This window comes from Ruditapes philippinarum, unplaced genomic scaffold, assembly GCF_026571515.1.
Source record: "Ruditapes philippinarum isolate M1 unplaced genomic scaffold, ASM2657151v2 ctg3587_1_1_1_1, whole genome shotgun sequence".
In the NCBI taxonomy this organism is placed as follows: Eukaryota; Metazoa; Mollusca; class Bivalvia; order Venerida; family Veneridae; genus Ruditapes; species Ruditapes philippinarum.
The window spans coordinates 111,879-256,057 of NW_026865611.1; the positions used below are offsets into that span (position 1 = coordinate 111,879).

General features: G+C 31.5%; 9 protein-coding genes across 12 annotated transcripts in view; all 9 read right to left on the minus strand.

Moving 5' to 3' along the window:
- Positions 1 to 20,534: 20,534 nt before the first annotated feature.
- LOC132729745 (E3 ubiquitin-protein ligase TRIM71-like) lies at positions 20,535 to 24,921 on the minus strand. The gene is made up of 2 exons (XM_060715574.1): positions 24,785 to 24,921; positions 20,535 to 22,664 (listed from the first exon to the last, which is right to left on the minus strand). The coding sequence occupies exon 2, from the start codon at positions 22,655 to 22,657 to the stop codon at positions 20,933 to 20,935; it is 1,725 nt and encodes a 574-aa protein (XP_060571557.1). The 5' UTR covers positions 22,658 to 22,664; positions 24,785 to 24,921; the 3' UTR covers positions 20,535 to 20,932.
- A 9,749-nt stretch (positions 24,922 to 34,670) lies between these two features.
- Positions 34,671 to 39,043, minus strand: LOC132729742 (E3 ubiquitin-protein ligase TRIM71-like). The gene is made up of 2 exons (XM_060715570.1): positions 38,922 to 39,043; positions 34,671 to 36,698 (listed from the first exon to the last, which is right to left on the minus strand). Exon 2 carries the CDS (start codon positions 36,689 to 36,691, stop codon positions 34,967 to 34,969), a length of 1,725 nt encoding a protein of 574 aa, XP_060571553.1. The 5' UTR covers positions 36,692 to 36,698; positions 38,922 to 39,043; the 3' UTR covers positions 34,671 to 34,966.
- Positions 39,044 to 56,487: 17,444 nt separating this feature from the next.
- On the minus strand, positions 56,488 to 64,302 carry LOC132729737 (uncharacterized). Its single transcript, XM_060715565.1, has 3 exons — positions 64,005 to 64,302; positions 59,669 to 61,518; positions 56,488 to 57,364 (listed from the first exon to the last, which is right to left on the minus strand). The coding sequence occupies exon 2, from the start codon at positions 61,509 to 61,511 to the stop codon at positions 59,751 to 59,753; it is 1,761 nt and encodes a 586-aa protein (XP_060571548.1). The 5' UTR covers positions 61,512 to 61,518; positions 64,005 to 64,302; the 3' UTR covers positions 56,488 to 57,364; positions 59,669 to 59,750.
- Positions 64,303 to 66,007: 1,705 nt separating this feature from the next.
- LOC132729738 (uncharacterized) lies at positions 66,008 to 70,511 on the minus strand. The gene is made up of 6 exons (XM_060715566.1): positions 70,303 to 70,511; positions 69,670 to 69,947; positions 68,967 to 69,087; positions 68,456 to 68,626; positions 67,915 to 68,115; positions 66,008 to 66,746 (listed from the first exon to the last, which is right to left on the minus strand). Exons 1-6 carry the CDS (start codon positions 70,361 to 70,363, stop codon positions 66,673 to 66,675), a joined length of 906 nt encoding a protein of 301 aa, XP_060571549.1. The 5' UTR covers positions 70,364 to 70,511; the 3' UTR covers positions 66,008 to 66,672.
- A 5,381-nt stretch (positions 70,512 to 75,892) lies between these two features.
- LOC132729739 (uncharacterized) lies at positions 75,893 to 78,325 on the minus strand. Of its 2 annotated transcripts, none has more exons than XM_060715567.1 (2): positions 78,236 to 78,325; positions 75,893 to 77,795 (listed from the first exon to the last, which is right to left on the minus strand). In XM_060715567.1, exon 2 carries the CDS (start codon positions 77,786 to 77,788, stop codon positions 76,064 to 76,066), a length of 1,725 nt encoding a protein of 574 aa, XP_060571550.1. In that variant the 5' UTR covers positions 77,789 to 77,795; positions 78,236 to 78,325; the 3' UTR covers positions 75,893 to 76,063. The 2 variants fall into 2 exon arrangements, with proteins under 2 accessions (XP_060571550.1, XP_060571551.1); XM_060715568.1 differs by having other exon boundaries at positions 78,121 to 78,250.
- Positions 78,326 to 94,466: 16,141 nt separating this feature from the next.
- Positions 94,467 to 96,404, minus strand: LOC132729743 (transcription intermediary factor 1-beta-like). Of its 2 annotated transcripts, none has more exons than XM_060715572.1 (2): positions 96,284 to 96,404; positions 94,467 to 95,615 (listed from the first exon to the last, which is right to left on the minus strand). In XM_060715572.1, the coding sequence occupies exon 2, from the start codon at positions 95,605 to 95,607 to the stop codon at positions 94,645 to 94,647; it is 963 nt and encodes a 320-aa protein (XP_060571555.1). In that variant the 5' UTR covers positions 95,608 to 95,615; positions 96,284 to 96,404; the 3' UTR covers positions 94,467 to 94,644. The 2 variants fall into 2 exon arrangements, with proteins under 2 accessions (XP_060571555.1, XP_060571554.1); XM_060715571.1 differs by lacking the exon at positions 96,284 to 96,404 and adding an exon at positions 95,947 to 96,080.
- A 14,952-nt stretch (positions 96,405 to 111,356) lies between these two features.
- LOC132729746 (transcription intermediary factor 1-beta-like) lies at positions 111,357 to 112,214 on the minus strand. The gene has a single exon (XM_060715575.1). It carries the CDS (start codon positions 112,212 to 112,214, stop codon positions 111,357 to 111,359), a length of 858 nt encoding a protein of 285 aa, XP_060571558.1.
- Positions 112,215 to 124,777: 12,563 nt separating this feature from the next.
- LOC132729747 (transcription intermediary factor 1-beta-like) lies at positions 124,778 to 128,443 on the minus strand. The gene is made up of 2 exons (XM_060715576.1): positions 128,317 to 128,443; positions 124,778 to 126,302 (listed from the first exon to the last, which is right to left on the minus strand). Exon 2 carries the CDS (start codon positions 126,293 to 126,295, stop codon positions 124,778 to 124,780), a length of 1,518 nt encoding a protein of 505 aa, XP_060571559.1. The 5' UTR covers positions 126,296 to 126,302; positions 128,317 to 128,443.
- Positions 128,444 to 139,035: 10,592 nt separating this feature from the next.
- LOC132729735 (uncharacterized) overlaps positions 139,036 to 144,179 on the minus strand; it is a 6,715-nt gene continuing 1,571 nt past the window's right edge. Inside the window, exons 1-2 of one of the 2 annotated variants that reach the window (XM_060715560.1) lie at positions 143,241 to 143,392; positions 139,036 to 141,748 (exon numbers count right to left, since the gene is read on the minus strand). In XM_060715560.1, the coding sequence (XP_060571543.1) occupies positions 139,984 to 141,741 (1,758 nt within the window). In that variant the 5' untranslated portion in view covers positions 141,742 to 141,748; positions 143,241 to 143,392 and the 3' untranslated portion in view covers positions 139,036 to 139,983. Of the gene's footprint in view, positions 141,749 to 143,240; positions 143,393 to 144,179 lie in introns of those variants that run through there. The other variant, XM_060715561.1, reaches the window with a different exon arrangement.

Sequence of the window (144,179 nt, forward strand, 5' to 3'; positions counted from 1 at the left end):
GAACAAAATAATTGTTCTGTTTATTACTTTACAGTAGGAAACATAATTTTACTTTTGAATGTTATGCTGTTAGGTATACTGGTTAATTTTTGAAACGTCTCTATTTTATATTCTTTTAATTTGTTAGATTGGTTTAAACTAATTTCCCCATGTAAAATCATTCATATTACATTGACATTGTCTTTTTGTAATCATTAGATTTTAGTCTGTAATAAATTGTCACTTTTGTTATCGTGATGTTATATTGAATAATATGGTAATGTTTTCTTTGGTACACATTTGTAAAACATATATTCATACATACAGTGTATATTTATTTTATTAATTTACTAGCCATGTATTGTTGTAAGTTGTTTGTGTATGAACTATCTTTGTTTATAGCAAATGGCATACATATTTAACAACAAGAAATGTAATTATCTTTGAAGAGCAGTTGACTATAATTAAGCAAATCTTTCTCTCAAGTTAACCTTGATTTACACGAAAGCTTGCTCTGTGGTGCACTGTAAACCCTGGCACTTCAACGCTGTAAGATGGAATCCTGTTCGGAAATGAGATTCTTTTATGTCGGGAACCTCTCTATCAAGCTAATTGAAGCCTTCTGGCTCTACTGTGTTGCCCGCCTTTGTCTGCAGTAATGCGTTGATGGATACCGGAGATTTAATTAAGATTAATGGAAAATAGATAGATTTACCTCTACCAAAAACATTACATGTATTGCTTAATCATAATATTCTTTACATTTTGCACGGTTTTACAGGGAGAGATATTTCGACTTTAATTTCTGTAATTATCAAATATACTATAATATACTAAACTGGCTTTGTTTTGTTTATTTGCTCATACTTTAAATTTCGTATATACTAAGAACACCATGTATGATCCCTTGTTTGATTTTACAGCAATATTTTAATCTACGAAATATATCTAAAACAGTTATAATTTATGTTTTGCTGAATAAGTTTTTAACCATATATAGCAGAAGTTAAAATGGAGTAAAATACAGGATGTAAACTAGGGTTTTTATAAAAAAAAAGTTCAGACAGATAAGTAGATTAAACTTGGACAAAACAGCTGATGCACAGTGTAGGATAAATACAGATATTTGTGGTATTTGATGGCTAAATGACGTTACTTCATGATCATATTGTGAAAAATGCCCGTTTTCATTGAAAAGCCTCCTGTAACAAGTTCAAACTGCCATGAAACTATGAAAAATGCTTCAATATTGATGAAACTTGGCACAATGTCGACTGGACTAGCCTCTGTAACATCATGCTCAATCTTAAATTTCCTGTTAACATGGCAACGGGGGACGTCCCAAAATTGCCAAAATTACTATTTTGCATTGGGTTCAAAACTGATTTCAAAGTGCTGCAATTTCGCAATGGATTGAGATAGAGTAAAAGGCTTTTCAGCGTTGGTTACACGTTACTTTATGATCGACCTGAGGCCATTTGTAGCCTGTCACATGTCCAAAATTTTCTTGGCGACGAGGGGGATGCCATTCCCTTCAAATCGCAGAAACATAAGGGGCACAACCTCCTTCTGGCAACCCCCTTATGTACTTTTTTGATAGGGGGCGGCGCCGAAAAAGTGATAATTTTTTTATCAACATTTCACAAACGAAAATGGTGTTTGGGGCGTAAATACGGCATTTTTTCACTATTTTAGGCCTTGGTTTAAACATACTTATTTAAGCTCGATTGCGAAACAAGTTCTTGCAACTTATATTAATCACTTTCGAGTCCGCTTCCTGGAACCAACCAGTACTGGTGTCATATGGAGAAACATGGTCGTGACCCGAGTAGGGCTCGAACCCATGATCTCTGGGTTGAGAGGCAGACACCTTAACCACTAGGCCACTGCTCCCCTTTTAGGCCTTAAAAAGCAGGGGGGTCGAAAAGCCGTCAACACACGTCTATGAGGTAAAGGGTTAGGGTTACGATCGTTGACTTCAAACCACTTGCCCTCACCGCTGCGGGTTCGAATCACAACAGGACCCTTGGATGTTAGGAAGCTATCCAGCTAGCTTACGGAACGTCGGTGGTTCTACTCAGGTGGCCGTTTGTGCCTGAAATAATGCACGGAAGGGCACCTGAGGTCTTCCTGCACCAGTAAAGCTGGTAAACGTCGCCATATGACCTATACTGTGTCGGTGTTACGTAAAAATCCAGAGACATAGATGTTATCTATGTCTCTGAAAACTCCAATCAATCAAACAAACAAATCACGTTTTAAGTAGGGCCTGGAATATTTTATTCGAATATTCAAAACACTACCGAACATTCAAAAGGGAAAAACAAACGATTTTTTTCTCTCATTTGTCTCAAAATTTCAAAGTATGAGGATCGTAGTTCTTTCAATCAAATAACTCGCTTGTTTTTCAAACTCTTTATATCTCATGAATATGTTTGTCCTCAATAGTACATGACTTCTTATTGTTGATGTTCAAAGTAAGACTGACCACAAATTGTTTGCGAAACAATTTTGCATACAGACCCAGACCCAACAATTAGGTGATGACCTTCTGATCTTATTAAAATTGCTATAAATGCGTCATATGTGTTGCATTTACATCTTTTTACATCTTATGAGACTGTGTAGAACCAACATTTTAGACACGCTGAAGTTTCACAATTTGTATTTGGTTATATTTGTATTTTAGACAAACTTCTTGTACGGGTATTCATTTTCTTAAAAAAAATGTTTCAAAGTTGTATTTTGCAGGTTTGCTCATCACAAAGCAGTCCTGATGGATATAATCCACTTGTATAAAGCACTATATATCTATAAGGAATATAGCTTGCTTGATAAGGGGGTACAATGCCATATCGAACATAAAAAGTGATCAAATTATCATCATTCTCTATCACATTTGCACTTATCGTTATTTACTGTTCCTAGATGTTCCATTTGAATGATGTTTCACCTAATACAATAATAAACATGAAAACAAGCAAACAGAAACTCTACTGATTTTTTTTTATCTCAAAAGTAATCAGAATGTCCTAGATGTTTTAACTGCGGGGCTTTTATTAATTAAAAAATAATTTGTGGTAAATTAAAATATTTATTGGCAAAATGATATGATACGATATATTACAAAATGTCACTGTCAACTTTCTTTCGGGAAGATAGTTCTCATTTACAGACACTATCTTTCTTATAATGAATTGCCTTCTATAATTATTAAATTAAAATAAATATAATTTCATTCCACTAACGAATTGAAAGGTTTCATATCTCTAAGCCAATTTTACGCTAAGTATTTTGATTATATCACGACACGGAAAAATCATTCCTTTTTCAGATGAACAACTAATGTACAGTTTATGAGTTCTATCATTGTAATATACGGCAACTGGATTATAAAAATCAGTTTTCTCTATACCTACAATTTCACATTTCTTGAAGGTGCTCGACAATCTTACAATATTGCTACTGTCTTTGTAGCAAACTAACATCGTACCATCATCCAACTCTTGTATTCCTTTAGGACATTTATATCCTTGATCCTCGAATCTTTGTACACTTTTACCTTGCCAGTCTACTTTTACAACTCTACTATGCTGAGTTATCTGATCAGATACAACTATGAACTTCTCATCACTGCTGATAACAATCTTTTCGGGCCCATTAAACAATCCAGGAGTATCAAACACCTGTATCATATTTCCGTCTAAACCCAGAATAACCAGCTTTCCTGGACTGCAATTACAGCCTACTACTAGCTTGTCCTGACAATAAGCTACACAATAACACCATTCTCCGACATCTATACGACGATCTAAAGACAAACTAATGTCAGTGTAAGACATTATCTGAATACACTTTTCATCAAATAATGCAACAGCAAGTTTGTTTTGCGGAAGTTTTATAACATCTGTTGGTGATGAAGATAGGATTATCTCTGATACCAGCGTTCCTGTGTCTATATTAATTATTTTAATTTTGTTATTGTTTTCGTCAGCGACGATCATATTTGTTGTGGAAATTAGTACCATTCCAGAGATATCGCATTGTTTATTATCAGAGGAGTATTTCACTCGCATTGTTCTTTCATATTGGACACATTCTGCACTTTCTGCACAAGGTCTTCGGTATGTTGTTATCCTTCCTAGAGATTTGTTATTTTTCAGCTGACCAAGCATCATTTCGTTTCGGATAAATTTGACATGGCCATCCGTTTTATTATTTTCAACCAATTGTTTCTCTTCATGTGATAGTTTTGCAACTTGGGGTTCAACATGTTTCATCTCAATAAACAGCTTGTTCTGCTTGTTTTCGTCACTCAGAGACTTGAGCATTGACATTGTACTTGACATTTCCTCTGCGATATGTAAGCTACCTGTTTTTATATTTTCTTGTTTACACTTTGCTGACAGTGCACAAGATTTAGCGTCCCTCATAATTTCGGCTTCCATCTTATCCAGACATTCGTTTATTTCATTTCTGAAAACTTTGATATCTTCAACAACGGACTTGTACATTTGTTCTATGTTTGCTGTAGCAGACTCGGCAATTGTGACATTACATTGACACTTTTGAATAAGTGGCTTCATTCTGTCAATCAATTTTTCAAGCTCATTAGACACATTTCTTGAAACATCGGGAATATAGTCTACTTTGCAGTGCTTGTGTTCTAGAGTCACACACACGTAACAGGCATATAGAATTTATGTGTGTTTGACATACCAGAATTCCAGTAGTTTGTGCGCTAGTGTTTCGTACAAAAAATCAGTTATTTGATGCATTTTTTTTTACATTATTCCGCGTCCTTCAAATTTTGTCTGCCTGGCATTCTAGATCATTATATGCGATAGACTGAGCACACAGGAAAAAGCTTTGGTTATGCCAACAGAGTAGTGTTGCAGGTAGCACGTTGGTAGTAAGGAGTGTTTATGATTTCCTAATGGTGTTTATAACAACTCTTACAAAGATGTTCCTCGCAGTCCTGGCAATAACCAAAAGCTGGTTCTTTTAAGCCATCTCTGTCGCATGGAAGGCAGTAAAGATTGAAATCTTGTTCCGAAGAAACAGCTAATTTCCCTGATACTTCCATGTTTTATCTGGAATAAAGATTGAAAAGAAACTTGTATATAAAAATTTATTATACGAAATATTATTTATGATCAAAAGTAATAATTATCATAAGTAATTGACTATAATTCTTATTTGAGCCATAGTTTAATAAGATCTCAGGAGCGTATACAGAACATGGTTTTCTTGGGGGTGACATATGGTTGTAATATTTTGACAAGAACAAAAAAACAATACAACAGGTTTGAAGATTGGGCCAGCATCTTGTTCATGTGACAAAAATTGTAATTTATATCTTTTTAGCTCGAGTCTACTGGGTGACAATGTACTTTTCTTATTTATGTGTATACTACTGTGTTGTAAATAGGTTGATGATAAGACTGGAATTAAGAAAAATTTAAGTGATTGGGGTCGGTCTGGGAGGGGTGTCGCCTCCAATGGACGGAGAAAATTTTGAAATATGAGGTTGAAAATGGTGTTATTTCATTGACTTTCTAATACTGTTTATGGTATATTTTGGATGGTTTAACATCACAATGTATTTTGTATGGGTTAGTGTTTGCAAGGTCGTTCAAATAGAATTCCCATGGGGTTTAGTAGTAAGCAATTACGAAATAACAGCACACTTACCAATGTATGTGCGACCGTTAATAAAAAAATCTCGATCAATTTACTCGTCTGATTAATAGTTAGGCGATTTGACAAAGTAAAGTGTTATTGCCTTTCTAAATTGTATAATAAAAATAATTTCAAACACTAATATTCAATAAGAATTTTTTCCATTAATGAATCCATTTATGATATTAAAAAGGTCAGTACAATTTAAATTTGATTTAAAAAAATATAACTGCCATTAAAATTATCCAATAATTTCATCTTAATAAAAATCTTAGTAAAACTAAATTAAAACTCTATTTTTTAAATATTATCTCTTTATAAAACTCGCCACCATTTTAATTTACAAGTCACAATTTTCAATTTCTTAATTGCTTTAGCAAAGAAAAGGAAAAACAAAGATAGTAATTTAAAATAATCTACACAATTTAATCAGGCCAGCTTCATTATCTTATATTATTAATTAGACAGATTATAAATAGCCAATATATTAAACAAAGAATGAATGTACGTCAAAATTAATGTTTTTTGAAAGATGTATTTCAATTAATAGTTTAGCTTTGGTATAATGCTTTTAATAGAACGTAAATTAAATGATCCACGTAATTACATTCATGCGCAGTCTCCATTTATATCGATATATTTTGCTTTCAATGTCACCTTTAGTAAATTCACTTTAAACTAAACAAACTATTTTCTCACATACGAACTTGCTATTTGCTAAGTCTCGAAAGAGACATTTACACTATAGCGGCTGTCGTATAGTAGGCCTACAATTTTATTACTATACAATTACTAAGTCATATCCCATTCAAACCAGTAAACTGTTAATTCGTTATGTAAATTTAATCCATGTTTTGAAATAAATAGGTAAGTGACCTACATTTTGATATTCAAAAGACTTGAACAAATGTGTATCATTAAATGGATATATCATAGACTTACAGCGTTTGCAGTGGAATATGCTAACTTGTACAATATGCGGATATTCCTTTTCCTACGTGTACACAATCTTTTAAAATATTTTACAACAAAAATGATAAATAGAATAATTACCTGTCTCTCTTTTAATAATCCAGTTGAAACATGCACTTTGGAAGCGGAAGTTCTAAATATAGTTTTCAGGGGACACAACTTCATTTACACGTTGAATTTACTGGTACATCGATTATCTCCCTTGTCACTAAACTGATTTGCTAATTGATGTTATTAATGATTTCATTTTTCTTGATTTTGTTTTTATTTTTGTCCTATTTTTATCTGATTGTACATTTTCGACACTTATTTCCTGGCATTTAATTCGTTTAAATTACGAAATATTAATTCGTAATTACGAAAAATCAAATTCGTTTTTACGAAATAATAATTCGTTTTTACGAAATATTAATTTGATTTTACAAAATATTAACTCGTTTTTGCGAAATAGTAATTCGTTTTTACGAAATAATAATTCGTTTTGTACGAAATATTAATTCGTAATTACGAAATTTTAATTCGTTTTTCTTCGAAATCTTATTTAAGGTCATTATAAGTTTGACAAAAAACCTACTATTTTCACATTGGGGTCATTTACAAGCCTGGATCAACCTTGCGATTATAAGCCGAATTTTTCTGAAGTTATTATATTTAAGTGAAAAGGTTTTTGGAGTGAGAAATCATTCTCAATCCAAAATATTCTCTTTTTTCCCATTGTCAAATACATGTTCCAATCAGCAATGTTTTAATGTTTGGGGCAATTAATCCTTTCTGACATGTTTCTTTAAAAAAGAAACGTGCTATATTATTACTTTCTTTTATCATATACATAAGTAACACAGAAGGGGGGGGCTCCAGATTTCTATAATCTAATCAATTTTAAAAAGTTTATTTCCTTACAATTTATGTATGGGCACCGTGCGATCATAAAAAACAGAATATTTTATTTCAAAACTCAAAAATATCGACAAAACGAATCAGAAAAAAATTGTCCGTGTTTGGATTTGAAGCACATGACCCCCATTTTAAGAAGATTTCCCTAGCGCGAGACCTACCCACGGCCCTGGGGCGGCTAATGCTATTGATAGGCAATTGTTTCCCTATTATACAAATCTTTAAGTTATGAAACTTAAGTTATGAAAAAGTTAAAGTTATTAAAATATCCTACTCTGGGATATAATGTTGAATCACCCTAAGTGATATGTTGCTTTGCTTTTTACATTTGTCTTTTGGCGTCTTATCTGTGATACACAGGCTTCATAACCTCTGATCCCCTTTCAAAATTCCATTTTATTTCGTTCCCCCATTGTTTTCTCGTTTAGGGCACGCGCTGTTTTATTACTTTGGGACCATACGCCCTTTCATGGAATGACTACAGTGTCACATTTGAAGTTCCATGATAACCGCCGTATTGAACACATCTGCGGATGTTTTAAAATTCAAAACTTTTTACCATTTTAGTTTTAAATGTTGAATTCTGCTTAACCGGGTGCTAGGGGGCGTGGACGGTAACTTGCACTTTCCAGTACCGTCCATGAACAGGCTCAATCAAACCGAGCCTGCAACATTTTCAATTTTGCCCGTGTTGGGCTTTCTTTAGGGATTCAGTATGTATCTATTTTATGATCACATCCGTGTTATTTGTGCCGTTGTGGCGGCTGTAAAAAATCTCCCCGTACATTTAATCAATGATGTTATATTTTCGATCCTTGAAGATCGTTCAGCACGACATTATTGTTGTACTTGTGGTATTTTTAGTTTTAAATTTTTAGGCATTTCTAGTTGGGTGGTTCCAATATTCCTACTTGAATAATGTTGAATCACCCTGAGGATATGTTGCCTGCTTTTTAAATTTGTCTTTTGGCGTCTTATCTGTGATACGCAGTCTTCAATAACCTCTGATCCCCTTTCAAAATTCCATTTTATTTCGTTCCGCCCATTGTTTTCTCGTTTAGGGCACGCGCTTTTTATTACTTTGGGACCATACGCCGCTTTTCATGGAATGGCACTACAGTGTCACATTGAAGGTTCCATGATAACCGCCGTATGAACACATCTGCGGATGTTTTTAAATTCAAAAATTTCACCATTTTAGTTGTTTAAATGTTGAATTCTGCATAAGCCGGTGCTAGGGGGCGTGGACGGGTAACTTGCATTTTGCCAAGTACCGTCCATGAACAGGCTCAATCAAAACCGAGCCTGCAACATTTTCAATTTTGCCGTGTTGGGCTTTCTTAGGGATTCAGTATTTATCTATTTTTGGGAGAAAAAATACTATTTTTTATTTTCAAATTTACATGCCTTTTTATTTTTGTCAGGAAATTAGTTTTTAAGCCCCTTCTTTTTAAAAAATTACAAAAAATTTTTAAAACCCCAGAAAAAAATTTTAATCGTTTTCAAATTTTTAACGAATTATGATTTTGTAAAACACAAATCACATTTCATTTTTACGAATGAATATTTCGTAATTACGGAAATAGTTTTTTATAAAAACGAATTAATATTTCTTAATAACGAATTAATATTTCGTAAGAACGAATCTATGTTTCGTAAAAACGAATTAATATTTCGTTAAAGCGAATTAATATTTGGTAATTACGAATTAATATTTCGTAATTGCGAATCAATATTTCGTAATAACGAATTAATATTTTATAAAAACGAATTAATGTTTCGTAATTACGAATTACTATTTCGTAATTACTAATTATTATTTCGTAAAAACGAATTAAGTTCCGGAGGAAAAAGTGTGGAAAATGTCACCTCAGGGGCTCCGTATGATTGTGATTTGACAAAAAAATATTTTATTTGTAAATAACTTGGAGTATCACGTATTGTTCAATAGTATCCAAATGTTTTAATAAAGTTTAACGTACATTGTGCTAACTCATATTCTTATATATTTCCAATGTTTTATTTTTGACAATTATCATAATTGACTATGCTGTCCATCAAGATACCACTTCATCTCTGTTAGTCATAACCTACTCGTCTTTTTGCCACAGTCTCTTAATTGATAATACCTGCTATAATACGTTTTTTTGCTCTTTAAAATATCTCGAAAACGTAATCTCTCGGAAGAATTAAAAACATCAAAATTACACGAAAATTGCAGGCTCAGTTTGATTGAGTCAATGAAAAAGTTAAACATGACTCACGCCTCCTATTAGCGGCTTAAGCGGTACTCAATTTGCATCACTTAAAAGCACTGGGTTCAATAATCCCAAGGGGCCAAAATATAATAACACTTAAGTGAAGCGGTGACTTACATTAGAAAATCAATCAGCTAAGTTTAGAACCTTACTCTAAACGTGATAACAAAATTGGAATTTAAGAAACATAAAAATATGTCAAACTTCAATAGATTTTGTGTGCGTTTAACACTGTTATTAAGCACTTAATATATAAACCGTATGCACACTAGTTTTATTTCAACATAAATACGGCTATTGATGACACAAGTATTATAGAATAAAATGTTCGATCAAAGTCTGCCATAAATAAATTAACTCAATTCTCTTTAAAATCAAGAAGTATGATTTTGGAATTGATAAACAGAAATTTTGGCATAATTTAAATACACTTGGACATAAATATAATCTATATCTATCTTAACACATTATGCATGACATTTTGAGTCTGAAGTCAGTTTGAAAATGTATTGCGAATGACATCAGCAATAACAAACGCTTGGTCTAACTAATTTTTTCTTTGTAGACAAGCGTTCCATGAGTCATGTTTCATTTGTTAATAGTTTAACATAAACAAACGTCACCTGAAATAATTCATATAATATTTCATTCTATATTGAAATCGGATGAATTGATAAATGAGCAATGCACATATTTTACTTTTTGTTTCAATGGATACTAAATGCAACTATTGTAGAAATACTCGGTTCTTGTCATTTATTTATAAGTTCAACTCAAATTACACAAAACAGATTGCAGAATCGCAGAATTAAGTTATAACATCTTTGTACGAAACTTTGTACAAGAAATTTAAACCTTAATGAGCACAGTTAATCACCTAAATAAATATTAAAGATTTTGTCGCATATTCCATCAAGTTTCATTTGAATAATAAAAAAAATATTGAGGAATGCTGCTCTAAAAGATATTTTTCACGAACAATTGAAAAGACTAATGATTTGATAAATGTTACAAAATTAATACTAATTAAATTGACATTTAGTTTGAAGGAGATCTCAAAAAAGCACTAGGTTTGATTTAATACTGAGTGTTTACTTTTAATATGCACCAAGTATTTCAGTTTGTCCGCTTAATAGTTATTTGTGACCGTTTTGAAATGTAGCACTATTTGAGGGACATATTTCATTCTCATAATAAAAAATATATGAAGAAAAACCTACATTTTAAGATGCGCTCATAAAAGTCAACCCAAGTGCTCAAATCATGTTTAAAGTATCAATTTGATTTTTTTCTTTGTAACTCGGTGCTTGAGGCGTGAGGGATGTTGCATGTATTCATTATTCCTCATGCACAGACTCTATCAAACCGAGTCTGCAATTATCTTGTAATTTTGTTGTGATTAATGCTTCCGAGGGATCACTTTGTTTCCAGATTTTATATTTCACAACATCAGGTGTCAAGTACTGTGTGGCAGCTGTAAAAAGTTGCCCCGTACTTCACTTCAGTGTTGTTATATGTTTCTGGTCGTTCGGGATCATTGATGCCAGCACTATTAAGTGTTGAGAATTGAGTACCGCTTAAGCCGGTGCTAGGGGACGTGAGGATGTTGCACGTATTCATTTATCACTCATGTACAGACTCAACCAAACCGAGTCTGCAATTCTCTTATTTTTTGTTGTGATAATGCTTTCCAGGGATAATATTGTTTCCAGATTTTTGACCTGATTAAACGATGTTCTTAATAGTAAGGTTAATATTAATCTCATGGAGTTTACTAGAATACTCCTTGATCATATTTAAATCTTCAAATGTCAGCAGTTTGTTTAGGTCCGATTTATGACTTTTAACTGTTTAAAGGATATGAATGATTCATAATTTGTGTTATGACTACAAGAAGAACACATATTGCACGCATTAGAATTATGGTTTAATTATATCAGTTAATCCAGGAACGACATGTCCATTCTAGATCATATATACCTGAATTTATATGATTTATCGGTTTTTAGTGACGTATATTATATATATATATATAGGTCCAAAGGATCGGATGCTTTCAATACATCAAAAATATTGTATATTTGTAACATATAGAATATGTTAACTATAATGAAAATATTTATTTACTTACTTATATTGTGTATATTCTATATCCTTTATCTCTAAAAATCGTTTAGATTATCTATTATGTTTTGGTCGAATGTTAATAATAAGGAGACAACGGAAATACATGTGTTGTGTGAAATATTGATTTTGTACCAATTTTAGAAAATACTTCATTCAAACACATTGTGTAAGATATTATTTATAAATTACATTTTTGTCATAAGAATGTTATAATATTATATAACTAAAAAACTAATGTTCAATATTGATAAAGCATGGTTGGTAAAATAAAAACTTTGCCGATTTATTCTTTTTATATTAAACAGTTCATTATTACTGTCAAAGATTGGTTGTTGATATAAAATATTGATTTAGTAGAACAATGTTTATTCAATGCTTTCAGTGAGCATTTTCTTTAACTAAAGTAACATTTTGATCATTATTTCTCAATCAATTTGAGCTGAATTAGCGATACATATTTTTGAAAGGTCGACTGTTATAATGGTCATTAATTGAGAATAAAAATGTTAACAAAGATACAAACAAAAAACTGCCTTAAGTAACAAAGACTGTCCTATTCTTTTTATCATGTTTATGATACACTCCGGAGGATATTTTTAGAAATTTCCGGAAGTCCTGTGAAAAATTGACTATTAAAGTAAAGAAGAATATGAACTTGAAAACAATTATAGCGAAATGAAAAAAAAATGTTTACTTTACTGATCACCATTTTCACTTGAATGGTTTAAATTTCGCTTTCATAGAATATAAGAAAATACCTTCTAGAATTTTTGTGCAAAAAAAGTGTAACCTTTTCATTGTGATATTTTTTATGGCAGAAAGTTAACACTTAATCTTCTATTGTTTCCCAGATTAAGATCAATGCGGACAAAAAATATTGCAATACCCTTAAAGATGTATAGAACATCAGTTATCAAAATGAACATCAGTTATCAAAATGAATGTTTTATTATCATTAATTGCATTGTTAGAAACATAACATTTTCCTGTTGATCTTTACTTTCATAGGTTAATATTTATATTGTTCTTTTTTACAGCTTCTACCATTTCGAGATGTTATCAGTCGTATGGGATCACAGAATCCCCCAGATTTCACAAGCAGCATTAGCAAAAGAAGTTCTAGCCGAGATTCCTGACCAGATAGTGTCTTTTATGAAGATAAATTGAATCAAGTCTAAACGACAAGACCTGCTACTGCTACACCTCCATACCCTTTATTAAAACACAATTAAACAATGTAGTTGTCAACTTAAACGTGTAATACATAAAAAACAGTGTACAAAGTATTGCGCCTATTTTATACAAACCCAGCAAACACCTGACGTTGTTTCAACGTTGGATCTAAGTTGGATTTATGTCACGACGTCAAAATCCTAAATACAAAATATGAAAAACAAGATCAACAAGGAAAGGTGGCGTTCAATGAACGCAACCCCCATATGACCCAGCAACAATAACCAATGGCAAGGAGCCCAGGCGGACCCCAAACATAAAAAGGACAGGGCAACGACACGTTAATCATTAAATGATAAATAATTTGTAACCGATTAGGAATTCAAAGAAAATAATAATAGGCCCACAAAGGGAAGGGGACAGAAGACCGGGGAAGGGGGAGGGGGGTTAATCAAAGAAATAAAAACTAGAGGCAATGGGGAAGATACTTACCGTAGACGAGAAAACAACAAGGGACACAAGCAAAAGTGTCACCAAAACAGTATGAAACAACATAGACATACATCTGAGGAACACAGTGGGGCGCCGCCTTGGAACGGTCAGCAGCATAATAATGACTGCTGGGGAGTTTAAACCGCGTTAATGGTGCACCAAACCTCGCTCTTAGCCCCACCATGTTCCTATAAACGAGACAGTGTAAATAAAATGAATCCCCGCCAAGTGAAATTCTAACAGTTGTCATGGTTACAAAAGGTTAAATAAGTAAAACACTAAAATGATCATGTAGAAACATATAAAAGTAAACCCAATGACCATAACAAAAGTACTCAATGTCCTAAAGGAAGACAGAGCAACAAGAAAATCACCTACAAGGGCCCGACGAAGCAAGGCAGAAGACGAACATTAAGACAATTCAGTCCCAAAGGGCTTTACGAACTATCCATCATAGAGTCTCCTACTTGGTTCGTCAGATGCAATCAAAAGAGGAAAGCGTAGTGTCCAACTGTAAAAGGGTTGAACACTAAACATGCAGTATGTCTTAAAATAGTAGGGTCATAACCTCTTTTAATAAAACGTTTAATGATTTTAGTAAAAACAGCAGAAAAAATTACCATGACCCAAAATCTTACGAAGTTTGTAAACCACATCGCCATAAAAACCAGGCTGGCTAATCCCTTGTCGCAGAAGAGTTTTTAAATCACTATTGAATTTAGAAATTAAATCAAAGTTACGATTGTAAAATTTAGTAAAATATTTCCGTAATTTATGATAGCGGTAGCCCTGTTTTAGAAGCTTGCTGGTAATAAAAATATTCCGCTCGTTGAAATCCTTTACGTTGTTACAAGCTCTAGCGAATCTAATTAACTGAGAAACATAAACCCCGTAGGATGTTGCATGGGCGTACGTCTCCATCCAAATGTGGATAATTAACTATACAAAAAGTCAAAGTCATCTCTTTTTATCATAAATTTTCGTGTGAATAGAATTGTTGTTGATAGTAATATGAAGATCCAAAAATGATGTACTAAAATTTCAAGAGTTCGTTTTATTAAGTTGTAGTTCATGCGGATAAATGTCAGACACCATTTGATCAAAATAAGGATTATCTAAATTAAAAATATCATCAAGGTATTTGAGACGTCGTATCAACGTGTTGGAATTACGTTGATACAACGTCGGATTTGAGTGTAATCCAACATAGTAGTCTTGATTGTGTTACTTCCCTTTGTTCTGATTTATAAACCCGATAGGTGGCTCTAATTTCAGGTCCATATATTAATTATTCGAAATTTTGTTATTCATTTTTTTACATCCATTGTATTTTTGTTTAAAATGTTGTTTTACTAGACCATTAAAAAGGAACAATATTAGTATTTCAATTAAAATTAATTAAAAAAAAATAATGGAAACTTGATGAATTTCAAAACGAGGCTACAACAACAATTTGTTTTCAAATTCAAAAACAAAGACAAAGCATTTATCATCATAGAAGACAACTCGCATAGTGAAAAAGTAAGTGATATTTTTGAAGGTAGATTAGTATTAAACTTACTGCATGCATAGTATAATCACTGAAAAATTATTAGTTACATTTGGAATATAATTATATTTTCATGATATTCAATTATCTCAGTTCTAAACCAGTAAATTAAATGTAGTCTGATTCGCCCTCATTTAACTCGTACTTTGGATTCAATTGATGTATAAATTGTATGAAATTCTGTCAAACTTTTGTTTTATTTGTGTTGTTATTTTAAGCCAAGATCCCTACATGACCTTAATCTCTCTAATTCGATTTATCAGATTAGTAGACTAGATAACATTATGTATTTCACCACAAGGTATTTGTTAACAAAGGAACACCTGTCAATATTTGAGATTTAATCTATTGTTATACAAATAGATCTACCTGTAAAAGGTCAAAGTAGGGATCTACCAATACATAAGTATAGTTGTCAAAGTAAATTTATAACTTTTTGTCAATAATCATTTGGTTTTTTTTTTTTATAGACTGACACTTAATTTTTGTGTGATGACAATTAGCTGATCAGATTGTATACATGAACAACAGTCGACAGAAAACACCATTTGGACATAAAAGAATGCCAAGTGCATCAAATTAAGGTAATATATGGATTTAGATTTTGTTATTTACTGTAATTTCTGTTTTGTCATAATAAACTGTTAATCAAAAGTAAAATAATTACGTGAAATGTCTTATGATTGAATTTGCACCTTTACATGTTACTGTTTTGCAAATTACATATATTTAAAGTTACAGTTTTTGAGTGTTCTACATCATCAATCGACATCTGATTTTAATTTATGATATGCTAGGGTAATCTATTAGTAATAATATTTCTATTTAATATAATTTAATTGACCATTTTGGTTATGTACACCTATTTATTTCTGTTTCTTTTTTGCAGTTTCAAGGAAAAAAAACAAGTTGAACCTCAAAACAAGTTTGACACAGTGTCTTCGTAGATCTATGAAAATAATCAGGATCCAGTGGTGGACGTTTAGTGTACCAGAAATATTCACATGGAGGAGTAAATCTCCAAATTTAATACTTTTAAGTTAGTTTTGAAAGAATAAAGATAAAAAATTACTTACTTCTTTTAAAAGTGAATATTTATTTATTGTTTTGTGTGTTACACTTAATTTTGACAGAAGAAATATTTTCCATCACTTATCCTATTTTATTACGGATGAAATCAACTGCAAAAGAAAGCTTTATTTTCCATGATTTCCATTTTCTATGAGTTATTTAAAAGAAAACCTTTTTAAGCATGTGGTAATTAAACATGAATACTTTTATTGACATATATTGTAATAGTTAATGTATACTGTAGACCTTTAAATGAAAATGATTTGTTGACTGTTTTGTTATAATTTTGGATTACAAAATGTGTATTATTGTATTGACTGAAAGAGGTCTGATAAATGTTGAACTTCAATTTTGAAAAGACATGTAGCTCTTATTTCTTTTTGATTTTAAAAGTTTATATACAATTCATAAATATCAAACTTTATTTTATTATCACTATAAATGATAAAAAGTGAGTCATTTTTGTGATGTTATACAAATGTGTTGAAAATATATATTTACTGTATATTAAGTTTTACATGAATAGATAAATCAGAAACTGTGTTATATACATTTTGTTTAATTGTTTTTTATGATCACTTTTCTTAAAATAATAAAATCACTTTTCCAGTATAGAAAGTTTTGTATTTTCTCTTTATTTGGGAATTATTTAATGAAAACGGGTCAGATTTATGTTTGGAATTGGTTGGAATTACGTTGGAAACTAGTTGGTATTACGTAAGTAGCTGGTTGGAATCATGTTGGAAACTGGTTGGATTCACGTTGGGAATAGGTTGGAAAGTAGTTGTATATACGTTGAATAGAGGTTGGATTTATTTCATTTTATGACGTTGGACTGATGTCGGATTCTGACGTCTAAAAAACTTTCATATACAACTAAATTCCAACGTCTATCCAACGTCGGACTCTAACGTCTGAGCAACGTTGAAACAACGTCATGTGTTTGCTGGGAACATAATACATTATATAGAATTATATTAATGTTATTTGTAGATAAACTAAAAATGTAACAATATACATCAAGCATTGTAGGAGTCTTACATAATTTACTAATATTCATATACATGTAAACATGGTGGACATTTTTGAGATTCTCAGATTACTGAAAAATCAGCCATTAATCACACATAGCATGTCAATTATTACTTGAAGCTTCAATCTTTTACTTTTCCTAAAATCTTAGTACATTTTCTCAGGATTGATTTTGCTGAAATAGTTGGCTTATCTGGAGGCATGCTGCTTTAAAGACTGTGTTATAACTCTGTTGATACGTATCTTCAGTATATGTTGCTTACATATGCATTCATAGTTTATAATGCATTGGCATTAGAGTTATGCTTTTAAAACTTATGAGAAATTAGAATTTACTTGCTTAAGTTTTTATTAGGCACAACTTTTATGATAAGAAGGACTGACAGGGTATTCACTTAATTTTTCAAACATGTCCTCTGTATTTAAAGTGAAGGTCACATTCAATAATGCAATAATGCTCTAGCATGGTTTTACATCCCTTTGTGAATTTAGAAAATTTCTAAATAATGTTTTGCTTGCAGAGTCTCTTATCCATAACCAATAGAAATTTACATTTGCCCTGTTGGTCGAAATTATACCTTATTTACAAAGACCTAGAACTCGAACATTGACTATCACTCAAGTATAACCCCTTTAAGAACTGAAACATTTCTGAATTATCAAAGTTCTTTATTTACAATCAATGGCTGGAAATACTAGTAGTCAAGTAACTTTTTGATCTGACAGCTCTTGTTTATCATACTTGTTTTTGCTCAATGTAATTATGATGACTGTTCTATTTGATACGAAAGCTTAACTGCCGTTTTAATTAATGATGTAATAAAGGTCCTACATAGTTATATACATTTGCATTCTTTGGATTTAGATAACAATATGTTCAATATATGTGCAAAAAGTATGAATTGACATAAACATGTGACAATGCTGTCTTTCAGCACAAACATCTCTTTGTAACAAGTTTTAAATAATTCAACCGGGATTTACTAACAACATTTGCACTTTTATACTACTCATAAATCAAAAGATGGGGTATATTTCATAAGGCCTTGAACATATCACATGTGTTAACCTATGAAAATATGACATTGAGACCTATATAACCCTTTTTTTGTAAGGTGAGAATTTATCAAAAAGTTTAGAAATTTCACTTTATCATAAAATATCAAGACAGCTAGTTACATCAAAAGATGATATCTAGATATATATGTTCAAACTTTTTAAAAAGATATGCACATTATATATTTGATAGACTGCACATAAAAGTATAAAACTATTTTTACCCTGCTGCTGAGACATTTTATTTCATTCCTTACTTTTTATATCTTCTTGTGTTTATCATCATATATTTGCACAATGGTAAAACTTTGGGTCGCAACAATGGTGCTTAACTCTTTATAAAATCATTATAACTCATTATCAATAGTTCAATACTTAGTAATTGCTAGTGTTATTTTACTGTTGTCGTCCTTCAAAATTAAACTATGAGTTAACAGCATGATATTTCATAATATTACAATACAATGAAGCTCGCTTTGACGTTGGGATCAGAGTTGGTGAAACGCTTGGTTATTCGTTTTGAGAGGTTCACACACAATATCACTCAATCGTTTCTTTAGGATTGCACTAATAAATCTCAGACCATGAACTGTATCTCTAGGATATACCAAATTATTCCCCTCAGTCACTTAGAAAAATCCTACCTGGCCATGGATAACCGTAAAGCATAAAATATTATCAAGCAACTTGTTCATCTGAATCTCTGATTTTTTTTATAATATTGTATTTCGAATAGATTTGTAGGCCTTAATATATCCCACTTATTATGTATAATAACATTCTGTTCTTACAATGTCTTAATTAGATTTTATTAATAAGGTTTAGAAAAGTCTTTTGTCACATAATCACGCCACTTTTGCAACTCTGCAAATATGATATTTCACCGTTGTGCATATATTTGACACGTCGTTATTTGCATTACAAAGACGCACAAAATGTCACACTATGAACGTGTCAATGAAAATGTTATTCATTTGTACAGTAAACAGTTCTGTTTGGATATGTGAGTTTAGTTACAAGTTACAGCAGTTATGTTTTATGTTTTGCTGAATAAGTGTTTAACCATATACCGGTATAGCAGAAATTAAATGGAGTAAAACAGGATGTAAACTTGGAGATTAAAAAAATGTTCAGACAGATAAGGAGATTAAACTTGGACAAATAAGTTGATGCACAGTGAAGAATAAAAACTAATATTTGTGTTTTTGTGGTGTTTGATGTCTAAATGACGTTTAAGGGGCGTCCATGGCCGAGTGGTTAAGGTCGTTGACATCAAACCACTTGCCCCTAACCGCTCTGGGTTCGAATCAGGGACTTTGGATTCTTTCATAATTATGATGAAGCTATCCAGCTAGCTAACGGAACGTCAGTGGTTCTACTCAGGTGCCCGTTCATGCCTGAAATAATGCACTGAAGGGCACCTGAAGGCTTCCTCAACCAGTAAAGCTGGAACGTCGCCATATCACATATACTGTGTCGGTGTTACGTAAAAACCCAATCAAACAAACAAACAAATGGCGTCTTAAGTAGGGCCTGGAATTTTATTCGAATATTCGAAAACCACTAAACATTCAAATAGGGAAAACCACTAAACATTCAAATAGGGAAAAGCAAGGAAAAACAAACGATTTTTTATATTATTTGTCTAAAAAATTCAAAATATGAGGATCATAGTTCTTTCAATTAAATATCTCACTAGGTTTTCAAACCTTTATATCTGTTGAATATGTTTGTCATCAATAGTACATGACTTCTATTTGTTCATGTTCAAGGTAAGACTGACCACAAAATGTTTGCGGAACAATTTTGCATATAGACCCTAGGTGATGAAAAGATTACCTCTAAGAGTGCCATGTGTGTTAAATTTACATCTTTTAACTTCTTATAAGACTGTGTGTAGAACCAACATTTTAGACAAGCTGAAGTTTTATAGTTTGTATTTGGTTATATTTATATTTTGGACAAACTTCTTGTACTGGCATTTTTCAGAAATTTTTTTTAATTGTATTTTGGAGGTTTGTTCATCACAAACAGCCCTGTTGGTTATAATCCACTTGTAAACATTATATAACTATAAGGAATATAGCTTGCTTGATTAGGGTATAAAAATATGATAAACAAGATCAACAAGGAAAGGTGGCGTTAAATGAACGCAACCCCCACATAACCTAGCAACAAGAACTAGTAGCAAGGAGCCCAAGCGGACCCCAAACAAAAAACAGGAAAAAGCATTAGGCATACATGAAAAGTGATCAAATTATCATTATTCTCTATCAAACACGCACTTATCGTTATTTGCTGTTCCTAGATGTTCCGCTTGATTTATGTTTCACCTAATACAATAATATACATAAATACCAGCAAAAAGAAACTCTACTGATTTATTTTTATCTCAAAAGTAACTAGGATGTCTTAAATGTATTAACTGCTGGGCTTTTTTTTATCAATTTAAAGATCATTTCTGGTGAATTAAAATATTTATTGACAAAATTATATGATACAATATATTATACAAATGTCACTGTCCGTATACTTTTGGAAATATTTTTCTCCTTTACAGTAAATGAAATGGATACACTACCGTTTCTTATAATTACGGTAATTGTCTTCTATAAATACTAGATAACACTCCAACGGTTACATATCTCTAAGTCCATTTTACACTAAATATCTTGATTATATTACTAGAATATCTTTCTTCTTCAGATGAACAACTTATGTAAAGTTTATGATCTCTATCATTGTATAATACAGCCAGTGGATTACAAATGTTCTCTAATCCTACAATTTCACATTTCTTGAAGCTGCTCGACAATCTTACAATATTGCTACTCTCTGTGTAGCAAACTAACAATGTACCATCTTCCAACTCTTGTATTCCTTGAGGACATTTATATCCTTGATCCTCAAATCTTTGTAGAACATTACCTTGCCAGTCCAGTTTCATACACTTGCTGTGACCTTTACAAAAGAAGTAATCAGACACATACATGAACTTCTTATCTCTGTTGAAAACAATCTTTTCGGGTCCATCAAACAATCCAGGAGTATCAAACACCTGTATGATATTTCCATCTAAATCCAGAATAACCAGCTTTCCTGGATTATAATTACATCCTACTACTAACTTGTCCTGACAATAAGCTACACAATAACATATTTCTCCGACATCTATACGACGATCTAAAGACAAACTAATGTCAGTGTAAGACATTATCTGGATAAACTTTTTATCACATAATGCAACAGCAAATCTACTTTGTGGAAGTTTTATAACATCTCGTGGTGATGAAGACAGGATTATCTCTGATAATAGCGTTTCTTCGTCTATATTTATCATTTTAATTTTGTTATTATTTTTGTCAGCGACGATCATATTTGTTGAGGAAATCAGTACCATTCCAGAGATATTACATTGTCTGTTACCAGAGGAGTTTTGCACTTGTATTGTTCTTTCATAATGGACATATACTGCACTTTCTGCACAAGGTCTCCCGTATGTAGAAATCGTTCCTAGAGATGTGTTATGTTTGAACTGACTAAGCATCATTTCGTTTCGGATAAAGTTTACTTCGCCATCCGTTTTATTATCTTCAACTAATTGTTTCTCTTGATCTGACAGTCTTGAAACTTGAGGTCCAGCATGTTTCATCTCAATAAACAGCTTGTTCTGCTTGTTTTCGTCGCCCAGAAACTTGAGCATTGACATTGTACTTGACATTCCCTCTGCGATATGTAAGCTACCTGTTTTAACATTTTCTTGTTTACACTTTGCTGTCAATGCACGAGTTTTAGCGTCCCTCATAATTTCGGCTTCCATCTTATCCAGACATTCGTTTATTTCATTTCTAAAAACTTTTATATCTTCAACAACGGCCTTGTACATTTGTTCTATGTTTGTTGTAGCAGTCTCGGCAATTTTGACATTAGATTTACACTTTTGAATCACTGTCTCCATTCTGTAAATCAATTTTTCAAGCTCACCAGACAAATTTCCTGAAACATTTTGAATATAGTCTACTTTGCAGTGCTTGTGTTCTAGAGTCATACAAACGTAACATACATCAGAATTATGCGTGTTACAAAAGAATTCCAGTAGTTTGTCGCTATGTTTCGTACAAAAATCAGTTATTTGATCATTTTTTATATTCCCGGACTTGGATTGTTGTGGCATTCTGTCTTTATCAAGCAGAACGTGGTTCATGGAAGGTTTTGGTTTCCTGTGGTGTTTATAACAACTCTCACAAAGATATTCCTCGCAGTCCTGGCAATAACCAAAATCTGGTTCTTTTAAACCATCTCGGTCGCATGGAAGGCAGTAAAGATTGGAATCTTGTTCTGAAGAAACAGCTAATTTCCCTGACACTTCCATATTTGATCTGGAATAAAGATCGGAAAGAAACATGTATTTTACGGAAGATAAATTATTATCATGGGTAATAAGTAAGACATTAAGTATAATTCTTGCTTGAACTTCACCATCTTTTCAATGAGAATTATCTAAAATCAAACACATGAATGTCAATCCTACTCTTTAAATATTTTGTTTTCATCTGCACAATTTAGTCAGGTAATACAAATTTGTTCAACACGTTTGATTATCCAAGATTAAATAATCTATCTATAAAATAAAGAATGCATGTATCTCAACAATCAGGCTGTTAATTAAAGTTGTTTGAAAATCCTTTTCAATAGTTTTACTTTTGAATATAAATTTCAATAGTTAATTAAATTATCAACGTAAATTAATCCATGCACATTCTTATTTTTTTTTCGACATACATATATGTTGCTTTCGCTTTAAATGTATATTCGATTTTAACAAAACGGGGTCGGTCTAAAACGCAGACGCTTATGTGGACAATATAGGATATACATGTATAGTAAAAAAGATATATAGTGTTTTAACTAGAAGGTGTAAATAAGACACTTTAAAGCTGTTTAGATTTTTATTTTTAAGATTAAAATTTTAAGATATTAGAGATTTGTAGGTATGATTATTTGTCTGTTTGATAATAAATTAGAATTTAAAAAAAAGAAATATTTTTTTTATGATTTTTGTTAAGATGATATAAATATAAGAAATAAATAGTGATTTAGACATACTATGCTTGATTTGAATTAACTTTTATGAATTTAAGTTAAAATGTCTAATATAAATTTTATTAACTTTAATGAGCAGAACTTAAATGGGGACAATAGTTTTCAAAAGAAATTTTAAGAACAGAACATATTTTTAGTTGATATTTATACTTAGTTCATCTACGAAGTAATCATCAAATAGTTGATCAAACAATGTTATCAAGCATTTACAATTATTAAAAAAAAAAAATCAACAAAAAATCAATGTGAACTGTGATGTAAAAATATAAATATAATTTCATTAAAAAAAGTGTTTATCATATCAAATCACTTATATCTACATAATTTGCGTTTCTTGCAATTACTATGTACTCTAAATTGTCTGCATTTTACCAGGTACGTATATTAATATACGTACCTGATTTTACTTTATGATCTATACTGTTAATAAAGGAAATACACGTCTGCAAAATTCATTTTCACTATATATCTTTATCATCTGCGCTTCTTGTAAGTACTATATACTTTATATCGTCTGTATTTTACTATATGTTCTATACTGTCAATAAAAGAAATACATGTCTGCAAAATTCACTTTCACTATATATCTATATTGTCTTCGTTTCTTGAAAGTACTATATACTATATATCGTCTGCATTTCACTATCTGTTCTATAGTGTTAATAAAAGAAATACATGTCTGCAAAATTCATTTTTCACTATATATCTATATTTATATTGTCTGCGTTTCTCGCTTATTGATAATAGATGTTTATGATAAGGTAAGTGTGACTTCATATTTGCATGATTTAATTGCTTATAGCCTCTAGACCTTGTATAAAGATAAGTATTACCACATATAATGTGTATTACATAATCGGCCAAGGTTGTTTTTCTTTTTTGGGAGCGATTAACTTTAATATATTTAACAAAACAGCACACAGGCATACAGTAACCTTGAACATATAGTAAAATGCAGACAATATAGAGTATATAGTACTTGCGAGAGACACTCTATATCTATATTGTCTGCGTTTTACTTTATATCCTATATTGGCTTCATAAGCGTCTGCGTTTTAGCCTGTGCCAACAAAACGGACCATTTTCTCATTTTGATAATTCTTAATTTTACACTAAAGCGCCTGTCATATAGTAGGCCCACATTTTTATTACCTTAGAAAAGGATACAACGTATCCCTACTTAACTATTAAGTACTTTCCTGTGAACCTAATTCTAATTTATTGTTGAATAGGTGACCTACATTTTGGTTATCAATTCATCGATAAATCATAGATTTACGGTGTTTGCAGTTGAATATGTTTATTTGTACATATGCGAATAGACGTTTTCCTACGTGCACACTTACTTTTGAAATATTTTACAACAAAAAATATATATATACGTATATATTCTTACCTTTCTTTCTTACTTTTGCAGTTCAAACATGAACTTTGGAATGCGGAAGTTCTAAATATAGAACCCAGGGGAAACAACTTAATTTACATGCTTTTTCAAGTGGTACATCTTTTATCTTCCTTGCCACGGAACTAATTTAACAAAAATTTATAAAAAAATATCATAGATCTATATCATATATATATTAAATAGTAGAACCAAATGTTTTAATAAAGTTTTACATACATTGAGATAAATCATATTCTTATATATAACTCCATAAATATTAGATTTGGCAATAATTATAATCGATTCTGCTGTCAAATAAAAAATAAAATGTCTCTTCATCTCTTTTTTATATAAACGATTTGGCTTTTTGTAACAGTTTCAAAATTAATTAAACCTACTTGTATATGTATAATTGCTCTTTATAGGTTTACTGTGTTAAAAAAATGTAGAAAAGTTAAAAACCTTTCTGGGAACATATAATTTATATGATATATGATAACGTAAATTTGAATTTAAGAAAGTTTAAAAAATACGCCAAAATTCAACTGATTTATTTGTGCGTTGATAACTGTTAATAAGGACTTAATTTGTTAACCCTATGCATTTATATTTAAATCTATCAACATAAATAGGGTTATTGAAACAGGTATGTTATTTCAATGGATATTAAATGCAAATACTATAGATATACGCAGTTAATTGTAATTTATTTATACGTTCAACTCAAATTACACAAAACAAAAGCTATGTTACAGCGATCAACAATGTAATCAATAAAATGTGAAATTATGTTTTCAAATAACGTCTTATCATAGCGTTTGCCATGTCAAAATGAACAATGTTTTTGTTGTTGTTTCTTTTTCTTCCTTTTTATTTCGTTAGTCTGTCTATTCTAAATAAAGTCAGACCACATGTGTTGCATGAATTCCAGCTAATAAGTTATAACGTCTTTGTACAAAATTTAAATAATAAATTTAAACCTTAATGAGCATAGTTAAACATCTCAATAATTATTCAAGAACCTGTACGTTGCATATTTTCTTGAATTTCATGTTGAACAATTTACAGAAACCCACCATTGTTGAATTATTTCCGAAAAGATATTATTCACGAACAATTAGAAAAGTTAATTATCTATTGACTGTGTAAATGCTGGATTATTAGATATTTAGTTTGATGGAGATCTTGATAATGCATTATGTTTGATTAAATACTGATGATTTACCTTTAAAACGTTTCAATTACCAAAGCATATTTCATTGGTTACAATTCACTAATTGTGCGGTGATTTTTATGTACTGTGTAATGGCAAATTATTCACGAAATGAGTCTGAACACTTTTACAAAGGATCATTTCGGTATGATCTAACTAATCCGCCTTACATCTAACAAACCCCGCACGCATTTTAAGCGCTCTTATTTGATTTTCTAACTATGACAAATATTAATATATCGCGATAGAAAATGAACTATAAACATAAAAAAGAAGCAGACATTTTTAATTTGAAATTTAAATTTTCCAAAATTACGAGTTATATTTTCTATTGGATCATTTGCTATCTAAGTAAGGTAAACAATTGTTTCATTTTCAAACAAACAAGATATTTATGATTTATCGAAAAATAAGATTAGTCCATTATTTACCCTGTTAATTAGGACCCCATTAAGGACAATAACTTTACCAGATCTAAATGCACTGTTTTCAGTAGTTTGGTACCATGTCATCAAATATCACATCTAAACAGCTTTCTTACAGTCTTTTCAATTTTTAATCAATTTACAAGAAAGAACATTTAGTTAAGGGATTTTAGGTATTAAAAATTGAGTCTCAAATGTTTTTTGTTTTGTATTTCTTTTTTAATTTTATTTAGGGAAACAAAAGTAGGAAAGTTTTTTGGTAGAATTCAAACATGATTGCCAAGTCACTACCCACAAGTTTACAACTGAGTTAGCCTGAAACTGGTGCAGACCAAAATCAGGTGGCAGGTCTGTGCTGTCTGATCATGGTCTGCAATGTTCTCATGTTAGTCTTAAACATTTACGAATTGTCCCCAAACTATAAGTGGTTTTGACCAGATTGAATAATTGACAAGATATTGACTATTAAACAAGGGACAATGTATTGAATATTTAACAAGGGAAGGGTTATATACAATTGAATAACATCAAATCACACACACTAACTTAACATTTATGATTTCAGTTTGTTCCGATGAGAAATTTTGTGAACAGAAATGAACAAAACTTTCAGTTAGCACAAGCGGCCCTTGCTAAAGAAGTTCTGGCTGAGGTGCCGGACCAGGTTACGACCTATATGAAACAAAACAGTATCTTCCCTAAACAACGTCAACCTGCCACAGCTCCCCCACCTTACCAGTCATAAAGTTAACATCACTAATAATTGTGTAAGATATTATTTATAAATTACTATGTTTTCTTTAGTTTAAAAGTATGTAGATAAGAAATATGGTTCTTATAAAAACAAAATCTGTGCTTATTTATTCTTTTCAGCAAATACAGTTCATTTTTATGCTCCCCGAAACATTTCGGGGGAGCATATAGTCGCCGGGTTGTCCGTCCGTCCATCAGTCCGCACTATCGAATAGGGATAGGGGGCCATCGAACTGTAAACAGAACAAAAGAGAACAATAGAATTCATTCTATAACAATAGAATAAGGGGCCATGTCCCTCTATTAAACAGAAGAAAATAACAATAGAAATGACCCTTTATCCCAATTCGGTTGGAAGTCCGTCCGTGCGTACGTACGTCCCGAATTCGTGTCCGGCCCATAACTTTGTTATTTGAAGTCGGATTTTACAACTATTTCAAAGAAATAATTACCATATTGAGACGACGTGTCGCGCGCATTATTTCGGTCGCTACCTTGAAGGTCAAGGTCACAGCATGACCAAAATCGTGTCTGGCCCATAACTTCGTTATTTGAAGTCGGATTTTACAACTATTTCACAGAAATGATCACAATATTGGACGACGTGTCGCGCGTAACATTTAAGTTGCTACCTTGAAAGTCAAGTTCAGAGCATGACCTTGAAGCAAAATCGTGTCAGGCACATAACTTCGTTAATTGAATTCGGATTTTACAAGTATTTCAAAGAAATGATCATATTGAGGCGAAGTGTCATGCGCAACATTTGGGTCGCTACCTTGAAGGTCATGGTCACAGCATGACATTGAAGCAAAATCGTGTCCGACCCATAACTTCGTTATTTGAAGTTGGATTTTACAACTATTTCACAGAAAAGATCACCATATTGAGACGACGTGTCGCGCGCAACATTTGGGTTGCTACCTTGAAGGTCAAGGTCACAGCATGGTCTTGCAGCAAAATCGTGTCCGACCCATAACTTCGTTATTTGAAGTCGGATTTTACAATAATTTCACAGAAATGATCAACATATTGAGACGAAGTGTCGCGCGCAAGTCGGGAGATATATCATTGAGTAAAAGTGCAGTGCAAAGAACAGTAACTTTGCCTTGCCTAAGTTTGGAATTAACACACTTGGAACTTTGTCTGGGACATACATGTAACTCTGAAACTACAAAAGATATACTTTTCTGTGTCCAAAACCTAGTCGGGGAGCATCACCCGGTTCAAACTGCTCTTGTTACTTTCAAAAATTAATTTCGATGTAAAGTATTGATTTAGTAGAACTGAATATCTGCAATGTTTTAAGTGAGCATTACTTTTAAGTGACATAATGATCGTTGTTTCTCAATCAAGTTGAACGGAATCAGCTATACATATTTTACAGGTCAACTGTTAGAATGGTCATTTACCAATAATTAACAATAAAAAATGTTCACAATGAAATAAGAAAGAACTGCCTTAAATATGAAGACTGTCCCATTCTTTTTAAAAAATATACACCCTGATGGATTTTATAGTATATTTCTGAGTTTTGTGAGTTATTGATTATTTATGTTAAAAAAGAACATGAAAATGAAAACAATTCTGGCAAAATGAAAAAAATAAAATGCTAACACTTGTTCTATGCAAATATTCCAGAACACATTTTCTAATATTAAATTAAATTGTAATTATACCCATTCAAGTGTAAATGGTGAAAAATGGCAAAAGTACACAGCTTTTCATTGTGATATTTTTAATGGCAGGAATGTGGGAAAAATGATATAAGACCCTTTATTATTCGTAGAACGTCTGTTATCAAAATGAATGTTTCAATATTAATTGCAATATTGTAAAAATAACATTTTCTGTTGATCTTTACTTTGATAGATTAATATTCGTCTTTTTATTTTTTTACTGTTTGTACCATTTCGAGATTTTATCAGTCGTATGGGATCACAGAATCCCCAGATTTCACAAGCAGCATTAGCGAAAGAAGTTCTAGCAGAGGTTCCTGCCCAGTTAGTGTCTTATATGAAGATGAATGGAATCAAGCCCAGACATACAAAACCTGCTTGTGCTCCACCTCCATACTCTTAATTAAAAACAAAACAATTAAACAATGGAGTTGTCAACTTAAAAGTGAAATACATAAAAAAATCATTGTACAAAGTAGTGCACCTATTTTATACAAATATCATACATTATATAGAAATATATTAATGTTATTTGTAGATAAACTAAAAATGAAACACTTTGCATCAAGCGTTGTAGAAATGTTTTATCAAAACGGAGTCGTACATTATATACAAATATTTATATACATGTAAACATGGTAGAGACTTTTGAGATGCTCAGGTTGAAACTAACATGCATTCATAGTTTATAACACAGTGACATTAGAGTTATAGTTTTTGAAGTACAACTTTTTATGTTAAGAATGACTGTTAGGGTATTCACTTAATCTTCAAACATATCTTCTTCATCTAAAGTGAGGGTCACTTTCTAAAATGCAATAATGCTCTAGCATGATTTTTCATTTAGTTATACCCCTTCGTGAATTTAGAAATTTTTTAGATACTGTATTGCTTGCAGAGTCTCATATCTATAACCAATAGAGATTTACAATTGCCGTCTTGGTCGAAATTGTACCTTATTTAGAGACTTTTGAGATGCTCAGGTTCATTTTGTTCGTTTGTTTTGGGTTTTACGTCAAATCGACACAATATAGGTCATATCGCGACGTTCCAGCTTTTTTTTATTTGCATTACACGCACAAAATGTTAGAGTCACACTATGAGCGTATCAATAAAAATGTTATTCATTTGTACAGTAAACAGTTCTTTTTGGATATGTAATATAAAGAATATTATATTCTTGTAGATTTATTATTAATTTTATTGTACTTGTTGAAAAAAATAATATTATGCTCGCTAGAGGATTGCATTGAATAATTTTATTCAATTAATGGATTTAGTATTAAACCTTCACTCACTTTAGGAAGTCTTACTGTATTTACGTTATTTTTTCTAAATCTTGGACATTATATAATTTACAAACACTCATCCTTTATCGCTATGTACCTAATTCCGAGTATGATCGAACGAGTAAAAATTATTAAATACCGAAGATCATGAAAAAAATCGTTCCTGAAAAGACCCATTACCATATTGTCCGATGTTAGATTTTTTTTGGTGGGGGAGTATTACAGTAAGACTACCTTAATATCTTCTTTTTACAATAGCTTTCGCTTCCAACATTATAATTAGATAAAGAAAGTTCAACTATTACAGTGTAAATCTGCCATCTTTTGATACAATCATCGATTTTTATTTCATGATAAGTACAAAGATAAATTATCTGCTAGTGCTCTTGGGATTGGATGACTACATTGTGTGTTATTTCTATATACATGTATAATATGTTTTGATACACAATATCATTGTATTATTAAACTGACTTGTTATTCATACGTACATGATTTATATAAGCAACATTGTATCATTATTTTTTTTATATCATTATTATTATTTTAAATTATATATACATGTATATTGGTTTTTACATACTTTTATGTGTTTATTGTGCAATAATATGTTTTTGTTTTATTTTTCAGGTTTGTTTTAATTGAATTTAGAGTAGTTAATAAGTCATTTTAATATGTTAAGTAATTTCGGCTTACAAAACAATTATCATTCTTATTATAGCTTTGTCATCTGGACTTCAATTTATCTGAATATATTTGAAAGTTGAATCTATTTAAGAAAATCTTGGCTTTATGTTATCATCTTTAAATGTTATATAACTTGAAAGCTTGTGTGCAAAATGTATGCAAAAATCTCTTAACATAACTTAAAAAAAAGAAAAGATGTGAATGAAATGAGAAAATGTATGCAAAAAACGCACTTTTAATTCTTATAATTTATTTTTCATTAACATTGAATAATGTCCTTTAAAAAATGTAAGAAGTAAGACTGATTTAAAGTGACTTAAAATCTATCAAAAATTATTCATTCTATATTTTTCATTAATTTTGTAAAAAAAACTTTCAAGATGTGAATGAAATTAGATTGATTTATCTGAACGAATTTCTTTTCTGACTATTGATATGTTGTGGTAAAACATTTTCCCTGTGTACAAAATAATTGTTCTTCTGTCTTTTACTTACCAGTAGGAAATACAGTTTTACTCTCGAATATTCTTTCATTCAAATTCTTTCTTTTCTATTATGCTGTTTGATTATTTTTTAACGACTCTGTTTCATAAAAGTTTGTCAAATCTATTTAATTTGTTTTAAATTTATTTTCCCGTGTATTATAATTCATATTACATTGACACTGGGGTAACGATGATAGAAAATTTCTTTTTTTTTCCTTTCTTATAATCATAAATCTTTGGTCTATAAAAAATTGTCACTTTGGTTCTCGTGGTATCCTATTTAATTACATATGGTATGTTTTCTTTGTGTTATACATAAGAATACAAGAAATCTTGCTCAATGGTGGACTGTAAACCGCTGACACTTCAACGCTGTAGGATTTAATCCCGTCAAGGACTTTGGATTCTTTATATCTGGCTACCTAACGGAAGGGAAATAGCTCTACTGTTGTGCCCGCTTTTGACTGATATAATACATTGATGTACCTCTACCAAAAACATGATTACATAATCATAACAATCATTATATTTGCACGGTTTTACATGGAGAGATATTTGTACTTTAATTTCTGTAAATAATCAAATATACTATAATGTACTAGAAAGTGTCTTTGCTTTGTTTGTTAACTCATATTTTAAATTTATTATATCCTAAGAACACCATGCATGATCCCTTGTTTGCTTTTACAGCAATATTTTAATCTACGAAATATATAAAAAAAAAACATTCTTATATATTTGAAGTTGAAATTTGTTCGATTGATTGCTGCAGTATGAGTAAAATTACAAGTTACAGCAGTTATGTTTTATGTTTTGCTGAATAAGTGTTTAACCATATATAGCAGAAGTTAAAATGGAGTAAAACACGATTTAAACTTGGAGTTTTAAAAAAAATCAGACGGATAAGTAGATTAAACTTGGACAAAAAAGTTGATGCACAGTGTAGGATAAATACTGATATTTGTGTTTTTGTGGTATCTGATGTCTAAATGACGTTTATGGGGCGTCAATGGCCGAGTGGTTAAGGTCGTTGACTCAAAACCACTTGCCCCTCACCGCCTTGGGTTCGAATCAGGGACTTTGGATTCTTTCATATGAGGAAGCTATCCAGCTAGCTTATGGAACATCGGTGGTTATACTCAGGTGCCCGTTCGTGCCTGAAATAATGCAATGAAGGGCACCTGAGGGCTTCCTCAACCAGTAAAGCTTGAACATCGCCATATGACTTATACTGTGTCGGTGTTACGTAAAACCCCAATCAAACAAACAAACAAATGACGTTTTAAGTAGGGCCTGGAATTTTATTCGAATATACGAAAACCACTTAACATTAAAATAGGGAAAAGCAAACATGAATGTTTGGGAAAAACAAACGATTATTTATCTTATTTGTCTCAAAATTTCAAAATATGAGGCTCATAGTTCTTTCAATTTAATAACTCGCTTGGTTTTCAAACCTTTATATCTGATGAATATGTTTGTCATCAATAGTACATGACTTCTATTTGTTGATGTTCAAGGTAAGACTGACCACAAAATGTTTGCGGAACAATTTTGCATATAGACCCTACAATTAGGTGATGAAAAGATGACCTTTCGATCTTATTTCAGTTAAGAAATTGCTCTTAGGGTGCCATATGTGTTACATTTACATCTTTTTACTTCTTATAAGACTGTGTGTAGAACCAACATTTTAGACAAGCTGAAGTTTTATAATTTGTATTTGGTTATATTTATATTTTGGACAAACTTCTTGTACTGGCATTTTTCAGAAATGTTTTTAATTGTATTTTGGAGGTTTGTTCATCACAAGCAGCCCTGTTGGTTATAATCCACTTGTAAGCATTATATAACTATAAGGAATATAGCTTGCTTGATTAGGGTATAAAAATATGATAAACAAGATCAACAAGGAAAGGCGGCGTTCAATGAACGCAACCCCCACATGACCTAGCAACAAGAACTAGTAGCAAGGAGCCCAGGCGGACCCCAAACAAAAAACAGGACAAGGCATTAGGCATACATGAAAAGTGATCAAATTATCATTATTCTCTATCAAACACGCACTTATCGTTATTTGCTGTTCCTAGATGTTCCGCTTGATTTATGTTTCACCTAATACAATAATATCAGGCCTCGACATTAGCGGTGGTCCGTTGGTCCGAGACCACCTGATTTTGGCAAGGACCACCTAATTTTAAAAGCCACTGGTCCGTCTGACCACTTGAATTTTCTCTTTGATGCAAGGCTCATTTGGGAGAATGGTGATTTGGTCAAAAACATATTATAAACATTTAACGTTTATAATCATTTGTCTGATGTACATTTATATGTTTCATTAATCTCTGATTAGTAAAAGAAGTTCACTTTGCTAAAATTTTGTTTATGCAAGTTAAAAGAGTTAAGAATTTGTGATATTAATTATGGAACAAAATTCATTCAAATGATGCTAGTAATTATGCATCGTCTGATACCTACGGCGGAACCATTAACATTTATGTTATGTTACATGTTAATCAACCGTGGGTATCCGACGATGGTAATTATGATATTGTATGGGATATCAGATCAACTTAAAATTTCATATACTTAAATAATGGCAGCAACAAAAGGAACTGAAAAAATACATCTAATAATTCTTTGCTTCTTATCTTAATTTTAACTGTTTAGCGATAAAGATCTATTTCCTCCAGAAACTACTTTAAAGGGTTAAAAATACCCGATGTCAAAAATAAATATCAACCCACAAGCAACAGGGAGATAAAAATTCTGTATTCATAATAAATGAGTGAGAAAAATAAGCTAAACTTTAGTTATATAAAACGTTGTTATCATTTTTATCCCTTTGATATTTCCTTGTTTTAAGATAATTTATTAGTTTTATTTGTTAATCTATAAAAGATAAATGTAATTATCATAATTATAAGTCGTACCACGTATCAGCAATGAATATTTTAATAACAGTAAGAAAATGGTTTCACTATTCCCTAACTTGAGTTGAGGGAGAAATCACTTCAATATAAAAGTTAGTATAAATAAGAGCCCTGTTGTGTATTTCTGAACGAGACAAAAAATATCTGCCCGATAGAATACCTACTAACTTGCTGTCCTTAATATCTGATAAGAAAACAAATATATATCTAAAAAATCTGTTTTCTTAAGGTTAATAATACATCTTTGTCATCAATTCTAAGCATATTTTTTTCTAAATTTGCAGTAAAATGATATAAAAATAATAATAATAATAATAATAATAATAATTGACTACCTGATTCCTGGAAGGACCACCTTAATTTCAAATCTAGTGGTCCAACTTACCACCTGCTAAAAAGTTAGTGTCGAGGCCTGAATATACATAAATACCAGCAAAAAGAAACTCTACTGATTTATTTTTATCTCAAAAGTAACTAGGATGTCTTAAATGTATTAACTGCTGGGCTTTTTTTTATCAATTTAAAGATCATTTCTGGTGAATTAAAATATTTATTGACAAAATTATATGATACAATATATTATACAAATGTCACTGTCAGTATACTTTTGGAAATATTTTTCTCCTTTACAGTAAATGAAATGGATACACTACCGTTTCTTATAATTACGGTAATTGTCTTCTATAAATACTAGATTACACTCCAAGTAAATAAATTGAACGGTTACATATCTCTAAGTCCATTTTACACTAAATATCTTGATTATATTACTAGAATATCTTTCTTCTTCAGATGAACAACTTATGTACAGTTTATGATCTCTATCATTGTATAATACAGCCAGTGGATTACAAATGTTCTCTAATCCTACAATTTCACATTTCTTGAAGCTGCTCGACAATCTTACAATATTGCTACTCTCTGTGTAGCAAACTAACAATGTACCATCTTCCAACTCTTGTATTCCTTGAGGACATTTATATCCTTGATCCTCAAATCTTTGTAGAACATTACCTTGCCAGTCCAGTTTCATACACTTGCTGTGACCTTTACAGTAGAAGTAATCAGACACATACATGAACTTCTTATCTCTGTTGAAAACAATCTTTTCGGGTCCATCAAACAATCCAGGAGTATCAAACACCTGTATGATATTTCCATCTAAATCCAGAATAACCAGCTTTCCTGGATTATAATTACAGCCTACTACTAACTTGTCCTGACAATAAGCTACACAATAACATATTTCTCCGACATCTATACGACGATCTAAAGACAAACTTATGTCAGTGTAAGACATTATCTGGATAAACTTTTTATCACATAATGCAACAGCAAATTTATTTTGTGGAAGTTTTATAACATCTCGTGGTGATGAAGACAGGATTATCTCTGATACCAGCGTTCCTTCGTCTATATTTATTGTTTTAATTTTGTTATTATTTTTGTCAGCGACGATCATATTTGTTGAGGAAATCAGTATCATTCCAGAGATATTACATTGTCTGTTACCAGAGGAGTTTTGCACTTGAATTGTTCTTTCATAATGGACATATACTGCACTTTCTGCACAAGGTCTCCCGTATGTAGAAATCGTTCCTAGAGATGTGTTATGTTTGAACTGACTAAGCATCATTTCGTTTCGGATAAAGTTTACTTCGCCATCCGTTTTATTATCTTCAACTAATTGTTTCTCTTGATCTGACAGTCTTGAAACTTGAGGTCCAGCATGTTTCATCTCAATAAACAGCTTGTTCTGCTTGTTTTCGTCGCCCAGAAACTTGAGCATTGACATTGTACTTGACATTCCCTCTGCGATATGTAAGCTACCTGTTTTAACATTTTCTTGTTTACACTTTGCTGTCAATGCACGAGTTTTAGCGTCCCTCATAATTTCGGCTTCCATCTTATCCAGACATTCGTTTATTTCATTTCTAAAAACTTTTATATCTTCAACAACGGCCTTGTACATTTGTTCTATGTTTGTTGTAGCAGTCTCGGCAATTTTGACATTAGATTTACACTTTTGAATCAGTGTCTCCATTCTGTAAATCAATTTTTCAAGCTCACCAGACAAATTTCCTGAAACATTTTGAATATAGTCTACTTTGCAGTGCTTGTGTTCTAGAGTCATACAAACGTAACAGACATCAGAATTATGCGTGTTACAAAAGAATTCCAGTAGTTTGTCGCTATGTTTCGTACAAAAATCAGTTATTTTATCATTTTTTATATTCCCAGACTTAGATTGTTGTGGCATTCTGTCCTGATCAAGCAGAACGTGGTTCATGGAAGGTTTTTGTTTCCGGTGGTGTTTATAACAACTCTCACAAAGATATTCCTCGCAGTCCTGGCAATAACCAAAATCTGGTTCTTTTAAACCATCTCGGTCGCATGGAAGGCAGTAAAGATTGGAATCTTGTTCTGAAGAAACAGCTAATTTCCCTGACACTTCCATATTTGATCTGGAATAAAGATCGGAAAGAAACATGTATTTTACGGAAGATAAATTATTATCATGGGTAATAAGTAAGACATTAAGTATAATTCTTGCATGAACTTCACCATCTTGTCAATGAGATCTATCTAAAATCAAACACATGAATGTCAATCCTACTCTTTAAATATTTTGTTTTCATCTGCACAATTTAGTCAGGTAATACAAATTTGTTTAACACGTTTGATTATCCAAGATTAAATAATCTATCTATAAAATAAAGAATGCATGTATGTCAACAATCAGGCTGTTAATTAAAGTTGTTTGAAAATTCTTTTCAATAGTTCAACTTTTGAATTTAACTTTCAATAGTTAATTAAATTAACAACGTAAATTAATCCATGCACATTCTTCATTTTTTTCGATATACATGTATGTTGCTTTCGCTTTAAATGTAAATTCAATTTTAACAAAACGGGGTCGGTCTAAAACGCAGACGCTTATGCAGACACTATAGGATATACATGTATAGTAAAACGCAGACAATATAGATACATAGTGTTTTCACAAAACGCAGACAATATAGAACTAGAAGCTGTAAATTAGACACTTGAAAGCTGTTTAGATTTGTATTTTTAAGATTAAAATTTTAAGATATTAGAGATTCGTATGGTATGATTATTGATTATAAATTAGAATTTAAAAAATAGAAATATTTTTCTATGATTTTTTATTAAGATGATATCAATTATAAATAATAAATAGAAAGGTTTTTAGACATACTATGCTTGATTTGAATTAACTTTTATGAATTTAAGTTAAAATGTCTAATATAAATTTTGTTAACTTTAATGGGCAGAATTTAAATGGGGACAATAGTTTTCAAAATAAATTTTAAGAACAGAAAATATTTTTAATTGGTATTTATACTTAGTTCATCTACAAAGTAATCATCAAATAGTTGATCAAACAATGTTATCAAGCATTTACAATTATATAAAAAAAAATCAACAAAAAATCAATGTGAACTGTGATGTAAAAATATAAATATAATTTCATTAAAAAACGTGTTTATCATATCAAATCACTTATATCTACATAATTTGCGTTTCTTGCAATTACTATGTACTCTAAATTGTCTGCATTTTACCAGGTACGTATATTAATATACGTACCTGATTTTACTTTATGTTCTATACTGTTAATAAAGGAAATACACGTCTGCAAAATTCATTTTCACTATATATCTTTATTATCTGCGCTTCTTGTAAGTACTATATACTTTATATCGTCTGTATTTTACTATATGTTCCATACTGTCAATAAAAGAAATACATGTCTGCAAAATTCACTTTCACTATATATCTATATTGTCTTCGTTTCTTGAAAGTACTATATACTATATATCGTCTGCATTTCACTATATGTTCTATAGTGTTAATAAAAGAAATACATGTCTGCAAAATTCTTTTTTCACTATATATCTATATTTATATTGTCTGCGTTCCTCGCTTATTGATAATAGTTGTTTATGATAAGGTAAGTGTGACTTCATATTTGCATGATTTAATTGCTTATAGCTGGGACATAAGTTATCGTACATCCCAGCTTATAGCCTCTAGGGATTAACATAGCACCTTGTATAAAGATAAGTATTACCACATATAATGTGTATAACATAATCGGCCAAGGTTGTTTTTCTTTTATGGGAGCGATTAACTTTAATATATTTAACAAAACATCAGACAGGCATACAGTAACCTTGAACATATAGTAAAATGCAGACAATATAGAGAATATAGTACTTGCGATAAACACTCTACTGCGTTTTACTTTATATCCTATATTGTCTACATAAGCGTCTGCGTGATAGCCTATATCCTATATTGGCTACATAAGCGTCTGCGTGATAGCCTGTGCCAACAAAACGTTTGATAATTCTTAATTTTACACTAAAGCGCCTGTCATATAGTAGGCCCACAGTTTTATTACCTTAGAAAGAATAAAACGTATCCCTACTTAACAATTAAGTACTTTCCTGTGAGCCTAATTCTAATTTTCAGAAAATTGTTGAATTGTTGAATAGTTGACCTACATTTTGGTTATCAATTCATCGATAAATCATAGACTTACGGTGTTTGCAGTTGAATATGTTTATTTATACATATGCGAATAGACGTTTTCCTTCGTGCACACTTACTTTTGAAATATTTTACAACAAAAAAAAATATATATACGTATATATTCTTACCTTTCTTTCTTACTTTTGCCGTTCAAACATGAACTTTGAAGCGGAAGTTCTAAATATAGAACTCAGGGGAAACAACTTAATTTACATGCTTTTTCAAGTGGTACATCTTTTATCTACCTTGCCAAGGAACTAATTTACATATATTACAGATCTATATCATATATATATTAAATAGTAGAACCAAATGTTTTAATAAGGTTTTACATACATTGAGCTTAATTTTAAAGATAAATCATATTCTTATATATAACTCCATAAATATTAGATTTGGCAATAATCATAATCGATTCTGCTGTCAAATAAAAAATAAAATATCTCTTCATCTCTTTTTTATATAAACGATTTGGCTTTTTGTAACAGTTTCAAAATTAATTAAACCTACTTGTATATGTATAATAGCTCTTTATAGGTTTACTGTGTTAAAAAAATGTAGAAAAGTTAAAAACCTTTCTGGGAACATATATATGATATATGATAACGTAAATTTGAATTTAAGAAAGTTTAAAAAATACGCCAAAATTCAACTGATTTATTTGTGCGTTAATAACTGTTATTAAGGACTTAATTTGTAAACCCTATGCATTTATATTTACAATAAATTTTTCATGTAGATACGGTTATTGAAACAAGTATGTTATTTTAATGGATATTAAATGCAATTATTATATATATACTCAGTTTATTGTAATTTATTTATACGTTCAACTCAAATTACACAAAACAGAATCTATGTAACAGCGATCAACAAATGTAATCAATAAATGTGAAATAATATAATCAAATAACGTCTTATCATAGCGTTTGCCGAGTCAACATGAACAATGTTTTGTTGTTGTTGTTTTTCTTTGTTTTTATTTCGTTAGTCTGTCTGTTCTAAATAAGGCCAGACCACATGTGTTGTATGAATTTCAGCAAATAAGTTATTACGTCTTTGTACAAAATTTGAATGAGAAATTTAAACATTAATGAGCATAGTTAAACATCTCCATAAATATTCAAGAACCTGTGCGTCGCATATTTTCTTGAATTTCATGTTGAACAATTTACAAAAACCCACCATTGTTGAATTCTTTCCAAAAAGATATTATTCACGAACAATAAGAAAGGTTAAATATCTATTGACTGTGTGAATACTGATTTATTAGATATTAAGTTTGATGAAGAACTTGATATTTAACATATGTTTGATTAAATACTAATGGTTTACTTTAAATACGCCCAGAGGTTTTTCAATAGAAATTTGTGTCCGTTCTGAAATGTAGCACAACTTGCACACTCACTGATCATATATTTCTAAGTCTCAAATGTCGGCAGTTTATCCTGATTTATGTCTTTTGAACTGGTTAGTGCATATTCATGATTCATAAATTGTGTTATGACTACATGCCGAACACGCATTTGCATCATGGTTTAATTATAACAGTTCATTAACAATAATTTAAGACAGCAATAGCGTGTCTATTCTATATCAAATACCATTTAAAAATCATTGCGATTATCTATTATTTTGTGGCCAATTGTGGCAAATTTTAGACAAAGAAAATACATGTAAGGAATATTGAATTTGTAACAATTTCAGAAAATACGATTCAAACACATCTCGTTTAGATCTAATAATATTTTTTGGAAGGCGTCTGTTACTGTAATGTGAGCTAGACTAATAATATCTGTCATATGTTGTGGTTCGGAATATCCGTCCCGAGGTTATCCGCCCATTGGGCGGTAACGAGGCAAACATATGTCAGATATTTTTTCTTGCATATTCTACCATATTCCATTATATTTTAAATTCTTTATCCAAATTTATATCGTGACAACCGTAACTACTTTCTTACAACAGCGTATGAAATTGCAACTTTATTCATAACGGTAATATGACGTCATCCTAAGCGTGCCATTTTACAGCACGCGACTCATCTGGCACCCCCCATGCCAGATGAAATTTCCGACATGGGTAAAACTAACGGAAACGCCAGTCTGATATGCAAGAAATATAAGTTACGTAAGCATTTTTCATTCATAACAATGCACTGATTGTGTGGTGATTTTTATGTACAGTGTAATGAAAAATTATTCTCGAAATGAGAATTCCTGGTAACCGATATTTTAACACTTTTAATTAAAGTGCTGCAGCACTGAATGCGACGGACATGCAACCGGAGAGACATTCATTAAGGCTTCTTTTAGAAAAAAAAACAAAACAAAAACAAAACACAAAATATATAACAGAGAAAATTTGTTCCATACAAGTTCGAGATTTGTAGAGCAATATATTTTGTGTCCCAAATTGATATAATTCAGATTTTCTACTTTCAAGCACTTAAATACAGAATGAAATTTATGCCTAAAAACTCTGGTCAAACTTGTAAATCAGTGTCCTTATCGATTTATTCTAAGAAATGATATGTAAATAGAAAAAAAACTATCAACGAAATATTTCTAGAATAAATCCAGGCAAATAAACTTCAAACATAATACATTATACATTTGAGAATGCTATTTAGAATTGCTTCGTGTTATATCATAGTGGGCATACAGACAATAAAATATAAGTAATTTGTATTTTTATTTCTCTTGGATATGTCTCACTAAAAAAAATTGGTTAAAATCATCAGCAATTAATAGTGTATTTCTTAGATTTTTTTTATTTACAAGGTAAAGATGTAGAGGCCAGAGCACATCGTTTTTATTTTAATTTAAATGTCACTTAAGCACTACAGTGTTTAGTTGTCCTTTTCAATTTCACACTAAATTCCAATTTCAACTTGTTTGCTTCTTACAATTGTATAGCATTTCTAAAAGTATTGCATTACAATCCTCTGGTTAATTAATTACATGTGTACTTCCTAATCGCCTGTCCAAAAATCAGAACAGGTAAAGCAGAATCTATTTTTAGAATAGCGAAGGTTAACTCATATCATGACCTAGTAAAATATGTAAACAAACCACAAGAATCGGAAGTAGAACTGATATTATAACTTCCTTACCATGAAAGACTACATGGCGGTAAAGTGTCTTACATGCATTTTCAAAAATAGATATTTATACTAGCCATTGTACTGTATCTAATATATTAATAACTGCTGAATATTCAGCTAAACCCGCGGTATGAGTCACGAAAATAGTTCTTCTTTTATTAATGCGCGAGTTATCCTAGAGTCACGAAAAACTTTTGATTTGTTAATAATAATGTTTTGTATAATGTAGAAATATTTATTTCCTACTAATAATGTCTTGGAACTCAGAGGTTACACCTTTATTGAAGTATAATTTGCTGTCCTACTTTTTCGACAGCGGTAAATCGTTTCAGCAGTAATTTGCATATTGCGCAATAATACTACGGGACTACAACGTTTTTATCAATAATATACGTTCATATTTTAACTTGGATAACTTAATTTGAAATTGAAAAGGCTAAATATGGAAGACATTAAGATATCCAGACAAAGTATGGGAGTTTTGAAGGATCAAATTCATGTACTATTTCTTGGGCTGTTGATTGGTTTAGGACACATTGCGCGAGTGTAGCCAACGAAATCCCATGTGTAGATGACTTAGCTCTGAACGCGCCTGAGGGCGCGTCCGTCGCAAAAAGGATCATTTCGGTATGATCTAACTAATTCGCTTGACATCTTACAAACCCCGCACGCGTTTTTAGCGCTCTTATTTGATTTTCAAACTATTACAGGTACTTACATATCGCGGTAGAAGATAAACAAAAAACATAAAAAGCAGACGTTTTTAATTTGAATTTTTTTTTAAAATTACAAGTTAAATTTTCTATTGGATCATTTTCTATTTTAGTAAGGTATATAATTGTTTCATATTCAAACAAACTAGACATTTATGATTTATATCGAAAGATAGCATTAGATATAATGGCATAAATGACATCAATTTGTTTTGTTACCTTGCAAAATAATTCGGCTAAGATATCAAGATAATGCTTTTGTTTAAAATTGAAAATTGTAGCAAAATCTGTATCTTTGACAGGACATTGTTATAGTTATTTCTATTGAAGAATACAAATGCAAAAAAAAAATCACGATGATAGAAGTGTAAGTCAAAATATTCAAACTGTATAGACTGGTTTGATTTTGGGAAAATGTTCATCCTCACGGCATTTTTTGGTAAAAGCAGGTAGTTGGGTTTACTTACCTATTTCGAGTACGCTGAATTCATTTTTTGCTCTACCACGGCTGTATTTTTAGTCCTTGACCTTTAAAAATCAATTTCAAAATGACCGCCATTGAATTTTTTAATTTTACTTTTATTTTCCCATTGGCGAGATACATACATATTTTTTGGCATTTTAATTTAAGACTTTGTTAATTTTAGTATGCTGAAGTGTGTACGAGAAGAATAGATGCAAAAACAACAAAATTTATTGCGGCAGCCATCTTGGATTTCAAAATGGCTGACAATGTCCTATTTATACACTGTGTTATAATTAAAGTTAACAAGCACGAGAAGACATTTTACCAGGCATGTTTTCTTTTATTAGAAGTACAGTGATACTTATTAAGACTTCAAAGCGCAGATTTTGAAAAAACATCCATTAAAACTACAAACTTTATGGTGCAAAAAGGTCACAGTTTATACCCTAATACAACGTGAATGAGAGTCGTATTTGCGTTCACTTTGACATCAAGTTGTTATTTTTATAATACTAAGAATACAATGCATGTTCTTTAAATTATTTCGATGTTTTTTAAATTGGATTTGTATCGCTCTGAGGGGGGACCTGCTCAAATGTCTGTTCGTCTGTCTATCTGTCCGAGCGTCCTTTTATGATAGTTAGGGGTATTTGCGATCACAATTAGGCGTTTAGATTAATTCCGTATACCCCCAACCTATAGGATGAATCATTGGTTATGGAGGCAAAAGGCTCAACAAAAAGAAACAAACGTTAAGATAACAGGCATTAATGTGTGGCACATTGATACAATGTCATAAGAAAGACCCAGTTTGAAGCTCGACTAATCAAGTTAGACTTGAAAGTGCTTGAAAAAAGATGTGCATTTAAGTATTCTGTCATTAAGAGATGGATTTTGAAAAAAAGAGTTGAGCATAAATATACGGCCTATAAAGGATTGGGAAATGATATACTTTATATTATTACTTAATCTTCAAATAGGGATACCATGAAAATTGTTTGGTTATTTCTTATGTCAATGTCAATTGCGCAAGAACATGTACTGGGACATGAAATGATTGAGAGCCAATTCAACAGTCCAAAGATCAGGGTCATGTCAATCAAGAAACACAAGTTGGTAAAAGTTCATTGGTGGGGAATCCGATCAAACATTTTTCATGCACGACATGATATTTAAAAAAAGTCTTAGTATTTCCAAAAGTAATATAGGAATCGCCATCCAGGCTGGCATTCGAAATATATATATATATATTTTTTTTCATGAAATAGACTACTTTCCTGAACAAAAAGAGTTAATGTTTCTTATTGTAAGAGAAATATTCCATATGGCGTTTATCCCATGGAAGCCCCTACATACTAGTGCCGAGCTTCGTGCATGAGGATAATATTTCATTTGCTTATATAGGTAACCCGACAAGAACATGGTGGTTGAGGCCCCTGTGTTAGGACTTTTGTCGTTTATTTTGTTATCATGTGGTATTAAATTATCTGTTTTGATTGACCTAGAGCAGGCGGTGTACGGGTAAAAATATTTAAATCTGTCATTTATTAGATGGATATTGGCATAACTGGGCATACATTTGTGGCACATTAGGACTACTTGTAATGCTTAAACATTAGGTAGATAGCTTGATAGATCAATTTAGAACATTGATGGTTGTGTCAGTATCTTTGTCATTTAATCATGGATGCTTTTTAAAAATATCAAGTTTTACTGAAGATATAAATAAATGCTTCTTGATGTTACTAATGTTTGTAAAACTTGTAAGACTACAGTAACCATGCCTTCAATGTAAAAAATGGAAAACAAGAATAACAAGGAAAGTGGCACACCCTTGTTTATCTTTGTTTTACATAATTGTCAGGATAGTGCAAAAATAGTTGGTACACATTTTAGTGACTAAAATTACACTAAGAAATACCAAAGTAATATCATTGAGTGATAGTAGAAAAAATATGGATTAAATAGCTATATTGTGGCAAATGACATCAAAATATGTTATATCAAAATGGAATAAGATACTCATCAATTTCTTGAAAGATAACCAATACAAGAACATAATAAGTATGAAGATTTGAAAATATCTTAGTCACTTGAATGATTTTAAAACATTGGTAGAATAAGGCGCAGCGTCCTTGGCAAAGTAACATAATTATAATGAAGACGTTGATATTAACTATGACAATGAATGAATAAATATCAATGAATTAAGACAAAACGCAAACAAATCTCGTATTATCAGTTAAATTAATAAAATTTAAAGACATAGGCTTCGATGGCATATGTTACAAGATTTAGTAGCAAAAACCCAAAATGCTCTATAAAATTATTATGTGTTAATAAAAAAGGGTAAACAGCGGTAAATCGTCAATATATTAATTGCAAAATTGGTATCAATTATCTGTCTAATCTTCTATGCATGTACCATCATCAAATACCCGCGGTAGACCTATAATGTTTTACTCTATATTATTCATTGTATCATAGTTTGTGGACCGTTCTGTTGAAAAATTGTCAGAGTTAAATCGTATACATATACATGCACAGTGCGGTAACTGGAGTGCAGGTATCACTTACCCGCACTCCAGATAATGCCCGTTGATTGGTTCGTGTTTGCTGGGGTTTACTTATTGTGACGGCAGAGAAAGGGGCAGAAATATCATATTCAAATGCTCGTTCATTGGTTAATTTTTTCTGGATTTTCATATTATGACAACAGGGAACGTGCTGTCATGTTTGACTATGATACAAAAGAGAAAGAACACCAAAACACTCGGCAATCTGGTTTATACTCGTACAAATCAGATAGCCTCGTGTTTCGGTGCTCTTTCTATTATTTAACTGTAAGACAGTGCATGCTCGTAGACTATTTATGGTTCATGTTTGCGATACTTTTTTCAAAGTGAAAGATAATAAAGATTAAAATGACTTTACCATTTATTTGAGTTTATTTCAATTAATAAATAGATGATCTATTTTTAACCATGTCTAGGCATGTTTAAAGTTTGATTGATAAATACGACCCTTTATAAAGTAGCTATATCAATACAACAATAAAAAATATCGTATAAACACATCTGCGGATATTTCTAAATTCCAAATTTTTCAATTTCCCCTTTGATATATGAATTTTGCGTAGGCCGGTGTAATAGGGTGCTTGGACGGTACCTTGCAATTTCAATAATGTTTATGTACAAGCTCAATCAAATCGAGCCTACAACATTTTAATTTTGCCGTTTTGATCGTTTTTAGTGATTCTGTTGTTTTTTTATTTTAAATCGGGTCGTACAATACAAATTGTTGCAAAGACATGCGGGCCCAGAGACATATATAGTCGCTGACCTTTGAAGATGACAGGCAATATTTAAAATATTTACATACTGACCTTGACTCTTGGCATTTAAATATAAAATGACCTAGTGTCCATAAAGGTTTACACAAAACTATTCTATCAAAATAAAAAAAACCTTAAACATCTAATGGTAAATTAAAATTTGCAGGTTTTCTGTGAGACATTTGGGATCTCAGTTACATGATATACATTAATTGTCCAAAAGGAATGACCTGTGATAATTTGAAGTAATGATGTAAATTAAAGTGTGCAGTATACCTACACAGTGTGTACAATTCGACATGATATGTTGCTTATATCATTTTACAATGTTTGATACTCATGCCTATAGAGGATCCATTTGTTTAAAAGCACTTTACTTATATTTGTTAAAAAAGGTGTCCATTTTGAAATCAAAGATGGCCGACACAGCAGTCAAATTGTAAAGCATGTATAATTATCAGCCAATTATTCCTAAAATTAATTGAAACTTTATTCCATGTAGATAAACGAACATACGATACGCTATGGACAGAAAATTTTAATTTTTTAAGTAGATGATAAAGGACAATGGCGGCCATTTTGATTTGACCTTGAGAAGGTCAAGGACTTCGAGTACAGCCGTGGTAGAGCAAAAAATGGATTCAGCGTACCCGAATTATGTAAAAACGATTGACTACCTGCTTGTACTAAAAAATGCCGTTAGACTCTTAACGGAGGGTCTTTTCTGAAAATCAAACCCGTCTATGACTGCAATAGTATGTAATGTATTGTACAGATGCGTGAGCAATGTTAATCTAGTATGTAATGTATTGTACAGATGCGTGAGCAATGTTAACCTAGTTTAAGATATACTTATTATGTATGGTGTCTATTCAGTTTAAAACATACTGGTATCATATATCAGGTTTGTTATTCTTTTATGATGATAAGTGTTTTGTTTCTGTTTATTTTTTTGGTCCGTGACTTACATTCTAAATACTTGTTCCTTATAATTATGCAAACTGCCAACAGACCAAAAGAAACAAAGATAATTCAAATATGTGGTAAATGAGAAAATCTTGAAACTGTAACAAGATGCAAAAAAAATAATAAAACATGTCTGAGTAATAAAAATGATTGCATTTCTGAAGCATAATGGGTCTTTAAAAGCTCTACAACATATAAATCTGACCAAAATATAAAATGAACTTTTTTTTTATAAAATGAATATTACAGGTAAATACCGGTTGAAATATTCAAGAAATTATGCTTCATGAATTTTGTAAACGTTCATGCGAAGTTTATTATAATATTGAAAGGAATTTAAGAGCATCATCTCTTACATTTAGTTATAAACATTGTTCAGCATAGCACGAAACATATATCATCATAATAATAATGACATTACACAAGAATATATAATATTACATTTAACATTTAACAAACAATTTATCACAACAAATATTAACCATTACTAGTCTTAACCAAATTGGTCTTTCGAAGCATGTTGTGGCACATCATACTGTTTAAAAACATTCATGTTTGTGAATTTCATTTCATTTAAGTCATATTAATTTTTTTATTACTAGAATTTCTGGCTATTTAAAAAAAACAAATGAATGACAACACACATACCTTTTTAATATTTTTCATTATAAACTAATAATTATTGTATCAAAGTAGGGAGAAATAAGGAAATCCTACAGAACGCACACAACGACAAAATTGTAAATGTTGCAGGCTCGGTTTGATTAAGCCTGTTCATGGACGGTAATGGAAAGTGCAAGTTTCCATCCGCGCCCCCTAGCACCAGCTAAAGCGGAATTCAATATTTAATGATGCTTATGGTGATATTTTGAATTTTTAAACATCCGCAGATGTTTTAATACGTCGGTTCTCAAGGAACATTCAATGTGACATTTTCGTGCCATTCCATGAAAAGCGGCGTATGGTCCCCAAGTAAAGGAATGCATGTGCCCTAAACGAAAAAACAATGGCCGGAACTAAATAAAATGGAATTTTGAAAGAGAATCAGAGTTATGAAGCCTGCATGTCACAGATAAGCTGCCAAATGGCAAATTCAAAAAATACGCTCCATATCCTAAGGGTCATTAAACAGTATTCAAGTGAGGAATACATGAACCATTCAACTTTTCACTAGCCGAATAGAAAGAACTAAAAATATACCACAAGCACTCTTCAATACTGTCGTGCTGAGCGATCTTAAATGATTGGAAATAAAACATCCCTGATTGAATGTACAGGGCGACATTTTACGACTTACACACGACACACACACGGCTGATGTGGCGTTAAAATAAAGAGAAATGAAGATTGCACAAAGAACGCACAAAAAGACAAATTTTTTAATGTTGCAAGCTCGGTTTTATTGAATTGGTTCATGAGCGGTGATGGAAAGTGAAAGTTACTGTCCACCCCCTAGCACCGGCTTAAGCAGAAGCATCTTATGATGGACAGAGTATCACTCCTCTAATTTATATAGTCATTATATCCCCTTAATTGTCACATGATAACATAAAACAAAATAAAATGCAAAAACAACAATTTATCATAAGAAATGTGATTTTCATCTTTACACAAAACTTATGGCACGGAAATAATGAACAGAGAATTTACAAAATGTACGGAGACTGAATACAATAGATGAATCTTTATAAAAATAAAACACGGAGTACATTAATATGAACAATTATTGAACAAAATAACATAAAATGTATATAACTATTCGCATGTTTGCGACAACCTTGGATACTTCAAGGACATGTTAACATCCTTTGTCAAATATGTTTAAAGCAGCACGCCTCCAGGTTCATCCTAATTTTCATGAAAATGGATTATAAGTGTAAATTATACTTTCTGTGTTCATTTCACAATATTTTATCTTTTAAGTACTTTTTTTAATTCTCATGAAATTTCGGATGAATCTGGAGGCGTGCCGCTTTAAAACATAAAGCACGAAATTCAATTCTGCTGTTATGAAGATACATGATGCATAACTTGAATAACATTCGGATACAGATTTTATTTTGAACTCTTCCGCGTTCCAAAGATAATGTTACAACTGATAAAGGAGAGAGAACAGGTAAGAATATGTATCAAATTTGTTTTGAACTATATATTTAAAGTTCGTGTACATGTGTTTGTTGTATAATAATGATACTATAATGAAAACCCAAAAACAAAAAAAAATCAAAAACAGTACAGAACAAAACATGTAGAGAAAGAATATTTGCATGTTTTACAAGAAAATATATAGATCATGAAATTTGAATTAAACTCATAATAAAAATATTTAAGCTCCTGATATGCGAAGGGGACTTATATAGTAACATTTTATTACTCGGGTTATATAACAAATGTAGTACAAACGTGTTTTGGTAAAGAATTTGCAAGTTTAAAATGTCATATTTTGTTCTAATCGAATTTACGAAAGCTGACTTTTGTATAACATTGCGATACGATTAAACGAAAAAAAACAACTAAGCATGCGTAATTATATGCGGGTTTTAAGCATCCTCTGAAGAAATTTATAAAATACTTTATTTTAAATTTTGCATTTATATATATATTGTTTGTATTCGTATCAATGACAATTATTCAAATTGATATTTCAACAACTTTTAAAAACGTTTATTACCGCAATGTCAATTACGAGTACACATTCATTATACACAATGTAAAATCAATGTCACATTTTTAAGTTATAACAAATCTTTATTATGTTAAGTTGTATAACATTTTTAAGTTGTATAACACATCTTTATAATGTAAAAAGGGAGATGACTCGATCAAAAGCATAATGTAGAATTAAATATAGTTGTTTTACTCTAATCCTGAAATCATTGATAAGATAGTCAAATAATCCAAATGGCCGAGACAGCATACTGAAGCAAAAGTTAAATAGGTGAACTTATTTTTGAATTGGTGAATAGGAAAACTGCAATAAAATTTTGAAAATAGTTATTATTTCGTATAAGCGTTTTTCTCACATTAAAGTTTCCTTTCCTTCTATTTTTATCAGATAAATCATGGAAATATCAGGGAAATTAGCAGCTCCCTCAAAGAAACATTTTAATCTTTACTGCCTTCCATGCAGCATAGATGGATTACAAGAGCTAGCTTACGTCTATTGCCAGGAGTGTGAGGTACATCTGTGTAAGAGATGTTCCTATCATCACAGACAGCAAATATCATAAAAAAACGTGTTCAGCATAATACGGAAATAATGCAAAAGCAACCGAAGACAGTGATCAAACAATTAATTTCTGCATTAAACATAGTAACAAACAACAGGAGTTCTTTTGTAGTAAACATCGTTCTATGGCATGTTCTGCTTGTTTAATCAAAGATCGAAAACATTGCAATGTTAAGTATATTTCCGATATTGCAGGAAACCTGAAAAAAATGTTCATGAAAATTGCTGAAGATTTACAGATGATTAGAAAGGAAATAAACGAATTTTTAGATCAGATGGAGGCCGAAAATATAAAGGATAAAATATAAAGCTCGCAAGCATGCAGCAAAATCTACACAAGAAAATATAAACGCAGAAAGTTTACAAATCGAAGAGGAAATGCCAAGTACATTGTACAGACTAAAAGAACATAGTAACGAGGACAAACAACATTATAAGTTGTTTAATGAGATGACACAAATCGTACCTCGAGTTGCAAGACAATTAGATAATGAAAACCAATTAGTGGAAGATAAGGGTCATATTACATTTGTCCCAAGCAAAGATATAGTACATCAAGTGAAAAATGATAAATATATAGGGACGATAGTACAATATATGTCCAGTATGAAAGAACACTTCAAATGAAGCCCTCTTTTGATAAGGAACAATGCCATATCTTAGGAATGATATTACTTTCCAGTTCCTGAAGATAGACTGGCAAGGACACATTGTACAAAGATTCGAGGATCAAGGATATGTAAGTCCTACAGGAATACAAGAGTTAAGAGGTGGTACGTTGTTGGTATGCTACAGGAACATTCACACAATTGTAAGATTGTCGAGGAGCTTTAAAGAATGTCCAATTGTAGGATTGGAGAAAGCAAACCTTCATTTTCTACAGGCTGTTACATACTGTAAAAGAGATCAAAAATTGTATATTAGTTGCTCTTCTGCACACGGCTTCTGTGCGGATAAAATCAAAATATTTAGTATTGAATTGTTTTAACTGCATAACATGTTATATTGTACATTCTACGTACGTATTCTGCATTCATTGAGATTGTTTTATGTATATACATGTATAACATCTTTCTCATTATCTTTAGAACACTGCATGTACTTCATCATTTTATTTTAATGTCAGACATCATACTAGACGGGTTTGATTTTCAGAAAAGACCCTCCGTTAAGAGTCTAACGGCATTTTTTAGTACAAGCAGGTAGTCAATCGTTTTTACATAATTCGGGTACGCTGAGTCCTTTATCATCTACTTAAAAAATTAAAATTTTCTGTCCATAGCGTATCGTATGTTCGTTTATCTACATGGAATAAAGTTTCAATTAATTTTAGGAATAATTGGCTGATAATTATACATGCTTTACAATTTGACTGCTGTGTCGGCCATCTTTGATTTCAAAATGGACACCTTTTTTAACAAATATAAGTAAAGTGCTTTTAAACAAATGGATCCTCTATAGGCATGAGTATCAAACATTGTAAAATGATATAAGCAACATGTCATGTCGAATTGTACACACTGTGTAGGTATACTGCACACTTTAATTTACATCATTACTTCAAATTATCACAGGTCATTCCTTTTGGACAATTAATGTATATCATGTAACTGAGATCCCAAATGTCTCACAGAAAACCTGCAAATTTTAATTTACCATTAGATGTTTAAGTTTTTTTATTTTGATAGAATAGTTTTGTGTAAACCTTTATGGACACTAGGTCATTTTATATTTTGAATGCCAAGAGTCAAGGTCAGTATGTAAATATTTTAAATATTGCCTGTCATCTTCAAAGGTCAGCGACTATATATGTCTCTGGGTCCGCATGTCTTTGCAACAATTTGTATTGTACGACCCGATTTAAAATAAAAAAACAACAGAATCACTAAAAACGATCAAAACGGCAAAATTAAAATGTTGTAGGCTCGATTTGATTGAGCTTGTACATAAACATTATTGAAATTGCAAGGTACCGTCCAAGCACCCTATTACACCGGCCTACGCAAAATTCATATATCAAAGGGGAAATTGAAAAATTTGGAATTTAGAAATATCCGCAGATGTGTTTATACGATATTTTTTATTGTTGTATTGATATAGCTACTTTATAAAGGGTCGTATTTATCAATCAAACTTTAAACATGCCTAGACATGGTTAAAAATAGATCATCTATATTAATTGAAATAAACACAAATAAATGGTAAAGTCATTTTAATCTTTATTATCTTTCACTTTGAAAAAAGTATCGCAAACATGAACCATAAATAGTCTACGAGCATGCACTGTCTTACAGTTAAATAATAGAAAGAGCACCGAAACACGAGGCTATCTGATTTGTACGAGTATAAACCAGATTGCCGAGTGTTTTGGTGTTCTTTCTCTTTTGTATCATAGTCAAACATGACAGCACGTTCCCTGTTGTCATAATATGAAAATAAAAAATTAACCAATGAACGAGCATTTGAATATGATATTTCTGCCCCTTTCCCTTTCTCTGCCGTCACAATAAGTAAACCCCAGCAAAAATGAACCAATCAACGGGCATTATCTGGAGTGCGGGTAACTGATACCTGCACTCCAGTTACCGCACTGTGCATGTATATGTATACGATTTAACTCTGACAATTTTTCAACAGAACGGTCCACAAACTATGATACAATGAATAATATAGAGTAAAACATTATAGGTCTACCGCGGGTATTTGATGATGGTACATGCATAGAAGATTAGACAGATAATTGATACCAATTTTGCAATTAATATATTGACGATTTACCGCTGTTTACCCTTTTTTATTAACACATAATAATTTTATAGAGCATTTTGGGTTTTTGCTACTAAATCTTGTAACATATGCCATCGAAGCCTATGTCTTTAAATTTTATTAATTTAACTGATAATACGAGATTTGTTTGCGTTTTGTCTTAATTCATTGATATTTATTCATTCATTGTCATAGTTAATATCAACGTCTTCATTATAATTATGTTACTTTGCCAAGGACGCTGCGCCTTATTCTACCCAATGTTTTAAAATCATTCAAGTGACTAAGATATTTTCAAATCTTCATACTTATTATGTTCTTGTATTGGTTATCTTTCAAGAAATTGATGAGTATCTTATTCCATTTTGATATAACATATTTTGATGTCATTTGCCACAATATAGCTATTTAATCCATATTTTTTCTACTATCACTCAATGATATTACTTTGGTATTTCTTAGTGTAATTTTAGTCACTAAAATGTGTACCAACTATTTTTGCACTATCCTGACAATTATGTAAAACAAAGATAAACAAGGGTGTGCCACTTTCCTTGTTATTCTTGTTTTCCATTTTTTACATTGAAGGCATGGTTACTGTAGTCTTACAAGTTTTACAAACATTAGAAACATCAAGAAGCATTTATTTATATCTTCAGTAAACCTTGATATTTTTAAAAAGCATCCATGATTAAATGACAAAGATACTGACACAACCATCAATGTTCTAAATTGATCTATCAAGCTATCTACCTAATGTTTAAGCATTACAAGTAGTCCTAATGTGCCACAAATGTATGCCCAGTTATGCCAATATCCATCTAATAAATGACAGATTTAAATATTTTTACCCGTACACCGCCTGCTCTAGGTCAATCAAAACAGATAATTTAATACCACATGATAACAAAATAAACGACAAAAGTCCTAACACAGGGGCCTCAACCACCATGTTCTTGTCGGGTTACCTATATAAGCAAATGAAATATTATCCTCATGCACGAAGCTCGGCACTAGTATGTAGGGGCTTCCAATGGGATAAACGCCATATGGAATATTTCTCTTACAATAAGAAACATTAACTCTTTTTGTTCAGGAAAGTAGTCTATTTCATGAAAAAAAAATATATATATATATATTTCGAATGCCAGCCTGGATGGCGATTCCTATATTACTTTTGGAAATACTAAGACTTTTTTTAAATATCATGTCGTGCATGAAAAATGTTTGATCGGATTCACCCACCAATGAACTTTTACCAACTTGTGTTTCTTGATTGACATGACCCTGATCTTTGGACTGTTGAATTGGCTCTCAATCATTTCATGTCCCAGTACATGTTCTTGCGCAATTGACATTGACATAAGAAATAACCAAACAATTTTCATGGTATCCCTATTTGAAGATTAAGTAATAATATAAAGTATATCATTTCCCAATCCTTTATAGGCCGTATATTTATGCTCAACTCTTTTTTTCAAAATCCATCTCTTAATGACAGAATACTTAAATGCACATCTTTTTTCAAGCACTTTCAAGTCTAACTTGATTAGTCGAGCTTCAAACTGGGTCTTTCTTATGACATTGTATCAATGTGCCACACATTAATGCCTGTTATCTTAACGTTTGTTTCTTTTGTTGAGCCTTTTGCCTCCCATAACCAATGATTCATCCTATAGGTTGGGGGTATACGGAATTAATCTAAACGCCTAATTGTGATCGCAAATACCCCTAACTATCATAAAAGGACGCTCGGACAGATAGACAGACGAACAGACATTTGAGCAGGTCCCCCCTCAGAGCGATACAAATCCAATTTAAAAAACATCGAAATAATTTAAAGAACATGCATTGTATTCTTAGTATTATAAAAATAACAACTTGATGTCAAAGTGAACGCAAATACGACTCTCATTCACGTTGTATTAGGGTATAAACTGTGACCTTTTTGCACCATAAAGTTTGTAGTTTTAATGGATGTTTTTCAAAATCTGCGCTTTGAAGTCTTAATAAGTATCACTGTACTTCTAATAAAAGAAAACATGCCTGGTAAAATGTCTTCTCGTGCTTGTTAACTTTAATTATAACACAGTGTATAAATAGGACATTGTCAGCCATTTTGAAATCCAAGATGGCTGCCGCAATAAATTTTGTTGTTTTTGCATCTATTCTTCTCGTACACACTTCAGCATACTAAAATTAACAAAGTCTTAAATTAAAATGCCAAAAAATATGTATGTATCTCGCCAATGGGAAAATAAAAGTAAAATTAAAAAATTCAATGGCGGTCATTTTGAAATTGATTTTTAAAGGTCAAGGACTAAAAATACAGCCGTGGTAGAGCAAAAAATGAATTCAGCGTACTCGAAATAGGTAAGTAAACCCAACTACCTGCTTGTACCAAAAAATGCCGTGAGGATGAACATTTTCCCAAAATCAAACCAGTCTATCACAAGAATTAATGATTAACAACATTGTAAAACAAAACTCTCCTCATTTTTGAACCTGTTGTCGCAGATGTTTCATGCTAACAGTTGTCTTTCATCGATGCACCTGCATGACACAAAATTAACAGAAATAAGATAATTTTTAAATTCTTTGAGGAAACAACTTCTTACAGATAAAAATCTGGAAACAAAGTGATCCCTCGGAAGCATTAATCACAACAAAATTACATGAAAATTGCAGACTCGGTTTGATTGAGTCTGTACATGAATGACAATGAATAATTGCGACATCCCTCACCCCCCGCCCCCAGTACAGGCTTGAGCGGTACTCAATTCCCAACACTAAATAGTGCTGGCAAACCATACAACATAAAACCTCGTCACCCTGGTTGGCAATTGAGACTCAAATTACCCCATTCTCTGTCGCAGATTTAGGTATTCTATTACAGGGCTCACAAAAAGTTTGATAAGAGGCAATGCAGTGTATGTAATATTAAACTTTAGCTAGTTTTCCAGGTGGGTTATGGGTCATTTTTACATGATTTGCACAAAAAGGTAAGTTAATATCTAGACTTTAATGCAGTTTTATATTTTATGCATAACAGACTTATACAAGTGATGGGAAACTGGCGCTGCGTAATATTACGGTATTTTCAGAAAATTTAAAAAAAAACACTTGAATCAGAACAGCTGATACTATTGATGGTCTTGTTAATTTACAAAATCGTTTGGCTAATTTATTTACAATATTTTATTTTTGTGCAATATACATTATATACATTGTAATAATAAATTTGTTATGTAACAAACTACTATATCTATATGAAGTCATATAAGCAGTAATGTCTGATATACGTGAAATGATATAATAATTAATAAAATGATAAATCATAACATTCAAAATTGCATTATGACTAACATGACAAGTAATATTCAAAGTGATTGATAAACAGAAAATACCATGCTAGTGCCTGATATTACAAAATGTATCAGGCAAGGTTAAGACGCCCTTCATTTTTTTTCGTGCCTAGTCTGATATATTTTATAATATCAAGAACCTCTCGAGTTCATGCCCCGCCCAGTAATTAATATGCAAAGGGTTATATTTTTAAGAAATAGTTCCACATGCACATGTTTCTAGTCAAATGTAAGAGAGACTTTAAAATCTAAACATGTATTCGATTCAAATCTTATCACGTTTAATATTTTCAAACTACATGTATACAGAGGTAATGTATTCCATTCACTTCATTTTATTTTAATATGTAGTGATGAGGTGTTTAATAAAGCTGAAGGTGATTGATAAAGCTAATTATATCAGGTATGCACTTTCATTGAACTTTCCTTGTTGATCTTGTTCACCATATTTTATCAACAGAAGTCAATGTAAGGGCATGATAACGAATGTATACCTATCTAATGTAGACGATGGCAATGATATGATGTTTTCATTAACGTCCATTCATTTATCGAAGATCATTTACATTTGCATATAAAATAAAATGATGATCTAATTGATTAACTACTAAAACGCATTATAATATAATGTTTTTTTTTTTTTTTTTTTTTTTCTTGAGGCCCCATCTGGGTAACCCCGTTTATTTACCCCGTAATAGGTATAAGGGGTTCGGGGCCATCCTCCATCATACCTTACATTGTTAATATACAATATACATGTTGCAAAATAATTATATTCATGTAAATATTGTCAAATACATCTACAGTATATATTTTGCATATAAATATAAACAACATGCATACAATAAACCCATCTATTTTCCAAAAATATTTTACCAATAAAAATTACTACTTATTAATAAACAATTAAACAATCTGTTACGAGGTAAAGTTTTGTTTCACATATTAAGTGTAGTTTAAGCAATTAAGGATAACATAACTATATATTAACTGCCAATTAATGTTATTATCTTTAAAACATGTGTTCCACCTTTCTTGACTTGTAGGTATGTCTGAATTTTTAGCTATAATTTCATAAACATATTTCTTATTGTTATTCATAGTTAAAATAGGTTTAACATAACAATTTATTATAGGATATTGAACATTAAGCAAATTGTTACTAATAGAAATATTTAACTTTTGCATGTACATTTTTATTGCCTGTTTTAAACTATGATACTGTAAAAAGTTCACAGGTTTACCTGTGACCTGTTCTAAATATATCAAATCTACAAAGTTACCCTGTTCATTTATAATATCTTTTACAAATCTGATTCCTTTATTATATAATGTCTGAATGTAAATATATCTATTTCCTGCTAAAAAGTTGTGATTGTAAAAAAGTGGCATATGTAATACTTGCTCTATATTATCTATACAAAGTTTATCTACAAACACCATATAAGCTTTTAAAACATCAATCCAGAAAGAATTTGTTATTTTACTAATAATCAAATTACAAAACATCTTTCCAGTGTTAAAAATGTTATCAATATTAAACCATGTGTTTACTAGCTTATAACATTTACTTTTGCTATTACTAACATATCTTTTAAACCATTTTATCTTTAAACTATGTATATAACTATAAATATCAACCATGTTTAAACCACCTTCTATGTATGTTTTAATAAGTACTGATTGTTTTATTTTTGCATTGCCTTCCCAAATGAAATCATAAAATAAGTCATTAAGTGTTTTCAAAAATACAGTATTTGGTGTTGGTAGGCTTGTGAAACAATGAGTAAATAAAGGAAGCAATATTGACTTAATAACAGCAATTTTTCCTATTGGAGTTAATATTCTCTTTTTCCAGTGAATGATACTATTTTTTACGTTTTGAAGTTTTTCATTAAAATTTAAGTCAATCATTTTTTCTAAATCAACATCAAATATTAAACCTAACAATTTGAACTGAGTATCACCCCAAGTTAACTTCCATCTTGTCTTAATTGACCTAGTACTATATTTAAGAGAGCCTATCCAAATAACCTTAGTTTTGTCAAAATTTATCTTTAATCCAGAAATTTCTGTAAACTTACTTAATAACTTTAAAGCAGTATTGAGAGATTTTTCTGAACCATCTAATAGAAGTGATGTATCATCTGCAAATTGATTAATTTTATATTCTTCCCCATCTATAATTATGCCTTTAACATCCTTACATTGTCTTATTTTTACTGCTAATATCTCTGCACATAAAATGAAAATATACGGTGAAATTGGATCGCCTTGCCTACAACCTCGTCTAACTTTAAAAAAATTGGATAAAAAACCATTTAATATGACACAAGTTTCAGTATTATATAAAAACAGAGATATCCACTTCCTAAACATAGGACCAAAACAGAATAACGAAAGACATTTCTCAATAAATGTAAAAGACAGAGTATCAAAAGCTTTTTCAAAATCTATCATCATAATTAAACCTGGCATATTATTATCTTCAGTAAATTTCATTATATCATATAATAATCTAGTATTTTCACCAATATATCTATTCTTAACAAATCCAGTTTGATCTTTTGACACTAAAATATCTAAAACAGTTTTTAATCTATTTGCTATACTACCTGAAGCTAATTTATATACTACATTTAATAAGGTAATTGGTCTCCAATTTTTTAGAAATTGTTTTGGCCTGTTTTCTTTCGGAATACATGTTATGGTTCCTAATTTCTGATTTCTAGAAAATGAATTAGCATTATATGCATAATTAATAGCTTTCACAACAAAATGTCCAATTCTGTTCCAAAAGGTTTTAAAAAAGTTAACTGTAAATCCATCACATCCAGGACTTTTATCATTTTTCATATTTTTTAATGTAAAAGAGACTTCATCGTACGAAAGGAGACCTTCTAGTTTTGCTGACTATTGCATTATAATAAAATGTATTTTCCTGTACAATATGTAGAGTGTTTCCTGCTTTCTGTTTTCATATATACATATAATATGCAAAATGATGTGTTGTTACACCCATGTAATACTAAACACCTTGAGTAAATCGCGAGGACCAAAGAAACCTTTTTTGGATGAACAACTAATGTATAATTTACTATCACTATGACTGTATGTAACAGCGTGTGGATGGAGTATTTCTGTGTTCTCTAATCCTTCAATCCTACATTTCTTGAAGTTGCTCGTCAATCTTACAATATTGTGGCTATCTATGTAACACACCAACAAGGTACCATCTTCGAGCTCCTGTATTCCTACAGGTCTTTTATATGCGTTATCTTGGAATCTTTGTACAGTATTTCCTTGCCAATCCACTTTCAGAAACTTGCTCATCTGTGACAATATATTATAATCAGATACATATATGAACTTCTCATCACGGCTGATAGTAATTTTTTCAGGTCCACCATACAGTTTAAGAGAATCAAATACGTGTATTATATTTCCGTCTAAATCCAGAATAACCAGCTGTCCTGAGAAGAAGGATAATGGGACCGGGAACGGGTTGTAGTTACAGCCTACTACTAGTTTGCCCTGACAATAAGCTATACAATAACTCTCCTTTCCAACATCAAAACAACGATCTAAAGACATACTTGTGTCATTGAAAGACATTATCTGGATATGTTTTGCATTAACTAAGGCAACCGCAAGTTTATTTTGTGGAATCTTTATAATATCGCGTGGTGCTGATGATACGGATATTTCTGATACTAACTTTTCATTGTCTACATCAATCATTTTAATTTTGCTATTGCTGATTTCAGCGAGGATCATTTTTGTGGATGAAATCATTACCATTCCTGCAATACTGCATGGTTCCTTATCTATAAAGGATCGCATGTTAATTGATTTTACTGTTTTCGCACATGCTGCATAATCTGCAGAAGTGTTCCTCAATGTAGACAACGTCCCGAGAACGTTTTCCTTTCTCAACTGATCAAAAATATTTTGGTTTCGGATAAATTTTACATCACCGACTGATTTACTGTCCCTTGCCATTTGTTGCTCATTACTTGAAAGCCTTAATACATGAGATTCAGCATTTTTCATCTCAATAAACAGCTGATTGAGATTATTTTTGTCACTAAGGCCTTTGAGCATTGACATTGTACTTTTCAATTCCTCTGCGATATGTAAACTTTCCTCTTTTACATTTTCTTGTTTAGATTTTTCTCTCCGTGCGTAAGTTTCAGCGTCTGCCATAATGTCGGCTTCCATCCGGTCTAAACATTCGTTTATTTCTTCTCTGAATTGATGTATAGCTTCAGCAACTTCCTTGTACATTTGTTCGGCGTTTATTGTCTCAGTTCCAGCACTTTTGACATTAGAATTACATTTTTTAATAAGTTTCTCCATCCGATTCATCAAATTTTCTAGTTCATCAGACACACTGTCTGAAACATCTGGAATATAGTCAACTTTGCAATGTTTGTGTTCTAGGGTAACACAAACAGAGCATGCAGAAGAACTATGTTTATTACAATAGAATTCCTGTGGTTTGTCGACATGTTTTGTGCAGAAATCAGTTATTCGGTCTTTTGTTATGTTCCCGGTCTTCGGTCTCTGTAGCATTCTCTCCTTGTCAAGTAAAACATGTTTTCTTGACGGTCTTTGCTTCCTGTGATGATTATAACAACTTTCACAAAGATGTTCCTCGCAGTTTTGACAATACCCATATGCTGGTTCCTTAAAACCATCTATGCCGCATGGAATGCAGAAATAGTTCAAATCTTTATCAGAGGGGCCAGCTAGCTCTCCTGGTACTTCCATAGTCTATCTGACAGGAAATAAACATAAAAGAAACACGATATTTAAACCCCTTTTTACATGTACATATAGAGGAAGATAATTAACAAAATGAATTATTGACTATTATTACAAAGTAAGTTTGTTCCCGTTAATAAATTAAGTTTGCGACAATAAATATGTCTAGCTCGAAACCGTTAGAATATTTACTTTTTTAAGAAAACCAATAAAATATAACAATTTTATTTCGGAAATTAAACCTTAAATTTGTTTGAAAGTTTATTAACGAATTTACAAAATCAGATGTTAAATATTTGTTGTATGTCAATCTATAACTGTTGAGATCATGCCTTATTTTTAAAAAATTGTAATTGGGCTATACAAAGTATTAGATAAAATGGTTTATTTTCAGAAAATAGCTTGAATTTTCAAACAAAAGCGGGCCACGTAAACAAATTAACTTGATAGCGCACTTTATCCACATAAACAGTGTCGAAATATTTTTACGTTATCAGTTTTATTTGACTAAAAATAAAATCTCTGTTAATATCATTGATAAATGGCATATTATTATTTCCTTATATTGTTTATTTCCTTATATAATTATTTCCTGATTTCGTAATTCGTAACGTTTAGGTTGCTGACTGTAAATAGTATTTTCGTTTTATTTTGTCAAATTTTCCTTTCAAAAATTTTATCATTCAAATGCATTAAACAGCAATTCATTTTACATTGTTTTTCTGCAAAACAATGATTATAAAAATTGATATAAATTCACAGCTTACTCCGTATCAATGCCTATAGTCTGCATTTCTTCTACAATCTATTTAATTATAATGACACGGTTTGACACTTGAGTTCTGCGTCCTCACGGATAATGTTATGAAGATAATGAAAATATAGGAAAAAAGTTTTTATTCATAAATTATATATATGCAAAAATGTAATTTAGGTGTTGCAATAGTATAAATATATAATTCCTCTTTTCAATTATTATAGCCCTCGAGGACATTCAGAATATGGGAATAAGGAAATATATAAATTATATGGTACATTAATTAATTATCTAATAATTAAAACTATTCATATTTGGGTTTCATCGAATAAATAATAATAATTTAATTCGATCGTACATCTAATTGATGACAAATAAATTTGTTGAAATATACGGTTATAAGAGTTATAAGCGTACAATTTTGTATGCTATGGGGTTTTAATATTTCAGATATTTTAAGATAAATTCTTTCCAAACTAATTATTTAACAATTGTCTACGTATTCAGAAACACAAATTTCGTTCGTTCAAATACAACATTATAGATGCTTGGAAACTCCATTTTTATAAAATTTTTAGCAACATTACTATTATAATGATATTTGTTTACTTTCGCTAGCCTCCCTTTAAAAGATAACAAAATTATTCATATTTCTTTTGGATTTCAATACCATTTTTGTTTTACGATCTTCAAATTATATTCTTTTGCAACCGCCAGGCAATACAGCATACTTTTGACCTATAAATGCAAACTTTCCATTGTTTCTTATCTGGATCGCACATTTAAAACCTTAATGATTGTACTGTAAGTCTGTTTTCAATCCCCCCCCCCCCCAAAAAAAAAAAGAATATTAGTTACCTTAAGTCAAACTGAATTTGCACGATAATGTTTTAATTTGTAAATGAGCGCATATTATCCTCTTCTTTTAAATCATCTACGATTCTGCATTTTTCTACCTTATATCAACTTAAGAACAATCTATTTAATTATAATGACACGTTTTGACACTTGAGTTCTGCGTCCTCAAAGATATTGAAAATATAAAGAAACAAGTTTTTATTTATAATTTATATACATGCAAAAAATGTAATTTAGGTGTTGCAATAGTATAAAAAACATAATACCCCTTGTCGTCAATTCTTATAGCTTTCGAGGACATTCAGAATATTGGAATAAGAAATATATAAATTGCATGGTACATTAATTAATTATCTAATAATTAGAACCATTCAAATTTGGGTTTCATCGAATAAATAATAATATATCAAATAAAGTTGTTGAAATATACGGTTATAATAGTTATAAGCGTACAATTTTGTATACTCTGGGGTATTGATATGTCAGATATTTTAAGATAAATTCTTTCCAAACTAATTATATAACAATTATCTACGTAAACAGAAACACAAATTTCGTTTAAATTCAGCATTATAGATACTTGGAAACTCCATTTTTATAAAACTCTAGCAACATTACTATCATTATAATCGTTTACTTTCGCTAGCCTCCCTTTAAAAGATAACAAAAGTATTCATATTTCTTTTGGATTTTTATACCATTTTTGTTTTACGATCTTCAAACTATATTCTTTTGCAACCGCCAGGCAATACAGCATACTTTTTAACTATAAATGCAAACTTTTCATTGTTACTTATCTGGATCGCACATTTAAAACCTGCATGATTGTGCTGTAAGTCTGTTTTCACCCCCCCCCCCCCAAAAAAAAAAAGAATATTAGTTACCTTAAGTCAAACTGAATTTGCACGATAATGTTTTAATTTGTAAATGAGCGCATATTATCCTCTTCTTTTAAATCATCTACGATACACATCTTTCGTAACCACAAACAAAAATAGTAATGAAATAATTTTCAATTCTAACTAGTCTTTTCCTTCCTGTTTACTAGTTTTAAAATGAACTTTGATACGCGGAAGTTTAGAATATAGTAGTAAAGGGAAGTAACTTTTATAATCTCTCCTGTCATTTGCAAGCATTATAATTTACTCTGACAACAGAAATGAATTAGTCCTTTTCTGATTTGAATGAACATCTTACTTGTTTAGGTTCTGTCTCTGTAATAGAGAGGCTACCCTATTTACTTGTGCGTTAGCGTCCGCGAAACACAACATGTTTACTTATAGTCTATATTATAACGATTATATAGTTATGCCCTATTTTTATTTTATATTTGAAAATTAGTTTACGATATACAGTATTTAACTATTCTGTTGATAACACACCATCTGCCATCTATTCAAAAGTAGCGGGATTTGCTGACATTCAACCGATCAATTAACTGACCTGTATTTAAGTAGACACACTATAAAATACATGTGTCATGAAAAAACGTAAAAAACAACGTAAAACCTGTGTCAAAATATTACAAAATTTGAATTCAATGTTAGGCGTAAAATCGTTTGAAATTCTATGGCAAAAATTGGTTGTATGTTATTAAAACATAATGTTTAATTGGCAAAATTAACCTATTACCGCATGAGCATTTTGTGAAATATAAAAGCCGTTACAAGTTCATATTGCTATAAAACTTTAGAAAAATACTTCAATACTGATCAAACTTGGCAAAAATGTTAACTGGACAATTGCCTCTGTAACGGCATGCTGAGTCTTAAATTTTCTGTTACCATGGCAACGAGGGGACATCTCAAAATTGCCAAAAACCACTATTTTGTGTTGATTTTTTTCATCAAACCTGATTTCAAAGTCCTGCAACTTCTCAAAGGATTGAGTCAAAGGCTTCTCAGCGATGGTTACACGCTATCTTAAGACCATTCTGTCCAAAATCTTAAGCCTCTCACTTGTCCAAAATTGTCTTGGCAATGGGGGGAGTACATCCCCAACTGGCACCGCATTTTTGCATCATCTGAGGCCTCAAATAGGGGGGGGGGGGGTGAAAAAGGCATTAAAAGATGTATAATGTATATATGAGGTAATAGGTTTATATTAATCCAACAAAAACTATGTTTTATCTTAATTATATTTTATTTTTGTTTTTAAGCAACATTTTATGACAACACATTGATGTATCTACATAAGCAATTGAAGGAAGACAAATCAACTAAGATTACTTTTGATATGGTACATGGAACCATTAAATCCACACACGTAATCAACTTTTGCGTGTTATCACATGAACACATATCATAAATAACACACGATAAAATTACATGGCAACACGTAGCTATAGAAACTAAGCACGTTGTAATAAACAGCAGTTCATATGTAATTTTAAATAAAGCAATTTTTAGTAAATACAAAAGTCATGCAATCACATGGTAACAATTTTCATGAATTTGGGATTTGAATATTCAAAAATATTTATATGATAACAACTTATGGCGACATCATCTAAGCACATACTATTACAAAAAAGCATATAACTTTGTGGCATTAACTAGTCTAATCACAGCCGTATAAAAGTAATAAACAACCTAGAATAGTTTAGCAATACTAAGAACAAAAGTATTCAACCAAGCATACCAATGAATGATTCTAATGAAGACCTACCGAATATAGCAAAAGAAGACACTTCAAGCTTGTGATATGCAAATGCTAAAAATTGATTAGATGAATGCTATAGAAAACTTAGTTTCAGCTTGAAGTATTTGTGATAAATGCTTAAATCAATGAGAATAAAACCTTGACGCCTACGACAGACAAAAGCCAGATTTGGTTGTCATGAACATTTGATTCTGGTGGGCTACAAAAACATGACAACCTAGAATAAAATACATAGTAAATTCACAGAACACAATTCAACATAATATATAATAGAATCAACAAACACAATACATCAACTTATATAAACACCTTGGAGGATGGTCATCCTGATATGCAACAAAGACAGTTAAGGAATTACATAGAGAATACCATGCTAGTGTTTGATATTACACACTTTATCAGACAAGGCTAAGAAAAAAAGAAGTACGAGGCTCTGTCGAACCTTTATGTTTATCGTGCCCAGCCTGATAAATTTTATAATATCAGACACTAGCATGGTATTCTTTTTGTCATGTTTTCAATTCTTATATGCGTTTCTTTCTTTAAATTCCAAACGAAACAAAAGAACAATAATTGTCAAGAACCTCTAGAGTTTATGCCGCGCGCAGTGATATGCCAAAGACCATATCTGTTATAAATAGTCCCAAATTGATTTAGTCAAATGTAAGAGAGACTTTAATATTTAAACAATCTATTCGATTCAAAGTTTATCAGTTTAATGTTTTTAAACCAGTAAGAGGTAAAATATTCTATTCTCTTCATTATATTTCAATATGTAATGATGAGTTGTCTGATAAAGATATGCACTTATCAACATAAATCAATGTAATAAATGCCATGATAAAAACTTCACAGAGTCAAGTCAACATTGCTATGTGTATCATTTTATTATCATCTTGTACAGTTGTTATAAGGTGGTGGGTTTTCTAAATATGGCGGCGGTTGTCCAATATCACATATATATCCTGTAATAGAATAAATTAAAGAAATAATTTCTAATCGTTAAATTTTATTCATTTTGCATTAATTATTTTATTGAAACCGAATGATTATCCTTTGCCATATGTATTGAGGCAGGCAATATATCGATGGATTTCTCTTGATCTTGATATCCCCGAAGTAAACTTTCTCCGGAATTAAATAAATTCTGGGTTTTCCCAGCTTATCTGATGGGATACGAAAATACAGATTTGAAAATAAGCGCTACAGGTTGACAAATTCATTGTGAACGGTAGTACATTGTGAAACCATATAACACTTAGGGATTAGCTTGGAAATAAAACACAATTACCGAGTTCCGGTTAATAACTATTGATACAGAGCAATCCCAAAATGGAATTTGAATAAAATTCAGCAGCTTAGGTATTAAGCATGTTATTGTTACTCATTGCTTTCTGTAAAATGATTCTTATGATAGTATATAAATAACGCATGGGTTTGAGGGTAACAGTGAAAATATCATCCAAAGGAAAATACTGTTACCCTGTAACAGTACCTTAGTCAAATGGTACACTTGCATGAAAAGCATGAATAACTCCCGGTGGCCTATGGGAAATTAACAATAATCATATATGATATCTTACGCAAAATGCATCATTTTTTAGCGTGAATGTGCTGCACATAGATGTAAGGGACAAATTATACTTATATATTAACTTACTAAAACTGAATAATTATGTTGCAACTTGGTTTATTATTAAATAAATAGATGTAATCCGGAAATAAAAAATGCATGTTTTTCCCCCATCTAATCCGGGGATACAAACAAACTTTTAGCTTGCACTTCCATTTACAATATAGTAATAAACGAGTTGTGCTTATTTTCGATATATTTACGAAGTTGTACTGTACCTGTAACAGTTTGTTTGTGTACGGTAGTATATTGTGATGCTAGAACGGTAATGGCGTGTTTGTATGGGGGAATTATTTTGGAAAAACCCACGTTTGTCGAATTCCGCATAACAACTATTCCGGAGTATCTCAATGGCGATAAACAGAAAATACATGCCATCAATACTTCTCTATTTTGCGAATTTTGTCATAGAAAATGACAAAATAAAATATTTAAATTTCAAGGAAGGGCACTTGTATAGGCAAATAAAAGGAATAATAAATAAAAATGTGAAATATTACCCGAATAAGAAGTGGCATATTTTGTCCCTGTGGCTGATTGTACTTGCGGATAAAATCTGTGTTGATTATGGTTTGATGGTGGATGCGGGTTAAAACAGGAACTATCTGCATTATTATGTAGGACTGTATTGTGAGCTCGTGTAAGTGTTTGATTTATTTGAGCCAGCTCTATATGTGTACTTAAAATACGTCTTCTGTTTGCTGAAACAAAAAAATAAGACGATTGACTTCATAAGTAGTTTAATTAAAAAACACTAAACTATGATTGTATCTATGATTGTATCTACTAATTTAAATGAAAGTAATCTTGAATGTTTCATGGATTTTTTTACATAGGTCACCCGTAAGACCAGATATATTTGCGAGGTCTAAACTTCGCAATGTTAACATTTCGGACTAAATCGCAAATATAAATACAGATTTTCGCGAAATTCGTTATATCAAACTTAGATAGTTAGTGAACAATTATTTTCGAGAAAGTCTTGTATTTTCACTACAATTTACTGACTTAAATGTTTTACATAAAATAACTATAACAAACCTCTATTCTTCATGTGTCTCATAACCCCCATTATTGCTGCGCATGCGCAAATGAATACCAGAACTGCTAATATTATGTAGAAATCAAGACTTAATCGTCCTCTTAGACCATAGACAAATGGCTTCTTATCGTTCATGTGTTTCGGTTGCTCGTGAATAGCCTTAATTGGTGCTGAAATATTAGTGAAAAAAAAACTTTAGAAATACTCAATAAAATAGCAAACATTCACAAATACATGTGAACGCTTTATACAATAGAACATTAACATCCTGTCTACACAATATACCTTTCAAAAATTGCACCTTAAAGAAGATAGGGAAAACATTTTTTAAAGATTAAAACCACTGAAAAACACAGTGCATAGAACAAACAAATTGTGTTGACTTTGATACATATCTTAAGATTATTTCTTACAACGCCATATATCAATTCATAGTATGTTGAATCGATGCGCCATTTATTTTTTTTACAAATATTTTAAATAGTAAAGAGATTTATATAAGATTGATACCTTTACGTTTTGTAGAAAAATGAATCCTTAGAGACGATCTTTGTGCTGCATCTAACATAAGTCTACTTCTCCATACAGGCATACAAACAGATCCACGACCAAACATATCACACCAGTATGTCTGAAACAAATATAATATACGAGTACTGACATCATGCAGTATGACCCATATCGTACCATTGTGTTTGGAGAGAAGTTACCATAGCACACCGGTACAGCCAAAATGTTTGAAACAGAATTAAGATGTAACATTATAATGTGGCACTATCATGCTTTAAACTTACCACACCGTATATTACACCATTATCTACATTGAAATTTTAATGATATGCAAACATATACGTGATTGTATTTAGAGAGGAAATACTAAATTAGAATATTCAAGCGTTATCGAAAGTAGAAATACTGAAATATTTATTAATATCTCACTTATAAATTTTGTTTGAGCCTACATTCATAATGAATTCCAGCACTTTTAAGTAGTGTTGAAAATTGAGTACCGCTGAAGCCGGTGCTGGGGGGCGTGAAGAAAGTTGCATTTTTTCATTATCTCTCATGTACAGACTCAATCAAACCGAGTCAGCAATTTACATGTAATTTTATTGTAATAAATGCTTCCGACGGATCTATAAACTCAAATGACCTGAAACAAAATGTTTTGGGGTGTTGTTTTTTTCGATTCTGTGATGAAACAGTTACTTACAGATAAACCATACAATATAAAATCTCTAGATCCTGGATGCCACGTAAATCTAAATCTACATCCTTCCCTCAGATGTGTCTGCTCTGTTTCAATACATGTTTGTTCCGCACCCTCCAAGGTCTCTATATCAATTATGCAGGGAACATGTTCCAGTCTATCAGATACATTAAAATTTAACACGTTTCCGAAATAATCTAAATACAGAGATTCCGTTTCCCGAAGCATGATCTTGGTTCCACATGTTCTTTGTGTTATATAAACTCTCCTGCTCGTCAACTCTGCAACAACACAAATAACAACAACAAATCAGACTCTGATGTTCTATAAATTCATTATATACCTTATGTCGAACAGACATATGTCGAACAGGTCAGTTGGAAATAACATAAATTGTACTCTTTATTGGTGACACGAGTTATTGAAACATTACACTGGCAGGCATTTCAATGAATGAAATATATCGCTCAATTCCTTATTGTCAAACATACAATCAAATGAATGTAAATCCTAGCAAACGATCATTATAACTGTGATCTGGTTAACAATCATTACTTGGTATGCATCAAATGATAATACGCGTGGAATTAGAAAATTGATGTCGTCTCCTGTAATGTATTTATAAACCTCACTTACCTGGAAATGTCTGTAAACTGTGATGTAACAGAAAAGCAAGAATTATCAACCTGAACAACATATTCCCATTCTGAAGCTACATTCCTTTACAAACATGACATATATGACATTAAGTTTCTTAGTCCAATAACAAGGCTCACGTTCACGTCCCGTCATAATCAATACTTAGCCTACTCTACTGTGTGCCAGTGACAACTTCTGTTAACAGACATTGGTGATATCGATCCGATAGTCCGCGTAATGGAACGTTCTGAACTTGAAAATTAAACGTGTTATGCTCTCCTGAGTTTAAGTAAAAGGCTTCATGAAAAATTAAAATAATATGAAGTAGATAAGATAAAACGGAGCACCTATGGTGGCATTATACATATTTCTTTCGTTGCCCATGAATTGTATTTCGTTTAAACGAAATAATAAGTCGTTTTAAAAATTAAAAATAAATGTTTTAGTATTCATTGTTGTTTATTGTTATCATTATTATTATTATTATCATTATTATTATTATTATTATTATTATTATTATTATTATTATTATTATTATTATTATTATTATTATAATAATAATAATAATAATATTATTATTATAATAATAATAATGATAATATTAATAATAATAATAATATTATTTATTATTTTTTATTATTATTATTATTTTTAACAACGAAGTATTGATTCTTTAAATCGTAATAAAAAATACATATTATAACAAAAAAGATCAATGTCTTAGTTTCATTATATCAAAATATAGACCATTGATATCAGACGCAGCATTTCTAGCAGATGGTATAACATGGTGTATATAAATCCTTCTGTAAAACTTTAAAGTATCAGAAATTTCGTTTTAATAATGTTATCTGATCCGTTAAACTGATGAAACAAAATGTTGCATAATAACACAAAAGATTATTGATTGTTTGATACATTTGTGTTGATTGACACATGTTTTTAATAATCACACATTTGATTTATAATTGATGACAAAAAGAGGATGCCTCTTTTGAAAGCGTTATGTGCAACATCTCTTAAATCAACCGCCCTGCACCAATTCATGGTCAGTAATAAAAATTGACAGTAACTATTATTCATTACTGTATTTTGTATTAGCGACTTCTAACCTTGAACAAATTTGCGTTCAAACAATATGTGTTCACCGATAACACAACAACGTATCTTATCGTCGAGTTCTCATCACCGTTTGTGTATTGCTATTTAACATTGTCATTGCTATATATCTAATATAACTGTTTCATAAGAGGTTCATCTATAAAATATTTACCATTAAAGAATATTCACTATGTCATCTTTGAAAAATATTTGTGAGGGAATATCAGTGGATCCACCTTCCGAACCGAGAGAACGAGACGAGGCCGTGCCACATGCTCCGATTCGAACACTAGACCAGACAAGAGATATCTCTACAATACAATTGATAAGGGCTTTACACATATGGAACAAGAGCTACTTCACACAGATTTACAACATTATATTGCCCACAGTTAAGAATGGAGGTCATATAGCCTTTTTATAGCCTTTGTCACCAGTATATAGTTAGGCCAACCACCTGCTCTATACTGTTGTTAGTTTAATGTTGTGTTTTGTCTTGTAATCTCTTAAACTTAAATGAACTGTTCCCTATTCAAAGCACGGCAGTTCTGTAACTCAGATTTAGCAAGTCAATGTAAATATGAGCACATTTTAGACTTTATGTGTCCTATACCTATGTAACAAAGACAGTATTCGTAGAAATCGGATTGAATGTTGAATACATAGAGGATCTCCGTTTAGTATTGTTAGTGATTTGATGACCTTTCAAAAACTGTACATATTAATACATAAATTCAGCCTACAAAAAGACAACGACACAAATGGATTAAAACTTCATATGCTTCTTTTCTGTGATTATCTACATGATTGATACAAGTACCATAAATCTGAGTTGCTTTTTGCATATTTTAGCCCCCTTATCAGCCTAGAAATTATTGGTTAAATTTGTGTGTGTAATATGGTATCTACAAAGCTACTGAAGGGTTTGTGCCCCTTTTTTGACAACTTTTTTCTGGTCCTTCCAGCACTATTAAGTGTTGAGAATTGAGTACTGCTCAAGCCAGTGCTAGGGGACGTGACGGATGTTGCACATATTCATTATCCCTCATGTACAGACTCAATCGAACCGAGTCTGCAATTCTCTTGTAATTTTGTTGTGATTAATGCTTCCGAGGAATCACTTTGTTTCCAGATTTTTATACTTCCCAACAGCAGATGTCAAGTGCTGTGTGGCAGCTGTAAAAAGTTGCCCCGTACTTCACTTCAGTGTTGCTATATTTTTCTGGTCCTTCGGGATCATTGATGCCAGCACTATTAAGTGTTGAGAATTGAGTACTGCTCAAGCCAGTGCTAGGGGTGCGTGAGGGATGTTGCACATATTCATTATCCCTCATGTACAGACTCAATCAAACCGAGTCAGCCATTCTATTGTAATTTTGTTGTGATTAATGCTTCCGAGGGATCACTATGTTTCCAGATTTTTATATATCATTATTATCTCCCGCCGGGGGATATAGTAATATTCTCTGTCCGTCCATCTATTCGTCCGCACTCACAGGACAGTAATTATGTGGCTAGAGGACCAATAGGTAACTGTTCTTTCTCTTTGATCTCATTCATTCCGTAATGCTTTTATGTGGCTATTTTCTTTTGTGTGGCTAAAAAGTACAATAGAGAGAACAATAGAGTAGCCACATTATTACTCTCCCGTTAGAACTTCCGTCCGTCCGTACTTCCATCCGTCCGTCCGGCCCTCCGTCCCACATTTTTGTCCGGAGCATATCTTTAAAAGTATTTGAGGTATCAACTGGAATCTTCATAGGTAGATTGATCAAATTTAGGAGATTTTTCAGTTATTGCACTTTATTATTTTTCAAACTTAATTTTTGTCCAGAGCATAACTCAAAAAGCCTTCGAGATATCACCATGAAACTTCCTAGGTGGATAAATCGTGCAGTGCAAAAGAGTGATAACTGTACCCTTTGTATTTTTTGAGTTATTGCCCTTTGTTATTTTTTTTTTACTTTTTTCCGGAGCTTATCTAAAAAGTGATAGAGGTATCGTTCATTCTCAGTTACCGCCCTTTGTTATTTTTCATGTATTTTTTGTCCAGACAGTAACTCATTAAGTATTTACTTTATAAAGTTTTCACTTGAAATTCAAAATATAACTAGTGCTGTATATGATATATACTGTGAAATCATAAATTTCCTTTCAAAACAAATTTCGTGTAATCATTTTTGGTTTTCAGCTGCTTTAAATTCACGCATCTCCAAATTTTGATAAAAGCTTATTACACATGTATTTAAAAAAGATTACTTTTTACGGCGGTTTTATACTTGCATATTAATTGGAGTGCAAAAACATCAACATTAGACCAGATACACTATATTTAATAAGGGGCTCACAATAACCTTTACATTTGACATTGAGATCTGAAAATAAGGGAATTGGTATTCACATAAGTTTCAAATCTGTAATCACTTTAGCCATCAGTTTTCAATACCAAAAGACCACTTAAAATTATCCTGTTTTACTACATATACTTTCTTCCAATCCGCAAACACATTCGGCGGGGGGTGGCCATGCTAACATGGCTCTTGTTGCATATATTTTGACGTTACGTCATTTGTATTGTAAAGATGGGCAAAAATGTTGGAGTCACACTATGGTCACAACAATTAAAAAATGATTTATTATAACTGTAAACAGTTCTGCTTTTGGATATGTGATAAAAAAATATTATATTCATGTAGCTTCATTACTAACTTTATTGAACTTGTTCAAGTATTTAACCTACACTCATTTAATATCCTCCATTTACAATACCTTTTGTTTCAAACTTTATTTATGACATTGTAAATCTGCCATCTTTTGACACAATGATCAATGTTAATTTAATGATACATATAAATATAAATGATAGTTAAGCAAATCTTTTTCCCAACTCAATCTTAATTTACTAGCAAGTTTGATCTGTGGTGTACTGTAAACCACTGACACTTCAACGCTTTAGGATTTAATATTGTCAGGGAATTTGGATTCTTTCATATCTGGCTACCTAACGAAGGTTAATGGCTCTACTGTGGTGCCCGTTTTTGACTGCAATAATGCATTGATGAACACTAGAGATTGACCTCTACCAAAAACATGATTACATAATCATAATAATCTTTATACTTTACACGGTTTTACAGGAAGAGAAATTTGTACTTTAATTTCTGTAAATGATCCAATATACTAGAATGTATTAAAAGGTATCTTGTTTTTGTTTGTTTGCTCTGATTTAAAAAAAAGATATATCCTAAGAACTCCATGCATGATCCTTTTTGGTTAAATAGCAATATTTAGTATACGAAATCGATCTGAAACATTATTATATAATTCAAGTTGAAATTGATTCGATTGATTGCCGCTATATGAGTTAAATTACAAAAGTTATATTTTGTGTTTTGTTGAATAAGTGTTTAATCATATATATCAGGAATTAAACGGAGGAAAATACTAGATGTAAACTTGTTTTTTTTTTATAAAAAGTTCATACCAATAAGTAAATTTAACTCGGACAAAAAGCATATCCAGTGTATGATAAATACTGTTATTTGTGTTTTTGTGGACGTATAAATGACGTTTGAAGGAGGACATGGAATATTCGTCGGGTATTCGTAACATCACCAAACATTCAAATAGCGAAAAGCAAAATTATTTTTTTCTCTCTGAATATTTCGTTTCAAATTTTTAAGATATCAGGATCATAGCTCTTTCAATCAAATAACTCGCTTTGTTTCCAATCTTTTATATCTGATTAATATCTTTGTCATTAACAGTATATGACTTCAATTTGTTGATGTTCAAGGTAAAAATAAACTGGAAACAAAGTGATCCCTCGGAAGCATTAATCACAACAAAATTACATAAGAACTGCAGACTCGGTTTGATTGAGTCTGTAAGACTGAATGCAAAACGTTTGCGGAATAATTTTTTCAATATACCTATAATTAGAAAAATGTGACCTTTTGATCTTATTAAAGTTAAGACATTACTATGAGAATGCCATATGTGTTACATTTATATCTTTTTACTTATAAGACTGTGTGCAAAACCGACATTTTAGACAAGCTGAAGTTTAACAATTTGCTTTTGGTTATATTTATATTTTGGACAAACTTCTTGTACGGGCATTCATTTTTGAAAGGTATTTTAATTGTATTTTGCCGGTTTGTTCATCACAAAGTAGTCCTGATAGATATAATCCACTTGTATAAAGCACTTTTTATCTATAAAGAATATACCTTGTTTGATAAAGGGATACAATGCCATATCGAACATAAAAAGTGATAAAATTATTATTATTCTCTATCACATTTGCACTTATCGTAATTCGCTGTTTCTAGATGTTCCGTTTGAATGATGTTTCAACTAATACAATAATATACATAAATACTAGCAAATAGAAACTCTACTGATTTGTTTATCTCAAAAGTTACCAGGATGTCTTAAATGTAATAATTGCTGGGCTTTTTATCAATTTAAAGAAAACTCGTGGTAAATTAAAATATTTATTTGTAAAATGATATGATACAATTTATTACACAAATGGCACTGTCAGCATACTTTCGGAAATATTTTCCTTTACAGCAAGTGTAATGGATACACTATCTGTCTTCTATAAATACTAGATTACACTCCAAGTAATAAATTTAAAGGTTACATATCTCTAAGTCCATTTTATGCTTAATATCTTGATTATATCACGAGGATAAAATTTTATTTTTTCAGATGAACAACTAATGTATAGTTTATGATCTCTATCATTGTATAATACAGCCAGTGGGTTATACAAATCAGTTTTCTCGATACCTACAATTTCACATTTCTTGAAGCTGCTCGACAATCTAACAATATTGCTACTGTCTCTGTAGCATACTAACAAGGTACCATCTTCCAACTCTTGTATTCCTGTTGGTCTTTCATATCCCTGATCCTTAAATGTTCGTACAACATTACCTTTCCAGTCCAGCTTCATAAACTTGCTTGTAATGTAGCAATCAGATACATTCATAAACTTTTCATCTCTACTGATAACAATCTTTTCTGGTCCATGAAACAATCCAGGAGTATCAAAGCTCTGTATCATGTTTCCGTCTAAATCCAGAATAACCAGCTTACCTGGATTAGAATTACAGCCTACAATCAACTTGTCCTGACAATAAGCTACACAATAACACGATTCTCCGACATCTATACGACGATCTAAAGACAAACTTGTATCTGTATAAGACATTATCAGGATACACTTTTCACCACATAATGCAACAGCAAATTTATTCTGTAGCAGTTTTATAACATCGAGTGGTGATGAAGAAAGGGATATCTCTGATACCAGCGTTCCTGTGTCTATATTAATTATTTTAATTTTGTTATTATTTTTGTCAGCGACGATCATATTTGTTGTAGAAATCAGTACCATTCCAGAGATATCGCATTGCTTATTATCAGAGGAGTATTTCACTTGCATTGATCTTTCATATTGGACACATAATGTACTTTCTGCACAATGTCTTCGGTATTTAAAAATCGTTCCTAGAGAGTTGTTATTTTTGAGCTGACCAAGCATCATTTCGTTTCGGATAAATTTGACATCACCATCTGTTTTATTATCTTCAACTAATTGTTTCTCTTCATCTGATAGTCTTTCCACTTGAGGTCCAACATGTTTTATCTCGATAAACAGCTTATTCCGCTTGTTTTCGTCGCTCAGAGACTTGAGAATTGACATTGTACTTGACATTTCCTCTGCGATATGTAAGCTTTCTGTTTTTACATTTTCTTGTTGACACTTTGCTGTCAGTGCGTAGGATTTAGCGTCCCTCATAATGTCGGCTTCCATCTTATCCAGACATTCGTTAATTTCATTTCTGAAAACTTGTATATCTTCAACAACGGCCTTGTACATTTGTTCTATATTTGCAGTAACAGTCTCGGCAATTTTGACATTAGATTTACATTTTTGAATCAGTGTCTCCATTCTGTCAATCAAGTTATCAAGCTCACCAGACATATTTCCTGACACATCGGGAATATAGTCTACATTGCAGTGTTTGTGGTCCAGAGTCACACAAACATAACACGCATTAGAATCATGTGTTTCACAATAGAATTCCAGTAGTTTGTCGCTATGTTTCGTACAAAAGTCAGTTATTTGATCATTGTTTATATTCCCGGTCTTCGATTGCTGTGGCATTCTGCCTTTATCAAGCAGGACGTGGTTCATGGAAGGTTTTTGTTTCCTGTGGTGCTTACAACAACGCTCACAAAGATGTTCCTCACAGTCGTGGCAATAACCAAAAGCTGGTCTCTTTAAACTATACCTGTTGCATGGAAGGCAGTAAAGATTGGAATCTTGTTCTGCAGAAACAGCAAATTTCCCTGATGCTTCCATGGTCTTTCTGGAATAAAGATAGAAAAGAAACTTGTATATATTTTTTTAACGAAAGATTTATTAATATCATAAATAATTAACTATTATTCTTGTTAGAACTTCATCATCTTTTCAATAAAATCAAGTTAAAAAGAAACACATGATTGTCAATCAAATTCTATGCAATATTTTGTTTTTATCTACACAATTTAATCAGTTGATGCAAATTTGTTTAACATGTTTGATTATCTTAGACAGATTAAAAGATCTAGTCCATATATTGAATAATGAATACATGTACGTTCATATTCCGGTCGTAAATTAAAGTTTTATCTATATATATTTTGACTTACAGCGTTTGTAGTTGAATAAGTGTACTTGTGTACTCGACAATATGCGAATATTCCTTTCGTACGTGTACACAAACTTTTAAAATATTTTACAACAAAAATGATAAATATTTTTTACCTGTTTCTGTTTTACTAATCCAGGTGAAACAAGCACTTTGGAATGCGGAAGTTCTAAATATAGTATTCAGGGGACACAACTTCATTTACACGTTACTCAACTGGTACATCGATTATCTTCATTGTCATTGAACTGATTTGCTCATTGATGTTATTAATGATTTTATGTATCTTGATTTAGTTTTTATTTTTGTCCTATCTTAATCTGATTGTGATTTGACAAAAAAAAAGTATGCCATAGTATAATTGTAAATTTATTTGAATATCTATATCACGTATTGTTAAAAAGTACCCAAATGAGTTAATAATTATATATTTCCATTATAACTATGCTGTCAATTAGGATACCACTTCATCTCCGTTAAACATAATTTACTCGTCTTTTTGCCATAGTCTCTTAATTGTTAATACCTACTATAATACGTTTTGTTGCTCTTTTTGAATATCTTGAAAAAGTGACCCATCACAGCCAAATTACATAAAATTGCGCACTCGGTTTGATTGAGTATGTACATGAGGGATAATAAAAGAAAAAGAGTATGTCTAACATGTCCACTCAGACACGATACCCTCATCGCTAGCCATTGGGTTTGCTTGTGGAGCCGGTTAACCTGAGGAATTTCTGGTGAAGAGCATAAATTAGAATAAGTGCTGGGGACTCAATATCCCGCACATGGACCAGAGAAAATAGATTAACAACACGACTTGACAGTCAAAAGTGCGGAGCATCTTTTTACGGCTGCCACACAGCATTTAACTACGGTGGCTCAAAGGTGACATGTGTGTGGGTTTTTATTTATCTCATGCGCACGAGATACTATGTCGTAGCCACGAGTTACTAAGTCGTGGGCACGAGATAGTTAAGTCGTGTGAACGAGATACTATATTGTGGCCACGAGATACTAAGTCGTGGCCACGAGATAATTAAGTCTTGGGCATGAGATAATATACCGTGGCCACCAGATACTATGTCGTGGCTACAAGTAACAAAGTCGTGGCCACAAGATAAAATACATGTAGTCGTGTGAACGAGATACTATGTCGTGGCCACGAGAGAATTAGGTCGTGGGAACGAGATACATTGTCGTGGCCACAAGATCCTATTTTGTGGCCAGGTGTAACTAAGTCTCGGGAACAAGATAATTAAGTCGTGTACACGAAATTACCAATCAGATTACACTATTTATATGAATTTCCTAATTGACTAGACATGTGCTATAGTACAAGGATGCCCCTATTTAACATGCCTGTAAAAACGCCATTATACAAGTTATTGATTGGGCGATGATTTTACTTTTAGCGTCATTGTGACCCTGATTTTTGACCCAATGACCTCAGAATTAATAGGTGTCATCTGCTGAAAAGGTGCAATGATCTCTCTAGGTTATACAAACCATGGCTTTTTTCCCTATAAATTATTCATCAGACGAAGATTTTACATGAAATATCAAGGTTACCTTGACCTTTGACAACAAACATCCTTATTGGTTATCTACTGTCCATGGGCAATGTCCCTACCAAATCTAAAAAACCAGGATTTATTTATTCTCTAGCTATCTTATAAACAATGTTAACAGGGCATTGTACGTACAAACAGACCAATTTTATCACATCATTGTCACCACAAAGGGCTATTATTTAGTCAAAATTAATGACTGATTTATGGACCTTGGAAGTGTAAACTGATTGGTAAATTATCTCGTGCGCACGACCTAGTGGTCTTGTTCCCACGACTTAGTAAGTCGTGGTCACGACTTAGTAACTCGTAGCCACGACATAGTATCTCGTGCGCACCACTGAATTATCTCGTGGCCACGACTTAGTAACTCTTGGCCACGACATAGTATTTCGTTCCCAAAACTTAATTATTTCGTGTCCACGACTTAGTAACTTGTGACCACAACATAGTATCTCGTGGCTACGAAATAGTAACTCGTTCCCACGACTTAATTATCTCGTGCCCACGGCTTAGTAAATCGTGGCCACGACATAGTATCTTGTGACCATGACATAGTATCTCGTGCCCACGACCTAGTATCTCGTGCCTACGTCTTAATTATCTCGTGACCACGACTTAGCAACTTGCGGCTACGACATAATATGTCTTGGCTACGGCTTAACTATCTCGTGCCCACGACTTAGTAATACGTGGTCACTACAATTTATTTCGTGCCAACGAGATAAATAAAAACAAACATGTCACCATTGTGCCACCTTTCTTAACACCTGTTGATGTGATGTATAGATATCTGGAAAAGTGATCCATCGGAAGCATTAAAAACAGCAAAATTACATGAAAATTGCAGAATCTGTTTGACTGAATCTGTACATTGCAGATAATGCAAAAATCCTCATGCCCCCTAGCACTGGCTTTAGTGGTACCCAATTCTCAATGCTTCAAAACGCTTGGCTCAATGAATCCGAAGGACCAGAAAAAAATATAACAGCACTGAAGTAAAGTACGGGGCAACAATTATGGGTTAACAACTATAGCGGTGCCTTACGTAAGAAAAGCAATCAGCTAAGTAAGTTAAGAAACTTACTCTATGTGTATTGTGACACATGATGACATCACTTTGAATTTAAGAAACATAAAAGATACAATAAAATTAATTGATTTTGTGTGCGTTGAATACTGTTATAAAGCACTAAATATATAAACCCTATGCACCTAAATTTACAATAGCTTTGTTTCGACATAAACACGGCCATTGAAAGAAGTATAATAGAATGATATGTGATATGTATATTTATATAAAAGTGCAACTAAAATAACGCAATACAGAAGCTATGTAAAACCGATCAATAATATATTAAATAACATTATATTCAAATGCCGTATTATCATAGCGTTTGCCAAGTATATATATATATATCTGCATACATACTGGCTCAAAATATACTCTGTTTTAATAAAAATGTTCATTGTTATTTAAATAAGAATTCTTCTATATTTTCTAACAAAAGACAGCATAGAATTTTTGTTGTTATTTTACCCCCTTTTTTATTTCGTTAGTTTTTCTGTTCTAAATAGTCAGACCACATGTGTTGCACAAATTAGTTATAACGTCTTTGCATTAAATTAAAAAAAAACAAAACATAATGAGCATAGTATATCACCTCAATTTATCTCATCTGTTTAACCACCAAACTTTGGCCCTGTGTACTACGTATGGGACAATAGAAAAGTAACAAGGTTATAGATTGAAAAAGAGCAAATTTATTTATTTGCCATAAAAGTTTAAACAAGTAAATATAACAACTTTAAACAAGTAAATATAACTACATATCACGTATTTTTCCATATCTGGACGACGTAAATATAAACTACATATAACGTTCTTTTCCATATCTGGGCGACGAAATCCGCCTCTGCCTTTAACCAAGTAAATATAAGTTCTTATAACATAATTGTCTATATCTCAAAATTAAACAAGTTCATATATAAATCTTAACAATAAAGATAAGGGGTGTCAAAATTATAAGAAACAATAAAATCCAACAGCCAAAAAGAGAGTAAACGAAAGAAGAGGTAGAGGAAAACGGAGGCGGCGGTTAAACAAATTGAATAAGCGTGTTATTCTTTGCAAAATAATGGCTAAGAATGAATATGCCGGATCTTGATTGGTTAAGAAAGTCATGTGATAAAATTATACTCTCTGATTAGCTAAAGTTAATTCCTAAAATAGCATATCAGTGGAAGGGAATTCAATTAACGAAAAGTACAAAAATGTTATAAATTAGTTTATATGTTTATAAAATACATAAATATTCGAGAACCTGCACGTCATATATTTTCTTTATGTTCAAAAATGTACAAAAACCCACTATTGTTGCATTAGTTCCAAAAAGATATTATTCACGAACAATTAAACAGATTTATTATCTATTAACTGTGTGATTAGTTATTTACTAGATATTTAGTTTGATGGAGATCTAAATAATGCATTATATTTGATTAAAGGCACATTATGCCTCAGAAATTCATATTTATAAAATTATTTAAAATTGTCAAACACGTGTTTAATAATGTTTAAATAATTGATTTAGGGTATGTCAGCTGAAGCAAGAAGCGCTGATTGTGCAGTGTATGTCTATAATGTAGCAAAATGTAAACAGTGTATTATTTTGACTGCCATATAAAATACTAATTCATTATAATTATACATATTGCCAACAAAGCAAATGGAGCAAAGATAATTCTTCTATATAGAAAATGAGATGAGAATGTAAAATTAAGATAACAAAAATGAAAAGTTTTTGAGAAAACAAAATAGAAGAGGCATACTGGGCCTTTAAATACTGACGGTTAACTTTTAACACGCCCAGATGTTTTTCAATCCAATAGAAATTTGTGCCCGTTTTGAAATGTAGCACTACTTGCATACTCCCTGATCACATATAATTTTCAAACGCCAGCAGTTTTATGCCAGTTTATGTCTTTCAAACTGGTTATGGCATATTTATGATGCATAGCTTGTGTTATTACGACTTTGCATGTATTATGGTTTAGATAACACTGATTTAAGACAATGATAACGTGTCTATTCTATATCCAATACCTATTAAACATCTTTGGGATTATCTTTAATTTTGTGGCAAATTGTGGCAAAATTGAGACAAAGAACAATACATGTAAGAGATATGAATTTGTACCAATTTCAGACAATACAACAAAAATACAATCCGAACACATTGCATGTTATCAAAATGAATGTCTCAATGCCGTGACATGACATTTCCAACATAATGGTCGAATGTGACATTTTATTTTTTCAAAGAATCTCAAAATTCTTTATTTTCCGAATCATTCATGACAAATTTTATTATTTTTGGACAATGAAAACTTGATTTAAAACGCTATTGAACATAATTGGCGACGTCATTTTATTTTGTGTCAGTGACAATGTCATTCAAAAATGCTACATCACACGGGTTTAACTGAATCATCATTTTTCTTGACAAATATATATATTTAAACTCCTACACGTATAAATGTATCTGTAAGTACGCAAACGAATGTAACATGTAATATTGAACTTATTGACAAGGTAGCTCACATTTTTTGTAACGACTCGTTTACACAAACTTTGTTCAAGAGTACCGTATCAAGTGTAAGCCATATTAAGTTCATTTATCGACTTGTTGCACGGTCGGACAAATGAGTGTAGGTTCAATACTGAATTCATTGAACGAGTTGAATAAAATTATATAATGCGAGTCTTTGGCCAGCAAAATATTATTTTATTCAACGAGTTCAATAAATTCAGTAATGAACCTACACAAATGTAATATTTTTTTATCACATACAGAAATCTAAGTGCAAATAAATCATTTTTCATTGACGCGGCTATAATTAAGCGCGTCTTTATACTATGTATAACGTAAATGACGTCATGTCAAAATATGTGCACGGCCGTGCAATACCGTTTTAATGGAGTCGCAAGATCGGCACTGGTATGTGATAAATGTTACCTTCTATAATCGTCGAAGGGTTTTTATAGTTCTCTCTTGTGATTGAGACTGTAAAAACACACAGAGGCAGCAAAATAAATAAATAATCAACACAAAGACAGAAGTTAGGTTTTCACTCTACAACTGTAATTCAAATCTGCCGTGCGCATGCGTGGCGGTAAATCATGAGCGAAAAAATGAGGCCCGTCACCAGTTACTATAGTTAGTGTCTGATATATGATGAATGATATTATGAGGTTATGGGAGTAAATATGAGATTAAGGGTGGATGGATAAGGAAGAATATATTTATAAGAAATGCACTATATATCATATTGGATATAATAATGGTAAAGTATATACATGTATATATAATGACAAATGACCCTGTGACATCCTTCCCCGCTCAGTCAAATGTCGTCCCGACATTTCCATATCTTACATACATCTAAAATAAATACAACTACATACCTAGGGTCAGAAGTCTATATACAACTACTTTTTACAAAGCAGTCACAAAATATTCCACCAACAGCTATGTTGTTTAGGTTCTAATGAATATTTAGTTTACATTAACGTTCTATCAAAAGAAACGTTAATAATAAAGATTATTTCATACATTCCAATGGAATGTTTCATAAAGTATTTAAGATAGACTGCAGTTCTATCTAAATACAAAAATTACAATAAATTATATACCTTTCTTGTGTAGTTATACACAAAGAAAATAAATAAACACTGTATCAGATATTTGTTTCAAATAATCCGACATGTTCAAATTTTATTTATTCATAATGCAACAATTATCACAATAAATGCAAGATAATAATGCAAAATTGATGCTACATATACTGGCAAATATAACACTGGAAATCGTAAAGATTTTAGTAAAACCAAAAATGATGTAGATAAAAGATAAACGAAACGAAAACATGTAAAATCATCAATATCAAGTAATCCAGTGTTTGTCACGTAACCAGGCAGGCTTCAGTCTTGTACGAAAAGATCTTTTGGGAACGAATTCTTCAGCTTTGGGATTTAACGTAGATGTTCTTCTCTGAGGAATGACATATTTGGGAACATCTGTATTTTCAGTTGTATTATCTGAAATGTTAAAAGAAGAATCAGTTATGGGCTCGGTCTGTACAAGAAGTTCAGGTCCATCATTCTCATGAGAGGGGTTTAACTGAGCTTTCCGTACAGGCAAACCCATAAAAGGCAACAAAAGATTTCTGTGAAGGGTTTTTATGCCACCCCGACCATGCTCTCTTCTAACCTGAAAAACAGGTATAGAAGGATTAGGTTGGGATGTCACAATATAAACCTCCTTATCCAACCTATCAGCCAACTTGTTCTTCCCTTTCAGGCCTACGTTTCTAATTAAAACTCTATCCCCGCGCTGAACTTTAGCGTCCCTAACCCTAAAATCATAACGACGCTTATGTCGTTTACTTTGACGCCTGGACTCACGGTTGGCAACATTATAAGCAAAATGGAGACGTTTCTTTAAAGAAGAAATGTACTCCGAGGGACTTTTCTTGGCTGATGTTGAATCAGGTTCAATTCCAAGAAAAGCATCAATGGATAACCTAGGATGCCTCCCAAACATCAAAAAATGAGGGGTGAGCCCAGTGGTCTCATGCCTCGTAGAATTGTAAGCATGGACTAAAGTGGGTATATGGGCCTTCCAATTCTGCTTTTGCTTAGTTTCCAGGGTCCCCAACATATTCAAAAGGGTCTAATTAAACCTTTCGGCCATTCCATTTCCTTGTGGGTGATAAGGAGTTGTGCGAGACTTGTCAATATTGGCAATCTTGCACAGCTCGCTTATCACTGCACTTTCGAAATTTCGACCCTGGTCACTATGTAAACGGAATGGAAAGCCATAGTCACATATAAAGGACTCAAAAAGGACTTTGGCTGTTGTATGGGCCGTTTGGTTTTTAGTAGGTATGGCCTGTGCAAAGCGGGTAAAGTGATCAGTAATCACAAGTATATTTTCATAACCGCCTGCAGACATTTCTAAAGATAGAAAGTCCATACAGACTAATTCAAGGGGATATGAAGATTCAATGGGAACTAAACCAGCAGAAACTTTGCATGGTGTTTTCCGACAAATACAGCGTAGGTAGTTTTTGACACGATGTTCAACAAACTGTTCTAAACAAAGCCAGTAAAACCTCGACTTTAACAGACTACAAGTTCTCTCTCGACCTTGATGTCCGGCATCATCATGAAGGCCTGTAAACACACTATCACGGAAAACTTCTGGAAGAACAAGTTGATTAACAAAATGGCCAGAAACAGTTCCTTTACGAAAAAGAATATGGTCTTTGATAAAAAGAGATGACCATTCCCTAAAATATGGTCTTACAAGTGGGTCTTCTAAAGAACAAAGACGTCTAGTTGGTTTTCGACCTGCCTGGACTAAATGTCGGATGCGTGCTATGGCTACATCTTTTCCCTGTTCTTCAGCCCAATCAATATCACTTAAATTGGTGTCTAACGGTTCATCACCATCTGCATCGGCATGGTCCAACACAGACTGATAAAGAATTACACTCAAAGAGAGGGGATTCCTGGGGATCAACTAAAGTACCAAGGCAAAGTGCCTTTACTACATCTGAAAATATAACTGTACCAGGACAAGAAGATGTAGGTAATCGTGAAAGTGCGTCTGCATCAACGTTCAACTTACCACTGCGATAACTGATTGTAAAATCAAAATTAGCTAAAGAAGCTAACCAACGGTGAGACGTTGCATCAAGTTTCGCAGTGGAAAGAACATAAGTCAAAGGATTATTATCAGTACGGACTTGGAAAGAGTTATCGAAATAATGATATTATATTTTGACGAAAAAAAAAAGACTTATGTGAACATTTATATCATTCAGTTCATTTCATACTGTAGGCTTAAATATGGAATAAAGAATAGTAGCAAATCTGTTAAACAAACATCAAAATATTGAACCCTGAACAGTTGATATGATAAAATACACAGCAGCACTTTGTAATTATTGTTTTAGAATGTTTTCCAGTAAAACCTTGTTCATTCTGGATATATCACTGCCTCATGTTTGGTTTAATAAACCATAATCATAATTGCCACCAGCGGAGAAAGCCGTACAAAATAAACAGAAATTAAAAATATATATATAATTACCTACCATTACCGTCATTTTAAAGCGTGTAAGTTAACCGTATTGGTGTTTGCATTATATCTTACCGTGAATATTTTGAATTTCACATTTTGATTTATTACCATACCTGTGTAGAATAATAGTGATACATAAGAATCGACCTGAATTTTAGAGACAATTTCAAAAGAAACATTTATTTCAGCGGAATAATATTTTTTTGAATTGATAATTGTCTTCAAATGAAGTTAAATATAAAGTTAGCACACCTGTATAGTCTCTTATAATTTGCAAATCCAGAATCTACAAATGTTATTTATTTATTTAGAGTTATCGGTGGGTGAAAATTGTTTATTATTTAATCGCAGTCAAGAAATGTGCTATAAAGAACAAGATACACAATACATTTTTAGGACATTTCAGGAATCATAAAATAATACGTAGGTCACAAAAATGTTCGACAAATCTTTGTTCACAACGCTCTTAGTGGTATGGGTTTTATCCCCTTCACTTAACAATTGTTTCTTAATTATATACTCTTGTTTGGAGTGTCCGTTTTTGTATAAAACAATGATAACCATGTGATATGATATCTTAAAGTGTCATTCCAATTTATATACATATCAGCCACGACATGTTACAATAAAGAGAAATACTTGGAAAACATCTTGACATTGGAAATAAATAACAATCAAAATAGTACATGTAGCTAAATGTTTTTGAATTATTTAAAGTAAGTGAGCTCTGAAAGTGTTTTAGTTGCAATGACAATATGTCAAGTGTTGTTTGAATAGATGAAATTAGCTTTGTCAACTTATATAACTTAACTTATCCTTGTTATTTTCGTTCTTGGTACTTAAAATACGATTAAGCAAGTGTTTTGTCAGGGGTTCAATGTGAGCAGAACAGGTTTATTTGCGCAGTTTATTCTTAATCCTTACGCTGTAAAAATGAGTAATTTTTATCCATATCTTTAAACTGCGGAAAACGGTCCTCATGCGATGAAAAAAATTATTATTTAAGTGCATTAAAAATGTTTTGTTTTTTTTGTTTGTTTTTGCTTACATACAATTGATGCGCGCACTGTTTAAAAACTGCAAAGCTCTGTTTTGAAAAGGGCGCGTTGTATAATTAAAAACTGGCATCATCTTTGACGTCATATTTCTATTATCACGTAATTTGACCACTATGTTGGAAATGTCGCCCATATTAATTGCAATATTTGAAAATTAACATTTTCTGTTGATCTTTACTTTCATGTCATAATATTTATATTGTTCGTTTTTACAGTTTGTACCATTTTGAAATTTTATCAGTCGTATGGAATCACAAAATCCCCAGATTTCACAAGCTTCATTAGCAAAAGAAGTTGTAGCAGAGATTCCTGACCAGTTAGTGTCTTTTATGAAGATGAATGGAATCAAGCCTAGACAGACAATACCTGCTAGTGCTCCACCTCCATACTTTTAATTACAACACAATTAAAGCAATGTAGTTGTCAACTTCAAAGAGTTATACATAAAATAAACATTGTACAAAGTAGTAAATCTATTTTATACAAATATCATACATTGTATAGAAATATATTATTTGTAGATAAACTAAAAATGTAACAATATATATCAAGCATAGTAGAAATTTTTTATCAAAAAGGAGTCTTTAGTCTTACATTATATACAAATATTTATATACATGTAAACATGTAGAGACTTTTGAGATGCTCAGGTTGAAGCTAACATGTTAGGTTATATCAGAATATAAAGACTATGTTATATCTTTGTTGATACTTATATTCAGTATATGTTACTTACATATGCATTCATAGTTTATACTACAGTGGCATTAGAGTTATACTTTTTAAAGTACAACATTTTATGATAAGAATGACTGACAGGGTATTCACTTAATTCTTCAAGCATATCTTCGTCAACTAAAGTGAATGTCACTTTCTTAAATGCAATAATGATCTAGCATGGTTTTTCATTGAGTTATAGCCCTTTGTGAATTACATACTATTGCTTACAGAGTCTCATATCCATAACCAATAGAGATTTACATTTGTCGTCTTGGTCGAAATTGTACCTTAATTACAAAGACCGAAACTCGAACATTGACTTTCGTTCAATTATAATCCATTTAAAAATATAAAAAAAATCTGAACTATCCAAGTTCTTTATTTACAATCAATGGTTTAGAATGGTCGAGTATTTTTTTTGATCTGACAACTCTTGTTTATTATACTTGTTTATGCTCAAAGTAATTATGATGACTGTTCTATTTGATACGAAAGCTTAATTGCTGTTTTAATTAATGATGTAATGAAGGTCCTACATAGTTACATACATTTGCATTCTTTTAATTTAAGTTACAATATGTGTGCAAAAAGTATCTGTTCATCTGACAAAGCTTTAATTTTTTATAATATTGTATTCATGAATAAATTTGTAGGCCTTAATATATTACAATTATAATGTATAATACCATTTTATTTTTACATTGTCTTACTTAGATTTTATAAACATTTATTCATAAGGTTTAGACATGTCCTTTGTCATATACTCTTGCCGCTTTTGCGACTCCGTAAATATGGTATTGCTCCGCCTTGCATATATTTTGACGTTACGTCATTTGCATTATAAAGATGGGCAAAAATGTTAGAGTCACACTATGAGCACGTCAATGAAAAATTGATTCATTTTAACTGTAAACAGTTCTGTTTTGGATATGTGATAAAAAGAATATTATATTCATGTAGCTTCATTACTAATTTTATTGAACTTGTTCAAGTATTAAACCCACACTCATTTAATATCTTCTTTTTACAATTCCTTTTTGTTTCAAACTTTATTTAAGACAGTTCAATTATTACAGTGTAAATCTGCCATCAATTGAAACAATGATCAATGTTTATATCATGATAAGTACAAAGATGAATTATCTGATAGTGCTATTCTGATTGGATGTCTCTACATTGTGTGTTATTTCTATATACTAATATAATATGTTTTATACACAAAATATTAACTTGACTTGTAATTCATAGATAATTTATATAAGCAACATTGTATCATTCAATTTTTGTATATAACTAAATTATGTATATAAATGTTGGTTTTTACATGCCTATATGTGTTTATTGTGCAATAATATGTTTTTGTCCAGGTTGGTTTTGATTGAATTTACAGTAGTAAATAGGTAATTTTAAAGATATATAGAGGATATTTGTTTGTTTTGCATGTAAGATTGAAATATAATTTTACTGAGTGAACACCAGATGCAATATACACCAGAAAATATAATAGCTGGTGTTCACGAATGAAATATATTTCAATCTTATATGTAAACCAAATAAATTTTCTTTTTATTTCATGCTTTTTAAGTGATTTTAAGTATTTTTTACTGATTTTGCCGCGTAATGTCGCGCATTCTCTTTCGTGACGTCATCACATCATGACGTCACATCATCAATTTTGAAATATAGTTCTGTTAAATTTCTCTAATTTTGCTTCATTTCTAACATGATGTATGGTGACATCGACTTTCTTTTCCTAAAGAAGCAAAATTTACGTATGACGGCACTTATTTCAGTCTGTTATTCCATTTAGTTAAATTTTCTTTTCATCCACATTCAGATATAGTCCGGCTACAGTGAAAATTATATTTTATAAATTTCACTAGTGGTTTATCAGAATAAAATCATCTGATATATTACAATAAAACACTGGAAAGCATGAAATAAACTATGCTCATCCTCGGGCAAAATATTTTTATCACAGAAATTTATTGAAATCTTTGAAATTCTAATTTGAAAGGGAAAACGAATAAAGTATTAATTGGAAACTGCTTTCCATATCAGAGTTCAAGTAATGTTCGTCTTTTTATAAAAAAAACTGGCAGTTTTTTTTAATAACGCATTATGTTCTTACTGTGACAACCTAAAGCGTGTAGAGATCAAAACATAACATATCTACTTTATGTAAAATCAAACATGTTTGCTTTTTGTTTATAAAGTGACTGTGTAGCAATTATCAGTATTTTTAGACATCAAATTTGAGCATAGTATATCTTTAATATGTTTAGTAAATTCTGCCTACAAAACAATTATCATTCTTATTATAGCTTTCTCATTTGGACTTTAATTTATCTGAATATTTTTGATAGTTGAATTCATTTTAGAAAATATTGGCCTTATGTATTCCTTTTTATATGTCATGAGTTAAAAAGTTAAAAAAAAAATAGCAAATAAAACACACTTAAAATAACTTAAAATTAAAAAAAAATTGTTTCTACATTTTTCATAAATGTTATGAAAACAATTTTTTTAAAGATATGAATGAAATGAGAAAATGTATGCAAATAAACACACTTTTAATTCTTATAATTTATTGTTCATTAACTTTGAACAATATACTTTTAAAAAAGATGTTCAAGAAATGAGATTGATTTAAAGAGACTTAAAATCCATAAACAAAATATTATTTACTTTATATGTTCCATACATTTTGTAAAAAAGATGGGAATAGAATTAGATTGATTTATCTGAACTAATATCTAACAGACATATTCTTTTCTGGCTATTGATATGTTGTAGTGGAATATTTTCCCTGTTAACATAATAATTGTTCTATTTATTATTACTTTACTGTAGGAAACATAATTTTACTGTTGAATGTTATGATGTTAGGTATACTGATTAATTTTTTAAATGACTCTGTTTCATATTTGTTTAATTTGTTTAATTGGTTTAAACTAATTTCCCCATTTAAAATCAATTATATTTCATTGACATTGTCTTTTTGTAATCATTAGATTTTAGTCTGTAATAAATTGTCACTTTTGTTATCGTGATGTTATATTAAAAAATATGGTAATGTTTTCTTTGTTACTTATTCGTAAAACATATATTTATACATATATTTATTGTTTGTGTATGAACTAAGTTTGTAAACACCAAATTGCATATATATTTAACCTAAAGAAATGTAACTATCTTTGAAAAGCAGTAAATTATAGTTAAGCAAATCTTTCTCTCAAGTTAACCTTGATTTACAAAAAAGCTTGCGCAGTGGTGCACTGTAAACCACTGGCACTTCAACGCTGTAAGATGGAATCCCGATAGGAAAATGGGATTCTTTTATGTCGGGAACCTATCTATCTAGCTAATTATAAATTTCATCGTTAATGGCTCTACTGTGATGCCCGCTTTTGTCTGCAATAATGCGTTGATGGACACCGGAGATTTGATTAAGATTAATGGAAGATAGATAGATTTACCTCTACCAAAACATTATTGCTTTATTATTATGTTCTTTACATTTTGCACGGTTTTACAGGGAAAGATATTTTGACTTGAATTTCTGTAAATTATCAAATAATATTATACTTTAATGTACTAAACTGTCTTTGTTTTGTTTATTTCCTCATATTGTAAATTTAATATTTCCTAAGAACACCATGCGTGATCCATTGTTTGGTTTTACAGCAATATTTTAATGCACGAAATGTACCTAAAACATTCTTATATATTTGAAGTTAAAATTGGTTCGATTGATTGCTGCTATATGAGTTAAATTACCAGTTAAAGCAATTATATTTGATGTTTTGCTGAAAAAGTGTTAAACCATATAGAGCAGAAGTAAAAGTGGTGTGAAATACAGGATGTAAACTTGGGTTTTCATAAAAAAAAGTTCAGATAGATAAGTAGATTAAACTTGAACAAAAAAGCTGGTGCACATGATACATAAATGCTGATACATATATTTGTGTTTCTATGGTATTTGATGTCTAAATGATGTTTAAGGGGCATCCGTGGCCGAGTGGTTAAGGTCGTTGACTTCAAACCACTTGCCCCTGGGTTCGAATCTCAACAGGGACTTTGGATTCTTTCATGTGGGAAAGCTATCCAGCTAGCTTACGGAACGTCAGTGGTTCTACTCAGGTGCCGTTCGTGCTTGAAATAATGCACGAAAAGGCACCCGAGGTCTTCCTCCACCAGTAAAGCTGGGACATCGTCATATTTTGACCTATACTGTGTCGGTGTGACGTAAAAAACCCAATCAAACAAACAAACAAATGACGTTTTAAGTAGGGCCTGTAATTTTATTTGAATATTCCAAACACCACCGAACATTTAAATAGAGAAAAGTAAACACAAATGTTTTGGTAAAAAACAAACGATTTTTTCTCTCATTTGTTTGTCTCAAAATTTCAAAATATAAGGATCATTGTTCTTCAATCAAATAACTCACTTGTTTTCAAACCTTTATATCTGATGGTAGTACATGACTTCTATTTATTGATGTTCAAGGTAAGACTGACCACAAAATGTTTGCGGAACAATTTTGCATATAGACCCTACAGTTAGGTGATGAAAAGGGTGTCATATGTGTTACATTTACGTCTTATGAGATTGTGTGCAGAACCAATATTTTAGACACGCTTAAGTTTCGTAATTTGTATTTGGTTATATGAATATTTTAGACAAACTACTTGTACGGGCATTCATTTTCTTAAAAGGTTTTAAGTTGTATTTTGTAGGTTCGTTCATAAAAAAACTTCTGTTGGATACAATCGACTTGTATAAAGCACTTTATATCTATAAAGAATATAACTTGCTTGATAAGGGAATACGATGCCATATCGAACATAAAAAGTGATCAAATTATCATTATTCTCTATCACACTTGCACTTATCGTTATTTGCTGTTCCTAGATAATCCGGTTGAATGATGTTTCACTTAATACAATACTATACCTAAATACCAGCAAATAGAAACTCTACTGATTTTTGTATCTCAAAAGTAACAAGGATGTCTTAGATATTTTAACTGCTGGGCTTTGTATCAATTTAAAGATAATTTGTGGTAAATTAAAATATTTATTGGCAGAATGATATGAAAAAATATATTACACAAATGTCACTGTCAGCATACTTTCAGAAAGATATTTTTCCTTTACAGCAAATGAAATGGATATATTAGCGTTGCTTATGATTGTCTTCTATATATACTAAATTACATTCCAAGTAACTTATTGAACGGGTTCGCATCTCTAAATCCATTTTACGCTAAATATCTTGATTATATCACGAGGAGTAAAAATCAGTCCTTTTTTAGATGAACAACTAAAGTACAATTTATGATCTCTATCATTGTATAAAACAGCCAGTGGATTATAAAAGTTTGTTTTCCCTAATCCTTCTATTTTACATTTCTTGAAACAGTCTGACAATCTAACAATATTGCTACTGTCACTGTAGCAAACTAACAACGTACCATCATCCAACTCTTGTATTCCTTTTGGGGCTTTATATCCTTGATCCTCGAATATTTTTAAAATATTACCTTGCCAGTCAAGCTTCATACACTTGCCGTGACCTTTACAGTAGGAGTAATCAGACACATACATAAACATTTCATCTCTGCTAATAACAATCTTTTCAGGTCCATCAAACAAGCCAGGAGTATCTAAAACCTTTATCATATTTCCGTCTAAACCCAGAATAACCAGCTTTCCTGGATTATAACAGCATATTACAAGCTTGTCCTGACAATAAGCTATACAATAACACGATCCTCCGACATCTACACAACGGTCGAAAGACAAACTTGTATCAGTAAAAGACACTATCTGGATACACTTTTCATCACGTAATGCAACAGCAAATTTATTTTGCGGAAGTTTAATAACATCTTGTGGTGAAGATGACAGTACTAACTCTGATATTAGCTTTTCCTTGTCTATGTCAATCATTTTAATTTTCTTATTGTTACAGTCAGCGACGATCATATTTGTTGAGGAAATCAATACCATTCCAGAGATTACGCATTGTTGACTATCAGAGGAGCTTTTACTTGAATTGTTCTTTCAAATTGTACACATACTGCACTTTCTGCACGAGGTTTTCGGTATGTAGAAATCGTCCCAATATATTTGTTATTTTGCAGCTGACTAAGCATCATTTCGTTTCGGATAAATTTAACTTCGCCATCCGTTTTATTATCTTCAACTAATTGTTTCTCTTCATCTGATAGTCTTGAAACTTGAGGTTCAACGTGTTTCATCTCAATAAACAGCTTATTCCGCTTGTTTTCGTCGCTCAGAGACTTGAGCATTGACATTGTACTTGACATTTCCTCTGCGATATGTAAGCTACCTGTTTTAACATTTTCTTGTTTACTCTTTGCTGTTAGTGAGCGAGATTTAGCGTCCCTCATAATTTCGGCTTCCATCTTATCCAGACATTCGTTTATTTCATTTCTGAAAACTTGTATATCTTCAACAACGGCCTTGTACATTTGTTCTATGTTTGCTGTAGCAGTCTCGGCAATTTTGATATTAGATTTACACTTTTGCATAAGTGTCTCCATTCTGTCAATCAATTTTTCAAGCTCACCAGACACATTTCCTGAAACATCGGGAATATAGTCTACTTTGCAGTGCTTGTGCTCTAGAGTCACACAAACGTAACACAAATTAGAATCATGTGTGTTACAATAGAATTCCACTGGTTTATCGCTATGTTTTGTACAAAAATCAGTTATTTGATCATTGTTTACATTCCCGGTTTTCGATTGCTGTGGCATTCTGCCTTTATCAAGCAGAACGTGGTTCATGGTAGGTTTTGGTTTCCTGTGGTGTTTATAACAACTCTCACAAAGATGTTCCTCGCAGTCCTGGCAATAACCAAAAGCTGGTTCTTTTAAACCCTCTCTGTTGCATGGAAGGCAGTAAAGGTTGGAATCTTGTTCTGAAGAAACAGCAAATTTCCCTGGTACTTCCATGTTTTTATCTGGAATAGAAAAGAAACAAGTATATAAAACTGTATTATACGAATGATTAATTATTATAAGAAGTAAAATTAAAGTATTAAGAAGAATTATCTATAATTCTTGTTTGAAATTCACCATCTTTTTTAATGAAATCTAGTGACAAATAAACACATGTATGTCAATCCCATTCTATGCAATACTTTGTTTTCATCTACAGAATTTAATCAGGGAATAAATTTTGTTTTACAAGTTTTATTATCTTAGACGGATTAAAAAATCGATATATTGAATAATAACTGCATGTACGTATGAAACAGCCCAGCCGTAAAAAATCCATTTTAAATATTTTACCTTTAGAATAAAACTCACAATAGAACTAAATTAAATTATCCTCGTAAATAAATTCATGCGCATTCTTCATTTATAACGATATATGTTTCTTTCAATGTCACCTTTAGTAAATTCAATTTTAACAAAACAGTCTACTTTCTCGCTTGCGAACTTGTAATTTGATAAGTCTCGAAATAGACATTTACACTATAGCGACTGTCGTATACTAGGCCTACAATTTATTACAATAAAATCACTCAATCATATTCTATTCAAACCAGTAAATACCTTTTTGTATGTTTCATTCATTTCTTTTGCATAATACGATATATTGTTAATCGATACAACACAAACTTACAGCGTTTGTAGTGGAATATGTTTCCTTTAACAATATGCGAATATTCCTTTTCCTACGTGTACACTTACTTTTAAAATAGTTTACAACAAAAATGATATATATTTAACCTGTCTATTTTTTTACTAATCCAGTTGAAACATGCACTTTGGAACGCGGACGTTCTCAATATAGTATTCAGGGTACACAACTTCATTTACACGTTATTCAACTGCTACATCGATTATCTTCCTTGACACTGAACGGATTTGCTTAGTTTAAACATATTTATTTCCCGAATATTTACATGATATACATAATACAATACAATCAGAATACAAATATATAACATATTCAAAGAAAAGGATGAGAACGAAAGACTAAGTCTTATAAAATTCTTCTCCTTTTAGTGTAACTTTATAATGAATCGATTTTTATAATATTTTGTACAATTATCAAAAAGTGGAAAGTAAATATTTGTGACGAAGTAAACGTTATATTTATAAGTAATCATCGGGATAAGAATTAGAAATTATAATAACGGAAAAAGAAGAAAGGAAAACAAATTATACAATAGGAAGAAAAAGAAAGAAAGAGAAAAGAAAGATTGCTTCACTGTTTCACTTTAAGTTCAGAGAAATTGCTTTGATTCTGAGATAAAAGTATGAACATGTTTAAAGATATTGGCATTATCAGTATCTGAGATGTCCGGGTTGCCAAAAAGTAGGGTGTTGAGAGTAATATCGAAATTATTTAGATTTCCCAATAATTTTTCTCTACATGTACGAAAGCGATTGCATTCAAAGAAGTAATGAAAGTTAGTTTCCATTTGACCACATAATGGCGATGGTGATATATTTTTAAGAAACAAATGATAATTTAGGGAGCTACATTTTGTGCGTAACCTGGTGTGAAGAATTTGAAGTTTTCTATCACCAAAATAAAAGTATTTTGGTGTAGTTTTCTTATCACGTGATAGATAATTTTTAAACATTGAAAGGGTTGGTAAATTCCTTATGTTAAGGGGCAAGTTGTTCCATTCACGAATTGAAGATGGGAAAAAAGAATTAAAATATAAAGATGTCCTTGCTGAAATACCAATAGTGTCGTTTGAATTTCTAAGGTTGTAACGAGTGTTTGTTTGATACGGTATTGGTTCTGACAAGTATTCTGGTGCAATGCCATGTTTGATTTTATAGAATAATGTTAATCTATGTTTATAACGTCTTTGTTCTAATGTTTCCCAATTTACTTCATTATTTAAGTTTTCAATTGAAACTAGTCTTGTTGCACCAGACACTATTCTAGCACATTCATTTTGTATTTTATTTAAGAGGTCAAGTTCATACTGAAATGCGTTTCCCCATACCACATCCGCATATTCAAGGATTGGTCGGATAAACGATATATAAATAATTTCAAGAGATTTACGGTCTAACATGAATTTCAGTTTTCTCATTATGTTCACCCGTTTCCATGTTTTTTCATTAATATATTCTATATGTGAATGCCACAGGCAATTGTGAGACAAAAATAATCCTAAGTGTTTATGATCTTTTACTTCAGGTATAGTTTGGTTAAGCATTTGAAGTGGTTGGTGATATGAATTTCTTTTTCTAGAGACAATAAGGGATTCTGATTTAGACGGATTGAAAGTGACAAGCCATTTTTCCGCCCATGCAGCTATTATTTCAATATCTGATTGTAATTGTTGTGCTGCAGTTTGTGGGTTTTCAATAACAAGATAGAGACTGGTATCATCAGCAAAAAGATTAACATTGGATTGAAGATCTTGGACTATGTCATTTATGTAGATGAGAAAAAGTAAAGGACCAAGGATCGAACCTTGTGGAACACCAGCAGAGAGAACACCCCAAGAAGATTTGGCATTTCTTAGAACAACACACTGGCGTCTGCAGCTTAAATAATCCTGAAACCATTCAAAGATTTTCCAGATACACCATAATATTTTAATTTACAGAGAATGCCTTTATGCCAGACTTTATCGAATGCCTTGCTTATGTCGAAGAATATAACTCGAGCTTCGAGACCGTCATCTTTTACGGATTTGCTTATTGGTGTTATTAATGAATTCATTTCGATTGCTTTCATTTGTGTCCTATTTTTCTGATTGTGAATTTAATTGTAAACTACTTTGTATATCTTTATCACGTATTGTTCAAAAGAACCCAAATGTTTTAATAAAAGTAAAATAAAATTGTGCTAAATTTTAAAGATAAATCATGTTCTTTATATTTCCATATATATTTATTTGACAATTATCAAAAATGACTATGCTATCAATTTAGATACCACTTCATCTCTGTTAGACATAATCAACTTAAAATTGGTGGACTCAATGATCCTGAAGGACCAGAAATATATAACAAGACAGAAGTAAAGAAAGGGCAACTTATGAGTTAACTGTAGCGGTACCTTACATAAGAAAAGCAATCAGCTTAGTTAAGAACCTTACTCTAAACGTATGACACATGATGAATTAAATTTGAATTTAAGAAACATCAATTAAAAATAAAAAAGTTAAACTTTAATTTATTTTTGCACGTTGTTTGCTCTTATTAAGCACTAAAGTTTGTAAACCATATGCACATATATATTTACAACAGATATTTTTCAACATAAAAACGGCTAGGGAATGATATGTGTGATAATAGTCTGACATGAATAAACTTTTGGTTAAATAGAAATTTTGCTTAAAATACACTCGGACATATTACCGCACTATGTATGATTATTTTAGGTCTGATTTCAATGTGCAAATTATTTAGAATGGTATTATAAATTACAAACACTTGGTCTTTTCTTGTTGACATGCACTCTGTGCATTATGTTTCATTTGTTAATATTATAATATAAAAAATATCCTTTGAAATAATTCTTATAACTTTTCACTCTATAAGGAAATCTGATGAATTGATAAATGGGCAGTGCACTTCTATATTCCTACTTCATTTCAATGGATAATTCGTGCAGTTATTGATTGTAACCTATGTATCACCAAATAACAAAATTAATATAATCAATAACAATATATTCAAATTCCATCCTATCATAGCGTTTGCCATGTGAAAGTGACCGATGTAGAATATCTGTCCTGAAATATTTTGCTCAAAATATGTATGTATCTGCTTACATACTCGCTCAAAATAAATATTTCTTTTAATAAAAATTTAAAGTTAGATTTTTTTTGTGTGTGATTTCTTTCTTTTTATTTCGTTAGTCTGCCTGTTCGAAATAAGGTCAGACGACATGTGTTGTACAATTTGCAGCTTTGCAATTGTCAAGCTTGTGTTTAATAATGTATTAAATTGAATTAGGGTATGTCAGCTGGAGAAAGAAATCGCTGATGGTGCAGTGTGTGTCTATAAGGTAGCAAACTAATAAAAAAATACTAATTCACATGGTTATACATATGGCCAACCAAAGCAAATGGAGCAAAGATTATTATTCTATATGGAAAATGAGAAATATTAATTAAGATAATAAAAAAGAAAAGTATTTGAGAAAAAAAATAGAATAGGCATAATGGGTCTTTAAATACTGATGATTTACTTTTAATACGCACATATGTTTTTCAATCCAATAGAAATGTGTGCCCAATTTGAAATGTAGTATTAATTGCATACTCCCTGATGACATATAATTCACAAATGCCAACAGTTTTATGCGTTTTTATTCACGTCTTAATATTTATGTTTGTGTTATTGCAACATGTAGAACAAACATTGCAAGCATGACGGTTTAGATAACACTGATTTAAGACAACAATAGCGTGTCTATTCTTTATCCAATACCTATTAAACATATTTGGGATTATCTTTAATTTTGTGGCCAATTGTGGCAAAATTGAGACAACGAACAATACATGTGAGGGATATGAATTTGTACCAATTTCAGACAATACAACAAAAATACAATTCGAACACATTGAATGTTATCAAAATGAATGTTTCAATGCCGTGACATGACATTTCTAACATAATGGTCAAATGTGACAATTTTTTCCCAAATGTCATTCGAAAATGCTAAATCACAAGAATTAAACAAGAATTAAACTGAATCATCGTTTTTCTTGACATATATATACTCCCACACGTATAAATGTATCTGTTAGTACGCAAACGTATGTAAAATTTAATATTGAAATTATTAACAATGTAGCTCTAATTTTTATAACGACTGTATTACACAAACTTTGTTTAAGAGTGCTGTATCAATTGTAAGCCATCTATCTAAAGTTCGTGTATCGACTTGATGCACAAATGAGAGTAAATGAGAGTAGGTTCAATACTGAATTTATTGAACGAGTTGAATAAAATCATATTATGTGAGCCTCTGGGGATTAATTCAGTAATGAACCTACAACCTACAAAAAAGTAATTTTCTTAATACTGTTGATATGATACAATACACAGCAGCATTTTGCAATTTTTGTTTCAGAATGTTTTCCTGTCGAATCACGTTCATTCTGGATATTTCACTGCCTAATGTTTGGTTTAATAAACCATAATCCTAATTGCCACCAGCTGAGAAAGCCGTACAAAATAAACAGAAATCAAAAATATATATTAAACTTCCTACCATTACCGTCATTTTAAGGGGGTAAGTTAACCGTATTGGTGTTTGTATTATATCTTACCTTGACTACTTTTGATTTTACATTTTGATTTATTACCATACTTGTTCAGACTAACAGACTAACTGTGATACATAAGAATCGACCTGAATTTTAAAGACAATTTCAAATGAAACCATTATTTCAGCGGCAAATAATTTTTTGAATTGATTTTTTAATGAAGTTATAGATAAAGTAAACATACCTGTATAGTCTCTTATAATTTGCAAATCCAGAATCTACAAATGCTATTGTTATATTTAGAGTTTTCGTTGGGCTAAAATTGTTTATTATTTTGTCGCAGTCAAGAAATATGCTTTAAAGAACAAGATACACAATTCTTTTTAGGACATTTCATGAATCACATAATAATACATAGGTCATAAAAACGTTCGACAAAGCTTTGTTCACAACGCTATGAGTGATTGACCCTTAGTGATATGGGTGTTATCCTATTCACTTAACAATTGTCTCTCAATTATATACTCTTGTTTGGAGTGTCCGTTTTTTTTATATTAAACAATGATATCATGTGATATGATATCTTCCTTGTTATATTTACATTAAAGTGTTATTCCAATTTATAGCCGTATCAGCCACGACATGTTTCAATAAAGAGAAATACTTGGAAAACATTTTGACACTGGATATAGATAACAATCAAAAGAGTACATGTAGCTAATTGTTTTTGAATTATTTAAAGTAATTGAGCCCTGAAAGTGTTTTCAGTTGAAATGACAATCATGTCAAGTGTTGTTTGAATAGATGAAATAAGTTTGACAACTTATATTAGCCTTCTTATTTTCTTTCTTGGTACTTAAGATACGATTTAGCAAGTGTTTTGTCAGCGGTTTATGGTTACCAGAACAGGTTTATATGCGCAGTTTTTTACTTAATTCTTACGCTGTTAAATGAGTCATTTCTATCTATATCTTTAAACCGCGGAAAACGGTCATGCGGTCAGACCCCTTTAAGAACAGAAACATTGAATTATAAAAGTTCTTTATTTACAATCAATGGCTGAGAATACTAGTAGTCGAGTAACTTTTTGAGATGACAGATCTTGTTTACAATACTTGTTTTTGCTTAATGTTATTATGATGACTTTTCTATTTGATACGAAAGCTTAACTGTTGTTTTAATTAATGATGAAATAAAGGTCCTACATATTTATTTACATTTTCATTCTTTTGATTCAGATAACAATATGTTCAATATGTGTACAAAAAGTATGAATTTACATCAACATGTTACAATGCTGTCTTTCAGCACATACATTTCTTTTTCACAAGTTTTAAATAATTCAACTGTTATTTAATAACAACATTTTCACTGTAATACTACTAGTTAATCAAAAGATAAGGGGGTATATTTCATAAGGCCTTGAACATATCTCATCTGTTAACCTAATAAAATATAACATTGAGACCTATATAACCAAGTTTTTCAAGGTCAGAATTTATCAAAAAGTTAAGAAATTTCACTATTTCATAAAATATGAAGACAGTTATATCAAAAGATGATATCTAAATATATATATTTATTTTTTTTAAAAGATATGCACATTATATATTTAATAGAAGGCAAGTAAAAGTATAAAAAAAACTATTTTAACTCTTCTGCTGAGACATTTTGTTTCATTCCTGATATATTTTTTTACTTCTCCTGTTTATCATCATATATTTGCACAATGGTAAAACTTAGAGTCTTAACTCTTTATAAAAACATGATAAATCATTATAAAAATGTGGTTATTTTTTGTTATATTTACTGTTGTCTTCCTTTTAAAATTGACAATGAATTTGGAACAAATTTGCAGCAAGATTATCTAAAGTAGGGCATCGCTATACATCGGTCTACATCGCTGTTCATTCTGATGTTGAGATCGGTTTTGTTATGGTTTTGGAGAGATTCACACACAAAACCACACAATCATTTCTTTAGTGTTACACTTAAGAGTCACAGACCAAGACCTTTAACTCTAGGATGTACCAAGTTATTCCCTCAGTCACATCGTGCCTGGCCTTGGATAACAGTAAAGCATTAAAAAGTATCAAGCAATCTGTTCATCTCAAAGCTTTAATTTTTTTTAATATTGTATTCATGAATAAATTTGTAGGCCTTAATTTATAACACTTATAATGTATAATAACATTTTGTTTTTACATTGTCTTACTTAGGTCTTATTAACATTTATTCGTAAGGTTTAGACATGTCCTTTGTCTTATACTCTTGCCGCTTTTGCGACTATGTAAATATTGTATTGCGACGCCTTGCATATAGTTTGACGTTACGACATTTGCATTATAAAGATGACCCACACTATGAGCACGTCAGTGAAAAATTGATTTATTTTAATTGTGAGCAGTTCTGCTTTGGATATGTGATAACAAATATTATATTCACGTAGCTTCATTACAAACTCCAGTATTAAAACCTACAGTCATTTAATATCCTCTATTTACAATTCCTTTTTGTTTCAAACTTTACTTACGACAGTTCAATTATTACAGTGTAAATCTGCCATCTTTTGTTATTTCATGATAAGTACAAAGATAAATTATCTGATAGTGCTATTCTGATTGGATGACTCTATGTTGTGTGTTATTTCTATATACTTGTATAATAGGTTTTTTATACACAATATATTAATTAACCTGACTTGTAATTCATAGATAATTTATATAGGCAACATTGTATCACTTTTGTCTATATAACTAAATTATATATATAAATGTTGGTTTTATTGAATTTACAGGAATTAGTCCTAAAGTTGATTTTATATACTAAGACTTAGGATACACTTTTTATGAAAACGCAGTTCTGGACTTTAATTAATCTGAATATATTTGATAGGTTAATGTATTTTAGAAAATCTTTGCCTGATGTATTTACCTTCAAATATTCAACAGCTTGTATGCAAAAAAAGCAATTTTGATTCTTATAGTTTATTTTTCATTAACTTTGAATAATACCCTTTTTTAAAGATGTGTAAGCAATGATATTGGCTTAAAATTATTTAAAAACTAAAGAAAAATATTTATTGTACATTCAATTTGGCAAAATGAGCTTTAAATATGTGAATGAATAGCGATATTAAGCAGACATAGAGAATAGATGGTTGATGTCGGGATGGGGAAGGTTATCCCATGAGTGAGAAAGTGTATGTTGGCGATATATAGCGATTGAAGATTCACTTTTCCAGAGAACCAGATAAACCTTCTCCTATCCCGCCATCAACCATGTATTCGATTAATCCTGCTTTTGTCTACTTTTATCATGTTTTTATTAGAATATTGAAATGGTTTCATCTTACTTTTTCCCAATAAAACAGCATCTAGTTTTGTTTTGTTGTACATGTGACGTCATCATAGACTAACCATGAGAAGTAATAACTTGTGATAGATTAGTTTATCCGGCAAGGCTTTATCTGACTGGTAATACAGACAATAGCAGGATAAATATTCTTTTCTGCCTATTTATATGTTGCGGTAAAATTTTCCCTGTGTACATAATAATAATTTTGTTTAAAACTTTCCAGTAGGAAACACAAATTTACTTTTGAATATTATTCTGTAGGTATACATATTCAATGCAAATTTTTATTAATTTTTGAAAAAACTTTGTTTCATAACTTTCAAATCTACATTGTCTTTAATTGGTTTAAACTAATTCCCATTTCTTAAGAATATCATTTTATATTGACATGTAATAAGAAAGAGAACAATCTTTTTTCTTTTTGTTATCATTAGGTCTGTAATAAATTGTCACTTTGGTAATCGTCATATTTTATCTAAATAAATATCGTAATGTTTTCTTTAGAACGCATTTGTTATACATACATTTATCATGTTGATTTACTAGTCATGTCTTGTGGTAGGTTGTTTGTGTATGAACTAAGTTTTTTTATAGCAAATGGCATACATGATTATCAACAAGAAATGTAATTACCTTTGACGAGAAGTAAATGATAATAGAGCAAATCTTTCTCTCAAAGTAACCTTGATTTACGAGAAAGCTTGCTCGGTGGTGCACTGTAAACCACTGGTACTTCAACGCTGTAAGACTGAATCTTGTCAGGGATTTTTTTTATTCTTTCATATCTGGCTACCTAACGGAAGGTTAATGGCTCTACTGTGGTGCCCGCTTTTGGCAATGCATTGATGAACACTGGATATTTACTAATGCGTATTCTAAAATCTCTGCCTCCGAAAAAGACATTGTAAACAATCATATAACTAATATTTCCAATCTTAAAGTCCACATTAATGAAAAAGATTATGTTTTGGATTCCTAAATTACATAAAAAACCTTACAAAGCCAGATTCATTGCTAATTCTACATCTTGCACTACAAGTAAACTTTCTATTTTATTGACGTCTTGTTTGACTGCCATTAAAACACATGTAATTAGATGTTGTGATAAAGTCTATGAAAACACATGCAAACATCTCTTTTGGTCAATTAAAAATTCTGGTGAAATCTTGGATAAATTCAAAATTAATAACTTTCAAGCTTCAACTGTCAGTACATACGATATCTCTACACTTTATACAATTTTACCACATAAATTAATCAATGATAAACTAATTTCCCTAATTTAGAAAGCATGGGAAAAAGTTCCTTTCTAGCATGTTATTCTAACAAAGCTTTTTTTACTAACGGTATTGTTAAACATTTTACTATGTGGACCTGTGACGAAGTTTGTAGAGCACTCTCTTTTCTTTTAGACAACATTTATGTCAGGTTTGGTAATACTCTATTTAAACAGATCATAGGAATTCCTATGGGTTCTAATTGTGCACCCCTGGTCGCCGATTTGTTTTTGTACTGCTATGAAAGAAACTTTATTTTGAGTCTCTCTGGAGATAAACAACAAGATGTTATAGTCGCTTTTAATAGTACTTCCAGATGCCTTGATGATATTTTTAATTTAGATAATTCTTATTTTGATCAAATAGTGTCTGACATTTATCCCCATGAACTACAACTTAATAGAACGAACTCTTGAAATTTAAGATCTTCATATTACTATTAACAACAATTCTATCCACACGAAGAGATGGAGACGTACCACATGTAACATCTTGCGAGGTATAGGTTTAATTAGATTCGCTAGAACTTGTAGCAACGTAAAGGATTTCAACGAGCGGAATATGTTTATTACCAGCAAGCTTCTAAAACAGGGCTACCGCTATCATAAATTACAGAAATATTTTACAAAATTTTACAATCGTAATTTTGGTTTGATTTCAAAATGCAATAGTGATTTAAAAACTCTTCTGCGACAAGGGATTAGCCAGCCTGGTTTTTATGGCGATGTGATTTACAAACTTACTAAGATTTTGGGTCATGGTAATTTTTCTGCTGTTTTTACAAAAATCATTAAACGTTTTATTAAAAAAGGTTATGACCATACTATTTTAAGACATACTGCATGCTTCAACCCTTTTACAGTTGGACACTACGCTTTCCTCTTTTGATTACATCTGACGGACGAAGTGGGAGACTCTATGATGGACAGTTTTTTAAGCCTTTGGGACTGAATTGTCTTAATGTTCGTCTTATGCCTTGCTGCGTCGGACCCTTGTAGGTCATTTTCTTGTTGCTCTGTTTTCCTTAAGGACATTGAGTACTTTTGTTATGGTAATTGGGTTTACATTTTATATGTTTCTACATGATCATTTTGGTGTTTCACTTATTTAACCTTTTGAAGCCATAACAACTTTTAGAATTTCACTAAACGCGGATTCATTTTATTTACACTGTCTCGTTTATAGGAACATGGTGGGGCTAAGAGTGAGGTTTGGTGCACCATTAACCGGTTAAAAATCCCCAGCATTACTTATGCTGCTGACCGTTCCAAGGCGGCGCCCCTCTGTGTTCCTCAGATGTATCTCTATGTTGCTTCATACTGTTTTGGTGGCACTTTTGCTTGTGTCGCTTGTTGTTTTCTCGTCTACGGTAAGTATCTCCCCCTTTGCCCCTAGTTTTTATTTCTTTGATTTACCCCCCCCCCATTCCCCCGGTCATCTGTCCCCTTCTCCTGTGCCCGACATAATGGGCTTAATATTCAATCCTTAATTTGTTTTCCTTTAAATTCCTTGTCAGTTACAAATTATTTCATATTTTTCAATCATTTTATTGTTATCTTTGAATTCCTAATCAGTTGCAGGTTGTTTGTCATTTTAGTGATTTGACTGTCCGTGTTTTGTATTGTGCCCTGTCCTGTTTTTGTTTGGGGTCCGACTGGGCTCCTTGCCGCTGGTTCTTGTTGCTGTGTTGTATGGGGGTTGCGTTCATTGAACGCCGCCTTTCCTGGTTGATCTTGTTTATCATAATTTACCTCTACCAAAAACATGATTACATTATCATAATAATCTTTATATTTTGCACGGTTTTACAGGGAGAGAAATTTGTACTTTAATTTCTGTAAATGATCAAATAATCTATAATGTACTAAAAAGTGTCTTTGTTTTGTCTGTAAAGTAAAATACTGGATGTAAACGTTTTTATGCCCCCGGGCATATAGTAATTGAACCGTCCGTCCGTCTGTCTGTCTGAGCGCACAAGAGGGTATATGTTGGGTACTAAATACCCAACAACTTCCAATCCTACTCACTCCGTATGTATTGTTAGGTATTTTTTTAATGAATTTTGATGTATTGTTGGGTACTTTTTTCACAGTAAAATACCCAACAAAAATACAAATGTAAGGACGTCCGTCTGTCCGTCTGTCCGTACGTACGAGGTTAACCTAGAAGTTGGATTTTCTGAAGTTCTGCCTGTACCAATGGCTTCTTAGTTTGCACACTTACTAATCAATACAAAGTACATGATCTGGGCAAGTTACATAACCCTGCCTTTCATATTTACCAAGTTATTGCCCTTTTCAGCACTTAGAAAATGAATAATGGTTAACCTATAACGGCAAGTTGGAAATATCTTTAGTTCTATCTATACTAATGGCTTTATAATTTCCACACTTATTTATCAATACAAAGTACATGATATTGCCAAGTTATATAACTGTTTCATCCATATTTCCCCAGTTATATACCTTTTTTCACTTTGAAAATAGGGCCTTGTCTGGTTAACCTATTTTGGCAAGTTGGATTTATCTTAAATTTCTCCTAGTTGCTTAATTTCTTTAATGATATCTTTCATAATTAGTAGGTGGGTACCTTTGATGGTTCTCTAATTTTTTGTGGAGTAAGCGGTCTCTAGGGTCAAGGTCACTGGTTAAAAAAATAAATATACACACTTTTGCTTATACAGTCTTTAATTTTTAGTTTAATACAAACATGCCAAGGGAGGTATCTTCTTTGGGTGTGGTAAGGGGTCGTTTGGGTCAAGGTCAATGTTACTAATGTCAAGGTAACCAATGTTAAAAATAGATTTTTACATTTTTACAGGTGTATTAACCTTATTCTATAGACATATGTTATTAATTTTATAATTGATAGAAACATAAAATTTGATGGAGTTAGTGGTCTGTGGTCACCAGTGCTAAAAATATATTTTTACACTTTTGTCATTTACAGCTTTTATTTATTGACAGATGTATTTTATATTTGGTAGGAAGATAACTTGCATGGTATTCTTCCTTTGGATAGAGTTAGGGGACAGTTTGGTCAAGGTCACCAGTGTTCAAAATCGATTTTAACACGTTTGCCCATACAGCCTTTTTTTTAAAGACAGATGTATGTCATAATTGGTAGGAAGATAACTTGCATGAAGTTGAATATTTTTCAACTTCACAAGTCAGAGCAATGACTTGGCAACTTATATTTTTCAAAATTACAAAATGCCATGACTTTGTCAAGCTATATAACTTGTTACAACTTTTTGGCAATTTTTCTGTCCATAACTGAGTGAATGGGTAAACTTTTTTTTGAAATATTGCTACTGACAAAAATCTGAGCCGGGGGCATTTGTGTTTAACAAACACGTTCTTGTTTTTTTAAAGTTCATACAGATAAGTAGATTAAACTTGGACAAAAAAGTACATCCACAGTATATGATAAATACTGATATTTGTGTAATTGTGAATGAATAAATAATGTTTGAAGGAGGACATGGAATATTTTTCAAGTATTCGTAACATCACCAAACATTCAAATAGGAAATAGCAAACACAAACGTTTTGGAGAAAAATACATTTTTTTCTCTGAATATTTTGTTTCAAAATTTCAAGATATCAGCTTTTTCCATCAAATAACCAATCCTTTATATCTGATTAATATGATTGTCTTTAACAGTGTATGACTTCAATTTGTTGATGTTCAAGGTAAGACTTACCGAAAAACGTTGTGGAATAATTTTTCCAATATACCTATAATTAGGAAATGAAAATGTAACCTTTTGACTTTATTAAAGTAAAGGAATTCATGTTATTGTAATAAGGGTGTAATATGTGTTACATTTACATCTTATTTACTTCCTATCAGACTGTGTGCAAAACCAACACATAGTTAAGCTGAAGTTTCACAATTTGTATTTGTTATATGTATATTTTAGACAAACTTCTTGTACGGGCATTCATATTTTAAAAGATTTTTTAATTGTACTTTGCAGGTTTGTTCATCACAAAGCACTCCTGTTGAATACAATCCACTTGTATAAAGTACTTTATATCTATAAAGATATACCTTGCTTGATAAAGGGGATACCATGCCATATCGACATATTAAGTGAACATAAGAGGTTATCAAATTATCATTATTCTCTATCACACTTGCACCTTTCGTTATTTGCTTTTCCTTGATGTTCCGTTTGAATAATGTTTCATCTTATACAATAATATACATGGGGGCGTCCGTGGCCGAGTGGTTAAGGTCGTTGACTTCAAATCACTTGGCCCTCACCGCTGTGGGTTCGTATCCCTACATGAATCTTGGATTCTTTCTTGTGATGAAGCCATCCACCTAGCTTATGGAACGTCGGTGGTTCTACTCAGGTTACCCGCTCGTGCCTGAAATAATGCACGGAAGGGCAACTGAGGTCTTCCTCCATCAGTAAAGCTGGAACGTTGCCATATGACCTATAATATGTCGGTGTGACGTAAATCCCAAATAAACAAACAATAATAAACATAAATGCAAGCAAATAGAAACTCTACTGATTTGTTTTTATATCAAAAGTAACCAGGATGTCTTCTTTTAGTTCCTTATCAGTAATTAATTATTTATGAATTAAGTGGTTAGCCTGCCCATGCCCCTATGCCCTTGTCTGTTTTTGTTTGGGGTCCTCCTGGGCTCCTTGCCACTGGCTCTTGTTGCTGGGTCGGGTGGGGGTTGCGTTCATTGAACGCCGCCTTTCCTTGTTGATCTTGTTTATCATATATTAGATGTTATAAATGCTGGGCTTTTTATCATTTTTTACAATATAAAGGTAATTTGTGGTAAATTAAAATATTTATTGGCAAAATGATATGATACAACATCATACACAAATGTCACTGTAGGCATACATATATATACATATATTTCTCCTTTACGGCAATGAAATGGATATACGAACGTTGCTTACGATTAATTCTCTTCTATGAATATTAAAATACATTCCAAGTAACGAATTGAACGGTTTCTTACCTCTAAGTCCATTTTACGCTAAATATTTTGATTACATCACAAGAAGAATATTTTGCTTTTCCAGAAGAACAACTAATGTACAGTTTATGAGTTCTATCATTGAAAAATACAGCCACTGGATTACAAATGTCTGTTTTCTCTAATCCTACAATTTCACATTTCTCGAAACTGCTCGACAATCTTACAATATTGCTACTGTCTTTGTAGCATACCAACAATGTACCATCATCCAACTCCTGTATTCCTGTTGGTCTTTCATATCCTTGATCCATAAATGATTGTACAACATTACCTTGCCAGTCCAGCTTCATAAACTTGCTTCTATTGTAGTAATCAGATACATTCATAAACTGTTCATCTCTATTGAAAACAATCTTTTCAGGACCACTAAACAGTCCAGGAGTATCAAGCAACTTTATCATGTTTCCGTCTAAATCCAGAATAACCAATTTTCCTGGTTTGCAATTACAGCCCACTACTAGCTTCTCCTGACTATAAGCTACACAATAACACGATCCTCCGACATCTATACGACGATCTAAAGACAAACTTGTATCTGTATAAGACATGATCTGGATACATTGTTTATCACGTAATGCAACAGCAAGTCTATTTTTAGGAAGTTTTATAACATCTAGTGGTGATGAAGACAGGATTATCTCTGATACCAGCGTCTCTGCGTCTATATTAATTATTTTAATTTTGTTATTGTTGTAGTCAGCGATGATCATATTTGTTGTGGAAATCAGTAATATTCCAAAGATATCGCATTGGTAATTATCAGAGGAGTGTTTAATTTTAATTGTTCTTTCACATTGAATACATACTGCACTTTCTTGACAAGCTCTTCCGTATGTAGAAATCGTTCCTAGAGATTTGTTATTTTTAGCTGTCTAAGCATCATTCCGTTTCGGATAAATATGAAATCGCCATCCGTTTTATTATCTTCAACTAATTGTTTCTCTTCATCCAAGAGTCTGACAACTTGAGGTGCAACATGTTTCATCTCAATGAACAGCTTATTCTGCTTGTTTTCGTCGCCCAGAAACTTGAGCATTGACATTGTACTTGACATTTCCTCTGCGATATGTAAGCTACCTGTTTTAACATTTTCTTGTTTACACTTTGCTGTCAGTGTACGAGATTTAGCGTCCCTCATAATTTCGGCTTCCATCTTATCCAGACATTCGTTGATTTCATTTCTAAAAGTTTTTATATCTTCAACAACGGTCGTGTACATTTGTTCTATATTTGCTGTAGCAGTCTCGGCAATTCTGACATTAGATTTACACGTTTGAATAAGTGTCTCTATTCTGTCAATCAAATTTTCAAGCTTACCAGACACATTTCCTGAAACATCGGGAATATATTCTACATTGCAGTGCTTGTGTTCTAGAGTCACACAAACGTAACACACATTAGATTCGTGTGTGTTGCAGTAGAATTCTAGTGGTTTATCACTATGTTTTGTACAAAAATAAGTTATTTGATCAATTTTTATATTCCCGGTCTTCAATTGCTGTGGCATTCTTTCCTTATCAAGCAGAACGTGGTTCATAGTAGGTTTTGGTTTCCTGTGGTGTTTATAACAACTCTCACAAAGATGTTCCTCGCAGTCCTTGCAATAACCAAAAGCTGGTTCTTTTAAACCATCTCTGTCGCATGGAAGGCAGTAAAGATTTGAATCTTGTTCCGAAGAAACACCAAATTTCCCTGACACTTCCATGTTTGATCTGGAGTAAAGATCGAAAAGAAACATGTTTTTTAAAAGTGTATTATACGAAAGACATCATAAGTAATTAATTATAATTCTTGTAAGAGCTTCGAATCACCATCTTTTCTATGAAATCTAATTAAAAACAATCATATGAATGTCAATCCAGTTTTTATGCAATATTTTGTTTTCATCTACACAATTTAATCAGGTGATTCAAATTTAAGACAGATTAAATAATGCATATATTAAATAAGAAATGCATGTACATCAACACTCTGGTCGTAAATTAATGTTGTTTGAAAAAAAAATCATTTCAGTAGTTTACCTTTAGAATAGTAATTTCAATAAAACGTAAATTAAATGATCCACGTAAATAAATTCAGGCACAGTCTTCATTTATATCGATATATGTTTCTTTCAATGTCACCTTTTGTAAATTCAATTTAAAGGGAAAGACAAGGTTAGAATATAAGCATGATTTCAGAAAAAGAATACTTTAAATAATAAGTCTGCAAATTTTCTGCCGCCAAATAATAATATTAAACGAATGATAACAAAATTTAAATCGCTAAATCACCGATTTCTACAAATCGGTAAGCGCGGCCATGTTTGTGTATTGGCCGTATAAAAACAGGTGCGCGTGATGTCATATCCCCACATCTTTAGATTCATGATATATCTAGTTGAATCGTAAGGAAATATTAATATAATAAAGTTTTGATCAGACAATTTAATTTTCACAGGAGGTGTAGAGGAGATTTTTTATGGTTCAAAATACGTAACAATATCAAAAAAAAAAAAAAAAAAAATAATAAAAGATAAAGAAACGTGCGGCTAGCCAAAAGTTCTAGCCGTACGTGAGTCACGAACGGCTAGCCAGGACGCACTGTATTGTCTAGCCGTACGGCAATTTTCAAAATTATATGGAAGTCGAACGTTATAAAATTGTTGATTTTCATGCTTATCATTTGTTGTTTTATTTGTATGAATTATTAAATCATTTTTGTTAATTTTAAGCACATGGATCGAATAAAAAATGATCGGAGTGGAATAAATAAATAAAAAGAACATTGAATGAAAAAAACAAAAAAAAAACGGTGAAATGCAAAAATAATTATATAATTTTCAAAACAGTAGATAAATATCGAACATAAAAGCACAGTCAATCAATTAATTAGCCTTAATTAAAACCTATTCAGGGACTGACAATAGAATTTTAGAATGCCTTTCACGGAACATGCAAACTTTCCTTGATACAGTACCGTCGGTAATTGTCACAATTATCAAGAGCCTAACAACAATCATTTTCAGTGTTTGTTGTTTTTTTTTTTTCATATAAAAGGTGTCGAAAATTAAACTTAATGAAACAAAAAAGGATTATTATCAAAAATTTGTTAACTATTTCAATTGGTGTAAATGCAAGCAAAGGCTATTTTTTCTCGACATCTTGCGATGACAAAGATCGATATATATAGCGATCAAGGCGATTAATCTCTTAAAAGTTAACATCCAAAGACAATTAATGCTGTTTCTTGGTTAAAATCCTGGCTTAAAGTCATAAAATAACATATGCATTTTCGTCTTCCATAAAATTTTGAAAAGTGCCGTACGGCTAGCCAATACAGCGTGTCCTTGCTAGTTGTACGTGACTCACGTACGGCTAAAACTTTTGGCTAGCCGTACGGGCCCGTACGCTAGCCACTTCCATTATAAAAACCCTACTAAAACGTGTTCTTAATAGTACATATAATTAATTTTTTGCAGTTTGATTCTGACTTTCAAATTTAAAGGTGTGAACAAATGTTATAATTGATGTACACATTTCAAAAATATAAGCAACTCTTTTGAAAAGTAAATTGTTAACATGTCTGTCAACGTATGATGCTGCGCATCGTAATCGTAGCCTAATATTAACTGCAGGCAAAATCATTTTTATTGGCTGCTCAAAAATCTAATTTGCATAATTTATTCACACAATTGCTGGTTCTTACTACTTATGTCTAATACTGCGCATTGTCCATTGTAATTGTTCCTAATTTGCACCAAATGCTCCTGTCACACTGTGTACTGACGATTTTTATTGCTCCTTGTATGCTTCTGTGCCGACAGACCTTTTGATCATGCACAATGTTGCCCTGATTGGTTAATCACCCTTGTCAAATATTCTAATGACGAAATAGACATCTATTTTTTTACGCTTCGTCAGTGAACTGAATGACCTTAGGGGGAATTCGGTTCCACACCTGTCAAATTATACTGTAGTAAATTACAGCACGTCATAAAATAGCAACACATTTTTTTCAGTTACCAATAATCATTTTAAATATTAAGTAGATTTATGATTTTTTGTTTTATTGGATTAAATTTACGGTAGTAGAAATGCGTATCTGTCGGGGAAAGGAATTTGGTAAGTAGATAACGTGGAAAAAAGCTTTAGGGAATTGGATAAACCTGAGAATATGCGTAATTATAGGGGAATGGGCAACCTGTTGCTGTTGGTACCAGTTTTGACTGTGTGCCTAAACAACTTTACGGACAGTTTTGTTTTCATACGATATAAGTCTGCCTGCCGATTTTCCTGCGCCTTTCTCATTTTTAGCGTCAATGGCGGAAAATCGCGTAAAAGTAAATTTATGGTTTATCTTTGAAAATTAAGCAGTCATTGCTTAAATCATGTGGTTTGGATCATCAGCAAGCTTGAATATCGAACAAATGATAATTAATGTCGCGGCGTCTTCAATTAATTAATTAAAGCAATTCAGTTCCATATTATGTTTTCATAAATAATATATAATGTACGCAATAAATTAATAAGTTCTTCATCAAGATATATTTCAGTTGTACCAGCGTGTACACCTATACCGGAAGTGGGTATAACACGTCACAATCTCGGTCTCGTCTGTCTCGCGAGAATGACAGAACGCCAAAATGGCGGCGCCCATGAACTTATTTCTCAAGTGAAAAATAGTGTCTTTAAACACGAATTTCTCTCTTAAAGGGTTGATGTCAATAGGAAAACTGTCATGGTTCCTCTTTTCAAATGATGAATATTTATATTAGATAGACATCAATCCATCCATTCTTATTCCTTTAACGATACGAACAATTTTCTCACATACGAACTTGTAATTTGAAAGTCTCGAAAGCGACATTTACACTATAGCGGCTGCCATATAGAAGGCCACCAAATTCATAACTATACTACTACTAAATCATATTCCATTTAAACATGTAAGTTTAATTTTTTAAATAACTTGTTAAGTGACCTAAAGTTTGATATTCAAAAGACTTGAACAAATGTTTATTATTGTATCGATTTATCATAGACTTACAGCATTTGTACTTTAACAATATGCGAATATTCCTTTTCCTACGGGTACACTAACTTTTAAAATATTTTACAAAAGAAAAGATAAATATTTTTACCTGTCTGTCTTTTACTAATACAGTTGAAACATGCACTTTGGAACGCGGAAGTTCTAAATATAGTATTCAGGGTACACAACTTCATTAACACGTTATTCAACTGGTACATCGATTATCCTCCTTGTCACTGAACAGATTGGTGTTATTTATGAATTTATTTCGATTGCTTTCATTTTTGTGTCCTATTGTTTTTTAATTATGAATTTAATTGTAAACTACTTTGAATATCTTTATCACGTATTGTTCAATTGAACCCAAATGTTTTAATAAAGTTCAAACTACATGGTGCTAAATTTTAAAGATGAATCATATTCTTATATATTTCCATATTGTTTTATTTGAAAATTATCAAAATTGACTATGCTATCAATTTAGACATATAAACCACTCGTCTATTTGCCACAGTCTCTTAATTGATAATACCTACTATAATACGTTTTGTTGCACTTTATAAATATCTGGAAAAATTGATCCCTCAGAAGCATTAAAAACAGAAAAATTACATGAAAATTGCAGATTGGTTTGATTGAGTCTGTACATGAGGGATAATGAAAAGTACAACATTCCTCACGTCCCCTAGCACAAGCCATAGCGGTAGTCAATTTTCAACACTTAAAATTGTTGGACTCAATGATCCTGAAGGACCAGAAAAGTATTACGACACAGAAGTGAAGAAATGGGCAACATTTAAAAGTTAACTGCAGCAGTGCCTTACTTTAGAGAAGCAATCAGCTAAGTTAAGAACCTTACTCTAAAAAAATGACTTAGGCGAATTAAATTTGAGTTTAAGAAACCTTAATTATAAATAATACGTTAAAGTTATTTTTTGCGCGTTGATTACTGCTATTAAGCACTTAATTTGTAAACCATATGCACCTATATTTACAATAGTTTTTTTTTTTCATAAATATGCTATAGAATGATATGTGTGATAATAGTCTGACATGAATAAATTTACTAAGTTCTTCTTAAAATTAAGAAGTATAAATTTAATTTTGTGACAGATTAAATAGAAATTTTGACTAAACTACACTCGGACAGAGATTAATCTATATTACCGCACTATGTATGATTATTTTCATTCTGATTTGAAAGTGTAAATTGTTTAGAATTGAATCATAAATTACAAACACTTAGTCTATCTATTTTTTATTTTGTTGACACCCATTCTTTGCGTCATGGACCATTTGTTAATAGTTTAACATATTAAACAAACATCTTTTGAAATTATTCTAATAATTTTTCATTCTATATTGAAATCTGATGAATTGATAAATGAGCAATGCACATATTTTACTTTTTGTTTCAATGGATACTAAATGCAACTATTGTAGAAATACTCGGTTACTTGTCATTTATTTATAAGTTCAACTCAAATTACACAAAACAGATTGCAGAATTGCAGAATTAAGTTATAACATCTTTGTACAAAACATTTTACAAGAAATTTAAACCTTAATGAGCACAGTTAATCACCTAAATAAATATTAAAGATTTTGTCGCATATTCCATCAAGTTTTCATTTGAATAATAAAAAAGACATACATTGATGAATGCTGCTCTAAAAGATATTGTTCACGAACAATTGAAAAAACTAATGATTTGATAAATGTACAAAAAATACTAATTAAATTGACATTTAGTTTGAAGGAGATCTCAAAAAAGCACTAGGCTTGATTTAATACTGATTGTTTACTTTTAATATGCACCAAGTATTTCAGTTTGTCCGCTTAATAGTTATTTGTGACCGTTTTGAAATGTAGCACTATTTGAGGGACATATTTCATTCTCATAATAAAAAATATATGGAAGAAAAACCTACATTTTAAGATGCGCTCATAAAAGTCAACCCAAGTGCTCAACATCATGTTTAAAGTATCAATTTGATTTTTTTCTTTGTAACTCGGTGCTTGAGGGCGTGAGGGATGTTGCATGTATTCATTATCCCTCATGCACAGACTCAATCAAACCGAGTCTGCAATTATCTTGTAATTTTGTTGTGATTAATGCTTCCGAGGGATCACTTTGTTTCCAGATTTTTATATTTCACAACATCAGGTGTCAAGTGCTGTGTGGCAGCTGTAAAAAGTTGCCCCGTACTTCACTTCAGTGTTGTTATATTTTTCTGGTCGTTCGGGATCATTGATGCCAGCACTATTAAGTGTTGAGAATTGAGTACCGCTCAAGCCGGTGCTAGGGGACGTGAGGGATGTTGCACGTATTCATTATCACTCATGTACAGACTCAACCAAACCGAGTCTGCAATTCTCTTATTATTTTGTTGTGATTAATGCTTTCCAGGGATAATATTGTTTCCAGATTTTTGACCTGATTAAACGATGTTCTTAATAGTAAGGTTAGATATTAATCTCATTGAGTTTACTAGAATACTCCTTGATCATATTTAAATCTCAAATGTCAGCAGTTTGTTTAGGTCCGATTTATGACTTTTAACTGTTTAAGGGATATGAATGATTCATAATTTGTGTTATGACTACAAGAAGAACACATATTGCACGCATTAGAATTATGGTTTAATTATATCAGTTAATCCAGGAACGACATGTCCATTCTAGATCATATATACCTGAATTTATGATGATTTATCGGTTTTTAGTGACGTATATTATATATATATATATAGGTCCAAAGGATCGGATACTTTCAATACATCAAAAATATTGTATATTTGTAACATATAGAATATGTTACTATAATGAAAATATTTATTTACTTACTTATATTGTGTATATTCTATATCCTTTACCTCTAAAACATCGTTTAGATTATCTATTATGTTTTGGTCGAATGTTAATAATAAGGAGTTAAGAATATTTAATCTTCTATTGTTTCCCAAGCATTGCATTGTTAGAAACATAACATTTTCCTGTTGATCTTTACTTTCATAGGTTAATATCTATATTGTTCTTTTTTACAGCTTCTACCATTTCGAGATCTTATCAGTCGTATGGGATCACAGAATCCCCCAGATTTCACAAGCAGCATTAGCAAAAGAAGTTCTAGCCGAGATTCCTGACCAGATAGTGTCTTTATGAAGATAAATTGAATCAAGCCTAAACGACAAGACCTGCTACTGCTACACCTCCATACCCTTAATTAAAACACAATTAAACAATGTAGTTGTCAACTTAAACGTGTAATACATAAAAAAAAAACAGTGTACAAAGTATTGCGCCTATTTTATACAAACATCATACATTATATAGAGTTATTTGTAGATAAACAAAAAATGAAACAATATACATCAAGCATTGTAGGAGTCTTACATTATTTACTAATATTCATATACATGTAAACATGGTGGAGATTTTTGAGATTCTCAGATTACTGAAAAATCAGCCATTAATCACACAGAGCATGTCAATTATTACTTAAGGCTTCAATCTTTTACATTTCCTAAAATGTAAAAAAGTACATTTTTCTCAGGCTTGATTTTGCTGAAATATTTTGGCTCATCTGGGTGCATGCTGCTTTATAGACTGTGTTATAACTCTGTTGATACGTATATTCAGTAGTTTATAATTCATTGGCATTAGAGTTAACCAATAGAAATTTACATTTGCCTTGTTGGTCGAAATTATACCTTTTTACAAAGACCTAGAACTCGAACATTGACTATCACTCAAGTATAACCCCTTTAAGAACAGAAACATTTCTGAATTATCAAAGTTCTTTATTTACAATCAATGGCTGATGTAACTTTTTGATCTGACAGCTCTTGTTTATCATTCTTGTTTTTGCTCAATGTAATTATGATGACTGTTCTATTTGTTACGAAATCTTAAATGCTGTTTTAATTAATGATGTAATAAAGGTCCTACATAGTTATATACATTTGCATTCTTTTGATTCAGATCACAATATGTTCAATATGTGTACAAAAAGTATAAATTTACATCAACATGTTACAATGCCGTCTTTCAGCACATAAATTTCTTTTTCACAAGTTTTAGATAATTCAACAGTGATTTGATAACAACATTTGGGCTTTTATACTACTCCTTAATCAATAGATTAGGGGGTATATTTCATAAGGCCTTGAACATATCACATGTGTTAACCTATTAAAATATGACATTGAGACCTATATAACCAAGTTTTTTAAGGTTAGAATTAATCAAAATATTTAGAAATTTCACTATATCATAAAATATCAAGACAGTTACACCAAAAGATGATATTTAGATATATATGTTTAATTTTTTTTAAAAGATATGCACATTATATATTAAATTATAATAGACTGCAAGTAAAAGTATAAAAAAATTTTACCCTGCTGCTGAGACATTCTATTTCATTCCTGATATTTTTTTTACTTCTCCTGTTTATCATCATATATTTGCACAATGGTAAAACTTAGGGTCGCAACAATGGTGCTTAACTTTTTATAAATTCATGATAAATCTTTATAAATATTTAGTTATTTTTTGTGTTATTTTTACTGTTGTCTTCCTTTAAGATTAACAATTAAAATTTTGACGTTATGTCATTTGCAAACTATGAGCACGTCAATGTAAAAATTGATTCATTTTAACTGTAAACACTTCTGTTTTAGATATGTGATAAAAAGAATATTATATTCATGTGGCTTCATTACTAACTTTATTTAACTTGTTCAATAAATTTTGAGTATTAAACCTTCACTCATTTAATATCCTCTATTTACTATACCTTTTTGTTTCAAACTTTATTTAAGACAGTTCAATTATTACAGTGTAAATCTGCCATCTTTTGATACAATGATCAATTTTTATTTCATGATAAGTACAAAGATAAATTATCTGATAGTGCTTTTCTGATTGGATGACTCTACATTGTGTGTTATTTCTATATACTTGTATAATATGTTTGTTTTTATACACAATATATTAACCTGACTTGTTATTCATAGATAATTTATATAGGCAACATTGTATCATTCACGTTTTGTATATAACTTAATTATATATATAAATGTTGGTTTTTACATACCTAAATGTGTTTATTGTGCAATAATATGTTTTTGTCCAGGTTGGTTTTAAGTGAATTTACAATTTTAATATGTTTAGTAAATTCTGCCTATTAAACAATTATCATTCTTATTATAGCTTTCTCATTTGGACCTCAATTTATCTGAAAGTTTTTGATAGTTGAATTCATTTTAGAAAATCTTGGCCTTATGTATTCCTTATTATATATCATATGACTTAAAAAGTTTTATTACATGCTTCCGGTGGTTTATAGAAATATATCAATGAAATATAAAACTGATAGTTTCACTGTTTTGAATTTAAGCCCCTTATGTTGTTTCAGTGAAATACTAGCATGCACAGAACTGGAACAAACTAAATTATATTCATTGATAGTAATAGGTTAAATGTCTTTTTAAACGTTTCTTTGCATACAATAAAAGCACAATTTGTTAAGTGAAATTTATTTCAACTCGTCAACACCAAAAGTTCATATTTCACTTTTTGGTGATATATACCTTTTGGGGCTCACTCAGTGAAATATATTAATCCGATCTTACACTGAACTAAACGAATGTCCTCTATGTATTTAAAATTTATGTCAATAAAACACACTTAAAATAACTTAAAAACTAAAATTCTATATTTTTCATAAAATTAATGTTATGAAAACAAATTTTTAAAGATGTGAATGAAATGAGAAAATGTATGCAAAAATACACTTCAAATTCTTATAGTTATTTTTATATTAACTTTGAAAAACATACTTTACTAAAAGATGTTTAAGTAATGAGATTGATTAACTGTAACTAAAAATCTATAGAAGCAATATTATTATATTATTTATTTTATATTTTTTGCATAAATTTTGTTTAAAAAAACTATAAAGATATGATCAGAATTAGATTGATTTATCTGAACCAATATTAAGCAGATATATTTTGTGACTATTGATGTGTTGTGTTATAGTTCTGTTTATAACTTCTCAGTAGGAAACACATTTTTTCTTTTGAATGCATGTATTAGGCTGATAGGTATACTTATTAATTTTTGAAATGACTGTTTCATATTTGTTAAATCTATTTAATCAGTTTAAACTTATTTCCCAATGTATTATCATTCGTATTGCATTGACACTGTCTTTTTGTAATCATTAGATTTTAGTCTGTTATAAATTGTCACTTTTGTTATCATGATTTTATATTTAAAAATATCGTAATGTTTTTCTTGTTACACATTTCTTATACATATATTTATACACATATTTATTATATTGATTAATTAGCCATGTATTGTTATAAGTTGTTTGTGTATGAACTATGTTTGTAAACAGCAAATGGCATACATATTTAACAACAAGAAATGTAATTATCTTTGAAGAGCAGTAAATTATAGTTAAGCAAATCTTTCTCTCAAGTTAACCTTGATTTACACGAAAGCTTGCTCTGTGGTGCACTGTAAACCACTGGCATTCAAGCCTGTACGATGTAAGTTAGGGAAATTGGATTCTTTTATGTCGCGAACCTATCTATCAAGCTAATGGAAGCCTTCATGGTTAATGGCTCTACTGTGTTGTCCGATTTTGTCTGCAATAATGCGTTGATGGACACTGGAGATTTAAGATTAAGATTAATAGATTTTAACCTCTACCAAAAACATTATTGCTTAATCATAATATTCTTTACATTTTGCACGGTTTTACAGGGAGAGATATTTCGACTTGAATTTCTGTAAATTATCAAATATACTATAATGTACTAAACTGGCTTTGTTTTGTTTATTTCCTCATATTTTAAATTTAGTATATCCTAAGAACACCATGCATGATCCCTTGTTTGATTTTACAGCAATATTTTAATCTACGAAATATATCTAAAACATTCATATATATTTGAAGCTGACATTGGTTCAATTGATTGCTGCCAAATGAGTTACATTACAAGTTACAGCAGTTATATATTGTGTTTTGCTGAAAAAGTGTTCAACCATATATAGCAGAAGTTAAAATGGAGTGAAATACAGGATGTAAACCTGGAGTTTTATAAAAAGTTCAGACAGATAAGTAGATTAAACTTGGACAATTTGGATTCTTTCATATTAGGAAGCTATCCAGCTAACTTACGGAACGTCTGTGGTTCTACTCAGGTGCCCGTTCTTGCCTGAAATAATGAACTGAAGGGCACCCGAGGGCTTCCTCCACCAGTAAAGCTGGAACGTCGCCATATGACCTAAACTGTGTCGGTGTTTCGTAAAAACCCTATCAAACAAATGACATTTTAAGTAGGGCCTGGAATTTTATTCTAATATTCGAAAACCACCGAACATTCAAATAGGGAAAAGCAAACATGAATGTTTGGGAAAAAACAAACGATTGTTTCTCTTATTTCTCTCAAAATTTCAAAATATGAGGATCATAGTTCTTTCAATCAAATATCTCGCTTGGTTTTCAAACCTTTATGTCTGATTAATATGTTTGTCATCAAAAGTACATGTTGTTGATGTTCAAAGTAAGACTAACCACAAAATGTTTGCGGAAAAAATTTGCATAAAGACCCTACAATTAGGTGATGATAAGATGACCTTTCAATCTTATTTCATTTAAGAAATTGCTTTAAGGGTGCCATATGTGTTACATTTACATTTTTAGCTCGACTATTCGATAAGAATAAGTAGAGCTATTGTAGTCACCCGAGCGTCAGCGTCGGCGTCTGCGTCGGCGTAACCACTTGTGTTAAAGTTTTTGTAATAGTTTTAATATTTTCAAAGTCCATTGACATATGGCTTTGAAACTTTACACACTTATTCACCATCATTACCCCAACCTATAGACAGAAGGAGGTAACTGTATCAAGCATTTTGACAGAATTATGCCCCTATTTCGACTTAGAATTTACGTTAAAGTTTTTGTAATAGTTCAAATATTTTCAAAGTCCATTAACATATGGCTTTGAAACTTTGCACACTTGTTCACCATCATAACCCCAACCTGTAAACAGGAGGAGGTAACTGTATCAAGCATTTTGACAGAATTATGCCCCTTTTTCGACTTAGAATTTACGTTAATGTTTTTGTAATAGTTCAAATATTTTCAAAGTCCATTGACATATGGCTTTGAAACTTTGCACACTTGTTCACCATCATTACCCCAACCTGTGAACAGGAGGAGGTAACTGTATCAAGCATTTTGACAGAATTATGCCCCTTTTTCAACTTAGAATTTACGTTAAAGTTTTTGTAATAGTTCAGATATTTTCAAAGTCCATTGACATATGGCTTTGAAACTTTGCACACTTGTTCACCATCATTACCCCAACCTGTAAACAGGAGGAGGTATCTGTATCAAGCTTTTTTTTTACTATCAAGCACTAAAAATAGTCGAGCGTTGCTGTCCTACCGACAGCTCTTGTTTAACTTCTTATAAGACTGTGTGTAGAACTAACATTTTAGACAAGCTGAAGTTTTATAATTTGTATTTGATGGATATAATCCACTTGTATAAAGCACTATATACCCGTATCTATAAAGAATAAAGCTTGATTGATAAGAGGATACAATGCTATATCGAACATAAAAAGTGATCAAATTATCATTATTCTCTATCACACTTGCACTTATCGTTATTTGCTGTTCCTAGATGTTCCGTTTCACCTAATACAATAATATACATAAATACCAGCAAAAAGAAACTCTACTGATTTATTTTTATCTCAAAAGTAACTAGGATGTCTTAAATGTATTAACTGCTGGGCTTTTGTTTATCAATTTAAAGATCATTTCTGGTGAATTCAAATATTTATTGACAAAATTATATGATACAATATATTATACAAATGTCACTGTCAGTATACTTTTGGAAATATTTTTCTCTTTTACAGTAAATGAAATGGATACACTACCGTTTCTTATAATTACGGTAATTGTCTTCTATAAATACTAGATTACACTCCAAGTAAATAAATTGAACGGTTACATATCTCTAAGTCCATTTTACACTAAATATCTTGATTATATTACTAGAATATCTTTCTTCTTCAGATGAACAACTTATGTACAGATTATGATCTCTATCATTGTATAATACAGCCAGTGGATTACAAATGTTCTCTAATCCTACAATTTCACATTTCTTTAAGCTGCTCGACAATCTTACAATATTGCTACTCTCTGTGTAGCAAACTAACAATGTACCATCTTCCAACTCTTGTAAGGACATTTATATCCTTGATCCTCAAATCTTTGTAGAACATTACCTTGCCAGTCCAGTTTCATACACTTGCTGTGACCTTTACAGTAGAAGTAATCAGACACATACATGAACTTCTTATCTCTGTTGAAAACAATCTTTTCGGGTCCATCAAACAATCCAGGAGTATCAAACACCTGTATGATATTTCCATCTAAATCCAGAATTACCAGCTTTCCTGGATTATAATTACAGCCTACTACTAACTTGTCCTGACAATAAGCTACACAATAACATATTTCTCCGACATCTATACGACGATCTAAAGACAAACTTATGTCAGTGTAAGACATTATCTGGATAAACTTATTATCACATAATGCAACAGCAAATTTATTTTGTGGAAGTTTTATAACATCTCGTGGTGATGAAGACAGGATTATCTCTGATACCAGCGTTCCTTCGTCTATATTTATTATTTTAATTTTGTTATTATTTTTGTCAGCGACGATCATATTTGTTGAGGAAATCAGTACCATTCTAGAGATATTACATTGTCTGTTACCAGAGAAGTTTTGCACTTGAATTGTTCTTTCATAATGGACATATACTGCACTTTCTGCACAAGGTTTCCCGTATGTAGAAATCGTTCCTAGAGATGTGTTATGTTTGAACTGACTAAGCATCATTTCGTTTCGGATAAAGTTTACTTCGCCATCCGTTTTATTATCTTCAACTAATTGTTTCTCTTGATCTGACAGTCTTGAAACTTGAGGTCCAGCATGTTTCATCTCAATAAACAGCTTGTTCTGCTTGTTTTCGTCGCCCAGAAACTTGAGCATTGACATTGTACTTGACATTCCCTCTGCGATATGTAAGCTACCTGTTTTAACATTTTCTTGTTTACACTTTGCTGTCAATGCATGAGTTTTAGCGTCCCTCATAATTTCGGCTTCCATCTTATCCAGACATTCGTTTATTTCATTTCTAAAAACTTTTATATCTTCAACAACGGCCTTGTACATTTGTTCTATGTTTGTTGTAGCAGTCTCGGCAATTTTGACATTAGATTTACACTTTTGAATCAGTGTCTCCATTCTGTAAATCAATTTTTCAAGCTCACCAGACAAATTTCCTGAAACATTTTGAATATAGTCTACTTTGCAGTGCTTGTGTTCTAGAGTCATACAAACGTAACATACATCAGAATTATGCGTGTTACAAAAGAATTCCAGTAGTTTGTCGCTATGTTTCGTACAAAAATCAGTTATTTGATCATTTTTTATATTCCCGGACTTGGATTGTTGTGGCATTCTGTCTTTATCAAGCAGAACGTGGTTCATGGAAGGTTTTGGTTTCCTGTGGTGTTTATAACAACTCTCACAAAGATATTCCTCGCAGTCCTGGCAATAACCAAAATCTGGTTCTTTTAAACCATCCCGGTCGCATGGAAGGCAGTAAAGATTGGAATCTTGTTCTGAAGAAACAGCTAATTTCCCTGACACTTCCATATTTGATCTGGAATAAAGATCGGAAAGAAACATGTATTTTACGAAAGATAAATTATTATCATGGGTAATAAGTAAGACATTAAGTATAATTCTTGCGTGAACTTCACCATCTTGTCAATGAGATCTATCTAAAATCAAACACATGATTGTCAATCCTACCCTTTAGATATTTTGTTTTCATCTGCACAATTTAGTCAGGTAATACAAATTTGTTTAACACGTTTGATTATCCAAGATTAAATAATCTATCTATAAAATAAAGAATGCATGTTTGTCAACAATCAGGCTGTTAATTAAAGTTGTTTGAAAATTCTTTTCAATAGTTCAACTTTTGAATTTAACTTTCAATAGTTAATTAAATTAACAACGTAAATTAATCCATGCACATTCTTCATTTTTTTTCGATATACATGTATGTTGCTTTCGCTTTAAATGTTAATTCAATTTTAACAAAACGGGGTCGGTCTAAAACGCAGACGCTTGCAGACACTATAGGATATACATGTATAGTAAAACGCAGACAATATAGATACATAGTGTTTTCACAAAACGCAGACAATATAGAACTAGAAGCTGTAAATTAGACACTTGAAAGCTGTTTAGATTTGTATTTTTAAGATTAAAATTTTAAGATATTAGAGATTCGTAGATATGATTATTTGATAATAAATTAGAATTTAAAAAATAGAAATATTTTTCTATGATTTTTTATTAAGATGATATCAATTATAAATAATAAATAGAAAGGTTTTTAGACATACTATGCTTGATTTGAATTAACTTTTATGAATTTAAGTTAAAATGTCTAATATAAATTTTGTTAACTTTAATGAGCAGAATTTAAATGGGGACAATAGTTTTCAAAATAAATTTTAAGAACAGAAAATATTTTTAATTGATATTTATACTTAGTTCATCTACAAAGTAATCATCAAATAGTTAATAAAACAATATTATAAAGCATTTACAATTATGAAAAAAACAAACAAAAAAAACCCAATGTGAACTGTGATGTAAAAATATAAATATAATTTTCATTAAAAAAACGTGTTTATCATATCAAATCACTATATATCTATATTGTTTGCGTTTCTTGCAATTACTATGTACTCTAAATTGTCTGCATTTTACTTCATGTTCTATACTGTTAATAAAGGAAATACACGTCTGCAAAATTCACTTTCACTATATATCTATATTGTCTGCGCTTCTTGTAAGTACTATATACTCCATATCGTCTGCATTTTACTATATGTTCTATACTGTTAATAAAAGAAATACATGTCTGCAAAATTCATTTTCACTTTATATCTATATTGTCTGCGTTTCTCGCTTATTGATAATAGTTGTTTATGATAAGGTAAGTGTGACTTCACATTTGCATGATTTAATTGCTTATGGCCTCTAGGGATTAACATAGCACCTTGTATAAAGATAAGTATGACCACATATCCTGTGTATTACTTAATCGGCACAGGGTGTCTTTCTTTTCTGGGGGCGATTAACTTAAATATATTTAACAAAACATCAGCGTTTAGAGCAGACAGGCATACAATATCCTTGAACATATAGTAAAATGAAGACAATATAGAGTATATAGTACTTGCGAAAGACACTCTATATCTATATTGTCTGCATTTTACTTTATATCCTATATTGGCTTCATAAGCGTCTGCGTTTTAGCCTGTGCCAACAAAACGGACCATTTTCTCATTTTGATAATTCTTAATTTTTCACTAAAGCGCCTGTCATATAGTAGGCCAACAGTTTTTTTTACCTTAGAAAAGGATACAACGTATCCCTACTTACCTATTAAGTACTTTCCTGTGAACCTAATTCTAATTTATTGTTGAATAGTTGACCTACATTTTGGTTATCAATTCATCGATAAATCATAGACTTACGGTGTTTGCAGTTGAATATGTTTTTTTGTACATATGCGAATATACGTTTTCCTACGTGCACACTTACTTTTGAAATATTTTACAACAAAAAATATATATATACGTATATATTCTTACCTTTCTTTCTTACTTTTGCAGTTCAAAACATGAACTTTGGAATGCGGAAGTTCTAAATATAGAACCCAGGGGAAACAACTTAATTTACATGCTTTTTCAAGTGGTACATCTTTTATCTTCCTTGCCACGGAACTAATTTAACAAAAATTTATAAAAATATATTATAGATCTATATCATATATATATTAAATAGTAGAACCAAATGTTTTAATAAAGTTTTACATACATTGAGATAAATCATATTCTTATATATAACTCCATAAATATTAGATTTGGCAATAATCATAATCGATTCTGCTGTCAAATAAAAAATAAAATACCACTTCATTTCTGTTAGATATATAAACGATTTGTCTTTTTGTAACAGTTTCAAAATTAATTATACCTACTTGTATATGTATAATTGCTCTTTATAGGTTTACTGTGTTAGAAAAGTAGAAAAGTTGAAAACCCTTCTGCGAACATATGATATATGATATCGTAAATTTGACTTTAAGAAAGTTTAAAAAATACGCCAAAATTCAACTGATTTATTTGTGCGTTGATAACTGTTAATAAGGACTTAATTTGTTAACCCTATGCATTTATATTTACAATAAATCTTTCAACGTAAATACGGTTATTGATACAAGTATGTTATTTTAATGGATATTAAATGCAATTATTATAGATATACTCAGTTTTTTTGTAATGTATTTATACGTTCAAATCAAATTACACAAAAAAGAATCTATGTAACAGCGATCAACAATTAATGTAATCAATAAATGTGAAATAATATAATCAAATAACGTCTTATCATAGCGTTTGCCGTGACAACATGAACAATATTTTGTTGTTGTTGTTTTTCTTTGTTTTTATTTCGTTAGTCTGTCTGTTCTAAATAAGGCCAGACCACATATGTTGTATGAATTGCAGCAAATAAGTTATTACGTCTTTGTTCAAAATTTGAATGAGAAATGTAAACCTTTATGAGCATAATGAGCATAGTTAAACATCTCAATAAATATTCAAGAACCTATGCGTCGCATATTTTCTTGAATTTCATGTTGAACAATTTACAAAAACCCACCATTGCTGAATTCTTTCCAAAAAGATATTATTCACGAACAATAAGAAAGGTTAAATATCTATTGACTGTGTGAATACTGATTTATTAGATATTAAGTTTGATGGAGATCTTGTTATTTAGCATTATGTTTGATTAAATACTAATGGTTTACTTTAAATACGCCCAGAGGTTTTTCAATAGAAATTTGTGTCCGTTCTGAAATGTAGCACTACTTGCACACTCACTGATCATATATTTTTAAGTCTCAAATGTCGGCAGTTTATCCTGATTTATGTCTTTTGAACTGGTTAGTGCATATTCGATCATGATTCATAAATTGTGTTATGACTACATGCCGAACACGCATTTGCATCATGGTTTAATTATAACAGTTCATTAACAATAATTTAAGACAGCAATAGCGTGTCTATTCTATATCAAATACCATTTAAAAATCATTGCGATTATCTATTATTTTGTGGCCAATTGTGGCAAATTTTAGACAAAGAAAATACATGTAAGGAATATTGAATTTGTAACAATTTCAGAAAATACGATTCAAACACATCTCGTTTAGATCTAATAATATTTTTTGGAAGGCGTCTGTTACTGTAATGTGAGCTAGACTAATAATATCTGTCATATGTTGTGGTTCGGAATATCCGTCCCGAGGTGACCCGCCCATTGTGCGGTAACGAGGCTTGCCGAGTTACCGCCCATGGGCGGGTGACCGAGGGGCGGATATTCCGATCCGAACCGCAAACATATGTCAGATGTTTTTCTTGCATATTCTACCATATTCCATTATAATTATTTTAAATTCGTTATCGAAATTTTTATCGTGACAACCGTAACTACTTTCTTACAACAGCGTATGAAATTGCAACTTCATTCATAACGGTAAAATGACGTCATCCTAAGCGTGCCATTTTACAGCACGCGACTCATCTGGCACCCCCCATGCCAGATGAAATTTCCGGCATGGGTAAAACTAACGGAAACGCCAGTCTGATATGCAAGAAATATAAGTTACGTAAGCATTTTTCATTCATAACAATTCACTGATTGTGTGGTGATTTTTATGTACAGTGTAATGAAAAATTATTCTCGAAATGAGAATTCCTGGTAACCCATATTTTAACACTTTTAAAAAGGATCATTTCGGTATGATCTAACTAATTCGCTTGACATCTTACAAACCCCGCACGCGTTTTTAGCGCTCTTATTTGATTTTCAAACTATTACAGGTACTTACATATCGCGGTAGAAGATAAACAAAAAACATAAAAAGCAGACGTTTTTAATTTGAATTTTTTTTTTAATTACAAGTGAAATTTTCTATTTGATCATTTTCTCTTTTGGTAAGGTATATAATTGTTTCATATTCAAACAAACTAGACATTTACGATTTATATCGAAAGAAAGCATTAGATATAATGGCATAAATGACATCAATTTGTTTTGTTACCTTGCAAAATAATTCGGCTAAGATATCAAGATAATGCTTTTGTTTAAAATTGAAAATTGTAGCAAAATCTGTATCTTTGACAGGACATTGTTATAGTTATTTCTATTGAAGAATACAAATGCAAAAAAAAAAATCACGATGATAGAAGTGTAAATCAAAATATTCAAACTGTATGATGTCTGACATTAAAATAAAATGATGAAGTACATGCAGTGTTCTAAAGATAATGAGAAAGATGTTATACATGTATATACATAAAACAATATCTATAATTCATCTCAATGAATGCAGAATATGTACGTAGACTGTACAATATAACATGTTATGCAGTTAAAACAATTCAATACTAAATATTTTGATTTCATCCGCACAGAAGCCGTGTGCAGAAGAGCAACTAATATACAATTTTTGATCTCTTTTACAGTATGTAACAGCCTGTAGAAAATGAAGGTTTGCTTTCTCCAATCCTACAATTGGACATTCTTTAAAGCTCCTCGACAATCTTACAATTTTGTGTATGTTCCTGTAGCATACCAGCAACGTACCACCTCTTAACTCTTGTATTCTTGTAGGACTTACATGTCCTTGATCCTCGAATCTTTGTACAATGTTTCCTTGCCAGTCTATCTTCAGGAACTGGGAATTAATATCATTCCTACGATATGGCATTGTTCCTTATCAAAAGAGGGCTTCATTTGAAGTGTTCTTTCATACTGGGCACATATTGTACTATCGGGTGAGAGTCTTCTGTGTGTACAAATCGTCCCTATATATTTATCATTTTTCACTTGATGTACTATGTCTTTGCTTGGGACAAATGTAATATCACCCTTATCTTCCACTAATTGCTTTTCATTATCTAATTGTCTTGCAACTTGAGGTACGATTTGTGTCATCTCATTAAACAACTTATAATGTTGTTTGTCCTCGTTACTATGTTCTTTTAGTCTGTACAATGTACTTGGCATTTCCTCTTCGATTTGTAAACTTTCTGCGTTTACATTTTCTTGTGTAGATTTTGCTGCATGCTTGCGAGCTTTATATTTTATCCTTTATATTTTCGGCTTCCATCTGATCTAAAAATTCGTTTATTTCCTTTCTAATCATCTGTAAATCTTCAGCAATTTTCATGAACAATTTTTCTTTGTTTGTTGTGGCACTTTTTGTAACTTTACCTTACATTTAAACTTCCTGACAAGTGTCTCCATTCGGTCTATTAAATTATCCAGCCCATCAGACAGGTTTCTTGGAATATCGGGAATATACTTAACATTGCAATGTTTTCGATCTTTGATTAAACAAGCAGAACATGCCATAGAACGATGTTTACTACAAAAGAACTCCTGTTGTTTCTTAGTATGTTTAATGCAGAAATGAATTGTTTGATCACTGTCTTCGGTTGCTTTTGCATTATTTCCGTTTTATGCTGAACACGTTTTTTGATGATATTTGCTGTCTGTGATGATAGGAACATCTCTTACACAGATGTACCTCACACTCCTGGCAATAGACGTAAGCTAGCTCTTGTAATCCATCTATGCTGCATGGAAGGCAGTAAGGATTAAAATGTTTCTTTGAGGGAGCTGCTAATTTCCCTGATATTTCCATGATTTATCTGATAAAAATAGAAGGAAAGGAAACTTAAAGGTGAGATAACGCTTATACGAAATAATAATTATTTTCAAAAATTTATTGCAGTTTTCCTATTCACCAATTCAAAAATAATTTAAAATTGATTGTTCACCTATTTAACTTTTGCTTCAGTATGCTGTCTCGGCCATTTGGATTATTTGACTATCTTATCAATGATTTCAGGATTAAAGTAAAACAACTATATTTAATTCTACATTATGCTTTTGATCGAGTCATCTCCCTTTCTACATAATAAAGATGTGTTTTACAACTTAAAAATGTTATACAACTTAACATAATAAAGATTTGTTATAACTTAAAAATGTGACATTGATTTTTACACTGTGTATAATGAATGTGTACTCGTAATTGACATTGCGGTAATTAACGTTTTTAAAAGTTGTTGAAATATCAATTTGAATAATTGTCATTGATACGAATACAAACAATATATATATATAAATGCAAAATTTAAAATAAAGTGTTTTATAAATTTCTTCAGAGGATACTTAACACCCGCATATAATTACATATAATTACGCATGCTTAGTTTTTTTTCGTTTAATCGTATCGCAATGTTATACAAAAGTCAGCTTTCGTAAATTCGATTAGAACAAAATATGACATTTTAAACTTGCAAATTCTTTACCAAAACACGTTTGTACTACATTTGTTATATAACCCGAGTCATAAAATGTTACTATATAAGTCCCTTCGCATATCATGAGCTTAAATATCTTTTATTATGAGTTTAATTCAAATTTCATGATCTATATATTTTCTTGTAAAACATGCAAATATTCTTTCTCTACATGTTTTGTTCTGTACTGTTTTTGATTTTTTTTTGTTTTTGGTTTTCATTATAGTATCATTATTATACACAAACACATGTACACGAACTTTAAATATAGTTCAAAACAAATTTGATACATATTCTTACCTGTCTCTCTCCTTTATCAGTTGTAACATGATCTTTGGAACGCGGAAGTTCAAAATAAACATCTGTATCCGAATGTTATTCAAGTTATGCATCACGTATCTTCATAACAGCAGAATTGAATTTCGTGCTTTATGTTTTAAAGCGGCACGCCTCCAGATTCATCCGAATTTTCATGAGAATTAAAAAAAAGTACTTAAAAGATAAAATATTGTGAAATGAACACAGAAAGTAATTTACACTTATAATCCATTTTCATAAAAATTAGGATGAACCTGGAGGCGTGCTGCTTTAAACATATTTGACAAAGGATGTTAACATGTCCTTGAAGTATCCAAGGTTGTCGCAAACATGCGAATAGTTATAAACATTGTATGTTATTTGGTTCAATAATTGTTCATATTAATGTACTCCGTGTTTTATTTTTATAAAGATTCATCTATTGTATTCAGTCTCCGTTCATTGTGTAAATTCTCTGTTCATTATTTACGTGCCATAAGTTTTGTGTAAAGATGAAAATCACATTTCTTATGATAATTTGTTGTTTTTGCATTTTATTTTGTTTTAGGTTATCATGTGACAATTAAAGGGGTATAATGACTATATAATTGGAGAAGTGATACTCTGTCCATCATAAGATGCTTAATTCTGCTTAAGCTGGTGCTATGGGGTGGACAGTAACTTTCACTTTCCATTACCGCTCATGAACAGACTCAATAAAACCGAGCCTGAACATTAACAATTTAGTCGTTTTGTCGTTTTGTGCGTTCTTTGTGCAATCTGCATTTCTCTTTATTTTTACGCCACATCAGCCGTGTGCGTGCCGTGTGTAAGTCGTAAAATGTCGCCCTGTAATACTGCAAGCGTCACACTGTCCCGAATTTGGCATCAGATGGACACACGAATAAGGAAATGTTCAAATTCGGATGTGATTGTAATCACATCGTAATCACATCGTGCCATTCGTGATGACATCTTTTGCCATCGTATGATCCCCGGCTGAATATTACAAGCTCCGGCAGCAACTTCGTGAGCGGTTCCAAAATGTTTGGCATGCCATAAAATTGTCCGAAGACATTGCAAAGGTTCATTTCCGTGTTGAATTCGTATGTCAATTTTGCCCTTCGTAAGGCCGTCGTGAAGCCATCTTGTCAAATCGTGTAGTCTTTTCTTTATGTGATCATCGGTGCAATCTGGCATTTTTAGCCTCAAGAAGACAATACAAAGTAAACACGAAGATTCCCGATAGTCTTAAAAAGGGAACACGACTACGTGTAGCCCCTGCAATACTGTCGTGTCACCATCGTATTTTGGTACGATGTCATCGAGATGGGACCACGATGAGGCCGAAGAAAGCAATTTTTAGTGGCTCAAGCGTTGCATGATTATCATGGTAGACATATAAACGGCTAGACCATCTTCCTCATCTGTCACTCTTGCACATCTCTACAGAGACATCAAAAGCTTCCATTATTTGTAAATATTTTACAATCATTTGCAGCTTATTTCCTGCAGAAATACATGCTTTGAGGATGAGTCAAACGAGAAAAAGAAGGCAGCAGCAATGCTACTTTTAAGACACCTTAGAAAACATGATGAGGCCCACATGCCAACATTGGGTGGCATGATAAAGTTTTATCAAATATGATAAACAAGGTCAACAAGGAAAGGCAGCGTTCAAAGAACGCAACCCCCACACGACCCAGCAACAAGAACCAAGTAACACAAGAGGACCCCCAGAAAAACGAACAGGGTGCAATGTAGAGCACGGATAGGCCTATAACTTAAATGATACATAAGACGAAATAATGGTAAACGACAAGGAAAGGAAATCAAAGAAAACATATAAATGATTGATTTATTAAATAAATAAAACTAGGGGCAAAAGGGTAAATACTTACCGTAGATGAAAACAACCAGGGACACCGACAAAAGTGTCACCAAAACTGTATGAAATAACAAAATATATGATAAACAAGATCAACAAGGAAAGGCGGAGTTCAATGAACGCAACCCCCACATGACCAAGCAACAAGAACCTGTGGCAAGGAGCCCAGGCGGACCCCAAACAAAAAACAGGACAGGGCACTAGGCAGAGCACGGACAGGCTAATCACTAAAATGATAAATAATCTGTAACTGATAAGAAATTCAAAGAAATCAAATAAATGATTGAATAATAGGAAAAAATTGGTAACTGACAAGGAATTCAAAGAAAACAAATAAATGACCGAACAATAGGGCCACAAAGCCAAAGGGCATAGGGGAAGGGGACAGGAGACCCGGGGAAGGGGGAGTAAAGACATACATCTGAGGAACAAAGAGGGGCGCCGCCTTGGACCTGTCAGCAGCATAAGTACTACTTGGAAGTTTAAATCGGTTAATGGTGAACCAAACCTCACTCTAAGCCCACCATGTTCTTATAAACGAGACGGTGTAAATAAAATGAATCCCCGCCAAGTAAATTTATAACAGTTTTTATGGTTTTAAAAGGTAAAATAAGTAAATATTGTCCATCATAGAGTACCTACTTGGTCCAGCAGATGTAATCAAACGAGGAAAGTACCAACTGTTAAAGTGTTGAACCCTAAGCATGCGGTATATCTAAAAAGTAGAGTCAAAAACTCTTTTGGTTTAAACGTTAAATAATTTTAGTAAAGGCAACAGAAGAATTACAATGACCAAAGATCTAGCGAAGTTTGTAAATAACATCTCCATTAAATCATTTTTGAATCACTACTGAATTTTGAGATTAAATCAAAGTTACGATTGTAAAATTTTGTAAAAATTTACGTTATTTATAATAGCGGTTTGAGTAGCTTGCTAGTGTTAAAATCCTTCACGTTGCTAAAAGCAAAAATCGCATCTTATTTACTGAGATACATATACACCGTCAGATGTTGCATGCGTTACGTCTCCATCTAAATACGGATAGTTTACTAAACCATAAGCAAAGTCATCACTTTTATCATAGATTTTTGTGTGAATAGAATTGTTTTTTATAGTAATATGAAGAGCCAAAAAAAGTTAAAACGAAGTTTAATTAGCTCCCAATATTATCTGCAACTGAAATTTGCCGCGGTTGGCCGTGGGTTGTATACTACCCGGAGGTGAAGGTCACTTGACGCCTTCGTAACCACGTACGAAGGCATCGTACTCAAAATACGACGTCGTGTACCTATCCTGTGATCTTCGCGTGTCCTGCTGGTAAACTACTTCTTACGAAATTGCATCTTTGAGGTGACTTCGTGTGTGTATCGGATGCCATCGCGTGACCTTCCGTAGGAATCGTGTGTGGCTCGGACGCGATCGCGTGACCGTCTGTAGGAATCGTACTTGTTTCGGCTGTTCACAGACTGTCGACCAATTTCGGGGCTATCTTCGCAATTAAAAATTCCATATTCGTATGCCCATCATGTGTCAATTTCGGGACAGTGTGACGCCTGCAGTACATTCAATCAGGGATGTTATATTTCCAATCATTTAAGATCGCTCAGCACGACAGTATTGAAGAGTGCTTGTGGTATATTTTTAGTTCTTTCTATTCGGCTAATTCTAGTTGGGTGGTTCCAGTATTCCCCAGTTGAATACTGTTTAATCGACCTTAGGATATGGAGCCGATTTTTTAAATTTTCCATTTGGCTGCTTATCTGCGACATTCAGGCTTCATTACCTCTGATTCTCTTTCAAAATTCCTTTTTATTTAGTTCCGGCCATTGTTTATTCGTTTAGGGCACATGCATTCCTTTACTTGGGGACCATACGCCGCTTTGCATGGACTGGCACGAAAATGTCACATTGAAGGTTCCTTGACAACCGACGTATGAAAATATCTGCGTGTGTTTCTAAATTCCAAATTTCACCATAAGCATCATTAAATATTGAATTCCGCTTAAGCTGGTGCTAGGGGGCGCGAATGGAAACTTGCACTTTCCATTACCGTCCATGAACAGGCTCAATCAAACCGAGCCTGCAACATTTACAATTTTGTCGTTGTGTGCGTTCTGTAGGATTTCCTTATTTCTCCCTATTTTGATACAATAATGATTAGTTTATAATGAAAAATATTTAATAAAATTATCAATTAAAACGATTAAAAAGGTGTGTGTGTGTGTTGTCATTCATTTGTTTTTTTTAAATAGCAAGAAATTCTAGTACAAAAAATTAATATGACTTAAAAGAAATTAAATTCACAAAGATGAATGTTTTTAAACAATATGATGTGCCACAACATGCTTCGAAAGACCATTTGGTTAAGACCAGTAATGGTTAATTTTTGCTGTGATAAATTGTTTGTTTAATGTGATATTATATATTCTTGTGAAATGTCATTATTATTATGATGATTTATGTTTCGTGATATGCTGAAAAATGTTTATAACTAAATGTAAGAGATGCACTTAAATTCCTTTCAATATTATAATAAACTACGCATGAACGTTTACAAAATTCATGAAGCAGAATTTCTTGAATATTTCCACCAGTATTTACCGGTAATGTGCATTTTATAAAAAAAGTGAGGAAGTAATTTTACATTTTGGTCAGATTTATATGTTCTAGAGCTTTTAAAGACCCATTATGCTTCAGAAATGCAATCATTTTTGTTACTCAGAATTTTTTCTTATTTATAGTTTCAAGATTTGCTCATTTACCAAATATTTCAATTTTCTTTGTTATTTTTGGTCTGTTGGCAGTTTGCATAATTATAAGGAACAAGTATTTTGAATGTAAGTCACGGACCAAAAAAATAAACAAAAACAAAAAACTTATCATCATAAAAGGATAACACACCTGATATATGATACCAGTATGTTTTAAACTGAATAGACACCATACATAATAAGTATATCTTAAACTAGGTTAACATTTCACACGCATCTGTACAGTACATTAAATACTGTTGCAGTCACAAGAATTAATGATTAACAATTTTGTAAAACAAATCGCTCCTCATTTTTGAACCTGCTGTCGCAGATGTTTCATGCTAACAGTTGACTTTCATCGATGCACCTGCATGACACAAAATTAACAGAAATAAGATAATTTTTAAATTCTTTGAGGAAACAACTTCTTACAGATAAAAATCTGGAAACAAAGTGATCCCTCGGAAGCATAAATCACAACAAAATTACATGAAAATTGCAGACTCGGTTTGATTGAGTCTGTACATGAAGGATAATGAATAATTGCGACATCCCTCACGCCCCCTAGCACAGGCTTGAGCGGTACTCAATTTCCAACACTTAATAGTGCTAGCAAACCATACAACATAACATCTCGTCACCATGGTTGGCACTTGAGACTCAAATTACCCAATTCTCTGTCGCAGATTTAGGTTTTTTATTACAGGGCTCACAAAATTTTGATAAGAGGCAATGCAGTGTATGTAATATTAAACTTTAGCTAGTTTTCCAGGTGGGTTATGGGTCATTTTTACATGAGTTGCACAAAAAGGTTAGTTAATATCTAGACTTTAATGCAGTTTCATATTCTTTTGCATAACAGACTTATACAAGTTATGGGAAAGTGGCGCTGGGTAATATTACGGTATTTTCAGAAAATTAAAAAAACCCACATGAATCAGAACAGCTCATACTATTGATGGTCTTGTTAATTTACAAACTCGTTTGGCTAATTTATTTACAATATTTTATTTTTGTTCATATTATACATTATATACATTGTAATAATAGATTTGTTATGTAACAAACTACTACCGGGTATATCTATAGGAAGTCATATAAACAGTAACCTTTAGTTACAAATGTCTGATATACGTACAATGATATTAATAAAATGATAAATCATAACATTCAAAGATGCATTATGACTAACATGACAAGTAATGTTCAAAGTGATTGATAAACAGAAAATACCATACTAGTGTCTGATATTACAAAATTTATCAGGCAAGGTTAAGACGCCCTTCATTTGTTTTGCATTGTCTGATATATTTTATAATATCAGGTATTTGTTTGGTATTCTATTTATCATGTTAACAATTTTAATATGCGTTTCTTTGTTTATATTTCAAAGGAAATAAAAAACTGTCAAGAACCTCCCGAGTTCATGTCCCGCCGAGTAATTAATATGCCAATGATCATATTTTTAAGAAATAGTTCCACATGCACATGTTTCTAGTCGAATGTAAGAGAGACTTTATAATTCAAAAATGTATTCGATTCAAATATTATCACGTTGAAATTTCCAAACTACATGTAGACAGAGGTAAAGTATTCCATTCACTTCATTTTATTTCAATATGTATTGATAAGGTGACTAATAAAGCTAAATATATCAGGTATGCACTTTCATTGAACTTTCCTTGTTGATCTTGTTGACCAAATTTTATCAACAGAAGTCAATGTAAAGACATGATAACGTATGTATACCTATCTAATGTAGAAGATGGCAACGATATGATATTTTCATTAACGTCCATTCATTTATCAAAGATCATTTACATTTGCATATAAGATAAAATGATGATCTAATTGATTAACTACTAAAACGCATTATAATACAATATGTATAAGTGTTCCCTGCTTTCTTTTTTCATACATACATAGCAGGTGTGTTGTTACACCCATGTAATACTAAACACCTTGAGTAAATCACGAGGACCAAAGAAACCTTTTTTGGATGAACAACTAATGTATAATTTACTATCACTCTGACTGTATGTTACAGCGTGTGGATGGAGTATTTCTGTGTTCTCTAATCCTTCAATCCTACATTTCTTGAAGCTGCTCGACAATCTTACAATATTGTGGCTGTCTATGTAACACACCAACAAGGTACCATCTTCGAGCTCCTGTATTCCTACAGGTCTTTTATATGCTTTATCTTGGAATCTTTGTACAATATTTCCTTGCCAATCCACTTTCAGAAACTTGAACTGTGACATGATATTATAATCAGATACATATATGAACTTCTCATCACGGCTGATAGTAATTTTTTCAGGTCCACCATACAGCTTAAGGGAATCAAATACCTGTATAATATTTCCGTCTAAATCCAGAATAACCAGCTTTCCAAAGAAGAAAGACATTGGGAACGGAAACGGGTTGTAGTTACAACCTACTACTAGCTTGTCCTGACAATAAGCTATACAATAACTTTCCTCTCCAACATATAAATAACGATCTAAAGCAACACTTGTGTCATTGAAAGACATTATCTGGATATGTTTTGCATTAACTAAGGCAACCGCAAGTTTATTTTGTGGAATCTTTATAATATCGCGTGGTGCTGATGATACGGATATTTCTGATACTAACTTTTCATTGTCTACATCAATCATTTTAATTTTGCTATTGCTGATATCAGCAACGATCATTTGCGTGGATGAAATCATTACCATTCCTGCAATACTGCATGGTTCCTTATCTATAAAGGATCGCATGTTAATTGATTTTACTGTTTTCGCACATGCTGCAGAATCTGCAGAAGTGTTCCTCAATGTGGACAACGTTCCGAGAACGTTTTCCTTTCTCAACTGATCAATAATATTTTGGTTTCGGATAAATTTTACATCACCGACTGATTTACTATCCTTTGCCATTTGTTGCTCCTTACTTGAAAGCCTTAAAACATGAGATTCAGCATTTTTCATCTCAATAAACAGCTGATTGAGCTTGTTTTCTTCACTTAAGCCTTTGAGCATTGACATTGTACTTTTCATTTCCTCTGCGATATGTAAACTTTCCTCTTTTACATTTTCTTGTTTACATTTTTCTCTCCGTGCGTAAGTTTCAGCGTCTGCCATAATGTCGGCTTCCATCCGGTCTAAACATTCGTTTATTTCTTCTCTGAATTGATGTATAGCTTCAGCAACTTCCTTGTACATTTGTTCGGCGTTTATTGTCTCAGTCCCAGCATTTTTGACATTAGATTTACATTTTTTAATAAGTGTCTCCATTCGATTTATCAAAGTATCTAGTTCATCAGACACGCTTTCTGAAACATCTGGAATATAGTCAACTTTGCAATGTTTGTGTTCTAGGGTAACACAAACAGAGCATGCAGTAGAACCATGTTTATTACAAAAGAATTCCTGTGGTTTGTCGCCATGTTTTGTACAGAATTCAGTTATTCGGTCTTTTGTTATGTTCCCGGTCTTCGGTCTCTGTAGCATTCTCTCCTTGACTAGTAAAACATGGTTTCTTGACGGTCTTTGCCTTCTGTGATGATTATAACAACTTTCACAAAGATGTTCCTCGCAGTCTTGACAATACCCATATGCTTGTTCCTTTAAACCATCTATGCCGCATGGAATGCAGAAATAGTTCAAATCTTTATCAGAGGGGCCAGCTAGCTCTCCTGGTACTTCCATAGTCTATCTGTCAGGAAATAAACATAAAAGAAACACGACATTGAAACCCCTTTTACATGTATGTATCCAAAATATAGAGGGAGATAATTTTAAAAAAATGAATTATTGACTATAATTACAAAGTAAGTTTGTTCCCGTTAATAAATTAAGTTGTGCGACAATAAATATGTCTAGCTCGAAATGGTTAGAATATTTACTTTTTTAAGAAAACCAATAAAATATAACAATTTTATTTCGGAAATTAAACCTTAAATTTGTTTGATAGTTTATCAACGAATTTACAAAAACAGATGGTAAATATTTTAACATGTATGCCAATCTATAACTGTTGAGATCATGTCTTATTTTTAAAAATTGTAATTGGGCTATACAAAATATTAGATAAAATGGTTTATTTCAGAAAATAACTTAAACTATCTAACAATAGCAGGCCACGTAAACAAATAAACTTGATAGCGCACTTTATCCACATAAACAGTGTCGAAATATTTTTACGTTATCGGTTTTATTTGACTAAAAATAAAATCTCTGTTAATATCATTGATAAATGTCATATAATTATTTCTTATATCGTTTATTTCCATATATAATTATTTCCTTATTTCGTAATTCGTAACGTTTAAGATGCTGTCTGTAAATAGCAATTTCGTTTTATTTTGTCAAATTTTCCTTTCATAGATTTTATCATTCAAATGCATTAAGCAGCAATTAATTTTACATTGTTTTTATGCAAACATTTAATATAAATTCAAGGCTTACTCCTTATCTATGCCTATAGTCTGCATTTTTTATACCTTATATCAACTTAAGAACAATCTATTTAATTATAATGACACGTTTTGACACTTGAGTTCTGCGTCCTCAAAGATATTGAAAATATAAAGAAACAAGTTTTTATTTATAATTTATATACATGCAAAAAATGTAATTAATTATCTAATAATTAGAACCATTCAAATTTGGGTTTCATCGAATAAATAATAATAATTTAATTCGATCGTACAACTAATTGATGACAAATAAATTTGTTGAAATATACGGTTATAAGAGTTATAAGCGTACAATTTTGTATGCTATGGGGTATTGATATTTAAGATATTTTAAGATAAATTCTTTCCAAACTAATTATATAACAATTATGTACGTAAACAGAAACACAAATTTTGTTTAAATTCAACATTATAGATACTTGGAAACTCCATTTTTATAAAATTCTAGCAACATTACTATCATTATAATCGTTTACTTTCGCTAGCCTCCCTTTAAAAGATAACAAAAGTATTCATATTTCTTTCGGATTTTTATACCATTTTTGTTTTACGATCTTCAAACTATATTCTTTTGCAACCGTCAGGCAATACAGCATACTTTTTAACTATAAATGCAAACTTTTCATTGTTTCTTATCTGGATCGCACATTTAAAACCTTAATGATTGTGCTGTAAGTCTGTTTTCAATCCCCCCCCCCCCAAAAAAAAAAAAAAAAAAATATTAGTTACCTTAAGTCAAACTGAATTTGCACGAAGATGGTTTAACTTGTAAATGAGCGCATATTATCCTCTTCTTTTAAATCATCTACAATACACATCTTTCGTACCCACAAACAAAAATAGTAATGAAATACTTTTCAATTCTAACTAGTCTTTTCCTTCCTGTTTACTAGTTTTAAAATGAACTTTGATACGCGGAAGTTTAGAATATAGTAGTAAAGGGAAGTAACTTTTATAACCTATCCTGTCATTTGCAAGTGTCATGTGGTCCGTATCATCCACAGGGAAATGGGATGCCTGAGCGCTTTAACGAAACCCTCTTGAATATGTTGGGGACCCTAGAAGATGACAAGAAGGTCAATTGGAAGTCTCATGTTCCCGCTCTTGTCCATGCCTATAACTCTACTCCCCATTCTTCTACTGGTTATTCTCCCCACTTCCTCATGTTTGGTCGCCACCCAAGGCTTGCCATCGATGCGTTTCTTGGCATCGAACCAGACAAATCTCCTGTCAAGGACCATTCTTACGTCTCAGGTCTCCAGAACCGACTAAAATTCGCATATTCTGTTGCACTCCGAGAGGCCAAGAAACAAGGCAAGAAACATAAAAGGTACTATGACCTCCGTGTGAGAGAAGCGGAATTGAAGCCCGGGGATCGAGTACTGGTCCGAAATGTAGGTGTTCGGGGAAAATCCAAACTTGCCGATAGATGGGAAAAAGATGTTTACACCATTCTCAGCCAGCCCACCTCTGGAATTCCCATCTATGAGGTGAAGAAGGAAAACAGCAAGGACAGGTCCAGGGTTTTGCACAGGAACCTTTTACTTCCCTTTATGGGGATGCCTTTGTGCAAAACAACCGAGTCCTTATACAAGCCAGCTTCCTCTGACTTACATTCGGATCAGAACTCGTTCTCCAATCCCTCCTCTGATGTTTCCATTACAGCTC

Coding starts and splice junctions, on each gene's coding strand:
- LOC132729745 (XM_060715574.1), bottom strand. CDS start 22,657: ATGGAAGTGTCAGGGAAATTAGCTGTTTCTTCAGAACAAGATTCCAAT.
- LOC132729742 (XM_060715570.1), bottom strand. CDS start 36,691: ATGGAAGTGTCAGGGAAATTAGCTGTTTCTTCAGAACAAGATTCCAAT.
- LOC132729737 (XM_060715565.1), bottom strand. CDS start 61,511: ATGGAAGTACCAGGAGAGCTAGCTGGCCCCTCTGATAAAGATTTGAAC.
- LOC132729738 (XM_060715566.1), bottom strand. CDS start 70,363: ATGTTGTTCAGGTTGATAATTCTTGCTTTTCTGTTACATCACAGTTTA. Junction 69,088..69,669: donor TTATATTGTATGGTTTATCT/GTAAGTAACTGT, acceptor TATTTGTTTCAG/ACATACTGGTGTGATATGTT. Junction 66,747..67,914: donor ATATGCCACTTCTTATTCGG/GTAATATTTCAC, acceptor ATTCTATTACAG/GATATATATGTGATATTGGA.
- LOC132729739 (XM_060715567.1), bottom strand. CDS start 77,788: ATGGAAGCATCAGGGAAATTTGCTGTTTCTGCAGAACAAGATTCCAAT.
- LOC132729743 (XM_060715572.1), bottom strand. CDS start 95,607: ATGGAAGTACCAGGGAAATTTGCTGTTTCTTCAGAACAAGATTCCAAC.
- LOC132729746 (XM_060715575.1), bottom strand. CDS start 112,214: ATGGAAGTGTCAGGGAAATTTGGTGTTTCTTCGGAACAAGATTCAAAT.
- LOC132729747 (XM_060715576.1), bottom strand. CDS start 126,295: ATGGAAGTGTCAGGGAAATTAGCTGTTTCTTCAGAACAAGATTCCAAT.